Source organism: Lygodium microphyllum, chromosome 15 (genome assembly GCF_053477565.2).
Source record: "Lygodium microphyllum isolate KBCC chromosome 15, Lygodium_microphyllum_v1.1.10, whole genome shotgun sequence".
In the NCBI taxonomy this organism is placed as follows: domain Eukaryota; kingdom Viridiplantae; phylum Streptophyta; class Polypodiopsida; order Schizaeales; family Lygodiaceae; genus Lygodium; species Lygodium microphyllum.
Window position 1 is genome coordinate 129,396,993 of NC_141149.1, and position 132,572 is coordinate 129,529,564.

At 41.4% G+C, this 132,572-nt stretch overlaps 1 protein-coding gene across 6 annotated transcripts; it reads left to right on the top strand.

The window, feature by feature from the left end:
* Nucleotides 1–46,760: 46,760 nt before the first annotated feature.
* LOC148025056 (16S rRNA processing protein RimM family) lies at nucleotides 46,761–120,361 on the top strand. 6 transcript variants are annotated; one of them, XM_087694753.1, is made up of 14 exons: nucleotides 46,761–47,042; nucleotides 47,131–47,167; nucleotides 58,381–58,514; nucleotides 58,658–58,801; nucleotides 60,976–61,086; nucleotides 61,449–61,718; nucleotides 91,226–91,425; nucleotides 91,531–91,825; nucleotides 91,906–92,025; nucleotides 117,800–117,988; nucleotides 118,521–119,030; nucleotides 119,167–119,261; nucleotides 119,344–119,440; nucleotides 119,521–120,361. In XM_087694753.1, exons 1-12 carry the CDS (start codon nucleotides 46,875–46,877, stop codon nucleotides 119,218–119,220), a joined length of 2,232 nt encoding a protein of 743 aa, XP_087550879.1. In that variant the 5' UTR covers nucleotides 46,761–46,874; the 3' UTR covers nucleotides 119,221–119,261; nucleotides 119,344–119,440; nucleotides 119,521–120,361. The 6 variants fall into 6 exon arrangements, with proteins under 6 accessions (XP_087550879.1, XP_087550881.1, XP_087550878.1 ...); XM_087694755.1 differs by having other exon boundaries at nucleotides 119,528–120,361; XM_087694752.1 differs by having other exon boundaries at nucleotides 119,531–120,361.
* Nucleotides 120,362–132,572: the final 12,211 nt, after the last annotated feature.

The following is a 132,572-nucleotide window of genomic DNA, read 5'->3' on the forward strand; positions in this document are numbered from 1 at the left end:
CAAATGCACAAACATGCATTTGACACCAATTTATAGATGCCTTTCAAAATTTTAACATCAAAGGTATCTACTATATCATATATTTGAGCATTGTGAATAGATTAGCAGCCATATGACATCATAATTTGAAAGATTTACAGCTGCTTCAAGATTTCAAGTTGAGATAAATTCTCAACTATTGAGAAAATCAACAAATAGACAAGGTACATATTTTGCCTTGACTTGCGATAAATTTAGATTGAAAATTTCAAGGGCTTTCGATGCTTTGATGATGAATGGATGAGTCGTACCCTTAGAAGTTTGTGAATCACACAAATGGCTTGAGAGTCCTCTCATAGTTTGGACGTCTAGTTGCAAAACCACATTAAGATACAACCCACCATTGGTATCCCTCTTGAAGGATTCCTTGGATATATAAGCAACTACCTAGTCCCTAGCAAAAGCCCCAAGTACTTCAATATATCATCTACACTTATGATCACACCCTTATTAGGAGAATATGTCCAACATAACTAGGAATCCCTTCTAGCCAAAGACAAAGAGAATTTTTTGGATGCTACTCTGGGTACCAAGACAACACTTATTTCTTTTTTAGTCTTCTAAGAAAGAAGGGTTATTCTCTTTTTCACTAGTAGGACTCTATTCCGGTGCTCTCATGGATTCACCAATGGTTAATCTCCATTTTGCAAGGCGGTTGTGTAGAGGAAATCTTTATTGGCCCACGAGGCTCCTATGAGATAATGCTCAAATTGACAAGTGCCCATGATGATCTTCTGGCCAGAGTTCCATTGTTCTTTAACAAACGCCTTGTGCACATAATGGCTTGAAGACTGTTGGTGGACTTGCAACAGTTGCTATAGCAGGAATGTCCAGTGTGGGTTGAATTTGAATATTGATACTAGCATTTGATTAAGGATGCCATGGGAGTGCTTGGCACGGTATTGGTTCACCCTAGCTTGCGGGCTGCCAATTGCAATTGCATGTGCAAGTTGTGGGACACTACATGCAAAAGGTCCAACGGGCTGTGCTTAAATTGCTTTGGAATGCCTTCATAGCATTATCGTTTAAAGTGGGGAACCTTTTGCAAAGCATTGTTTTTCTTGTGGTTAATTTGGTCATTTCATGGTTGAATGTTCGGAAAGGACCACTGTTGTGGATGGGGGTTTGGCTTCACTAGTTCATGGTGCTCCTATGGATGATAGTCCTCGAGCAAACGAGGCCTTGGTGCATCCTTTTTTGGATAAAGGAAAACAACCTATGTAGCCTTTAGATTCCCCCAACTAGGATTGGGTCAATGTCTATGCTAGAAGAGGCAAAAAGTTTGGTTTGTGCTTGGTAGCAACTATGTCTAGCATTTCACATGACCCCTTATGTGCATTGTGATGATAAGGCATCATCTATATCTATAGCTAATGCCATAGTCTTGATGGGCCTTGGCAAATCTTATGTCCTAGAGGCCTTTGCAGCTTGTTCATGGGGCTTTCTTACATGGCTTGCTTTTGATCCCCGTGGTAAAGTGATTACCCCATGGGATTGTTGATATTCAAGGGCCACTCCAAAACAATGAAATGATCCATCCACTTTCCAAGTGGAGTGTAGGGACTTAAACTCATTTGTACTCATTTGTAATGTTGATTGACTTTTTGGACAAGGGCACTCTTGATATTTTGGTTGTGAAAGTGTTGTCGAGGCAAAATCACTCTCTACACTGAAACTTTTCATCATGACATGAGGTTAACCACTTGTAATCTGCATGGTATTTGTTCATGCAGTAAACAACATGATATGTGTCGTGTTTTGCATGATAATGAAGGGGAATCTGTTGAGCATAAAAATCACAATGAAGTCGACAAAATCGTGGAATGTCATGGCTTTCATTTGTTCTATACAAGAGGCTCAACTCGGCACTATTCACGTGTTTCTATGGTTGTGCATGGCAAGTTTTAGCCAATCCTTGGTAAGAATGATGCCCATGGCTATTGTTTTGGAGGTTGAAATTTTATTTGAAGGTGAGATACTATGGTTGGTAGGTCTCTATGCACCAAATGACTCTGAATTGCAAAGCTTGAATAAGAATTTACAAGGTGTCTCATGCCAATTAAATAAATTTTTCCAAGGCTTACATGCCTCTCTTCCTTGAGAGAATATGGTGCATCTTCAGCATGCACATGGTTCGATGGTTATTACTGATCCGTAGCCCATTGTGCATATATGTAGAGAATGGTCACTTAACCTTCTTGATACTTTGTCTCCTACTTAGTAGACCACCTAGGCCTACTCAACTTTCTATGGCGTGTTCAAGGATTAGGTATTGCCAAATATGCATGACAATTTGGATAGAGATATCTTAGAGGGAGAGATCATAGATGTTTTATTGCATCTATCCAAGGAAAAAAGTCTAGGATGCTATGGCTTAACTAATGAGTTTTTTGAAGTCTATGTTGCTAATATCGCTAAATCCTGACAGCCATGTGCCAACAAATTTTGAAGATTGGAATTATGCCTCTCATGGAAGGTGGGAGTCATAAAGCCGATTCTGAAAGTGTCATCACCCTCAATGCTGTAACATTAGCAGCCAATTTCTTTGATGGGGTCTATGTACAAAATTTTCTCTAGAGTCATGGTTAATCATCTCCACAAGCACCTCCCTACCCTTGTGCACACTAATCAGTATGGATTCATGAAGGGCCGAAATATCTTGCACAAGCACCTCCCTACCCTTGTGCACACTAATTAGTATGGATTCATGAAGGGTTGGAATATCTTGCACAATGTATTAAATGTTCAATTGGCCATTCAGTATCTCAAGCTCTTTAAGCAAAAAATTGTGTTAGTTTAATTGGATCTTGAAAGCGTCTTTGATTATTTGGATTGGTATTTTGTGGTTGGGCTCATACATATTATGGGTTTTGATGTATGCATGTCCTTTTTAATACATGGTCAATGTGGATGCCTTCTCTCACGAATCATGCTGAATGGTGGGGTCACCCATCCACTCTCACTTGTGCTCTCCTTGAGATAGGGTTGTCCTTTGAGCTCCTGGTTCTTTGCCTCGGCAACTCATCTGGTCCTTTCCATACTTTCTTCTTTGGTGGCCACATGATAACAGATGGTCTCTCTCTTCCCTTTGGCAAACATTTTGTGGGTGTAGATAACACATTGATGATCCTCAAAGCATAGTGAGAGAACCTCCACAAGGTATTCGATGTATGGAAACTTTTTGGCTAAGGCTCTAATATTTGTATTAATGTAGTAAAATCCTCCCTCATTAGCTATATCGAAGTAGATTTGTAGTCTTTGCAAGGTGAGTTGATGTTTAGCCCAATAAATTGTTGCAATCGATCTCTTTGAAATTGGAGATGAAGTTTATGTACTAGAAATTGCAAGCTTGTGGCCTTTTCATGTTCGCTTTAAAGTGGCATAGTCCATTATGCTCCCTACGCTTACGTCTTTTTTGCTGCCTTTGCCTTGAATTGACTCTATCTTGATGGTTCTTACTAGATATATTTACTTTATGCTATGAAAAAAGAACACTTTGCATGCAAGTGTCTCGTGGATCTCTTGGAGCCATGCTTGCGTAAGTATAGATGGTGGGCATTAGGATCAAAATGTTTCAAAAATGATACATTTGTTAATCTTTGGATTAAGGAAAGGGCCAATGAGAGTTTGTTATGTATACAAGAATATGCTATTCTTGTCTCCTCTGCTTTGGAGATGAGAGTTCATTTTGTGGATTTTTTCTCCTTTTTAGTTGAAATCACTTCAAAGCTTATAAAGCTAATAAAAGATGATAAAATATGTGACAAAAATGAGATGTAGTTAATATTATCGATTTTTGAACTTTCGAGACCCATTTGAATATTCTTTTTGGTCCCCAATATATTTTTATTAGCCTCAACGTCCATTCGTTTTGAGTTCAACATTTTCTCTCTTAGTTTCTTCTTTCTACATTAGCTGCACTCCCTTTTTTATATGGCTTCCATAAGGTGTCATTCTCATTCGATAAACTCTTGCACTGTCTTTGACAAAAGTGTAAATGAAAAGTGGGAGTCTAAATGTTCAGTATTATAAATGATTGGGTTACCATCTTACCATCTTGCCATCTTGCAAGGGCTCTCACAAGGTGAATAAAATAAAATAAGAGGATATCAAATATTACTAGAAGGGACGTATTATTGGTTTCAAAATCATAGCCTAGGGGTGATTTACTCGGGTGAGACATGTTTACATGGTGAAGGAGATGTATTTGTCTCCAAATGAACGTTTTCTCAACAAAGCCAATGTTAGTTTGGTTTTGTGCTAAATATTATATGTGAATATTTTTTTTATTAAAGCATCAAGTAAGTAACGAATTATTGGTGTTAGATATCTTTATATCGACAAGTTCTGAATGGTAGCATGTGGAGAGTCTCAGTGGTACATTCTATACAATTTTTAAAGAATTTGCAAACATTATCTATTCGGATCAAACTGTAGGTTTTTTTTAAAGCAAAGATAGGATTTTTGTATATTATGCACAATATGTGGTTCCGTAAAGAGGTGTACATGGACATATTGAGGATTCACCATTGCCAAGCCTTGTATCCTTGAATTGGGAGACCCCTAATGAAGTAATAATAAATAGCTTCAAACTTAGGATAGCCAAAGACATTCAAAAGGCCATGACTCCTGTAAGGATCTCGAGAAAAATATGCTTTTTGTGATTTGCACCCTTACACATCTTTGTAGCTTGTTTCAAAATAGCAAATTTACAGAGGATGAAGGTCTTATGGCTAAGTAGAAGGTTTTCAGAGAATGATTTGGACAACATTATATGACTATCTTGGAAACTTAGGGGATGTGACCACGAGTGATTTTACATAGTGCAATGCATGTTCTGAGTCTTTGGCTATATTTTATAGTATCTCTTGATAGTCTCTTATTATGGATTTTGATTATAGGAGGTACAAACTTAGATATGGTGCTTGGGTTCCTTTAAATTATGATGTTGATTGTATTCCATTAAAACTGGTTGTGTGAGTAATTGGATTTAAAAAAAAGGAGGTTAATGTAGCTTCTAATTGGAGTCTATTGGATGTAAGAGACACCTTGGAGTTTTTAGAGAATATAACTCTTGGGTATACGTTCAAGATCAATGGCACTACAATTGGAAGAAGAGCTGAATGCTCTTTCTTTTGTATAAGGTGTTTGCCTTCTAGAATTTTGTGTTTTGAACTATGAATATATAAATAAATTTGAATTTGTTATTGTTCACATATATTATTACCAAATGTATTCTTCAGTAGACACTCAGAAGCATTGTAGAGAATTTGTGTGAGTAAGATCCAAGAATTTCATAATATTGAGATTACAAAATTGAAGTACAAATGTACAAATATAATATAATTGTAGTGTAGATATATAGAGGGATAAATACAAGGCTAGATATACAAAGGGATAAATACAAGGCTAGTCCTTGGCTTTCTGACCTTTAATTTTCCATTTCTTTGAACTTTTCTTCTTTGCACATGTTCATCTTCATTGCTTTCATTCATCTCATCACTAGTTTCCTTACTAGAGGATATTTTTTGAAAGGTGAGAAGGATCGAAGCTTGCACGTGAGCTATGGCGGGAGAGCAAGAGCAAGAAAGAGAGAGACAAGAAATGGGAACTCCAACAGTCATAATGTGTGACCGGGCCTTCCTTTATTTACTAGTCACTAAAATGAATGTAAAGAATAAAGTGACGTGACGGGCGCCCGCCACCTGCAGTGTGCAGTGGCGGGTACTGTCAATGTAGTAATACACGGGGCGGCATGGCGGAGGCGCCTTTACCCCAACAACCTCCCACTTAAAGGCGAATCTGCCCCATTGAGAGAGAAAAGAAAAGAAAAAGACAGTACAGCTGTACATAGGTACAAGGGATGAGGAAAGGCAACATCTCATCCAACGCCCATCAATCTCCTGAGGAAGGCAAAGTGCTCAGTAGTGAGGCTTTTCGTGAGCAGATCTACAGGATTCTCGTAAGTGGAGATCTTGACAAAGGTCAACAGACTTGTCCTCCACGACACCACGTATGAAGTGATACCTGATCTCAATGTGTTTCGTCTTCGCATGGAAAACCGGATTCTTAGCCAACTGAATGATACTCATAGAATCCGAATGCACTGTAGGTATAGCATCAATCCCAAGGTCAGCAAACTAGACGGCCTAGCCATATATCCTCCTTGCAAGCCTCAGTGGCTGCAACATACTCAGCCTTAGTGGTGACAAAGCCGTACACTTCTGAAACCTAGACATCCAAGAGACAGCACCTCCAGCATAGGTGAATACATAGCCAGAAGTGGACTTCCTACTATCTGCATGTCCTGCATAATGGGAGTCAGTGTACCCCACGACCCCTGTATCCTGGCTGCCATAGCAAATACACATATCTGTTGTGCCCTTCAGGTACCTCATGATACCCTTCACAGCATCCCAATGTTTCCTGCCAGGTGTAGCCATATAGCGTGCCACAACACCAACTGCAAAGGTAATATCTGGACGAGTGGCTATCATGGCATACATCAAACTGCCCACGGCTGAAGCATAAGGGATCTGGGCCATCTCGCCCCTCTACTCATCTGTCTGCGGACAATCGGCCTGTGATACCTTCACATAAGAAGGCAATGGACAGCCAATAGGCTTTACGTCCTGCATGCAGAAGCGCTCAAGGACTTTATGAATATACTCCCTCTGTGACAAGTAGAGGAGTCCCTGATGCCTGTCGCGTCTAATGCGCATACCAAGTATGTGAGAGGCTTGTCCCAAATCCTTCATCTCAAAGCTCTTCTTCAGCTGAGATTTAAGAGTATCTAGCTCATCATGAGCTTTCCCTACTATCAGCATATCATCCACATAGAGTACCAAAATAAGCAATGAACCATCACGGGCTTTCTTCATGTAAAGACACGGATCCATAGCACTTCTGCTGTAGCCCTGTGACTGCATAAAGGCATCAAACTTATGATACCATTCCCTAGATGCCTGCTTCAAGCCATAAAGACTTTTCTTCAGCTTGCACACTAGGTGCTCCCTGCCACGTTCAGCAAAGCCCTTAGGCTGCTCCATATAGATCTCATCATGCAAGTCCCCATGTAAGAAAGCCATGTTGACATCCATCTAATATAGATCTAAGTCAAGCTGAGCAACCAAAGCCAAGACCAAGCGCAATGTGGTCATCTTACAGGAGAAAAGACCTCATTAAAGTCTACACCATGCTCCTGCTTAAAACCCTTTGCTACCAATCTAGCCTTGTATGCTGGCTTGGGGTGTCCAGGGGTACTTTCAGCTTGTACACCCACTTGCATGGCAAAGCCTTCTTGCCCTTAGGCAAGGCAACCAAATCCCAAGTCTCATTTTTATGCAAGGAGTCAATCTCAGACTGCATAGCCCTCTCGCAGGAGTGACTGTCACCCCTGCGCATAGCCTCATCATAAGTGAAAGGCTCTCTTGCATCTATAACCAAAACATAATGCATAGAGGGCTGAAATCTATCATGTGGACGTCTATCTCTAGCAGACCGTCTCACTGCAGGCTCTGCTGCCTGCCCAGTTGCCTGTCCAACACCCTGACCATGAGCATCTGCTGCAGCTGTAGGCTGTCCAACTGACTGTGCAGGAGCTCTAGGCTCCTCCTGAAAGATCACTCTGCAGATCTCAACCACCTTCTCAGGCTGCCTGTGCATCTTGACTTCATGGAAGACTACATCATGGCTGCATACTATTTTCCGCGCGTGAGGATCCCATAGGCGATAGCCCATCTCTCCTGAATCATGATAACCAAGAAAGATGCATTTAATGCTCTTTGGATCCAACTTACTCCTCTTGTCCTTGGGCACATGGCAAAATGCCTCACATCCAAAGACACGAAGATGCGCATAAGAGGGTGGCTTACCAGCCCAAACTTCCTCTGCAACCTGGAAATTCAATCCACTAGAAGGCGATCGGTTTATGACATGCACTGCCGTACTAACTGCCTCAGCCCAAAACCTCTATGGTAGGCCTGCATGGCTAAACATAGAGGGGACACGCTCCTAAATAGTCCTGTTCATGCGCTCAGTCAAACCATTCTGGGCGGGGGTGTAAGGGGTTGTCAACTGACGCTTAATACCCCTGTCATCACAAAACTGCTCAAAAGCACGTGAGACATATTCTCCCCCATTGTCAGTCCTAAGGCATTTCAACCTATACCCAGTCTGGTTCTCAACAAGAGCAAGCCAACGCTGAAAGACTGCCAAGACATCGAACTTTTGCTTTATGGGATAAGCCCACACTTTCCTAGAAAAATCATCAATGAAGGTAACAAAGTACTTCGCGCCACCTATAGACATACACGGCATGGGCCCACAAACATCTGAATGCACCAAAGCCAAGGGCTCACTCATGCATGGCCTACCCGATTTCTTATGCATAGACCTATTTTGCTTACCATAAAGATAATGATCACACGAGTCAAAACGTGCATAGTCCAAAGGCGGAAGATACTGCAAACCAGATAACATTTTCATTCCCTTCAAAGACATATGCGCCAAACGGGCATGCCAAAGTGATACATGTGGGATAGAGCCCACTGCCAAAACATGGTCTACAGAAGACCCAAATATAACAAGAGGATAGAGGCTGCCAGCCTTGGCGCCTCTAGCAAGCACAAGTCTGCATTTGGTAATCTTCCAGGCAGAATCCCCAAAACAGACATGAAACCCTGCATCATCCAACTATCTTGCAGACATAAGACTGCGCGTAAGCGCAGGTACATGACGTACATCCCTGAGCAAAAAGGAACTGCCAGTGGAAAACTGCAACTAAATATCTACACATCCCACAATATCAAGAGACCTGTCATCTCCAAGTCTGACTGATCCAGATACAGTACGGTAAGAGTGAAACCACTCATGGTAAGGCGTCACATGGAAGTACACACCTGAATCCAATAACCAGCACTGTGCATATATACTAGGTGTCTCAGTCAAGTGTGAGGCATCAGAAGAACTAGCTGCAAGTATGAACTCATCACTACCATCGGAATCCTCGGTCTACGTGACATTAATTTCTTCAATCTTGACGCTGGACTTCGCAGGTACTATGCTACGATCAGAGGACTTCTCCTGCACTTTCTCTTTCCCTTATCCTTGCGCTTCTCATTGTGCAACTCATGACACTATGGTCTGATATGGCCCTTTTTCCCACAATGATGGCAAGTGACATTAGCGTTGCGCCCACGCGACTTACTACGCAACTTTCCACGAGATTTAGACCGACCCTTCTGAGAGTCATGGCCACGGCCATTCCCACGTTCATTCGTGTCATTCCTGCCTCTAACTGTCAAAGCATGTGAAACACGAGAGGCATCCAAGTTTTTGCGATTAACCTCTTCTTGCAGAAGAGCACTCTCAACATCATTCAGTTTCAGAGTTGCACTAGAGGCACATAGGGCAGTGCGGAATACATCCCATGACTCATTCAGAGTCCCAAGCAAGAAAAGAGGAGTTACTTCCTCTCCAAAGGTGATATCCTGCGAAGTCAGGTTCTTCGGTATAGCATGGAACTGGCTCAAGTGAGCAGACATAGTCGCATTATCCTTCATGCGCAGATCCATAAGTTGCTTCAACCAATACATCTGACTCGCCGGACTTTTCTTATCATAAAGATTCTTGATCTTATTCCATAGATCCCATGCACTCTGTGCTTCCTCAAATACATTATAATGTACCTGTTCAGTGAGAGACAATACAATCATGGACTTGCATACCTCATCAAGTTCAAGCCAATCGTCATTGTCCATAGTTTCAGGCTGCTCCCCGCTCAACGAAAGTGGCTTAATCTGAGATTTCTGCACCAAGACTTGCCAAATTTGACTCTTCCAATAAGAGTAGTTGGTACCATCCAACTTTGTGATGTTAAATATGGCATTATCAGTCGAAGAGGATGCCATAATGCAGGCCGAAAATGTACAGACAATGTAAAACTGCTTGATGTTTTACTGCAGAAAATGCCCAAAATCCACTGAAATGAGCTCCAAATGGCAAGAAAAGTGTGTCAAAAGATGCTTCCCACTTAGTACTAGGTGCAGTATACCAAATCAGGATATTTCAGCATAAAAAATACTGCTCAGTCCACCAATAAATGCTTGCTATAATAAATTTCAGAATTGCAATAATGAGAGCAAACTGTCCCAAAAGTGGATCTAATGTCAACTAAACAATGCTAGGTCCAAAGCCGGCATAAAAGGACAAAGCAAAGCCAAATGATAGTGAAAATACATGAGCATAACACCGAGAGATGTCAAATAGCATCTGCTAGTAAGAGGCACACCCCCAGATAATCTAGGCAAAATGTAGAACCAACTGCCAAAACCTGACACAAATAGGTGTCTGTTCAAAAGAATACGGATCCAAAACTGAGACTCAGCTCATAAGCATCATGTGAACCAAGACATATACTCAATGCAACATACAATTGTCGGAGTATAATCCCAAAGTCTCAATACATCTATAACTGCTCAATGACATAGACTGCTCCAATAGCATGTAATCCCTGCTCAAGGTCAAGTAAGCATGCAAGATGCTCCCACTGGCACAAAAGGCGTACAAACGAGCTCAAGGGCTCAAGCAACCCAAGACAAAGTACCAGTGACAAGTGACTAAGTCAATGCATCATACGCATCCCAAGAGCATGACATACATGAAGCAACTGATGGAAGCAACCAACGAGCAATACATAATTCCAAAATAAGATCTCTGTCAACTCAATGACATCTGATAGCAACCAAGTAAATTATCAAATTGAGTCCAAAATGCTCAAATACATCCAAGGCAAAGCTCCCAATGTCGGTAAAGCATAGACGAACCAAGCGGCATATATCACGAACCAAAGCATGTAATGTATGAAGCCTAACTGTCAAGCATAGACATGAGGCATAAGCGGTCCAAGAGCATGCCAAGTTGGTCCAAATGCCAGTGAATACCAACCAAGACGGAGCTTATGTGTAGATCAAATACATTCCATAGATTCAAACATGAGCTCAAAGTCGTCCCCAAATGTCAGATACATGATGGCAAATCCCAAAGCATACATCCGGTACCAATAGGTAAGTGACAAAGCTTCCAAAGTACCTTCAGCCCACTGTTATTATAGCCAAGTTTGACTATCAAAATTGAGAAATTTCAGCCAATATTTCAGGCCAAAATCATGGCATAATCATGTGCATACATTCCCAAGGCACTAGGCATCATGTAGGCCGCACACGGGCATCAAACAAGGTAACCGGGGTAGAGTATAAGCATCAAATGCCAATGCCAAGTGTGGCTACCTTGTTTCTAGCACTGTATAACAGTAAATGGCAGTCCCAAATCAGCCAATATTTCAGGCCAAGATCGTGGCATAATCATGTGCATACATTACCAAGGCATTCGGGCATCAAGTAGACCGCATACGGGCATCAAATAGCACAACTGGAATGGAGTGTAAGCAACAAATGCTAATGCCAATGGTGCTGCCCTATTTTCAACCTGTTATGACAGTTTATGACAGTCCCAAATCTGAAGAAATGAGCCCTGAATGATCAAGACCAATGCCCAAAGCTTGAATGACATCAAACATGAAGTCTAATAGCCCTCTTGATCAAGGTAGAGAGCAAGAAGCAATGGCCAAGTGTGGAGCTGAAGTAGACGAGTATTAACAGCTTGGAAAAAAATGGCGCAATCTGCCCTATTGGTGCTGAACTTGCTACTGCTCCACATGGGCTGAAAGGGGGAAATGGGGGGCTCAAGAAGGGCCTATCAAAGGCCTATGACAAGCCTCTTTGAGCCTTGATAAGTGTAAGGCACAATATGAGGGGAATAAGCTTCAAGGGTTTGAAGCCATGGCTGCCCTTGCTATTTACAACCTATAGACTGAAATAAAACCCTAAAAGAATGATCAAATACCTCAGTACCAATGCCTTGAAGGTGCCTCAATAGGCCGGGAAGGTGCTCGGGAAGCCGGGGAGTGACGGGAGCTCGGGGAGATCAGATATGGCTGCCGGGATGGAGATCCACTGCGTGAAGGGAGTCGATGCGAAGGTAGAGAAGCACCAAGTTGAGCTCGAGTAAGAGGAAGCCAAGCTCTGATACCAGTTGAAAGGTGAGAAGGATCGAAGCTTGCACGCGAGCTATGGCGGGAGAGCAAGAGCAAGAAAGAGAGAGACAAGAAATGGGAACTCCAACAGTCACAATGTGTGACCGGGCCTTCCTTTATTTACTAGTCACTAAAATGAATGTAAAGAATAAAGTGACGTGACGGGCGCCCGCCACCTGCAGTGTGCAGTGGCAGGTACTGTCAGTGTAGTAATACACGGGGCAGCACGGCGGAGGCACCTTTACCCCAACATTTTTTTACTTGTTGTGGAAGAATTTCACTTTCATGGACACTAACTTCTCTCGAGGCTTCAGAGGAGATGGGCCAAACTTCAAAGGAGAAAGCTTCAACATCATACCTTTCTTTATAGAGACAGTTGAAGTCTTTTCAATGGCTGACATCTTATTCATATCTTTCTTTGTAAAGACAATAGAAGTCTTTTTGGTGTGTTTAGTTGACTTGGCAGTGCCCTTATCCTTACTTGTAGCTTTTAACAACCTCTTAGCTTTGCCCTTGGAAGATTTTAGAGGAAGAGGGGAGTTAGTGTCTATTAGTGTTATTGCCATGCCTAAAATTATCTCAATACACCTCACTTTTATCCAATATATATATGACTCATGGTTATATTTGTATTAAAACAAAGCACACAATAAATCGATTGAGAAAACAAGAGAATTTCAACTTAAAAGTGAAAGATAAAAGACTTACATTCACCCCATCCATGTTTAGCAACTTTTAATCTATAGTCCTGCTACAAACATTCGAGATAACTCTCCATTTACAATTGTGTGCATCACTTTGTAGTGGGACCTCTTGAAGGAGAAACTTGAAAGGTCTTTGAGAGTCAGCAATGTTTTCAAATTTTATATCCAAGTGGTTAGTAACAAGTTTAGTAGCACTGCAAGTGAAAACTTGTTAGAAAACAGTAAAGAAAATACTTGAAACAAATCTCAAAAAGTAGAGAAAACCATTGACGATACATTTTTTACATGCCATGAGTTCTTGAAAGGGATTTCATAAGGATAACCTCTCGAGTATGAATATGGAAGTAGATTAGACTCCAATGTCCTTTGTAAAGAAAACGGTACTCAACAACAAATATGAAAATAAATCACTGAAAGTAAATACGTATAATAGATTTTCCTTTCAACGTATGGAGAAAAGATATAAGAGTGTGTGGTACTATTAAAAAATTTTAAAAATCCAATAGTATTTGAATCAAACTTTGAAAAAAGATCCACAGAGAGAAGTGGATCAAATGAAGGCACAAGAAACTTTGAAAAGTTCAATAAAAACAAGAGATTGGCCTCACCTCAAACAGCAATGAATAATAGAACCCGATAGTTGAATATCTTTCTTCTCTAGCATACTCTTGTCTTCTAGAGATGTGTTGAGATAATCCACTTTATTTGGATAATGAGAAACATTGACAACCATTTGGTCAAATACTTTGCCCATCCTCTCATAGTTAACTCGCCTAAGATAATCGATCCTTCTCTTGCAAATCACATCCTTACTTTCAACCTCCTCTTTGCCTTTCTCCTCCATGGGAGTCTCTCTCATAGTTACACTTATAGTAGAATATGAGTAACATCTTCAATGACATGCTCTTTTACTTTTCTCAAATTTTTGGGAACATTAAGGGTCTCAACGAATTTATGGTTAGTAGAAAGTAACGGTTTTGATGCTTTGTCAAACCTATATCTAAGCATGCTCTCCATATTGAAGTTTTTGTTTATCAGTGTGACCCTATATGAATGGAAGATAGCAATATAAGCATCATTCATGAAATCAATTATGAAGTCCTCTATAGCCTCCTATAAACAAAGTATAGCCGAAAGTTGCTACTTCTTATGAAGACCATCAACTGTAGCAATCTTAGATATCTATTTGAGTTTATCCTTGACAACTTTGATGAATGTGGCCTTCAGGATGAGATGGTTGGTTGCCTTCTAGGCTTTCTTGATTTCTCTTAAGCACCTCTACATGTAAAACCACACTAACTTCCTTTTTCTCTTCATTGGGACTACTTTGGAAGCCTCATTAACTAGCACAACTAAAGGTTACTATGCTCGGGATCATTTGGAATAATGCTCCCCTTGCCCAATAATAGTAGGAAGAGTGAGAGGGCTGATGAGGCTCAGGAGAAACTGGAGTTCCATTATGATTTAATGACATGGCCTCAACTGGAGTTTGAATAGGTATCTCTTGAGGCATTAAGGAATTCCCTAGGACAACTGTTCCAACATTTTCCTCTATAGAAACACCAAAAGCTTGTAGTTGTGGTTGTTGGATATAGACTTTTCTTATGGTCTACTTGGCCCTAGCCACATTGGAGACCTATGCTCTAGCAAGTGCTTGACATGAAGTGATTGCATGAGCTTTTGGAGCATCAACAAGAGCCTATTATTCCATCATAGGGGAAATGGACAAACATGCAGCCAATATGGAGTGCTAAGGTGAGTTGGTGGAGAATCAGGAGGGCACTATTATTGTAACGTGCCCGCCTATCGGTTGTCCAAGCACGTTTTTAACGAGTCTAAGCGACGCCGCGTGGCACTCCCATGGAATGTCACGAGGTTTGTCGCCTAGGGTTTCTTGAGTTCACCTCGCAACGCAATGTTTGCGGCTGAACCCACTAGGATCCACCTAAAACTTGAGTCCCTAGTGGTCAAGGTCTCCTGACAGCATTTTAGCATCGGTTCTAGACATTCTAGTTTACGCATAGATAACCAAGATGAAGTAGACCCATGCCGCACTTGGTTCAAAGAGAATGGGAAATGAGAGGGATGCGACGCTCCACCTCTCTGCCCATAGGGCATAGTCCCATTCTGGTCCCCTAAAACAACATGAGTCAGGGTTCTAACCTAATGATTTCTAAGCGTCTGTGTCAGTTAAACCTTGTGAGAAGCCTCCCAGTTCTCTAGGACCACCCTGCTGTAGGACAAACCTGTCGGGGGCTTCGCCCTCCCGCTTTCCTCACTTGGCATACTTTAGTTGTCTAATTAGCCCTATCACTTTTAAGTGTGACATGTAAAAACAGCTTCCTTAATTAGCCTTTTAGAGGATAGGGTTCGTTCACGTAATCTTAGGCATTGACACGAAAACAAATTCAAAGAGGTTCCCTGGAAGTACTTAATATTAGCAATTTATCATAGATAAAATCTTGTTCAAAAGGGACAATATTCGCAATCCATAAGGATGCACTTTATTTCCACCAAGTTTCCACCTTGCACTAGTAACAAGGGCCCCTCGAGAATCTATCCCGAGTCATGGTGATCGTTTAAGTAGAACCGGAAGGCAGAGAATTTATAGCCAGACCCCCCCTGGAATCCAAGCGTCCTCCCATGTTCAAACCAATCCGCGAAGAGACCTCTCGTGGCAAGTTCGGTCCACGTTCCTGTCACGGCTATTTAGAACCCCCCTGGCTAGGGTTGGCGGCTAGCTAGGGGTGGTTTGGCGCACCCTCCAAAATTTCAACTTGATTCACTATTCTCATTTATGAGTTTGGGGTTACACAATCTCCTTTCTTTTTTAATAGAAGCAGTGTTCCTAAATTTACAAGCACAAACAAAGGTGTGGGTGAGTGCTCGAGACATCTGCTAAGGTGGGGGGTCCCTTAACTTGACACTTAGCATTTGACCTTCTTGCCTTGGTGGCAATTTCAATATCCTCTGAGGGTTAGGGAATACTTTCTTCCCAACCCTGCTCCCGTGTGATAGGAGCGAGCAATTATGCAATTTTATCTATACGTGATAGTTCTCGGGATGGAAGTTGTCCTAGCTTGCTAGTCCTTAATCCAAGGTTCTTGTCATTGGGAGAAACAACACTCCAACCTCTTATATTAACGACAGATTGCATCATGGTTGAAGGTGATATCTTCAAGGTTGTTTCAACTTTATCCAGGCCCGATTTGGAATAGAGACCAGTGAGTGTTTTACTTGTCTCATGGTCCACTTATGAAGTAACAATAGATTGGCTCAATTACCTTTGATCCTAAATAATTCCAGTTAAGCCCCATATAGGATTTATTTCGTTGAACTACCTGAGCAATTAAGGTTAATGCTTCATATGTGTGTCTTATAACTATCTTTAAGATGGCTCGCTAGCAATACCAATTGAACCCCTCCGTAATGAAAGGTGAGAAGGATCGAAGCTTGCACGCGAGCTATGGCGGGAGAGCAAGAGCAAGAAAGAGAGAGACAAGAAATGGGAACTCCAACAGTCACAATGTGTGACCGAGCCTTCCTTTATTCAAACTGTCACTAAAAGAATAAAGAATAAAGTGACGTGACGGGCGCCCGCCACCTGCAGTGTGCAGTGGCGGGTACTGTCAGTGTAGTAATACACGGCGGAGGCGCCTTTACCCCCAACAACCTCCCACTTAAAGGCGAATCTGCCCTAGTGAGAGAGAAAAGAAAAAGAAAAGACAGTACAAATGTACATAGGTGAGGAAAGGTGACATCTCATCCAACGCCCATCAACCTCCTAAGGAAGGCAAAGCGCTCAGTAGTGAGGCTCTTCGTGAGCAAATCTGCAGGATTCTCGTCAATGGAGATCTTGACAAGGTCAACAGACCTGTCCTCCACGACACCACGTATGAAGTGATACCTCACCTCAATGTGTTTCGTCTTCGCATGGAAGACCGGATTCTTAGCCAACTGAATGGCACTCATAGAATCCGAATGCAGTGTAGGTGTAGCATCAATCCCAAGGTCAGCAACTAGACGGCCTAACCATATGGCCTCCTTGCAAGCCTCAGTGGCTGCAACATACTCGGCCTCAGTGGTAGACAAAGCCGTACACTTCTGAACCCTGGACATCCAAGAGATAGCCCCTCCAGCATAGGTGAATACATAGCCAGAAGTGGACTTCCTACTATCTGCATGTCCTGCATAATCAGAGTCAGTGTACCCCACGACCCCTGTATCCCGGCTGCCATAGCAAATACACATATCTGCTGTGCTCTTCAGGTACCTCATGATACCCTTCACGGCATCCCAATGTCTGCTGCCAGGTGTAGCCATATAGCGTGCCACAACACCAACTGCATGTGCAATATCTGGACGAGTGGCTATCATGGCATACATCAAACTGCCCATGGCTGATGCATAAGGGATCTTGGCCATCTCGGCCCTCTGCTCATCTGTCTGCGGACAATCGGCCTGTGATACCTTCACATAAGAAGGTAATGGACAGCCAATAGGCTTTACGTCCTGCATGCGGAAGCGCTCAAGGACTTTATGAATGTACTCCCGCTGTGAGAGATACAAAAGTCCCTGATGCCTATCGCGCTTAATGCGCATCCCAAGTATATGTGAGGCCTGTCCCAAATCCTTCATCTCAAAGCTCTTCTTTAGCTGAGATTTAAGAGCATCTAGCTCATCATGAGCTTTCCCTACTATCAGCATATCATCAACATAGAGTACCAAGATAAGCAAACTGCCATCACGGGCTTTCTTCGTGTAAAGACACGGATCCATAGCACTCCTGCTGTAGCCCTGTGACTGCATAAAGGCATCAAACTTATGATACCATTCCCTAAGTGCCTGCTTCAAGCCATACAAGCTCTTCTTCAACTTGCACACTAGGTGCTCCCTGCCAGGTTCTGCAAAGCCCTTAGGCTGATCCATATAGATCTCATCATGCAAGTCCCCATGTAGAAAAACCGTCTTGACATCCATCTGATATAGATCTAAGTCAAGCTGTGCAACCAAAGCCAAGACTAAGCGCAGGGTGGTCATCTTAACCACAGGAGAGAAGACCTCATCAAAGTCCACACCATGTTCCTGCTTAAAACCCTTTGCTACCAATCTAGCCTTGTATGCCGGCTTGGGGTGTCCAGGGGTACTTTTCAGCTTGTACACCCACTTGCATGGCAAAGCCTTCTTGCCCTTAGGCAAGGCAACCAAATCCCAAGTCTCATTCTTATGCAGGGAGTCTATCTCAGACTGCATAGCCCTCTCCCAGGAGTGACTGTCACCCCTGCGCATAGCCTCATCATAAGTGAAAGGCTCTCCTGCATCTGTAACCAAAACATAATGCATAGAGGGCTGAAATCTGTCAGGTGGACGTCTATCTCTAGCAGACCGTCTCACCGCAGGCTCTGCTGCCTGTCTAACTACCTGTCCAACATCCTGGCCCTGTGGAGGAATTGCTGCAGGCTGTACTACTAGCTGTGCTGGAGCTTTAGGCTCCTCCTGAAAGATCACTCTGCGGATCTCAACCACCTTCTCAGGCTGCCTGTGCATCTTGTCTTCATGGAAGACGACATCATGGCTGCGTACTATTTTCCGCGCCTGCGGATCCCATAGGCGATAGCCCATCTCTCCTGACTCACCATAGCCAAGGAATATGCATTTAATGCTCTTTGGATCCAATTTACTCCTCTTGTCCTTGGGCACATGGCAGAATGCCTCACATCCAAAGACACGGAGATGCGCATAAGAGGGTGGCTTACCAGCCCAAACTTCCTCTGCAACCTGGAAATCCAATCCACTGGAAGGAGATCGGTTTATGACATGCACTGATGTACTAACTGCCTCAGCCCAAAAACTCGGGGGTAGGCCTGCATGGCTAAGCATAGAGCGCACACGCTCCTGAATAGTCCTGTTCATGCGCTCAGCCAAACCATTCTGGGGTGGGGTGTAAGGGGCGGTCAACTGACGCTTAATACCCCTGTCATCACAAAACTGCTCAAAAGCATGCGAGACATATTCTCCCCCATTATCTGTCCTAAGGCATTTCAGCCTATACCCAGTCTGGTTCTCAACAAGAGCAAGCCATCTCTGAAAAACTGCCAAGACATCGGACTTCTGCTTTATGGGATAAGCCCACACTTTCCTAGAAAAATCATCAATGAAGGTAACGAAGTACTTCGCGCCACCCATAGACATGCAAGGCATAGGCCCACAAACATCGGAATGCACCAATGCCAAGGGCTCACTCATGCGTGGCCTACCCGATTTCTTATGCGTAGACCTATTCTGCTTACCATAAAGACAATGATCACACGAGTCAAAACATGCATAATCCAAAGGCGGAAGATACTGCAAACCAGATAACATTTTCATTCCTTTCAAAGACATATGCCCCAAACGGGCATGCCAAAGTGATACATGTGGGATAGAGCCCACTGCCAAAACATGCTCAACAGAAGACCCAGATACAACAAGAGGATAGAGGCTGCCAGCCTTGGCGCCTCTAGCAAGCACAAGTCTGCCTTTGGTAATCTTCCAGGTAGAATCCCCAAAACAGACATGAAATCCTGCATCATCCAACTGTCCTGCAGACATAAGACTACGCGTAAGCGCAGGTACATGACGTACATCCCTGAGCAAAAAGGAACTGCCAGTGGAAAACTGCAACTGAATATCTCCACAGCCCACAATATCAAGAGACCTGTCATCTCCAAGTTTGACTGATCCAGATACAGTACGGTAAGAGTGAAACCACTCACGGTAAGGCGTCACATGGAAGGACGCACCCGAATCCAATAACCAGCACTGTGCATACATACTAGGTGTCTCAGTCAAGTGTGAAGCATCAAAAGAACTAGCTGCAAGTATAAACTCATCACCACCATCGGACTCTTCAGTCTGCGTGACATTAATTTCCTCAATCTTGACGTTGGACTTCGCAGGTACTATGCTGCGATCAGAGGACTTCTCCTGCACTTTATCTTTCCCCTTATCCTTGTGCTTCTCATTGCGCAACTCATGACACTGTGGTCTAATATGGCCCTTTTTCCCACAATGATGACAAGTGACATTTGCATTGCGTCCACGCGACTTACTACGCGACTTGCCACCACGAGATTTAGACCGACCCTTCTGCGAGTCACGGCCTCGGCCATTACCACGATCATACCTGTCATTCCTGCCTCTAACTGTCAAAGCATGTGAAACACGAGAGGCATCCAAGTTTTTGCGATTCACCTCTTCCTGAAGAAGAGCACTCTCAACATCTGCCAATTTTAGAGTAGCACTAGAGGCACAAAGAGCAGTGCGGAATACATCCCATGACTCATTCAGAGTTCCAAGCAAGAAAAGAGGAGTTACTTCCTCTCCAAAGGTGATATCCTGCGAAGTCAGGTTCTTCAGTATAGCATGGAACTGGCTCAAGTGAGCAGACATAGTCGCATTATCCTTCATGCGCAGATCCATAAGCTGCTTCAACCAGTACATCTGACTCGCCGGACTTTTCTTATCATAAAGATTCTTGATCTTATTCCATAGATCCCATGCACTCTGTGCTTCCTCAAATACATTATAATGTACCTGTTCAGTGAGAGACAATACAATCGTGGACTTGCATAGCTCATCAAGTTCAAGCCAGTCGTCAATGTCCATAGTTTCAGGCTGCTCCCCACTCAACCGAAGTGGCTTAATCTGAGATTTCTGCACCAAAACCTGTCATATTTGACTCTTCCAGTAAGAGTAGTTGGTACCATCCAACTTTGTAATGTTAAAGATGGCACTATCATGCGAAGATGACGCCATTATGCAGGCTGGAAATGCCCAAACAGTCCAAAACTACTTGATGTTTTACTACAGAAACTGCCCAAAAATGACCAAAACGGGGTCCAAAGGGTGAGCAAAGTGTGCCAAAAGTTGCTGCCCACTTAGTACTAGGTGCGGTACACCAAATCAGGATATTTCAGCATGAAAAGTACACCTCAGTCCACCAATAACTGCTTGCTGTAATAAATTGCAGATATGCAGTCTAGAGAGCAAACTGTCCCAAAATAGGATCCAATGTCAAGCAAACAATGCTAGGTCCAAAGCCGGCATGAAACGGACATAAGCAAGGCCAATGACAGTGAAAAGAACATGAGCTCAACACCAAGCATGTCAGAATAACATCTGCCAGTGAAAGGCACACCCCCAGACACTCTAGGCAAAGTGTTCCTGTAACTGCCAAAACCTGACACAAATAGGTATCTGCTCAAAGAGAAGGATCCAAATATGAGACTCAGCTCATAAGCATCCTGTGAACCAAGAGTACATCAATGCATATCCATAAAGATTGGAGTATGATCCCAAAGTCTCAATGTGTATGTAGCTGCTCAAGACATAAACTGCTTCAAATACATGTAAGTGCTCCAATAGCATGCAACTGTCAAAGGTCAAGAAAGCATGTAAAATGCTCCCACTGGCACAAAAGGCGTACAAAGCGAGCTCAGAAGCTCAAATAACCCAAGAGAAAGCACCAGTGATAAGTGACCCTGTCAATGCATCAAGCGCATCCGAGAGAGCATGACATACATGAAGCACCGGTCGTATTAACCATGAAGCAATACATAAGCCCAAATAAGCTCTCGGTCAACTCAATGACATCCAAATAGCAACCAAGATCAGTGATCAAGTAAGCCGGGAATGCTCAAATACATCCAAATCCAAGCTCCAAATGTCGGTATGGCATACACGAACCAAATAGCATATGTCACGAACCAAAGCATGTAATGCAAAAGCCTAACTGTCAAGCGGAGACATGAGGCATAGGTGGTCCACGAGCATGCCGAGTCGGTCCAAATGCCAGTGAAGACGGAGCTAATGCGAAGCTCAAAAGCATCCCATAATCTCATACATATGCTCCAAGTCGTCCCCAAATGTCAGAGATATCATGCCAAAGCTCAAAGCATACATCCGGTATCGGTAGGTAAGTGCCAAAGCATGTAAAGTACCTTCAGCCCACTGTTATTCCAGCATGTATTTACTGTTCTAAACAGTAGATTTCAGCCCCAAATTCAAGCCAAAATCATGGTCAAACCAAATGCATACATCCCCAATACATCCGGGTAGGAAGTAGACCGCATACGGGCATCAAACAAGGTAACCGGAGTAGAGTATAAGCATTAAATGCCAATGCCAAGTGTGGCTGCCCTGTTTCCAGCACTGTATAACAGTAAATAACAGTCCCAAATCAGCCAATATTTCAAGCCAAAATCATGGCATAATCATGTGCATACATTCCCAAGGCACTAGGCATCATGTAGACCGCATACGGGCATCAAATAGCACAACCGGAATGGAGTATAAGCAACAAATGCTAATGCCAATGGTGCTGCCCTGTTTTCAACCTGTTATGACAGTTTATGACAGTCCCAAATCTGAAGAAATCAGCACCGAAAGATCAAGACCAATACCCAAAGCTTGAATGACATCAAACATGAAGTCTATAGCCCTCTTGATCAAGGTAGAGAGCAAGAAGCAATGGCCAAGTGTGGAGCTGAAGTAGATGAGTGCTCACAGCCTGGAAAAAATGATGCAATCTGCCCTGTTGGTGCTGAACTTTCTGTTGCTCCACATGGGCTGAAAAGGGGGTAATGGGGGGCTCAATGATGGCCCAAGGTAGGCACATACCAAGCCATGAAGGCCCAATGCAAAGGGGAGGGAAGATATGAGCTATGGAGCTCAAGAAGAGTGGCTGCCCTTTGTTCCTGCCCTGTTTCAATCTGAGAATACACTCAAATGCCTGCAAATGCTGAAGCAATACCTCAAGGGCAAGGCCCTGATGAAGCTCAAGAAGGCCAGGATGGAGCTCGGGAAGCCGGGGAGAGTCGGGAGCTCAAGAGGTCGGCTATGGCTGCCGGGATGGAGACCCAATGCGTGAAGCGAGTCGATGCGAAGGTCGGGAAGCACCGAGTCGAGCTCGAGCAAGAGAATGCCAAGCTCTGATGCCAGTTGAAAGGTGAGAAGGATCGAAGCTTGCACGCGAGCTATGGCGGGAGAGCAAGAGCAAGAAAGAGAGAGACAAGAAATGGGAACTCCAACAGTCACAATGTGTGACCGGGCCTTCCTTTATTCAAACTGTCACTAAAAGAATAAAGAATAAAGTGACGTGACGGGCGCCCGCCACCTGCAGTGTGCAGTGGCGGGTACTGTCAGTGTAGTAATACACGGGGCGGCACGGCGGAGGCGCCTTTACCCCCAACACGTAATACCACATAATCTAAATGTGGGTCTTTCCTAGGACGATGATGCAATATGGAGTTCTACTCTTGGGAATTTCCTTTCAATGCACTTATGCAAATTATAAATAGAGGCTTGTGTTTTTCTGTTGTACGAGGAACAGAAAGTCATCGGCCTAATGCATGTGCGAGCTACATCTCTCTAAAGGATTATAAGAGCCCAAAACCCAGCCTATTGTTGCACTGACCTAAACATACTTAACCCAATTATTGTAGCATTCAGGACTCTTATGGACTTGATTCAAACTTTTACCCCTACCTTTTTAGTTTAACCAATTTTGCGATGCAAAAAGTACGATTTTCGCTTAATGACGAATATGCATAAGTGTCCAAACAACCCATGTTTCAGTATCTTCAAGCATGCTAATGTTAGTGCATAATCTAAAGCATTACGAGCCCAATGAATGGAAAATCTTTCGTGCAATTTACTTGTTCAAAACATGCCAAAGTGCAAGTAAACGCAATTTCCAATATGATAAAATGGTGTAAACTAAATGGTGGATACTTTCGCTGAACACCTTTCCCTTCCCAATGAAGTCGACTTATGTCCTTAAGGCCTCCCATCAAGGTAGGATTTATGGGACGCACCTGATTACCAAGTGACATGGTTCCTTGACCCACAGCTCCATCAGTTAAAGCGGGATTCATGTTCGATTGGACCTTACTTCGCTTGGGAGGCATCGTATGATTCGGCTTCTTCTTCGTGGCTATGCACCCAAGTTACAAGAGAGACAACTAACGTCTCTTGTGAGCTATGGAAGAAGCTTGATGGATTTGAGCAACGCTTCTACGTAGATGTGGAAACAGAGAGACTCAGCTAATTCAGCAGAGCTTTGTTGTGTCAATAGAGCAAAGAGACTTCTGCATGGGTTGTTGTTTTGACGTGACACTCTATCCCTGTTTATATAGTAATCGAGGGGGTGGTGGTAAAGAGAGAATGCTTGCTTTTAGCATTTTTTGATGACATCATCGATGATGTCAAAGGGGGGTTCCATTTTTGGAACATAGCTTGGAGATAAAGATAAGAATTTACTAGTATACGACGAGCATTGCGCGTTGCGTCGTCAAGGGTGGATGGCCGACCAAGGCGGGGACCAAGGCATAGACCTTGGCATACTTGGCAACGGCTATGAAGGCTTTGTTGGCACCATTGGCTACATGCGAGAAACTCCCACTAGCTTGTAGGAAAAGCTTCCTGGGAGGTCACCTTTCCTAGCAGTGTCGTCACCCAACTACACTTAACTGCCAAGTGCCTATCCACTAAGCTAGTTCTTTTTGTTGTTCTATATTACAAACATAGTTTTAATAAGCTTGTCTTGAGAGGGTTTCCCAAGCCTTCCTTCCATGACTTGGCATATAATACCTCATCAATTATCTTCATAGTTAGATCTAGTTTTAAAAATGTACAATCTTTACAATTTTGTTTTCAACATAAATCAATTTTTGGAATGTATACACACATTGTTTATTAAAATAAACTAAGTAATGGGGACATTGCAACTTTGTTAGAGCTTCATGTCCTTCTAATCAATATGAGCCCTCTATGGATTATGTCATGGTGATAAGACTCGATTGAGCCATTTACCTATGAGGAGACTATGCACATAGGCGATTCCCATTCTTAGGAGAGGGCTATGCAATATAAGTTTGATTTGTTGTAGAATAATAGTACAGGGACTAGTTTTCTTGCATGATTGAAAGCATGCGTTTCCATGCAAGTAGGTGTACAAGTTGAAGAGTACCCCTGGTTACCCTAAGGCAACATATAAGGCCTTATTGGTTGATAAGGGCTTTAAGTAGGAAAAATGAGTTGATTTTGATGAGATATCTTCCTGTGGTCAAGTGACTACCCTAGAGTTGGTCTTCACCTTGATTGTTCAATTGGATTTAGATCTTTAATAGATGGATATTAAGACAACTTTCTTACATGGAGACATGCATGAGGACATTTATATGCAGCAGCCTAAGGGTTTCATAGAAAGAGACAAGGAACACCTAGTGTGCAAATCAAAGAAGTCTTTATGGGCTTAAGTAGGCACCTAGGGAGTAGTACCATAAGTTTGATGCTTTTATGCATTCATAAAGGTTTTCTCAGAGTGATATGGATCCATGTCTATACACAAAGAAGGCTCATGATAGTAGCCTTATTATCTTGGTGCTTTATATTGATTATATGCTTATATACTAAGAGTGCTCATGCTAACCTGGATGCTTGAAAGATTCGGCTCAAGAAGAGCTTTGAGATGAAAGACATGAGCATGCCTAACACATAGTTGGTATGTGCATTATGCATAATTGCTTCTACGGACTTCTCTACTTGACCTAGAAGGAATATGTACATAGAGTACTTGAGTGATTCCATATGTAGGATAGCAAGCCTATTGATTTTCCTTTACATTCTCATGTGAAGGTTAGTCTAGTTGACTATCCATAGTCAGACGATGAGAGGGTCGAGATGGCTAAGGTTTTGTATAAGCATCTGTAGTGGGTAGCTTGATGTATGCCATGATAGCCACTTGTCGTGATGGCTACACTTGGTAGATGACATTGGGATGCTATGAAGAATATCATGTAATATCTTAAAGGCATTGCAAATATGTGCATTTTCTATGGTAGATAGGATACAAGAGTTCTAGGTTACACTAGCTCAGATTATGTATGACATGCATATAGTAGGAAGTCCACCTCTAGGTATGTCTTTACCTATGTTGGAGGTGCTATCTCTTGGATGTCCAAGGTGCAGAAATTCATGGCCTTATCTACTATGGAGACTAAGAACATTGTAGCCATTGAGGCTTGCAAGGAGGCCTTATGGCTAGGCCATTGTCGGAGGGGTTTTTGTCAAAAGGTCGAATCCACCAGGGATCAGAAGTAGAAGGAAGTAGAGATAGGAGATGGAAGAGAAGATAAAGAATACCCAAGTGGTAAACACGTAAAAAAAAATCACAATGAATTGAATCAATATGTATTGAAAGAACCTGGAATCTTCGCAGTACTCAGAAGCAATCTCCAGGCATTTGATCTCCTGGAGCTTCTTCGTAGAACAAAACGTGCATAAAAATTACAGCTCCTTCTCTGCTACTCGGAACCCAAATCTGATGGCTCCGTTGGCTCTGAAAGGGGGATAAAACTCTAGTACACCTACTAGGACACCTAGTCATGAATCTCCCAGATCACTTCTTCTTCTTCTTCTTTCAGTTCAATTTGCAGTTTTCAGCCTGTTTACAGCGATCGCAACATGTGCAATTTCGTCAATCTATCCTTTTTTTATGAAAAATCTCATAACTGGCTAAAAAAGCCACTTGCTTTTTGCATGCCATCCTAATCTAGAAGCTTTTCTAACTTTTTCGAATTTTTACAATAAATAATATCAAATATATGCTAAAATTATCCAAAAATCTAGTATTTTTGGATAATCCATGTAACTTACACTAATACTAATGACTCAAATCACATTGATTCTCTTGATTAATAAGAAGTCGGATGATGATACATTCCATACTTTTTCGCATTGTGTTCTCATAACATCACGACATCCACCCCCTCTGAACCTGCACATCCTCCGGTATATGCTAAAATCCTAGTTGTCACCAGATTCTGAGTCCTCCTCATCCTCTGCAACCATACCCTTTGATTCTTCATCTTCCATATCTTCTTGGCTAGCCCCTGTATCATGACCACTATTTTCTTCCAATTCTGGCAACTCATAGGTAGTAGATTCCTGCCTTTTGAATAATTTGATTCTTTTCCCTGCTACCGAAAGTTTGATGGTTGTCCCATCCAACTCATTTAATGCATAAGTAGCATTATCAAACACTTGTCTTACCATATAGGGTCCAAACTATCTTTTGGAAACTTTACGCATGGCACTATGCTGGTTATCTAAACTGCTATCATAAACCAATACCCAATCCCTATTTTGTATGGTTCTTGGTCTCAATCTATGTGTTTTGTCAAACAATTTCTTGTTCTGTATCCTTGCTGCCCTTAACTTTGCAGTTGTTGCCTCTATGTCTTCTGACTTTCTTTCCAACTGTCTAATGCATAAGGCCAACAACTCCCCTCGATTCAACTCCTCCTCCCAAGGTAACACACTCCATGTGACTGTCATCTCTTCTATTGGCATGATAATTTTTTGACCATACATCAATTCTACATGCATATATATTGTAACAGCACTATGAGTTGTTCTATCAGCCCACAAAGCATAAGGGAGCAATCGTGGCCACTCTTTTACCTTCTCTCCACATGCTTTTGCCAATGCCTTCACAATAGGTGTTTCACTTTTGCCATTTCCTTCAAGATTATAGGCTGATGTTAAAGCAAGCTTTATCCCCAACCGTGCAAAGAAATCATGAGCCTCATCTGCATCTAGCTCACCCCTATCTGCTGTAATTTTTTTCACACAGCCATATCGACAAAAGATCTCTTCTAAGAGAAAAGTACATACGGCATTTGTTGTCTTAGTACGTAGAGCTCTCCCTTCCACTTGATTAGTCAAGTCTTCACGAGCCAGCACAAGATACCTCATTTGCCAAAGACCTGTAGGCATTGTGACCAAATCCACCACCCACTTAAAATGAAGAGACAATGGATATGTGGATTGCAATCCATCCCGATGTCTCACAGTTGAATACATTTGACATGTCGTACATGTTTCCACAAAGTGAGCAGCATCCTTATACATACCCTACCACCAATATCTTTCTTTGATCTTTGTAAAAGTACCCCAAACACCTCTATAACCAGCCCATAAGCTTTCATGAAATTCTTGCATAACAGTTACTTGTGAAGCTCTATCACCCAAAACTCGCAATGGCATACCCTGTTTCTTTTTAGCATGTTTCCATAAGTATCCATCTTTTAAGAAAAATCCATAGGCTTTCCTCTTGATTTTCTTAAACTCCTCATCTGATCATTCATCTCTCTTTGTTAATGTACTGAGATATTGACCAATTCTTAGCCACTTTCCTGCATATTTGTCTTCCAAAAACACCTCTGCACAAGATGCAAAACATCTAAAGTGTCTTCTCTTTGTTGTCCAAGCTTCTTTTAATGCTGTAGCAACACCTTGCATTGCTAAATTCACTCTTGCAACATCATTTTCAGCCATAATAAAGTCATCTTCTTCCTCCTCATCCATCGTCCCATCTTCATTCTCATAATGTGCTTGAGATAACATGTCTACCATTGGGTTATCTCTTCCTGCAATATGTTGAAACTCGGGGCTCAAAGATTTGATGTATGCAATCTGCCGGAGCATAGCAATGTCCGGGGTAGCACAACTAGTAATCATACCAATACCGGCAAACAATCAGTCTCAATGACTACATGAGCACCCATAAAATACTTCTTATCACATTTAAGGGCTATCACAATTTCCCATAATTCTCTTTTAACCTATGGATACCTTCTCTGTCGTTCAGCCCACATTACAACAGTGCTTAATGAAAATCCAAGTATTTGAATTCCCTTGCATTTGGAACCAAAGGAGACTCTCGAAGCGTATCATGATTTCTAAGATGATTAACACAAATAGTAAGAAATTGGACTGCTTTTCTCCCATCCTTGCTTCTGACTCTTGCATAAGAAGAACCATCATTAAGCACCTTTGTTTCCATACTCACACCTGTAATATAGGGCTGTCCCAAAATCACTGCATATGAGGAATTATCTTGCACAAAGAAGTGTTGCTCTTCTTGTACATCACCGATCGTCACTTTTACATTAGGACATGCGGCATAGAGCTCCCCTGAAGAATTATTTGCAGCCCTCATGCGCCAACCATGATCAATATCCACAGGCCATGCACCATTTTCATACAATCCCCACTCAATGACATTTATCTCAGACCCATGGTCAAGTAAAGCAACACAAGGAGTTTCACATTTCCCTATTTTCACTACTGTTTCGGTGGTAGCTCTAGCCCAATGATTTCTTGTGTAGTGACTTTGAGGAATAAATCCTAGAGTCTCTTCTCCATATTGTTGCATTCGCCTTACTCCACTATGCATATTGCTACAAGACAATGCATTTTCAGCCACTTTCTTCTCTTTTCCACATGATGTCCACTAATTAGTAGCTTCTTGCATAGATAATCCAGTACTTACTTCATGCTCATATTTAGCCCGAATACCCAACAAACCAGTTTCCTCTTCAAATTGCAGCAATGCACTAGTGGTATCACCAAGAAACTGACGCTTCCTTTTAATTATGTCAATGATCTCATCATGAAATTCTCGCTTGGCAATGCCAAGCACCTCTCCCAAGGTAAATTCCACCCGACCGTTCTTCAAGAACCTTCTTCAAATCTATGGCTGTCTCAATGTCAGATTGCAACTTATATCCTGGCTACTTGCCCTTCTTTTTGCCCTCTTGTTTGTTATCCTGTTTTTGCTCCTAACTAACCTCTTCCATGACACGCGCGGGAGGTGGTTGATTTGCAGCTTTAGGCTAATCCACACTTCTTCTTGTCATTCTTTTAGATGTCCCTACAATATCTTCATCTCTTTTTCATTTTTCTTCCACAAGTACATCCGTGTTTTGTACCTTTGCTAAATATGCATACATTGAATATGCATCTACAGATGATTCCCAACCAGTTATGCCATGAATGTCTTGCCCTGCATGAGACATTTCACTATCAGTGACCTTTCTCTTTTCAGCTACATGTAAAGCATGTCCATATTTCAGCCTTTGGAATCACTTGGCCATGCATTCTATCCAACTGTAAACCAAAAGTAGAAGCATGTACCACCGCATAAGCATTTCGGACAACCAAGTCTTCCAACAACTTCTGCATACCTCCCTTTCCAGAATTCAAAGAAAGAGGCAATCCCATTTCTTGTGCATGGATCTTGCCATCTTTCCAAAAGATAAGCTGTCGTGCCAATGCCTCCTGATAGGCAACACAATCCTTTCTCTCATGCTGCAAAGTATCACACCACATACATCTTTTTCCAAGTTTAGGGACTGTTGCCCATCCCCTTTCCTCTTATCCTTTTTCATCCAATTTTGCAACCTTCAATTGAAGATCCCGCATCCCTTTGACCAATTCATCCAATACATCTTCCCTAATAGAGGGAACAATAGCAGGTACAGCCATAGGGTTAGCCACAAAAGCGGGTGGCTTACTGGATACTTCAACTGTTTTGCTCGTAACAGTGGGCAAGCTAGAGACATGCAATCTTTCTCTTCTTCTATGCTTCTTCACAAGTGTAGTAACAACTTCCTTGACATGTCTCCACTCTGTTTTCAAACATGTCTCTGTAGTCTGATCCTCCAGCAAATCATCAAGCTTCTCTTAAAGCTCAGTATCAGCTACCTATAAAAACAATTCAATTTTTTGACTTACAAGAGCTTGCTATTCTGTGAGATCCAACTGCTCAAATCGACGTTCAAATTCTCTTAATAATTCTGTAGCCACAAGACCCTTATTGGGTTGTATAACCCTCTCCTGAAAAGTCTTGCGCGTAATCAAACTGGTATCCTCAATATAAAATTCTTCCCTGAGTGTCTTCTTGAAGGCTACCCAGTCAGCATCCTGCAAGTATAATTCAGTAGTCCGTGCTTTCAATTCATGAACAGTAATACGTACAAAATATCGGCTCCATGCAGATTGAGTCACTCCAAAGAATTCCATCTTCTGAGCATAGGTATGCACATATGCAGATACATTCCTGCCATGGAATAACTTCACCTCACGCTCAACTGCTTACAAAGTATTCATCACAATACTTTCTGTTTGAGCTGAAGTTTGCATCACATGTTGTTGTTGTTGTTGTACCTGCATAAGCATATTCATATTTTGCACCAACTGTTGCAAAACATCACTGTAGAATGTATTCAAAGATTCTTCCATCTTGTCTTTCCTTCTTCTAACGACTTTTCATATCAGGTTCACCAATGTCGGAGGGGTTTTTGTCGAAAGGTCGAATCCACCCGGGATTAGAAGTAGAAGGAAGTAGAGATAGGAGATGGAAGAGAAGATAGAGCATATCCAAGTGGTAAACACAACAAAAACAAATCATAATGAATTGAATCAATATTTATTGAAAGAACCTAGAATCTTTGCACTACTCAGAAGCAATCTCCAGGCATTAGATCTCCTGGAGCTTCTTCGTAGAACAAAACGTGCATAAAAATTACAGCTCCTTCTTTGCTGCTCAGAACCCAAATATGATGGCTCCGTTGGCTTTGAAAGGGGAGTAAAACTCTAGGACACCTGCTCACGAATCTCCCATATCACTCCTTCTTCTTCTTTCAGTTCAATCTGTAGTTTTCAGCCTGTTTACAACAATTGCGACGTGCGCATTTTTGTCAATCGGTCCTTTTTTATGAAAATTCTGCCATCCTAATCTAGAAACTTTTCTAACTTTTTCAGATTTTTACAATAAATAATATCAAATATATGCTAAAATTATCCAAAAATCTAGTATTTTTGGATAATCTATGCAACTCACACTAATACTAATGACTCAGATCACATTGATTCTCTTGATTAATAAGATGTCGGATGATGATGCATTCCATACTTTTTCACACTGTGTCCTCATAACATCACGACACTGTGTGGTTGTAGAACTTGGTATGACTATGACTCCTACAATGCATTTGGATTCAATGATTGCCATTCAATTGGCCTATAATCTAGTCTTTCATGCAAAGACAAAGCACATTAAGGTGCATTATCATCACTTCATCAAGAAGGTGGTAGTTGACAAGTCCGTTGAGCTTGTCAAGATCTCTACAGATACAAATCCTTTAAATTTTTTCACTAAAAGTCTCCTAGTGGAATGATATGCCTTCCTTAGGAGGTTGATAGGTATAGGATGAGATGATGTATTTCCTCAACTTGTTGTACTCTATGTACATGTTATACTTTCCCCTTATTTCTTTTACTTCTCATGGAGTCACATTTGCCATTAAGTGAGAGATTGTTGTGGGTTAAAGGATGCATGTGCCTAACTATCTATACTTACTTGTATATAAACCTGCACAAATGTACATTACACGTGCCGGGTGCCCAAGTGCCCATCACTACCATTGCATTCTTTATTCTTTTAGTGACAAATAGAATACATGAAGGCAAGTCACACGTTGTGACCTTTGGAGCTCCCACACATAGATCTCTATCTTCTTGCTTGAACAAGCATAGCTCTTGCTCTCTTATTGCTTCTACTCGTGCTTCTACCTTCTACTCACCTTTCACTCTAAGGCCCAAAATAGGAAACTCCTTAATTAGCTTGCATATCAAATTCTTAAGTTGCTATTTAAGTCATTGAATCCCATCGTTTGATGATTGAGTACTATGCCAATCTAGTTACTAGCACTAGTTTATGGTGCCTCATACTAGTTTTTCCAGGCCTTGCACTCTTAGGACAGAGATAGTACTATATGAGTTATTCACTAGAAGCTTTCATGTGTAAGCATGGCCTAAGAAGGGTAAAACATTGTTCATCATCCTCACACTATGGCATTGGGTTGTTGCATGCATTATTGGTGGAAGATCCCATGCCTTGTGAATGGCACTAATGAGAATGAAGGCTTCACTTGGCTATTGAAGCTAGCAAGTTATAAAAGTAAGGTATAAAACCCCCTCTTCCCCTTAGCTTTTTGTAAAGCACCTTACCAGTAACAATTTCAACATAAGCTTGTTATTGTTTCTCATTTTTAAATGATAATCATCATCATCATGTGCTTCTCAGCAGACGTGAATGGCACCCACAAACTTGGTAGGCCCAACTTTCCAAAACATTCATTAACATAGTTGCCATTTCCTCCCACATGTTATCTACAACATGGCTTATAATACACCTAAACTTTGTTGTTCTCCATCTATCATCACCCTAGGAGATTACCTATTAACCCTCAAATGAACAAAGGTGGAAAATCCGGAAAAGCTAAAGCAGAAGACAAAGACAAAAGCCAAGGCAAAGAGAAACGGAAGACAAAGACGCACAAGGAGAAGAGTCCTAAATAAGGGAGAAAGGCGCGCACAAGGAAAAGCACAAGTCAAAACTTTTGTAAAAGAGTGCAAGCGCATCATGGTTTAATTCAAGGAGCGCTCACCCGTGCAATTTGTAAATGTAGACGAGCGGTGGAAAGGAAGCCAGGAAGATAGAAGGACAATGGGAAAAAGGGCCTAGGCTACGGCCGGCCATGTAAAAAAGGGGAAAAGGGGATGACCGCCAAAACGGATTTAGGGTTTTGTATATAAAGTTGAAAAGTAAATGAGAAGCTCATTCTTGTGTGTGGCCAAAAGTAGCTCTCTTCTTCTTCTTCTTCTTCTTCTTCTTCTTCTTGCTTGCTTGAGCTTGTGCTTGAGAGAGGGAGTGTGAGAGCGTGAGGGAGTGAGTGTGTGAGGGTGAGGGATCGAGGAGGAGAAGCTCTCCATCTTATCCTCTCTTCTTCTCTTCTCTTCTCTTCTCTTCTCTTGCTCGTGGCAATGGAGCTTGGAGCTTGGAGCTTGGAGCGGGAGGATCGAGCTTGCTTGAAGCTTGCACTTGGATCGTGGAGCTACCGGAGTGTGCGGGAGAGGAGGTAACTCGAATGGCACGGAGGTAAGCTCACTACACCCGTAGATATGGATGGCGCGTCGGTTATGTGAGAGGTAGCCATTAGTTCTCGGCTTGGAACGCTTGAAACAATAAGTGGTCCGTGGGTCTTGGCGGTTGAGTGAAGGCTCCCACATTACCTAATAGCTAACCCTTGTCAATGGAAATACTCTAAGAAAGATCCAATGGTTGATGTCACCTAATATAGCATACATGATACTTTGTATTAGTCATCATTAATCATGTACCTAAACTGTTTTGCAAGTACCTAAGCAACATCTCCATATCTTATCCTATACCTGATTCTTTGAAGTCATAGTTCAACATATACCCTTTGTAATGCTCAAGATTATGTAATTCAATTCATTGATCAACACCTCCATGCTATTGATACTGTTGGGGGTAAAGGTGCCTCCACCTTGTCGCCCGTGTATTACTACACCGATAGTCACTGCCATTGCACATTGCAGGTGGTGAACGCTCGTCACCATCACTTTATTCTTTATTCTTTTAGTGACAGTTTGAATAAAGGAAGGCCCGGTCACACATTGTGACGGTTGGAGTTTCCATTTCTTGTCTCTCTCTCTTTCTTGCTTTTGCTCTCCCACCATAGCTCTCGAGTGCAAGCTTCAAACCTTCTCACCTTTCAACTGGTATCAGAGCACGGCTTTCCGACTCTTGAGCTTGGCTCGTGGCATTCTCAGCTTTCCATCGACTCCCCACTCGCATTGGGTCTCCTTCTCGGCAGCCATAGCTCATTCTCTTGAGCTCCCGTCACTCCCTGGCTTCCAGAGCTGCTTCCCAGCCTATTGAGGCACCATCAGGGCATTGACATTGAGGTATTGCTTCATTATTTCAGAGATTTATCTCAATCCACAGGTCTAGGTAAACAGGGTTTTCACAGGTTGTGGGCAGCCATAGCTCACACCTCTTGGAGCTTCCTTCACCTGGATCTTGCTTCCAGCCTATCAAAGCTTGCCGAGGGTTGGTGTAGGCCTTCTTTGGCCCCCATTTGTGCCCCCTTTGGGCCCCATTGTTGACACATGGGACAGCAGACCCCCCAGCCAGCTCACATTTTTTTTGCACATGTTTTCAAAATCTGGCCCAAAAATCACTCTTTTTGTCATATCTCAAGCATTCAGAACATGATTCAGGCAAGGTAAGAATCTAAGTTGGGATTTTGGCATTCTCGGACGTGATGGTGATGTCGGATTTGCCAAATTCTGATGACAAAATATTCTGCAACAAATTTCAGGTCTAAGACAACATGTATTTGTATGCCTATGGCTTAAGTGATGCTTCTACTGATATCTATTGATATCGGATCACTTGTGGATGTTATGCCTCTTATGTGAGACGCATTTGGAGCTGATTTAGCTCAGCCATTGACTATTTTGAACAATTCGAGATCTCTCCAAAACAAGGCAGCCACCTGCTTGTTACTTCAATTTTATGCTTACAGGTCTTGGCATTTGATGCCCGATTATGCCCGGTTGGTGCCTATACATACGAGAATGTATGCCTATGGATTTGAACTTGGGTTGAGCACTGATTTGCTCAATTTATAGAGGTTATATGCTACTGGAAACTTCAGGGCTGAAGCTATTTATGCTACAATTGGGTTATGCCTATTGGTCATGGGGTGCTCCCGACTACTCAATATGATGTCATGATGTATTTGGACTATGCCACATATCTTGTTTATGCTTCGGAATGCTTTTGAGCTGAGATTAGAGCTCGATTTGGATTTGACTGTCACTTCTTTGCAGCTGGCATTTCCTCTATGACATGGTTTATGCCTAGGCTACCCAGTACGGGTTATGATGTCTTGGTGAATGCTTTATGCTTTGGCTATGGATGGCAGTTGTTTGAGCTTGTCTCGACATTCATTTGAGTATTCCCTTGAGCATTTGGACATTAAATTGAATTTTTCCATTACGACCTTGGATGCTATTAAGGCATTGTCTTGGTTACCTGTCTTTGGTACTTTGACTTGGTTTACTTGAGCTGTTGAGCTCGTTTATCCGCCTTTTTGTGCCAGTGGAAGCATCTTGTATGCATGACCGACAATGAGCAGGAGACTTATGCTATTTTGAGCATTTTGCATATACTTGAGACTTTGGGATCTCTTACACTTAAATGTTGCATGGTTCATGCACTGATATCTTGGAGTTGCTTTTGACCTGAGCTTGGGCTTTGCACTCTTGTGAGCATACACCTACTGGTATTAGGTCTTGCTAGTGTTATGTATACTTTGCCCTATTGTCCAGGGGGTATGTCTACTCATCACTGATGGATGCTTTGGTGACATGTTTGGGTGTTTGCTCAGGGTCTTGATGACTGTTTGGTGCTAATTTATGATTGTTTATGGCTGGTCATGTCTTGGCTATCATTTGTTGACTTGGTGCAGTGATTTGGTCAGCAATTGACTCTCACAGTACCCTATTGTCAATTATTACAGCAAGCATATAACTCTGGACTGACATGGATTTTTCATGCTGAAATATTTTGAAATGATGTACTTTTACTAGTTCTTGGGGGCAACAGCTTTGGTTACACTTTTCTCACCATTTTCTCTCGATTTTGGTGATTTTTTGGTTATTTTCTACATTAAACAATAAGCAATTTTGAACTGTCTACAGTCTTCTAGCCTGTAATATGGCGAGTTCATCCACTGATCATGCTATTTTCAACATCACTAAGCTTGATGGTACGAATTAGTCTGATTGAAATAGCCGGATTTGGCAGGTGTTGGTGCAGAAATCGTAGATCAAACCATTGAGGTCGAGCGGGCATCCGCCTGCAACTATGCCAGATGAGGAATGGCTTGAGCTTGATGAGTTAGGCAAGTCCACTATTGTATTATCTCTCATAGAATAGGTTCATTACAATGTATTTGAGAAAGAACAGAGTGCATGGCAGTTGTGGGATAAAATCAAGAATCTCTATGACAAGAAAAGCCCAGCGAGTCAGATGTATTGGCTGAAGCAGCTTATGGATCTGCGTATGAAGGAGAATGTGACTATGTCTACTCACTTGAGCCAGTTCCATGCTATACTCAAGAACTTGACTTCGGAAGACATCACTTTTGTAGAGGATGTCACTTCTCTTTTCTTGCTTGGTACTCTTAATGAGTCATGGGATGTATTCCGCACTACATTATGTGCCTCTACTGCTACCTTGAAATTATCTGATGTTGAGAGTACTCTTCTGCAGGAAGAGGTTAATCGTAAGAATTTGGATGCCTCTTGTGTGTCACATGTTATGACAGTTAGAGGTAGGAATGATGGGTATGGAAAGCATGGCAGTGGCAGTGGCCATAGAAGGGATTCTCAGAAATCTCGATCCAAGTCTCGTGGGAGTCACGTAGCAAATCTCGTGGCAAGAATGTAGATGTTACTTGTCACCGTTGTGGGAAAAAGGGCCATATTAGGCCACAATGCCATGAATTATGCAATGAAAGGCACAAAGATAAGGGGAAAGACAAAGTGCAGGATAAGTCTTCTGATCGCAGCATAGTGCTTGCAAAGTCCAGTGCTAAAATTGAAGAGATCAATGTTATACAGCCTGAGGATGTTGATGATGATGATTATATCCTTGCAACTTCTTCTAGTGCTTCGCAGATGACAGAGATACATTCTATGTATGCACAGTGTTGGCTCTTGAACTCAGGTGCATCCTTTCATGTGACACCTTGCCGAGAGTGGTTTCATTCACATCGTACTGTTTTGGGTTATGTGCGCTTGGGTGATGACAGCTCTCTTGATATTGTGGGCATTGGTGATGTTAGACTGCAGTTTCCTTCTGGCAGTAGTTTTGTTATGCAAGATGTACATCATGTACCTGCTTTGACACGCAGTCTCCTGTCAGCTGGACAGCTTGATGACGCAGATTATCATGTATCTTTTGGAGACTCTGCATGGAAGATCACTCATGGCAGACTTGTGATTGCGAGAGGTGCCAAGGCTAGCAGCCTCTATTCCTTGATTGTATCCGCTTCTTCCCTTGATCATGTTTTGTCTGTGGGTTTTATCCCACATGTATCTCTTTGGCATGCTCGTTTGGGCCATATGTCTTTGAAGGGAATGAAAATGCTTTCTAGTTTGCAGTACTTACCGCCCCTTGATTATGCATGTTTTGATTCATGTGAGCATTGTCTTTATGGCAGCAGACTAGATCTACACATAAGAAGTCTGGTAGGCCACACATGAGTGAGCCCTTGGCATTGGTACATTCGGATGTCTGTGAACCCATGCCTTGTCAGTCTATGGGTGGTGCAAAGTATTTTGTTACGTTCATAGATGATTTTTCACGAAAAGTTTGGGCTTATCCCATTAAGCTGAAATCCAATGTCTTGGCTGAGTTTCAAATATGGCTTGCATTCGGTTGAGAACCAGTCTAGGTATAGGCTCAAATACCTAAGAACAGATAATGGGGGTGAGTATGCCTCACGTGCTTTTGAGTAGTTATGTGATGAGAGGGGTATTAAGCGTCAGTTGACTGCCCCCTACACCCCCCCCCCCCAAATGGTTTAGCTGAGAAGATGAATAGAACCATCGAGGAGCGTGTACTTAGTATGCTTAGCCATGCAGGCCTACCATAGAGCTTTTGGGCTGAGACAGTTAGTACATCTGTGCATGTCATAAACAGATCACCCTCTAGTGGTTTAGATTTCCAAGTTGCAGAGAAGGTATGGACTGGAAAACCTCCCTCTTATGCGCATCTCCGTGTCTTTGGATGTGAGGCATTTTGCCATGTGCCCAGGGACAAGAGAAGTAAGCTGGATCCTAAGAGTGTCAAATGCATTTTCCTTGGTTATGGGGATGCAAGCGAGATGGGTTATCGTCTCTGGGATCTGTAGGCGCGGAAAGTCATCCATAGTCATGATGTAGTCTTCTATGAAGACAAGATGCATCGGCAGCCTGAGAGAGTTGTTGAGATCCGCATGGTCACATTTCAGGAGGAGTCGAGAGCTCCTGCACAGCCAGTTGGACAACCTATAGCTGGAGCAGATGCTCATGGTCAGGGTGTTGGACAAGCAGCTGGGCAGGCAACAGCTTGCCGTGAGACGGGGTCTACTAGAGACAGACGTCCATCTGATAGATTTCAGCCCTCGATGCATTATATCTTGGTTACAGATGCATAAGAGCCTTTCACTTATGATGAGGCTATGCTCAGGGGTGATAGTCACTCCTGGGAGAGGGCTATGCAGTCTAAGATAGACTCCTTGCATAAGAATGACACTTGGGATTTGGTTTCCTTACCTACGAGCAAGAAGGCTTTGCCATGCAAGTGGGTATACAAGCTGAAAAGTACCCATGGACACCCCAAGTTGGCATACAAGGCTAGATTGGTAGCAAAGGGTTTTAAGCAGGAGCATGGTGTGGACTTTAATGAGGTATTTTCTCCTGTGGTTAAGATGACCACCTTGCGCTTAGTCTTCGCTTTGGTTGCTCAGCTTGACTTGGATTTATACCAAATGGATGTCAAGACGGCTTTCTTACATGGAGACTTGCATGGTGAGATTTATATGGAGCAGCCTAAGGGCTTTGCAGAACCTAGTAGGGAGCACCTAGTGTGCAAATTGAAGAAAAGTCTTTATGTCTTGAAGCAGGCACCTAGGGAGTGGTATCATAAGTTTGATGCCTTTATGCAGTCACAGGGCTACAACAGGAGTGCTATAGATCCGTATCTTTACATGAAGAAAGCCCGTGATGGTTCTTTATTGATTTTGGTACTCTATGTGGATGATATGCTAATAGCAGGGAAAGCTCATGATGAGCTAGATGCTCTTAAGGCTCAGTTCAAGAAAAGAGCTTTGAGATGAAAGATCTGGGACTAGCTGCTCACATACTTGGTATACGCATTAGACGCGACAAGCATCAGGGACTCCTCTACTTGTCACAGAGGCAGTACATTCATAAAGTCCTTGAGCACTTCCGCATGCAGGACGTAAAGCCTATTGGCTATCCATTGCCTTCTTATGTGAAGGTATCACAGGCTGATTGTCCGCAGACAAATGAGCAGAGGGCCAAGATGGCCAAGATTCCCTATGCATCCGTAGTGGGCAGTCTTATGTATGCCATGATCGTCACTTGTCCAGATATTGCCTTTGCAGTTGGTGTTGTGGCACGCTATATGGCTACACCTGGCAAGAAGCATTGGGATGCCGTGAAGGGTATCATGAGATACCTGAAGGGCACTGCAAATATGTGCATATGCTATGGCAGCCATGATACAGGAGTCGTGGGGTACACTGATTGTGATTATGCAGAACATGCAAATAGTAGGAAGTCCACTTCCAGCTACGTATTCACCTATGCTGGAGGTGGTGTTTCTTGGATGTCCAGGGTGCAAAAATGCACAGCCCTTTCTACTATAGAGGCCGACTATGTTGCAGCCATTGAGGCTTGCAAGGAGGCCATTTGGTTGGGTTGTTTAGTTGCTGACCTTAGTATTGATGCTACCCCTACACTGCATTCGGATTCTATGAGTGCTATTCAGTTAGGCAAGAATTCGGTCTTCCATGCGAAGACGAAACACAATGAGGTGAGGTATCACTTCATACGTGGGGTCGTTGAGGACAAGTCTGTTGATCTTGTCAAGATCTCGACTGACCAGAATCCTGCATAGCTACTCAAGAAAAGCCTCTCTACATAGCACTTTGCCTTCCTCAAGAGGTTGATGGGCGTGGGATGAGATGACGTCTTTCCTCATCTTGTTGTACATATGTACATGTTGTACTGTCTTTTTCTTTTTCTTTTCACTCCTCACTAGAGCAAATTTGCCTTTAAGTGGGAGTTTGTTGGGGGTAAAGGCGCCTCCGCCTCGCCGCCCGTGTATTACTACACTGACAGTCATCGCCACTGCACACTGCAGGTGGCGGGCGTCCATCACCGTCACTTTATTATTTATTCTTTTACTGATAGTTTGAATAAAGGAAGGCCCGGCCACACATTGTGATGGTTAGAGTTCCCATTTCTTGTCTCTCTCTTTCTTGCTCTTGCTCTCCCGCCATAGCTCTCGAGTGCAAGCTTCGATTCTTCTCACCTTTCAGATACTGTAAGGCATTTTGTGGTTGCTTTTTGGACTTTGTATATTGCTTTATTGTAACACACTCTATGGTGCATATCTCAAACATGTCCTTTAACTATTATTGAGTATAAGCTTGTACTCTAACTAATCCTCTCTTGTGTAATATGATTGGACCACACAATATCTCCGAGCTCTACCAATCCCACTATCAATATTAAGGACACCCTGAAGAGCATCCATTGAAGAAATATCATATTTTAGTAAAGACCCCATAAATCTTCTACTCTTCATAAGCACATGTTTTAAATCCACAAATATTAAGATCCATGAATTCGATTGATGCATGTAAAGATGTTCCTCCTCTAATAAAATTTTTGTCAAAGTTCAAAACTTTGGATAGACACTGTAATATCCTGCAATAAGATTGTTAGAGTAATAGCAACCAAATTAACCTGCAAGATTCATTTTTCACTTTCTTTGATCCCAAGATTAGTTTTCACTAGATAGTCATGCAAATGATGATGCCAAAGTACTAAAGAGTTATTGTCCTACCTCTCATATGACCTAGGAAAAGCATCAAGTAGTTAAGTTGATGGTATTTACATTCTAGTAGAGATTCCTCTAATTGCATATTCTATCTTTAGGTATTTATTTCTCCTTTCATCATCAGTGCTGCAAAGGATATGGAAATAGTTTTCATGCTAGTTTTGTTGATAGGAAAGGAGAATATGGAAATAGTTCTCATGCTAATTTTGTTGACTATCAGGGACATGGTAATTAGTACTCCCTTGCCAAGTCATCACTCTCAAATTTTAAATATAAAGCTATGCTTCAAAGAACTTTGCACTTTAACTTGCATCTCTACAATGAATGAAATGGACTCCTCATATTCATGGACTGTTTTAGTGGAACCTTATTTAAAAGTTCCTCCATCAAGTGCCCTTAGAAAGTTTTATTGGAACCTAGTTCAAAGATTCCTCCACCAAGGATATAGCATAGCTTGATGGATATTGGACTTCTTCTAACAAATATTCCTCCACCAAGGATATAGTACAACTTGATGGATACTAGCCTTTTTCCAAACCATAATATTTGAAGAATTGATTGATGTAGCCTCATACATCTTCAAGCATTTGTAATGAATATAAATCTCTCATGCAAGGTAGTGACCATATTCTAGAAATCTATCTAGCATCACTACACTGCCTTGATTGATCAACTATAATTGGCTATTATCAAGGCTAAATTCATCATCCAAAGTACTCTAAGTGAAATAACAACCTCTCACAAATAATCTAAACAATGTATTTTAAATCTTTTGGTACATTGGGTACCTTTGGATATGTGCAAGCTAATCATATTCTCCTCAAAAGAGCACATAATCATCAACAGGTGCATATATACTATTGTAATCCATACCTAGCTTTCACAGCACTTGTCACACATCACCATGAGACTTGAGCATTGTGTTTTAGGATGCCAATACGTGACATTTTAGTAATATAAAATATCCAAAAAATATTAAAGAAATCACATAGCTTTTTAATACACTTAAAAGAAGAGTGTACTACATACTTCAACAACTCGGTTGCACTTGCATTGTTCCATCTGTACTTTGCTCATATACCTGGGAGCACAAGAAGCATCTTTAAGTGGGATACCTAGCACCCATCATATAATGGTATGGACATCTCCTCTCTCAATGGATCAAATGACTCATTCATGGATAGTGATGCCTTAATCATCACTTCCATCTCATGCTCTAATATCTATGGAAGGTCCCAAATATATTATTCAATTGAGGGTGCACTAGATGAAGCACCTTCTAGAGGGTTTAGCGGCTTGAGTGCTCCTTCTATTGTATGCCTATGAACTCTTCTTATCAAGCATACAATATCCATTACTTGTTGCTATGTATCAGCATACCCCTATGGAGATTTTTCATAGACAAATAATATTATTGAAATTTATTTCAATTAAAGTTTGATTATGAATCACGATCAGTGCACACCTTGCTCACCGCTAACTCAAAGTTAAAGATCGCTTGATCAATGATTGCTAGCTAAAATTCACCATAGCATCACACATGGTCTATAGAGAAACAATGTTTTTAGCGAATCGTAAGCTTGCACCGAGTGCAAGGACATGGGACATGCTAATTAAGATATGTCTCACGATCTTCAATATCGTGGTCATCATTGCTGGATATTTTTGCTATAGTATGGGAAATACATTATTTAAATAATTAGGTCACCCACCTTAAACAAAGTAGAAACTAGTAAATCCAATAGAGTTTTAGGAAAAACTCTAGAATTTAATGATTAGCAAGTGAATGGTTTTATTCATAGACAAAGAGTGTGTTTCTATTTTTGGTATTTCTGTTTTTTAGATTGTAAGAAACCTAAATCTCTAATCTAAGTCCAAGTTTAGCCTATCAATGATCCTGTTGGTTAACAACTCCCTAGCTCCCACACTCCCCAGCTTAACAGCTCGTGCATAAGTAGTCAGCTCCTCTGCTTGTGTTTTCCAAAGTCAAAAGCAAGCGACTCTCTCTCTATGTTTTCCCTCTTTGTCTCTACTCTCCCTCTCCCTTTTTTCCAATACTTATTAAAAAATTTCCCCTCCCTTTGTCTTTATTCTCTTTCTCTTCGTCTATTAAATAAAATTTAATAAGTTTCTCCAAGACTCTCCCCTTCCATGTCTCTCTTCTCTCCTCTCCCTTCCCCTCTTTCACTACTCTAAAATGCTCTCTCTCTCTCTCTCTCTCTCTCTCTCTCTCTCTCTCTCTCTCTCTCTCTCTCTCTCTCTCTCTCTCTCTCTCTCTCTCTCTCTCTCTCTGTGTGTGTGTGTCCATCTCAATCTCCCTGCCCCCTTTCTTTTCCTTCCTCTCTCTCACAAGCACAATGCACAAAGAAAATAAATTCATATCTCTCTTTCTCTCTCCATCTCCATCTCCTTCCCCTCTCTCCTTGTTCTCCTCTATCTCTTAAGCACAATGTATAAAGAAAAACAAAGAAAGAAGAGAGAAAAAGGATTATCTCAAAGCTCAAAGAAGCACTCATTTGTGGTCTTCTTCTTCTTCTTCTTCTCCATTGTAGCCTTCCTCCTCCTTTTCTTCTTCTTCTTCTTCACGGTCTTCCCTTGCTTTTGTTCATACTCTCTCTTTCTTTCCTTCTTCATCCTCGTTTACAATGATAAAATTGATGTGCTTTGAGTTTGGTGCGTTTTTTTCTCCACAATATGCTGTCACTATTTACATGAATATCCACATCAGAATGCACATCGGTATTGGTGTCGGCAACATACATAGCAATGGTAATAGTGACACTTATATCCACAATCATAGCAATGGAAATAATGACATTTAAAAAAAGTGTTGTTATTGTTTGTCACTATGACTCCATTCCCTTGGAAAAATGAATACAAAAGGCCAAAATGACCTATGAGATCATGAGTTACAATAATGTGTATGATGATGATGGTACAATAGTCTAGGCAAAATATGTAGCACAAACCAAAATAAGAAAGGAAACTAACTATGGCTATGTGTAAAACATAGAGCTCTATTTAGTAATAATGAGAGAGAGAGAGAGAGAGAGAGAGAGAGAGAGAGAGAGAGAGAGAGAGAGAGAGAGAGAGAGAGAGAGAGAGAGAGAGAGAGAGAGAGAGAGAGATGTTTTGTGGTGGATTGTAGGATGGGGGTAGACTATAGGTCAACTTGTTTGGTGGCTAACAAAACCTGTGAAGTTAAACCATACTAAACAAACTAAAAAAATCGAACTAGCAAATAAACTAATGAACTTAACCAACATACACTAATATGCTAACTAATAACAAATAAACTAACAAACAACAAATTAACTAATAACCAATAAACTAAACTAACATAAACAACTAACCCAAACTAACCAAACCAAATCAAGCTACAAACCTAAGAAAAATCTAAAGTAAACTAACTAACTTAATTAGATTAAATCATCTAACATAAAATAATTTGCATCAGAACATCAAATAAGGCTTTAGCACTTTGCCATTATGTGTTTGTGCAATGGCAACACCCAAACAAATTTTTGATGCATGTGCCTTTGTATTTGTTACAGTAAAAGTGAAACACCATAGACAAATAAGAAAATATAGTCGCATATCTAAAAATTTTAGTGAAGAGGCTAGTAGAGTGTCGGAGTTGAGAACCTTCACTGGTAGGTTGTATAGAAGACACATTAGCATAACCACTCCGCCAATGCACCTTTACTGTAACATTGTTCTAGCCCTCCACTCTTTTCATTTCAAGGTTGTCACTCTATTGGCCCATGTATCCTAAAATTATGTATTGGGGCTTGAACATCTTTTACTACTATTATGGAGAGGTGGGGGGTGGGTGCCATGTGGCATGCTTTTGCCCCCTCCCATGCTTGCCACATATCGATGTCTTGCACCCCTCGCATGATGGAGATTGCTCGATCAAGAAAGGTCGAGATCCATTGACACCGACCTTGATTGTGTCCATGACTACACCCACATGAGGACGCCATCTACATTTGTCTCGTGCTATGCTTGCCCTCCATTTATCTTGTAGGCATAGACAATTTTGAGAGTATGTAGGGACGATATAAAAGGAAGGTTCGGGGGTGAGCTATGATCCATCTTTGTTGTGTAATCGCACATCTTCTCCCACCACGAGTGGTGGGGGATAATGTCAGATAATGCTAAATAAATATTTGGATAATGATCAATGGCCTTGCCCATCGACCCCATCATCCCATCACCTCCAGGCTGTGCTTCAACATGGCGGAGCTCCCCTTTGCTTGCCATTGCTATCTTGTCCACCAAGTCACCCTCGCTGGTGCCCTAAAGCTCCTTGTGAAGTCCTATTGGCAACCTAAAGCACACTGAGTTTGTGGCTTGGTTGTGGGAGACATTGTTGCAGATGCATTTGGGAGCATCCCCTTTGTGCCTTCAGATGACATACAATGCGTTCTGCATAAGGACACTACCATAGCTTTGATAATATACCACGTTTATTCTTAATATATGTATATAACAAAATAAACATAAATACGTTTGTTTAACATAATATTTATACATGTAATAAACATATTACTATGTAACATTTATATAAATTATCACATATAAATTAATCTTTATATAAATGAACATAAATGTAACATTTATATATCTTGATATATGTTTACAATGGAATAAACACAAATACATTTATATAATGTAATGTTTATATACATAATAAATATATTACTTTATGCAATGATAAATTAACTTATATATGAATTTTGATATATATTTAATGATTGTAAGTAATGTATATAGGTTGATATCACATATTAATTGTATTATATTCAATTTATAAAATTAATATTGATATATTAAATAAGAGATATTAACATATACATAATATTTATACATTAATATTATATGTTAATTATAGTATATTACATTCATTTTATAAGTCAAATGTTGATATGTGTGTGTGTATAAAACCTTCCCATTAATCTACAATACTCTCATTTAATCATTACATGCTTTGCATCTAGGTTTCCATTCAACATAGATGTTTCCATTCTACAATATTACTAATAGATGTTCTCACTAATATTCAATGTATTGCATATTACATATACACGTATATGCAATACATGTATATTCAATGTTGCCATTCTACAACTCTTGTTCATTCATCTTCCCTTAGTCATTAATAGATGTTCTCACTAATATTCAATGTATTGCATATTACATGTACACGTATATACAATATGTGTATATTCAATGTTGCCATTCTACAACTCTCGTTCATTCATCTTCCCTTAGTCATTAATGCACATAGGTGAGTTGTTCCTTTCTACAGATCCACATACAGTGCAAGTCTTTAACACGTAGGGAAATAACTATGTTGTCACCATACACAATGTTATGAGGTATTGATTGTGCCACTAGGTCAAATTTGTTTATGGATGGTATCAACTATTGCATAAGTTGATTGCAAGGATATTCTTTATATGTATATGGGACGGTAGTGGAATAGGGCAAAGTAGAACATAATGTTTTGTATGTTTTGTATGCGCTTAAGCCTTCGCACTAGGCTTAGAAATTAAACACGATTTGTTCCAATCTCCTCGGCAATAACCAATATCCTCGTTCTTGCAGCAGAAACCTTCAGGGCGCCATGAATCCTGCTCATTGCCCTACACTTCCACCGCAGTCCCACACTTCCATCTCTCCCTTATGGACCTTCTTCCGCCCATGGTCCCTCACAACTCAAGTTCCTCCTCGTCCTCTACGACCCCTGTCGGCACGGCACACCATTTGCGCTGCCACAACAATTCCCGCCAAGGTAACTCCCTCTGATCCTACCCCTCTTCTCCTCTTGGCTTTCTCCATTTAGTCTTTTGGCCTCTAATTCGACCCCGATTGTCTAACAGATGGAGATGGATGCTGATTCAGGAATGGCGCTTCCTGGTGTGTTTCTCTTCCTTAGTTGTGGCACATCATTTGAACTTAGTTGTAGCACACCATTCGAACTAAACTTCATTCTGCTGAATTTTGGTGCCTTTGAGTATGAGTATTCTTGCTTGCAACAGGGTAGAGTAGAGGGAGCATTCATTTATCGGTGCCGAAAGAAAAAATGGTTTGGTTTTTTGCCAGTATTGCTCGCCATGATAGGAGACGTTGCATTTGTCCAGTCGTCTGCTATCCAATAGCAAGCGTTGTCAACAATGGCCTATGGCTAGGTTGGGGTTGTGTCCGGGAAAAATATTATTCAGAAACGTACACAAGTCCCATTGGGCTCTTCTTTAACTGTCAAATCAAGCAAATTGGACTGCGTCTTTTGAAATCTTTACTATTCCAGAACTTTTCACAATCTAAGATCCTTTTAGGTGTAAGTCTAGTAGGAAATTCTCAAAGCTAACCGCCTCTACGATAAGTTGAGACACCCCTTTTCAAAATGATGGATTGGCGGAAAAGTTCATGCTCCTCCATTTTCATAAGCCATTCGCAGATTTCCTAGAAACAAGCTACAAACTCCAGCACCAAGAGAGTAAGCAAGGGTTCAAGCATCATCATTTGTTATAAGCTCTATAGGATAGTGCAGTTCATCTTCTGCTTTGACGGTGTTCCCAGTTTTGCGGATTCCTTCCGCATCTTTGATATTCTTTGAGTCCTGTTCAGAGGATGGTGGTTTCTGGCATGCTTCATCTAGTTCTCTGAATGCGATCCAGATGCAATGATGTCATGCTTCATTAATGGTGATCATGTTGACAAATCAACAATGGTGGTTGATCCAAAGAGGGTCGCTGTGTTCTTTGGTGCCTTGGCTGGTTCTGTTCAGCCACTTAACAAATGGCTGCTTCTTCAACTCTTGACTCCTTGGACTTGACTTGGATGGCAGTTCTGTGTTAGGGAGGGAAGCCAACTACTCCTATGGCATAGCTGGCTTGGAGTAGTGCCTTGCAGGTTTGCCTATGCAGATATGGCATTCCTTGATCTCTTCTACGGTGATATCTATTCTTCTCTAGTGCATGACATAACCTAGAGCTGGGATCTCCTTGTCCCAAGCAATGGAGTGATGCTTGTCACGTATCCCCAAGCTAGAGAGGAATGATTGTGGGAGGGCAGCAGTTGGGCACATTGATGCTTGCGATACATTCATATGTTGCAGTGGATCATGATGGAGGCTTTCTACATGCATCAACAAAGTTTGGTGGATTCAAATCTTGGAGCTAGGATTGGCTTCCAGATCTATGATGGGCTGTTTGACAGAGAGCAGTCTTTGTTCCTAGTCTAAGCTCACATGTGTTGGAATGCATGGATCTAGAGCATGACTATGGCGGATGGAACACAAAGACCATGTTCATGATGACATAGATTAGATAGACCAACTGTTACTCAAGTAAATTAGGTTCCAAGATGGAAGCTTGAACTCATAAACACAATCTTGAGTATGACACTGACTATGACTGAAAGGACAAAGTATAGTTATATTCCATCTTGAATGATAAGAAGGTACATCACTTTATAGGCTCACGATGGTTTCCTTTTTTTCCACTGTGTATATGGGATTCAAGACATCTCTCGTGAGATGTACTATACAAACCACACAAGTGGATGCCCATGTGGTGACCAATAATGCCTCCAGACTCCCTTTCCAAATGGAGGTGATTCAATACAACAAGAATGGAGGAGTAGACTATAAATAGACACTAGGGAGAGACCCAAGCAAATGAGCTAGCCCCAGAAATGGATTGCCTGACTGCTCATAAGACGCCCAATACAAAGCCTAATAAATGGCCTAATACCCATAAAATGCACATTGGTAGCACCCTCTCTCAAATCACGGGTATTTAGTACAATGAAATATACAATGATACGAAGCAACAAGCCACTAGGAACCATCAATATGTCTTGCAGCAATGATCTACTAGAGATCTATACCATCATAGTACATACAACAATGACAAAGCATGCTCAAAGAAGTTGCTCGCAGTACTTAACCACTAGAAATACTCCAAGTCTCCAACTTTGGGTCATGACTTCTAGTCCAAAAGACACTTAAGAAGAAGCACCAAGTCAATGTCAATCATACTTAAACCTCAATCACAAAAAGTGGAAATAGCCAAATCTTTGTATATTAGTAGTGCCTTGCAAAAGCACACCGTGACCATGATTCCCCGCAAACAACTAAAAGTGGCCCCTCATGTTGTTGAGAAATGACAAATGATGTATGCTCCAGGAAGAGATGTCTTGAATCCCATATGCACAGTGGAGAAAAGGGGGACCATCGTGAGCCTATAAAGTGATGTACCTTCTTATCATTCAATATGGAATATAATTGTACTTTGTCCTTTCAGTCATAGTCACTGCCATACTCAAGATTGTGTGTATGAGTCCAAGCTTCCATCTTGGAACCTAATTCACTTGAATAATAGTTGGTCTATCTAATCTGTTTCATCATGAACATTGTCTTTGTGTTCCATCCGCCATAGTCATGCTCTAGACCCATACATTTCAACATGGTATCAGAGCTCAGTTGAGTATGACACAGCTCCATACATTGCTTCTCTAGTCTCTCTTCACCTCTGGTCATCTTTGTCTAGCTCACATTCAGCTCGTGACTCTATTTTCAACTTCATCTTCATCTTGACCTTGTGTCTGCCATAACCAGAACATTACCTACCCTACTTTGAGCAGCTAGATCTTTCTCTACCATTATTTGTGTTCTGGTAGTCTATTACAACAATGTCTCTTGTTCCGTTGTTGCTCGCCACTAATCTAACACCGAACAGTCCACTTATTCAGCATTCGTGTTTTTCCATTGAGCACTCTCACGTCATATTGTTGCCAAAAGAGAGGACATGGAGGTTTTATAGAAAAAAGACCACACTTTACTTGCTGTTTGTGCAGATTTGTTGCACAGATCAGCCACCACTTCAAATGCAGATTTTCTTGCACTATTTGGGTTTTCTTCAACATATTCAGAGCATTTAGTTAGAATGTCGTGAAGGCCATTGTGATTGTCTAGACTATGAGGATCGATGCAAAGAAGATTGCTGAAGGCCTTTATTGTCTGTTTATGGTTTGACACAGCTAGCGATCCATGTGGTGTTCACTCTGTTTATGGTTTGACACAGCTAGCGATCCATGTGGTGTTCACTGAAGGTGCTGTTACTATTGAAGACTCATTCATAAAGGTTGTGCTTTGGATAGGCATATAGGAGGGTGGGCTCTACAAGCTCATGCCCTTGCCGCGTAGTCTTCCTTAGCTCTTGGGACTACTTTACATGCTCATTATGGGCATGTGAATTTTGATTCTATTGGATAGGCATCAGAGAAGAAGATGATGAAGGGACTTTCAATTCCCCCTTGACCCACCACCCAAAAAAAAATAAAAAATAAAAAATAAAAAATTACTACCTTATGCCCTAGTTGGGGAACAAAACTATTGCAAAATTATGCATGCATTCCAATAAATAATCTTTGGTTCATCACATAAAAATCTATTAAATGGTACAAGGCTACAACAATCAGCCCCAACATAGCTCTAAGCATTAGTGTGGTCTCCAGATGGAGGCAAGAGGATAAGATAGAAAGACACGAACGACTGGCTGAATGATGTGATCAATACGGTGGAGTGAGGGAGGAGGTATCTAAAGCCAATCGTTGCCAAAACTAGCCAATTGGTTGACAAACTTGCATTAATGCAGCTTGGATCAATAAAAAATGATGTTGGGGCCAAAATGTGGCCACCCAAGTTAGCTTGCCCATCCCTCGGTGTGTCCACTTTGCCACAATGCAAATGTGCCTATCAAGAACATTGGGAATAGTTGCTAGAGATGAGATGTAGGAGTGGAATCTCCACTTGCAATGTCTAGGACAAAAAAAACAAAGGATATGCAAATACACTATCAGAGCTTCAAATGTTCTTGCTTGGCTCAAATTGAGGTTCTTAGGTAGGAGATGACCATACATAACACATGACTATTGACATCCCCCATGGTTGTTAGGTACAAAAAGTATGACACGGTATGGTATGATAAAATATGGTACTAAATGGTATCTTAAGACTTTTGAAGATATGGTATGATAAAAATTCATTACTCTCTCCTAAGAGCCACTTAAAACCTAAATTATTTTGACAAACAAACAAGGTAAAGTTGTTTGAATCTCAAACAGTATAAGAAGCATTTAACTCATCCAAAGTGTGGATTGGACCACAAAAGAAGTATCCATTAAGTTGATACCTTATCATACTAATACATATGGTATGATGCTTATAGCATGGTATAGTGTGAACCCTTTTGTATTGTTAGGTATGGAGCTCGTGTGTGGCTAGTAGACTATGTAGGGTGAAGCTCCATGATTGAGAGAGAGAGAGAGAGAGAGAGAGAGAGAGAGAGAGAGAGCAAGTGCTCTTGTACAACAAGTTGAATAGATTGATGTTATTGATCTTGGTGAAAGTACAATGGTTAGGGCCTCATTATATAGGTTTTGGGGTTTCCCCCAAACCATTGACCCTTATTAAATGTTGGGAGGTGTAAAAGATGTTCACACTTTTGACACCCACATTTACACACTTAAGGTGTGTTCATACACGGGAACGTGTATAAACTAACATGTACATGGTGCTGGTCTGACTATAACAGTCGTGCTCAATTTTTGGATATGGTAGAATTTCAAAGAAGATGGAATAAATCCAAGGGTGGCAAGAGGAGTACGACTATTGTTGAAATCCATCAAGGACGAATGCTAGCCAATGAGTAAGTGCCCCTCTTGAGATTAAAGCCTGGTCCTGTTCTCTTTAGATGAAAGAGTGGTCCAAAGGGAGGTCACAATAGGCCAATGAGAGTGGAGGTTTAAGAGGCCTTGGATGGATCACTCCAAAGATAGCCAGTTGGGAATGTGTCAGCTGAGCCTTAGACCCATCTGAGAGATGATAGTGAGGGGCTATCAATGACGAAGAAAAGAGGATAGTGCATGAAGGAGAGACCTATAGAAAATCGCAATCCTTGAAGAATCTTATCACAATCCTAGGTATTCTCTTTTGAGACACAAAGGGTTAGGATTTGATATCCACAAATCACCTGACCCTCAAGTTGAAGCTTTGATATCTATCTATCACAAATTCCCCTATAATGAAGGACCACATCAACAAGATGCAGGAGATTCAGATGAGCTTGCATCCCTTGGTAAGATCGTGGCTTTAGAAGACCTTGCTATGATGCATCTTTCACCTCTCCCATCCTTGAAGTATGATATATTCCACACCGGTTTTCTCATCTCTTGTACAAGGGAAAATATCACTTGGAGGAAGCTAGTCCTAATCATGCTAGAGCAAGATGCACATCACAAGGGAGAGATTCTCACAGAACCAATGCACGGAACCATGGTTTTGCAACCTCGTCTTCAAGTAAGGACAACCCAAGCGCAAGAAAGGGAATAAGAATTTGAAGAAATCAAAGCCATATTCCATTCCTGATACAAATTTAGAGGGGAAACACAAAGGATATCTCAAGTGTCCATACTGTGGGGAAAACCTCACACCTTGAGGAGAAGAGTAAATACCCTCACTTTCATTTAAAAGCAAAGGAAGGAGCTACGTCGGAGCCTTTCCTCTACCGCTATCTCTATATCCGTTATTACTACAAAGTCAATATTCTTGAACATCCATCAGTTGGAGGAGCCTTCTTTGGTTCTCACATATTTTGAGAGGCCTTGGGTCATTGAAAGTGGTGCATCAAGTCATATGACTTGCCTAGGAGATTGGCTCTAGAACCTTCATTCATAGGAGGATATAGTCACTATTGATGACTTTACATTGGTGTTTGTGGTGTTGGTACCTTGCCTTTATTGCCTCATCATCCATATTGAGCTTTGTATCAAAAGTCTACATATTCAAAACTTGGGCTTCCATCTCCTCTGCATTAATGGCCTTACAAGACTCAATTCTCAAGTTGTTTTCATCGAGTATGTCGTATTTTTTTAGGACTCTTTGTTAGGAGCTTGTTGCAACAATTTGACAAGATAGGGGGCTATACAAGATCCATCACTTTCCACAATGAAGGGCCCTCCATCCCATCCTCCACCATATCCTCTAGTGGTTCCCTTGTACCCCAATCCCTTTCAAAGAGCCAAATGTCGAAACTTGGGAAAGAGATGTCAATTTGGTCTAGACCTCTGTTGTTGTAGTGTGGATATGCTAATCTTGCATGAATATAGGATCTATAGAACTCAAAGGATCCATGTTAGCTTGGTGATGAGGGACAATAACAAAATCCTAGAGGTCAAAGCTATCGAGGATGCACTTGACTTTACACGGCAATAGAGAATTGTTCATCAAAGCTTTTTCGTAAGTGGGAATAGAGGGTAGGATTGACACCTAGATTGGTGGTGCCATAATGGTCACTCGTGGATTGGTGTATTAGTAGAGTATGTCAGCTCATGTGTGAGTATGAGCATGTATTATGGCTGGGCACATTAGATAGTTATTTTAGGCATTTTTATCGTGTAGCATTTTATGCTATTGTGGCATTTATTGCTGCCATTCGGCCAGTATTAAATGCTCACCGACGTGATATATTTCATGGTATTATTTATGCGTATGTATATTTTGGGTTCCTTGTCATGAAGACATGTATTTTTGAAACCTCACTTAACATGTGGATTAATTTTTAATCACATGATTAAGCAAATGTTGCACATGTGAGGTGCTATTGGGATTAGAGTAAATTTACGAGTCCGAGACTCGAGAAAATCATGGGATGTCAAAGGCAAAAGTTGCTATAAGTTATGCTGCATAGGTACTTGGTGGTATCTGGTGTCAATTGTTCGCCTAGGTCATTCATTTGGCCATAAGTGTCAGTTGGTGACACTAGAGAAGTGGCATTTAATGGTACCTAACGCTAATCTGATGGTCAAGGATAGTGCAAAGACACTCGGGAATGGAAGTTGCCTAGCCAATTTAATTATTGGCGAGTTAGATTATTTTTCAAGGCACCGAAATAATTATTAGATTAATTTTCAGTATTTAAAGATTGAAAATTAATATTTAATTATGGATAATGTTGGGAAAACCATTTGGGAAAGCTATCACTTGTCAAAAATGCCTATGTAAGACTGAAAAACGTCTTTAGAGACTGGACAGAGGCATTTTTAGTGTATTCAGCTTGCAAGAGAGAGGGAGAAGATGTTGTTGGTCTGATTTGCAGCCATTGGAGAACCTTCTAAGGCAGCTAGGGGCAGGAGAAGACCAATCAATAGCAGGTGACAGCATCTACAGGCTGTTGAGACAGGGCAACATCAGTAAATGACTGATTTTTTTCAGTTCTTTGCATCTACAAGCTGTTGAGATAGGGCAGTAGCAGTAAATGATAGATTTTCTTCAGTTCTTTGTGAAGAAAATCTGAATTTTCTCTCTCCTTAGCATTTCCTATCTTCTCCCAGCCATTTCATAGCCTTGCTTTGAAGATCTTAGCATTTGGACCCTTGGAGGCTGAGAAATTGCAAATTTCTCTGTTGTAAACTTGAATTTACAATAGAAATTAGGGTTTAACAGCAGCCTCGGGAAGCATGCAAGAAATTGGAAGCTCTAAGACTTGGATTTTTTAGGGTTGAAGGTGAATTTCAACTAAATTCAGTGGAGGACTAGCAAGCCATTGAATTTGGGGCATTTCCATTGTCTATGAAGTGGGTGAAGGCCAATTAAGTGCATGAATCAAGGGGCAAATTAGATTGAAGACCTGTTGGTCACTTTGGATAGCAAGGGGAGTTTGGATTGCGAAGGGGATTGGGAGAATCCCATTGTAAATCAACTTTTTCTTCAATAAAGCTAAAGAAATACTGAAAGGGGTGTCAATTTTGGGGCCAATCGGGTGTGCATTGTCCAAGATTAGTAAGTAAATTTGTATTTTCAGATTTGCATTTATTGTTTGTTGCTGTAATTAAGTTGTAATCAGGGATTTACCACCCATCCACAGAAGGAAGGCTTGTTTTACTCCTCAGTTAGTTCAGTTCACCACCTGGAGGTCCCGTGGAGATAGGAGCCGGTGCTCACGCAACTAATGGCTCATTGTTGTATGCGACAGTCTCGTGTGTGATATATGGATTCCATTTCCCGAGCATACATCTGAGTTCTCATCTGTATTATGTTCTTTCTTTCCCTTTCTCTTTTGTCTTGTGTTTCAACAGTTTATTACAGCTTATGCTTACGCTTCCATTGCTGCATCACTTCTGACATGGTATTAGATTTCAGGATTTGTGCTCCTGGTGTGTTTTCTTGCTGATTTCAAGACAGTTTTCACCCTTGTTGATTCGGTGATTGCTATTCCATCCATGCGTCCTGTTTTATCTGTGTTTTCTGTAGATTTGCCATCACCTGCTGTCTATAGCCCCTCTGCTGCGTGCGTTTTCAGTTTTCAGGCTATTGTGACAGTTTTTTAGTCTATTTGTGGCAGTACGCAGCCTATGTTTTGGTGTTCTTGACTCCTTTTCTGGCTAGGCGACTGTATCTTTAGTCCGTTTTTATTGTTTTTGGCAGTTTTTGACTGATTTGTTGATTTTTTGCAGCAGCTTTTGTCTTGTTTTGGTCAGATTTTGGGTTATACTATATGTGAACTCTTGTTTTTTGTAGTCTGTACTCGTGTTTTGGTTGTGTTTCCTCTCTAAATACCTTCTCTTCTCTACTTCTCTTTTAAATCCTCTACAGATGGCTCCTCCATGCACATCCATTGATGACAAACTGCATGGACCTGATTATTACATGTGGAGTGTGGTGATGAAGGTCTGGTTTATCCAGAAGCGGTTATGGTACGTGGTTGGCGGAGTTATTGCACGTCCTCAATAGCTTTCTTCTATTCGAACAGATTTTGATGAAGAAGTCGAAGGCCCAGTGTTACCACTGTGGCAAGAAGAGCCATTTATGGAAGGACTGCAAAGAGTTAGCGGCCTCTAGAAAGAAAATGGAGTAGAAGATGAAGCGGGATGCGGACTCCTCTGACGAGTCATCATTTGGCTCAAATTTCGACTCAGATACTTTGGCCAAGGCGAAGTCCTAAGCGCAGACGGGATCCTCTTCTTTGGATCGTGGGAAGGGCTTGGTGGCCCCTTCCTCAATTGCTTTCTAGTGGTGGTGATGAGGTTATTCCTCGTGACTCTCCAGTGCCAAGTGTGAGAGGGTGTTGAGATGGGGCAGTTGCACCTCATCTATATTTCTATATAGATGCACAGGATCTAGAGAGGGACGTTCCTGTCGCATTGATGAAGTCTGGCAGGTTCAAGTCCTGGAGCTAGGATTGACATCCAGGTTCATGATGGGTTGGTTACTTGACAGAGAGTGGGTGGCTTTTGTCTGGAGCTCACACGAGGGGACACTTTGGCAGTATGGCCAAAGGAGGGGAATCCATGATCACTTATGTTCCAGAGGTATTTTTGACAGGATGGTCATGTATGATACTGAGAGACATTGGGATAGACACATAGATATGCTATGATCTTTTCTATTTTCAGGAGTTGGTACGATTGATATCGACATCAAGTTCTCTTCGAGGCACCTTGGTTGTGACTTGATTACCCACTACTTGGGTATCCGCGGTTCTACTTGGTGGTTCTATGTTGTATGGTTTTTGGTTCATTCTCATTGTACCATTGTATTGTATCAGATTACCTATGATCTGAGAGAGGGTGTAAGCAGAGTATGTCAGCTCATGTGTGAGTCTGAGCATGTATTATGGTTGGGCACATTAGATAGTTATTTTAGGCATTTTTATTGTGTAGCATTTTTATGCTATTGTGGCATTTATTGTTGCTAGTCAGCCAGCATTAAATGCTGGCCGACCTGATATATTTCATGTCATTATTTATGCCTATATATATTTTGGGCTCCTCCTCCTCAGTTAGTTCAGTTCACCACTTTGGAGGTCCCGTGGAGAGAGGAGCCGGTGCCAGTGCCCACGCAGCCAGTGACTCATTGTTGTATGTGACAATCTCGTGTCTGATATATGGATTCTATTTCCCGAGCATACATCTGAGTTCTTATCTATATTGTGTTCTTTCTTTCCCTTTCTCTTTTGTCTTGTGTTTCAGCAGTTTATTACAGCTTATGTTTACGCTTCCATTGCTGCACCACTTCTCACATGATGGCCATGGAAGATGGTGCAAGGATAGAATGATATGAAGGTGGTCACGATCTCTATCTCGATCTTGGTGGTCTTCATATTCATGGCGATCAGAATGCCTATCTTTGTGATCTGAGTCATCACTTTGATGATCCTTGTGGTCTCAATCCACATGATCCTACCAGTTGTAGTGGTCTTCCATCTGATTCTTTTGGAGCCGTCATCAGTGTCTCTGACTCCTCTTCCCACCTCATCTATGGTCCCTCCAGACATAGAGGTTCGAGGCTTATTTTATCACACCCAATATACTGTTTGACTCATACATTCGTTGATTCATCACACTTGAGTTATCTTCATCTTGAGAGTTCTCATGATAGATGGACATCAACTTTTCACATTGATTGACATGCACTATAAGTTAACTTGTGAATCTCATTTCACAAGGTATGTGTGGATTCAAGCAAGGTAACCATGGAACAATCTTACTAGGCCTGAAACATGAATGTTGCTGAATGTTTCAGTTTGCAGCTGAAATGTTTGGTTGTTTCATCCCAAAAATATGTGTAACTTAATGATGAATGTACATATTTGAATTAATTACTTAGCTTTTTCATTAGTGTTTGTCTTAGGATGTATTCAGGACTGAAAGATTTCAGGGCTGAAATGTTTCAGGGTTATGTTGGTTCATACAATAAGATATAATACAAGAGGAGCAACTTTGAGGGATTGGATGTAATGTTTATGTCGTCTAGAGGCAGAGACAAAAGAGCATTGCATGTTTGGCCACAACCACACCACTATTAGAGGTTCTAAGCCTCCATTGCACGTGAACATAGTCTTACTTGGATTTAGACTTCAGAACTTGACATGCATATTATAGCTTCTTGTGAGATATTTTGGGATTACGATGTGGAATTATTTTTTATTGATTTGTCCCAAAAGCTAAGTTAGTTAGTCAGTCAGTTGGCCTTCTGTACATGTTACCTTAGATTTTTTGTTTTGCACTTCCACTCTTTATTTCTGAGAGAGGGAGGGAGGGTTTGTTTCTTAAAAAATTTGTTGCAGCCCATAATGGTGTTTTGGAGGTCATCAATGGTGATGATCTTATTGAGGTTGGACTGATTAGTAGCACACATGGTGTGAATGGGGAAGTTAAAGTCCTCTCCCGCACTGATTTTCCAGAGCAACGATTTGAGCAGGTTTGCTACCATCTCTCTCTTTTTTGGCTGTTGCAGGAACTTAATCATTAATACCTGTTCCAAATGTCTTTGATGTGCATCGAAGCTCCATCTTTGGTGGTTCTGGGTTGTTTTCACTTATTGCTTGCAAAATTTTGTTTCAGCCAGGGATTAGATGGATAGGTTACTATCGAATGGGCAAGTTGGTTGATATCTGCCAAGTTAAACTTCTGAGTGGGAGAAAAATTATTGTTGGGAAAGGACCGTCTTGGCTCCTCACTTTTCAAGGTTTCAAGACGAAAGAGAAGGTACTGAAGGCCATGGTACTGTCTGGAAAGTTTACACATGTATAGCATGGATTACTTTTGTTGTGCTCTAACTTTCAAGTGACATGTCAGAGGCAAGAAGAGACTTGACTTATATTTGGCTTAGCTGTCACCACCTTCTCTTGCATTCACGTGAAAAATTCTCTGGAAGTTGGTGATGAATTTGCCCCTCCCACATGCATATATTTTCCACAAATGGCTTTTAAAATTTCAGTCATTGTATGGGAAGTGGAGATCTCCATCAATTCCCCTCAATGTTTTTAGGATGGAAGGAGTATAGGGGGTGTTCTCCCCCTGGAAGTTCTTTGTAAGGGCCTCTTGTGTCAAAAAGCAAGAGCAGATACATTTTTCCCTTTGAGCAATAACTTTTTCAATTAACTGCTGTCTCATCCTCCTTGAAGTCCTTCAATAAGGGCCTTTTTATGTCAAAAAGCAACATTAGACAAACAAGAAGTCATGCTTTGATCACCAACTTTTTCAATTCAGGTGCTGCTGCCTTAATTGAAATATTGGATAAAGCAGAAAGCAGGATGAAGCCTTAATTGATAAGGTTAATTATAGGTAGGGAAAGGTCATCTTTGATGCTGACATAGGCAGTGACCATATAATTGTGTATTGATTCCAAATTCTAAAATAGGCTACATAGAGAACAACCTTCAGGTTTTAAGAGCATATGTTGCAAATTACAAGATTGAAACGTTCAATTTTTTAAATGGGGGTTGCATTGTCTCCCCTTCACTGAATCAAGCAGCAGGATGCTATAGTTTCTGGATCTTTTAGTCTTTCTGATTTGTGCTTCCAACTAGAATATCCAATTTTGCTTTTGATGCTTTGTCTTTTTGATGTCTGTAATAGCTTCTCTGATGCTGTGATTCTTAAATAATGGAGCACACAGTGCCACAATCAAAGATATTCATGTTCTAACATATTAGCAATCAAAATTATGCATTGTTTGTTTTCAGATTCCCTCTAGTATTTTTGGTTAGTGCCAAGGATTGAATATCCATTTTGTTCTTGGTGCTTTTTCTTTTCATGTCTCTGAAGGCTTCTCAAAGCCCATGACTTTAAATAGATTTGATTCGGCATAGTTTTGGATGCCGTCATTTACATGCTGCCTTTAATTAGAATTCCTGTGCTATACTCATTGGAGGACCTGATTTCAGTTGATCATGTGGGATATGGTGCTGTCCCCAATAGTTGTAAAACTGCCAAGGGTGACAACTTGATAAAGTAATCTTAGCTGGTTCAAAAGAAGACACTGCAATAATGTATTATTGTCATAGGAAGGTTTGCCTGTAGTATTTACTGGTATGCTTGTGAGCTTCATTTGAATTTCTGGTAGTATGTTTACATCTCATAATTCTTTCAGAATCTGAGTAGGTAGATAGTGAGGAGTCAGAGACCTTGGAGGACAAGTGTAATCTCTTCTTTGTATGTCTGGCCTAGGTCCAACATCATTCTGAACAGTGAATGGTGTCTCTCAGTGGTTAGGAGCACATGTTCTTTGTATTTGGATCCTGAATCATTGATTTCTTTAACTTATGAAATGTAATGCTAGAACCTTCACTGACAAGTTTTTTTTGTGAAGAGATCTCCTGGTTAAGCTCAAGTTCTATTTCGCTTTCTGCATTTTTGACTTTCTGGAGGAATTAAGGCTAAGTGATTCAGTGATGTAGTAAAGTATGCCATATGGCAGTTTGTTTTGAGCTTTTGTGACCATGAAAAGGTGAAGCAGATAGAGCATATTACAATAGCAGTTCACTTAGTTGATACCCATGTTTTCTAGATTTGCATATGACAATGAGGTGCTTTTAATATCTATATGCTACATGTGTGCACGAGTATTAGAGGTGATCTGTTGTTGTGAACATAGTGAAGCCAAGTCATGTGCAAGTGCTATGCACTTTTTGGATGCAAAACAGTACCTGCTTTGAAGTAGATGTGTAATTATGCATGAGCAAGTGAGTGATGGGAAATCTTGCAACAACAAGGATGAGGTGCAAGTAAACTTGGTTAGGACACGCCCATATTTCCCCCCATTTTGTCTCAGGCAGATCACCTATGTGTTGAGTAGTATTTATTGAGTTTTATGCAAGCAGGTTTCTTATTTGTAAGATCTTTTCCGTTACTTTTGATGTTTGTGTTTTGATGTACAGGCCAATGAGCTTGTTGGAGGCACTGTCTTTGTTAGAACTGAAGATAGACCAGCCTTGGAACAAGATCAAATTTATCTTCCAGATTTAGTGGGCATGTCTGTTTCTTTAAAGGTATTATCATTCAACTGTCTCTAATGTAGTAGTGCATATAATTTGTTTTCTGCATTTCTATTTCATTTCTTATAAACTTTTCTTTAGTTGGCAAATTCTCTCTCTCTCTCTAAACTGATAATGTATGTCAGTGAAGTTTTGTGTAAGTTGCACAAGTGTTTGATTAGATTATGTTATTGCGTTAAAGTCTGAAGTTGTATATTATCCTGATAGGGGATTTCGTTATACTCACAAATAAAGCTCATCATATGATTCAGCAAAACATTCTTTATACTTGTTGTGCGAACTATATTTTTGTTGTGCCAATGTGTGCCCTTGTCGTCTGATATATATTTTTTGTTTTCCTGTATCTACTTGGTCAGAGCTCAGGAGAAGTGATTGGAAGCATAGTGGATATATTCAACAGTGGTGCCAGTGATCTTCTGCGTGTTAAATTATTCTCAACTGATAATAATTATGCTCTTGAGAAGAAGGAAGCTCAAAATGAGCGTCTTGTGTGGATACCTTTTGTGGAGGAAATTGTCCCAGTTATTGACAATACCAAAAGAGTAGTTGAGATTGTTCCTCCACAAGGCCTGTTGGAGTTGAATATTCCATCAGAAGGTTCTTCAAAGAGAGAGTTGCGGAAGCAGGTGAGTCAGCAGATTGAGTGTCCTTTTTGCCCCTTTTTTGGTAGTGATTATCTTGCAGGATTATGTTCATCAGGAGCATCTTAGAATAGTAAGATCTGAATGCTTGCTTTTCTAACAAAAGTGCTTTTTGAAGACTAGTTAGGGACGTTTGAGAAACAAAAGAGCTAGGGTGTGATGCTGTTGCTGTGCCCCCCTGCAGAAGGGGCCACACTGTTCATCTTTGCCTCGTCTTACCTCGTCTTCCCCTCCTTTCCTCCTGGATGTTTACAGTTTTGTGAATGCCTATATTGGTGCTATCAATCCATGACCACTTTTCACCTTGCCGATTTTCACCCTCCCTCCACCTCCACCCTCAATGGCTACACACCTGTCACTCCTCCGACTCTATCATCACCTCTAGATGCCCTATTGTCCTATTACTTTTACTCTCATTGCCATCATTTTCCCATTACTTCGCTATCATAGCTGCATCTTGTGCTTCATCTCTTTGCAGATGTATTACCAAAAACAATTCTAAGGTGTGTGGAAGGTGGTTTTTCTATGATCCTCTGAACTCAATGCACAATTAAAAGCATCCTGAATAGCCATTGCAAATATTATGCCTCTGATAACGGGCCACCAACTTCCAAGTCCAGAATCTCTTTAATGAAAGGCAAGGAATTGTGATCATGTTTGGTTGCTGCATTTGAAAGTTTATAGTTCACACAAATTCTGCACAGTGTTGTCTTCTTGGAAGTCAGCACTACTAGAGTAACACACATTGCGTGCTCCACATGATAGATAAACTCAGCCTTTAGTTAATGACTTTTCAACCTTTTCCCTAAGAACAACTTACAAGTAATGGCTCTGGAGTCCAAGGCTTCAACCCCTCGGCAAAGCTGTGACAACTCTAGCCTTGGGCCTACTCCTTTGAATTCTCATGTTTTTTTGTAAGTGACAAAATGTCAGTTATATTTTTTAATTTTGCACACACTATTCCTTCTTGTATAGAGTCAAATCATTATTTGAGAGCTTTTGAATTGATGTGTTCCTTTGCTAGCAAGGGCTGACCCCTAACTCATTCAACTCATCTAGTCTCCTCTATTTTCATTTGTAAGTCCCTCTATTGTCTCCTTTTTTTCCAAGGTAGCGCACTTGTCTCTTCCATGACCTCACACGCTTTCACATGTGTAGATCGCTTTTGTAGGCTCTCTTCCTTTTTTCCTCCTTGAGAATGTATCTTTAGCATCATTAGATGTAAAATACTCATCCCCATCCTTATCCTCTTAGGTCTCCTTTTTCTTGTTCACTCTCTTCATTCTTATCTTGAAACACCAAGAGCTTTCTATTAGGTGTATAAAACTTTTGTTTTTCCCCTTTCCTATCATACATGGTTGGTGTCCTCAACCATGTTCTATGTAGGATAGGAGGAAACCCCATGCACACCAACACACACCCCCCACACAAAAATGCATGTTGTGTGATACGAGAATTGATCTTCATTGAAACTCCATGCACCCGAAATTCACTTGAAATCTCCATCGCCATAATGATCTTTAGCAATTGATACAGACACGATTAGCCAATCTCATTGTGAACCTTGAAAGCTGCACTATATTCAATCCTAGTCTTTTGCATAGGCTTTTGTGACCACACTTACTTAAGCTTCTCCATCCACAAGCAATCATTGATATTTTGACTCGTGTGCCTATGTACATTGGACAGATTTTTTGCAGTTGCTCTACTCTCAAAACCTTGTTAGTCACCCTACTTGGTTCATTTATAATTAGGTCGACCAACATTTTCCATTGTCACCTAATTCTTGGTAAGGTCTCATGATCAGTAAAAGGTTGGTGTTGGAACTCTTGCCACAACACTGCAAAGATATACACAATAACTTTAAACTTAAAGCTCAAACTTACCATTCAAGGTGTTTATTACTTATTCAAAATACAATGGTAGTACAAATGTGAAAGATCTATGTCTTCCATATTATGGCTTTCTCATGCTTGGAAGAAGAAATAGATTGCACATTTCAATGTGTCAGAAGTGGAGCAGCGGTGGAAGCATAGACATGTACTGAAATAAACTGCTGAAACACAAGACAAAAAGAGAAAAGAAAGAACACGATACAGATGAGAACTCAGATGTATGCACGGGAAATGGAATCCATATATCTGAACACGAGACAGTCGCATACAACAGTGAGTCACTGGCTGCGTGGGCACTGGCACTGGCTCTGGCTCCTCTCTCCACAGAGTCTGCAGATGGTGAAGTGAAGTGACTGACTGAGGAGGAACCACTGAGTATAAATAGGTTGAAAAAGTGGGGAGCAATAATGCTGGTTGGACAGCATTAATGCTGGCCGATTGGTGCATAAAAATTCCCCAATGGCATAAAATGCCACACCAGAAAAAACCTAAAATACCTAATAAAAATGCCCAGCCCAGATCAAGCTCAGACTCACACATGAGCTGACAAATACTCTGCTAACACCCTCTCTCAGATCATGGGTGATCTGATACAATACAATAGTACAAGGAAAAGGGATCAGAAACTATAGAACCACCAAGTAGAACCATGGATACTCAAGCAGTGGGTGATCAAGCCACCACCAAGGTGCCTCGGAGAGAACCTGATGTCGATGTCGATCGTACCAAACACCTGAAAATAGAGAAGATCATAGCATGTCTCTGTGTCCATCATCAATGTCTCGCAGGAACATACAAGACTATCTTGTCAAAAATGCCCCTGAACATAGGTGACCATGGATTCCCCGCCTTTGGCCAGACCGCCAAAGTGTCTCCTCATGTGAGCTCCAGACGAAAGCCTCCCGCTCTCTGTCAAATAACTAGCTCATCATGAACCTGGATGTCAATCCCAACTCCAGGATTTGATTTCGCCAGATTGAAGTCGATGCGTCAGGGATGTCCCTCTCTGGAACCTGTGCACCTGTATAAAAGTATAGATGAGGCGCGACTGCCCCATCTGAACGCCCGCTCACACTCCCTCTCTGGCACAAGAGAGTCGTGAGGGATGACCTCATCACCACCACTAGAAAGCAGCCGAGGAAGGGGCCACCAAGTCCTTTCCGCGATCCGAAGAAGAGGATCCCTTCCGCGCCTGGGACTTCACCTTGGTCGGAGGATCGGAGTCGGAGTCTGATGAAGGAGAGGACTCATCGGTAGAGTCAACATCTCGCTTCGTCTTCTGCTGCTCCTTCCTGGAAGCCGCTAACTTCTTGCAGTCCTTCCGCAAATGTCCCTTCTTGCCATAGTGGTAACACTGGGCCTTCGACTTCTTCTTCTCGTCACCCCTCTCTAAAGCTACGTAAGCCTCGCCTTCATAATGTGCCGGAAGCCGCCCCTGTAATCTCAAGGATGTCTCATGCTCAAGAAGCATCGAGGTCATATGTGTAAAACTGACAGAAGTCGATGATGTCTGCGCCCGCAAAGCATTGGCCACTCCATCAAACTCCGGGGGGAGCTTGTAGAGGACTGTCCCGACGAGATGCGCCTCGGGAAGAGCAGATTGCATGTGCTGAAGCTGGTCCTGTATCTGCGTAACACGAAGAAGAAAAGACTGAATAGTATCTTTCGGGGCAAACTTCATCTGCTGGAGCTGGCCATAACGTGTGACTGCCCGCATGGTGGAAGGTGCCTCGTACATCTGCTGCAACTTCTGCCATACGTCAGGAGATGTCCTACACGAGGTAACGGCCGGTAAGACCGCTTTAGAAATACACCGAAGCAACGCCGAGTAAGCACGGGCATCGTCCGAGTCCCATGTGAGCACTGCTTTCTCATGGTTGTCCTCATCAAAGTCTTCAGGAAGAGGAAAAGGACGGAGAGGGCGAGGAAGAGCTCCACAGACGATGTACCATAACCGCTTCTGCACAAACCAAGCTTTCATGACAACACTCCATGTGAGATAATTAGGTCCATGTAACTTATCATCAGTGGAAGTGCACGGAGGAGCCATATGGAGAGGATAAGAAGAGAAGTAGAGAAGAGATGGAATTTAGAGAGGAAACACAGCCAAAACACAAGCACAGAGTGCAGAAAATGAGAGTTCACATGCAATAGAACCCAAAATCTGATCAATAGAAGACAAAATTTGCTGCAGAAAGTCAAAAAATCAGTCAAAAACTGCCAAAAATAGCAAAAACGGCCTGAAGTAACAGTCACCCAGCCACGAGAGACGCTGAATCAGCAAAACGCAAGCTGTAAACTGCAGGAAAACAGGTAGAAAACTGTCGCCAGCAGCGGCTGATGGAAAACACAGGCAGCAGAGGGTGCATAGGCAGCAGGCGATGGTAAAACTGCAAAAAACGCAGGCTGAAAACAGCCCCAAAACAGGTCGCCTGGCTGCTACAGCAGTCACCTGATCAGCAGGGGTACAAAACAGTCCTGAAATCAGCAATAAAACACAGCAGAAACACAAATCCTGAAAACTGATACCATGTCAGAAGTGGAGCAGCGGTGGAAGCATAAACATGTGCTGAAATAAACTGCTGAAACACAAGACAAAAAGAGAAAAGAAAGAACACGATACAGATGAGAACTCAGATGTATGCGCGGGAAATGGAATCCATATATCTGAACACGAGATAGTCGCATACAACAGTGAGTCACTGGCTGCGTGGGCACTGGCATTGGCTCTGACTCCTCTCTCCACAGAGTCTGCAGATGGTGAAGTGAAGTGACTTACTGAGGAGGAACCACTGAGTATAAATAGGCTGAAAAAGTGGGGAGCAATAATGCTGGTTGGACAGCATTAATGCTGGCCGATTGGTGCATAAAAATGCCCCAATGGCATAAAATGCCACACCAGAAAAAACCTAAAATACCTAATAAAAATGCCCAGCCCAGATCAAGCTCAGACTCACACATGAGCTGACAAATACTCTGCTAACACAATGATGACATTTAAAAATGGGAATAGACCATTAGGCCCAGTTGACAAAACATTACTATTTTTGGCAAGTCATACATGGTAACAAATGACACTTGGCATGTTACATGGATGCACACATGGAACCATCTAAAGAAGCCTTGCCAATTTAGTAAGTATTAATTGATGGAATTTTGTTGTGGTACCATGTATGAAATTCTAATTCTATCTCTAGTTGAAGGAGAAAGAGACATGTGTCTCAATGCAAGATAGCACTTAAGCCACATATCCCAAAATTAAGCACATGGCTATATTGAACCAACCTTGTACAAGCTTTTTATCTTAAAGGAATCATGACCCAACATATTGAGCTTGAATTGGTTCACTAAAAACACTTCAGCCGTGAGAAGTAAGTCATACTTGAGAAATAACTCAAGTTAAATGTGACATTTTAAATAATTTGTTATTTCAGGGAAGACTTGACAGCTATAATATTATGAAAAAAGCAAATTCATTATTAGCACCACACAAAGAGCCCTTGTTGAGCCACTAAAATTAAAGGCTTTCATTATACAAATTATCATGCATTGTGGCTTAATTTTATTCCACAAGAACAACCCCAAAAATATTTATTTATGAATAAATGCATTTGTTTGTGATAGTAGGACAAATGCCCAAAAACTCTAGAGAACTTGCTATACACCTGTGTTGCTCAAAAGCAATTGGACTAGGAAAATTACCTTCCAATCATAAATTTACTTAGAATACTCCTAAGTATGCATCAACAAGTTATAGTCCATTTATGTTTATGTATAGCTATCAACTTAGAGATTTTTTTGCTGTTGGTTTATAAAATGAGCAATTCACAACGTAAAGGAATCTTGGAGAAAATGAATCAAAAGTTGGCTGTTGTGAGAGAAAATAATATGAGATCGTAAGATCAATATAAGAGTGACTCTAAAAAAGAACTTGAGTTTCAAGACGGTCAAAAAGTCTACTTGAAAGTTCTAGAACTTTTTGAGTCTTTAAAGATTGAAAGAGCTTGAAATTGATTGAAACATTTTGAAACTTAAAAGGTTTGATTAGTCGCTTATAAATGAATGCTTCTAAATGGGAGCGATGTTTACCTAGTTGCTCATGTAAGCACCAGTTTGGTGGTCATGAAAACTTTGATGAACTATTTTAAATATTCACTATGGTATGAACTAGAACGCATCATGACTCATAGAGAGAGGACTAGGCATTCTTTTTGTATGAAGAGTATTTAGTTAAGTGAAAATGTGTGGTCAAACATAGTTTTACTTGGAGCACCTAGTGTGATTTATCAAAGGTAATGCCATTGTGTTCAAGGTCAAAGCACTTGTTAAGGGGAACAAGCAATGATATTGTGAGAGTGTGCAATGGAAGACGGAACACGGACACGAACACGAACATGAACACGGAGAGAGAGAGAGAGAGAGAGAGAGAGAGAGAGAGAGAGAGAGAGAGAGAGAAGAATCTGCCTAACTAAATAATGAATGCTGAACACAAAAAGAAGACTGATCAGTCCTTGCATGCACTAGATGTGCTCAGAAAAATCTTGACAAAAGTGGACAATGTCCAGCAGGTGGTGATAGACTAGAAACTGTAGAAACTGACCTAGGAATGCGCACAGAAGCCCAAGCACAATAATGCATGCTCAAATAAAGTTGCCTCCTCTGTCAAATCAAGTGATAGACTTGTTAGAGCTTCTAAAGTCCTCGTGTGACTCAGTCTCAGATTGAGGCTCATAGGTAGGAGATGACAAGGCATAACAATCATGACTGCTAACACTTCCTCTCAGATCTTGGATGTGGCAGAGGGCCAAAGAAGAAATAGATCCTAGGTGGCAAGAGGAATGGAAATGTTGATGAAGTGCGTCGATGTAGACTGTTGACGAAGAAGCTCCTCACGATCCTAGGAGGCCTCTCCTTGAAAACACTAGGGGCTAGGAAATCCATAGCCATGTCATTGAGGTCATCCCCTTTTGGAAGGGATGGGGGGTACAAGGGAACCATGGGAGGAGAGGGTGGGGATGGGAAGGAATGTGGAATAGATGGTGCACAAGCGGGAGCAGTTGCAACAATAGACTATTGCCGTGGAGGACCTTGTATAAGAGAAGGGGAATGGAGGCTATAAAATTCACTCTCTTGCCAACTTGTCACTAAAATAGCTCCTCTGGAAGAAGCCTCAATAGACATTGTTTGCACGGTGAAGACAACTTGGGTACCAGGTCTAGTTAGGCCATACACTAAGAGGAGTGGAAAGCCCAAGTCTAGAACATGTAGGACTTTTGAAAGGGAGCTTGAAGTACATTCTAGCAATACTGGAAAATTGCCAACACTATGAATAGGCATTGAACAAATGTCACCAATAGTGACTAAACCCTTAGATGGACGGTGGATAACAATAGGTGTAGAGGTAGACGAAGGCTTCAATGTAGATCCACCCGTTGCTCCTAGACAAATGTGAGGGTACTTCTTCCAACATTTCTACTTTGGATGTGTCCCGTTCCCACAATATGGGCATTTAGGCTTCTTTGAGTTGGAGTCAGAGCTTGAAGAACTCTCTTATTGTTTAGCCTTTGAGTTCCCTTTTTTCTTCTTTTCCCCTTTCGAACTTGCAACAAAAGCTTTGGTGGAGGTGGATAAATTGCCAACCTCTTTGGTGCACTCGTCATACTTTAAAACAAGTGGGGCAAGCTCCTCCCATAGAAGCTTTTCACAGGGCCTCGATGTAAGGATGCTAGTGTAGAAGAAATCAAACTGGGGACTCAGGGGATGGCAGCTGAGTCAAAAGAATCATGGCCATATCCTCTGAAGAGATCATCTTGTCTTTAACCTGGAAGAGTCATCAACAACGAGCATCTGTAATTTCTTCTTAAGAGTAATTTGGTGGACAAATGTTTTCTAATGGTACAAAGAAGCAAGCTTTGTCCACACCTCCACTGCTTTTGGCAATCTGTGCATATGTACTAGAAGAGAATCTTGTAAGCTCATAAAGAGGAAAGATTGAGCTCCAAAGTTGAGCTGATCCCATAGGGCTGCATAATCCATCGATGATTCCATTGCGGGATCCTCCACGGGATGGGGAATAGGATGGGTAACAAACTCCCAAAGATGGAAGGTATCAAGGATATACTCCACCTTACATGACCAAAGCGAATAGTTTAAACCATCAAGCCGGTCTTCTTTGGGCAAAGAAGGGAGTATGGGTGTAACTAGCCCTCCTCCTCAGATAGGGTGGTAAATAACCTAATTAAGCACTATGTATAGCAATTAACAAATTCACAAAACTGAAATGCACACTTTACCATATAATCTTGGACACTGTGTTGGTCCCAAAATTGGCACCCCTTTCGGTATTTATTTAACTTAATTGAAGAAGAAATTGATGTACAATGGGATTCTCCCAATCCCTTTTTGGTTTTTCAACTCTCCTTGCTGTCCAAAATGACCAACAAGTCTACACAACAAGTTTTCAATCTGATTTGCCCCTTGATTCGGGCAATGAATTGACCTTCATCTGCTTTGATGGAGATGGAAAATGCCCCAAATTCAATGATTTGCTGGTCCCTCCACTTGAATAGCCTAAAAATAGCTTCAGCTCTGTTGAATCCAAGTCTTGGAGCTTCCAATTTTTGGCATGCTTTTCAAGGCTGCTGCTAAACCCTAATTTCTGCTCTGCAGATTAGGATTTACAACAGAGAAATCTAAAATTTCTCAGTGTCTGGTGATCTCAGTGTTCTAATCTTCAAAGCAAGGTTGGGAGATAAGAGGGAATGCTAAGGAGAGAGAAAATTCAGACTTTCTTCATGAAGAACCAAAGAAAATCTGTCATTTACTATTGTTGCCCTGTCTCAACAGCTTGTAGATGCAAGGAATTGAAGAAAATCAATCATTCACTGCTGTTGCCTTGTCTCCATAGCGTGTAGATGCTGTCACTTGCTGTTGATTGGTCTTCTCTTGCCCCTGGCTGCCTCAGAAGGTCTTCCAATGGCTGCAAATGAGACCAATAACGTCTCCTCCCTCTCTCTTGCAAGCTGAATAAATTAAAAATGCCTCTCTCCAATCTCTAAAGACGTTTTTCAGTCTTGCATGAGCATTTTTGATAAGTGGCAGCCTTTTCAAATGGTTTTTCCAGCATTATCCATAATTAAATATTAATTTTCAATCTTTAAATACTGAAAATTAATTTAATAAATATTTTGGTGCCTTGAAAAATAGTGTGACTAGCCAATAATTAAATTGCCTAGGCAACTTTCATTCTTGAGTGTCTTTGCGCCATCTTTGATAATCACATTGGTGTTAGGTACCATTAAACAACACTTTTCTAGTGTCACTAATTGACACTTATGGCCAAATGAATGACCTAGGCGAACAATTGATACCAGATACTACCAAGTACATGTGCGGCATAACTTATAGCAACTTTTGCCTTTCACATCTTGTGATTTCCTCGGGTTCGGGGCTCATAAATTTACTCTAACCCTAGATACACGTGACATTTGCAACATTTACTTAACCATGTGATTAAAAATTAATCCACATTTTAAGTAAGGTTTCAAAAATACATGTCTCATGACAACGAGCACTTGTATAGAGGTGCTATAGATGGCAGATTGAGGCCAGTAGAACGGGCCTTCTATGAAACACTTGGAAGTAGGCTTCACCTTTTTGTTCTGGGGACACTCTTGATCATTGTGAAAATGACATGTTTGTAGATGAAATAATGGCCCTTCGAGCGATTCTCGTTGCTAATGACCTTATGCTTGCCGTCCTTATATATATATGCAACTTTGAAGTCGGTAGATGAGTTGCTGCTAGGGTAGATGACTTCTTCGACTTAAAGATGAGGCAGCTTGATGGGAAGCCCTAGTTGACTGGTTGCCCCTATTGCAACTAAAGTATTATTAAAATTCTTGAGAGTATGCATTGAAGCTTTTCTTTCCCGTATCAAGCTCAAATACTTTTCGGAAAGTTTCAATCCGATCATTAGTCACGAAACGTTTTTGAAAAATGGATTGAAAATCAGCCAAATTGCTAGCTTAGGTTGTAAGCCCGGCCACAAAGTGTACACCTTTCCTTGTAATATGATTTGTATTTGCTCGATGCATTGAGCGTCATCAAACTCATACATATCAAAATATGGCGTCCATTTGGCCAGCCATGAGTCAATGTCCGTCTTATTGCAATCCTTCTTCTCTCCTTTAAAGGGATCTTGTTGGAAATGAAGAGGCACCATCCTTGGTTGCGGGCACAAATGGAAAATGGGAAGAGTGCAATTTAGCTAATTTCCGTTGCATCTCCTTCACTTGAGCTTGGAGAATTGCCACAATGGATGAATCTCCTTGGGAGTTGAAATAAGAAGCAGCCTCGGGATACTGTCATGCATGTGTTTGGGTTTGGGACATGCATCCACTCGATGTTTAGATTCAATGGGAATGGGCACATTAAAGGGAGAAACACCGTGAGAAGACATGGTATAAATAAGTAGAGAGGTTTTGAAAGAGATTGAGAGAAGAGTTGATTTAGAGTTCAAGGAGTGCAAGTTTCTTTTTTTGGATGGAGGTAGGACGGATAGGTATAGGTGGGGTGGACAGGCAAAGGGGATAGAGGGGTGCCCTTAGAGAATAAGTTTGAAAGAGGACTTAACTCTTCACGATGGAGCCTTTATTAAAAAAGGAATTTAGTAAGTGGCCAAATTTCCTATGACCATGTTGACCACCTAAGTGGCTTGCCTAACATGTAACTCCACCAAGAGGAAAATCGATCCCCCCAAACCATGTGTCAAAAGTTAACGCCTCCCCTCTGTTGATTGCCTCAATAGGACAATGTCCCTTAGGCTTGCCATGTCACTTCACACTTAAGTCAATGCCTTTACTTCCGTTTTAGGGCTACTGGCGGTGTCGTAGTCGGTGTGTGCTAGTAGACTTTGTGACCAGTCAATCTGTCCTTGCATGTTGTCCACCTCACTCTTTCTCACTCCAATAGTCAATCTATTCAGGACAATTGCTATTTTTCTCTTCATGACTATCTGCAACAGTCAACCTCGCTCTTTCTCATTCCGACGGTCCTTGTTTCTCTCCAAAAAAACTTCTTTGTTGAATCACAATGTTTCTCTCTTCATGATTGTCCATATTGACTACAATATCAACAGATCATTTAATGTTTGTTAAAATTAAAAGCAATGCTAACATTAAATGTTGAATCAACACTAACATGTAATGCTAGGTCAACATTAGACATAATAATAACAATAATATTAAATGTTAAGTCGATAGAAATTACTGTTGGTGGGAAGTCTAATGTTTATTAGGGCTACAAAATTTTAGCCTCTTTAACTCAACACAAAACTTGAGCATAGGTACAAAACAAAAAAATACATTGCTCTTGTACTACCCACCACTTGCAACATGTGCCCCGCGTGCACGTCTCTCCTACCAGTAGTGTCCCATACCACCCTTAAAGAGACAAAGGTGTATTTGTCAAGAGTGAATCATCATGGTTCTGTGAGCAAAAGTGGTTTTGTGCATTTGATCGAATCTCACACCCAATTGCAAGTTGATGGACTTATACCAATGAAATGTCCCCCTAGGATCCTACTTGCACATGAGATATGACCCAAGCAAAACTCAACATAAAAGGGATTGGACATTAGACTCACTTCCTAGCCATAGAGCCAAATGGGTGTTACAATTATCGTGTTCCTCGTAAGTTTTGGTGTGAACGCTCCCTTATCTCATGGGCACTTTTTACCTTCTAGTTGGAGAAGGGTTTCTTCCTTGTGTGAACACTCGTGAGTGGGTGAGATTGTACTTATATTCATTCCCACATAGTGGATGTGACTTTCTAGTACTCTTTTCTCTCTTGTTCACTTGTTCATTGTGAGTGTGCGTGTGCTGCTGAACCCTAACCTAATAGTGGTATTAGAGCTTACCTTGCAGCCGTTGCCAATACAGCCTTAGCTGCCGATGAGAGCCTTGAGCTCGGCCGCTGTTCTCCTCACTAGCTGTCCATGAGTTGGTTGCTGCCTGCACTTGCTACATGTGCATCCTGTTGCATGTCAACCATAGTTTGTGAAATGTGCTACGTCTCCAGTGTGACATGTAGTGCACGACATGTTGCTGCTCACAATTGCAGCAGCGAGCATTGCTGTCCGTTTGCCGAGGTGACCATAGGCTGGTGTGCAGCAATTGGGGCAGGTTTGGTTTGCAACATTTTGAGCAGGTGCAACAGTCTAAAACACGTACAGAATAGGCGAAACAAGCAAGCAACAAAAAATGCAGCCAAAAAGGGGGTTTTACCCTACCTATCACTAGACTTGCCCAAAATGGAATTTCAAAGAATTAAGAACAGCCAAAAAGAAACGGGAACCGCTAGAAACAACCGTCCTGTTTCAATAGGTTCAAATGCCGTTCTGAAAACTATACTTCCTTGTACTTCATCACATTGGCACTGCAAGGGGTGTCAAAATTTGCCAATTCTTAGCAGTGCCCAATGTAATTTGTGTCTTGTGGACACTTCTTAAAGTATCAATGTATGGTGTGTATACCTAGTGGCTTAGGATATTAAAGTAGTGACACTAGGCTCTAGAGTAAATAAACATAACTTAGTTGGTGGAAGTGTGGTTAGGTCAACCTTATGCCTGAACCTTAGTTGTACTTTTCATCCATCTTTTCAATTCAGCAAGCAAGTACACTCTCATTCAGCTCACACAGTCTTGTTCATTGTCTACTCTCTTGTTTCTCTCTCCTCCTTTCAACCAATCACCTACATGTTTTTCATGGGCTAATCTCAAATCTCAACAAAATTTTGGGGGTTTTACATTCTGTGTACAGAAATTGCTCGATTTTGTGACAAAATTTGGGGCTTTTCACAATCTAGCTTGAATTTCACCAAATTTCACCGATTAAATTTAGGGCTTTTGTGAAATTTTCCCAAATTGACGTTGAGGCGAATTATACCTTCTACATCGACATTTGTGCACATTGGAGCCCTTTTAGCTGAAATTTCTTCATCCATGCCATAAATTTTTTGAAAAATTGTGAGTTTTTGGTCTTTTCTTGGCTTTATTTTTGTGTTGCAACTGCATTTGTACTTTGTACACCAATTGGTTACAGAAAAAGCAGAAATGTCAGCAAGCAATGGCCGGGAAAAATGATTTGCTCAACATGGTTGGGGACTTTGACAATTAGATGGCACTAATTTTACCATGTGGGCATACATGATGAAGCATATACTTGTTGCCAAATAGCTTTGGGGTTATGTATGTGGTTTAGAAGTTAGGCTTATAGGCCTTGCTACACAGAATGCCACAGGTTCTTCCAGCTCATCCACAATCACTGATGGATCTTCAGCTCTAGTTCCTCGTGCATCTTCCACAGTAGATCTATTGAAATGGGATGGGCGTGATGCCCAAGCTCATGCTTTGATTGCACTCTCATGTAAAAGGCAGGTTATCTTGCATATTTGGTCGTCCACAACGGCCAAGGATGCTTGGGATAAGCTTACTTTGTTGTATCATATGCGCAATGAGGCTCGTGTAGCCTATTTCATAAGTAGCTTGAGATGGAGCACATGACAAAGAGTGATTCTTTGGATGTTTACATTACACGTGTCAAGGACGTTACTGAGCAACTTGCTAACATTGATGAAATCATTCTCGAGGCATCTCTTGTATCTATGGTCTTGGTTGGTCTACTTGATACTTACTAGAGTTTTGCCACTACACTCCGTTTACTTGCAAAGGAAGATGTGAATGCTTACACATTTGATGTGTTGGTATTACTTTGTTGCAAGAAGAGCGATCAAGATTGAATTGCTTTAATATAAGTATGGATAATCAAGCATTGCTGTCAGCCATTGTAACAAAGGGAAGTCATGGCAGCCCTCAAACTTTAAAGAGAAAGGCAAAACAACTTCTTCTATGGACTCTTCAAACACCAAGATGATGGTGCTAAGAAAAAAAGATGCAATTATTGCAGAAAGAAGGGATATGTGATTGAAGAATGTAGAAAGAGAATGGCAAGTGAAAAGAAGAAATAATCAGGCATGAGTGTTGCTGAAAATTCAGCAAATGCAAAGGATGTAGCCGCACATTTGGCAAGCTTGTGACATTGGTCAGTCTTATGCGGCATGCCTTTGTTGTGCGTTGTTTGTATGATTCTTCTTCACATGAACATGGTCTTTCAGTTGTTGAAAATTGCAGCACTTGGTATTTTGAGAGTGGCACTTCTAAGCACATAACATCCTTTCGTGACTTGTTTGTATACAATGCTTCGTATGCCATTCAAGGTGTTGGTTTGATTCTCATTCTCGCAGTGGATGGAAAAACTATCATGCTTGAAAAGATTTTCTGTGCGCTAGCATAAAGAAAAACTTGCTTTTAGTTTCAGCCATTGCATGTGCTGGTTTTGGGGTCAAATTCCTCATGGATCGATGCAATGTCTACCATTGTAGTGATGCGTATGTCCTCATTGTCATAGATACTTTATACAATGGACTTTATCAGCTTGTTTTATATGAGAGGAGAGCATTAGAGGATACATTACATGTTGATGTTGTTAGCAGTCATGTTTGTCATGCCTTGTCATCTCTTGCTCGTGAGCCTCAATCTGAGTCTGAGTCAAACGAAGACTTTAGGAGCTTTGACATGTCTGTCACTTGTTTTGACGAAGTAGATAACTCATTCTAGAGCACTTAATTTATTGCCTTTCAGTGCATTTTCTCCTCCAATCGGGATTTTGTGTGCATTTCTCAAGTAATTTTTGTATACATCAATTTGCCTCACCTGTTGGACATTGTCCACCCATTCCAGGATATTTTTGAGCATTTTTTGGCATTTTTACCAGTGTTAAATGCTGGTCAGCCATATTTTTGGCCCCAAATTGCAGTCGGCCAAATTTGGGATTAGTTGGCTATATATAGCCTGTCCCCCCCACACTTGATCATTCATTTTCCTCCTTCCCTGGTAGGTGTACACTCTGGCTCTGTCATCTTCCTTCGTCTCTAGTGTTGCTGTCATCATCAGCCTGATGTGGTGCCCTCACTAACGTTGTGGGCTGCGTTCAGGGATTGATCAATCCTCCTTCTGTATTCTATATTCTTCCCTTGTTCAGTGCAGATTTCTTTCTTTTTTTCTTGCAGTCTCTCTTTGTTCCTTTGTCTCTATGTTTGTGTTCCTTCTTCCATTGTGCACTCTCACATGGTATTATGGCCTAAGAGAGACAGAGCTGACCATCCTTTGCTAGGTGGCCTTTTCACATTAGCATTTTGCTGAAAATGCAGCTCTCTTCTTGAAGGGGACATCTTCTTTGTGTAGGCGATAGTATTTCTCCCCCGGGCGAACCCTCTACATTGACTTGTGATCCTGTAGTCGTTTTCTCCTGTTTCGGGGCTATCTACCACCAAAATGCAAATTTCTTGTGGGCGTCTTGTAGGATTTTGAAGATGTCTTACGACCATTTTTGTGGCTTTGATGATACAGATGAGGAGCCTTCTCTGCACTTCTCCAAACGACGGTGAGATTATTGTGTGGATCGTGAAGCAGGAAGGACATCTATCTTGTTTCTTCGGGAACCCTCTCTGTCATGTTCTCTACATGTCTCACACAAGGCTTGTGTTGCTGGCCTCCATTTGCCATCAATGGCACCCTCTACACAGGTGCTCGTACTCCCTTCATTACCCAAAGAGGAATGGCTTGATGGTTCAAACTACTCGCTTTGGTCATGTAAGGTGGAGTGTATCCTTGATACTTTCGATTTTTTGGAGCTTATTATCCACCCTATTCCCCTTCTAGTGGAGGATCTCACTGTTGGATCATCGATGGATCGTGTGGCCTTATGAGATCTACTCAACTCGAGCTCGATCTTTCCTCTTTATGAGCTTATAGGATTCTTTCCTAGTGCATGTGTGTAGGTTGCGGAAAGTGGACAAAGCTTGCTTCTTTGTACCATTAGAAGACTTTTATCCACTGGATCACTCGAGAGAAGAAATTACAGATGCTTGTTGTTGATGATTCTCCTTGCATGAAGGATCATATTAGCAGGTTGAAGGATACGAGGAATAAGCTTGCATCCCTTGACAAGATGATCTCTTTAGAGGATATGGCTTTGATTCTTTTGACTCAACTGCCATCTCCCCTGTTTGATGCCTTCTACACTGGCCTTTTTACATCAAGGACATGTGAGAAGTTTCTATGCAAGGAGCTTGCTCCGCTTGTTTTGGAGCATAACGAGTGCGCCAAAGAGATTGCCAGTGGATCCACCTCCACCAAAGCTTTTGTTGTAGGTTCAAGAGGGGGAAGATGAAGAAAGGGAAGTCAAAGGCTAAACGATAGGAGAGTTCTTTAGGCTTTAACTCCGATTTGGAGAAGTCTAAATGCTCATACTGTGGGAAGGGGACACACACATTTGGAGGAGAAATGTTAGAAGAAGTACCCTCGCCTTTGTCCGGGAGCGAAGGATGGAGCTAAAACATTCAAGCCTTCTATCTCTACTCTAGCGGTTACCCATGAGTCAATGTTCCTTAATCTTGTTGACTTGGAGGGGTCTTCTTCAATGGTTGCCTCGTCTTTTGAGAGGCCTTGACTGGTTGATAATGAAGCTTCTAGTTACATGACTCCATGAGGTGATATGTTGTAGGATTTACGCCCTTTTGAGGGTTTTGTCAGTGTTGGTTACATTGTTCGAGTGCCTATTAGTGGCGTTGGTACTTTGCCTTTGTTTCACGATTGCACTTCAAGCTTCCTTTCATAGGCTCTTTATGCTCCAGACTTCCGTCACATTCAAGATCTGAGAGGGGGTGTTGGCAGCTTGTTTCTTCATTGGCCTTTTGCCACATTTAGGATCTGAGATGGGATGTTAGCGGTTGTGTTTGTCATGCCTTGTCATCTCTTGCCTATGAGCCTTGGTTTGAGTGAGATGGGATTTTAGGAGCTTTGACCCGTTTGTCACATGCTTTGAGGAAGGAGGTAGCTCATTCTAGAGCACTCAGTTTATTGCCTTTTAGTGCATTTTCTCCTCTAGTTGGGATTTTGTGTGCATTTCCTAGGCAGTTTCTGCATACATCAGCTTGCCTCACTTGCCGGACATTATCCACCCTTCTTAGGATTTTTTTGAGCATTTCTGGCATTTTAGAAGCATTAAATGCCGGTCGGCCATATTTTTGGCCCCAGATTGCATACGGCCAGATTTGGGGTTAGTTGGCTATAGATAGCTTCCTCCTCCCAAGCTTGATCATTCATCTTCCTCCGTCCTACCATCATCATCAGCCCAATTTGGTGCCCTAACTAACGTTGTGGGCTACATGTAGGGACTGATCAGTCCTCCTTTTGTATTTAGCATTCTTTCCTTGTTTAGTGCAGATTTATTTTTGCTTTCCTTGTAGTCTCTGTGCTTTCCTTTGTCTCAGTGTTCGTGTTCCTTCTTCCATTGCACACTCTCAAAGATGCCACCCTTGTGGATGACTTTGAGTTATGGCATGCTTGGATTAGTCATCTTAATTATGGCAGTTTGCTATGCCTAAGAAGCAAAAATATGGTGCTTGATCTCCCTTTGTTGAAAGCACCTACTCACGATGTGTGTGAAAGTTGTGTACTTGGCAAAATGCATTGTGCTTCATTTCCCAAGGTTAGTACTATGTGTGCTGATAAGAAATCATAGCTTGTGCATAGTGATGTTTGTGGGCCCATGTGTGTCATATCCAGTGAAAGATACTTGTACTTAGTTACCTTTATTGATGACATGACTCGTCATTGTTGGGAATATGCTTTGAAGCACAAATTTGAAGTGTTTGCATGCTTTAAAACTTTCTTGGCCTTGGCTGAAAATGGCAGTGGATGCAAGATGATGGGGACTATGTATGTCATGGGAGTTCACAACTCCTTGAGTGAAAGGGGCATTGTACTATGCCTTACACACCTCAATAAAACAGTGTGGTTGAACGAAAAAATTGCACTTTGATGGAAATGGCACGTTGTATGCTGTCTCACAATAAGCTGCCCCCAAAGTTTTGGCTTGATGCTAGCATGTTTGTAGTGTATGTGCTGAATTGCAGTCTAAAGTATTGGCTGATTGTACGCCTTATGAGGCTTGGAATGGCCGGAAACCATTGGTGTCACATATATTTTTGTCTTCGGTTTTTTGGCATATGTTTTAGTGCCACAACCAGATGTTTGGCAACTTTTGATGATGCCAAGATATGATTTCACTCACAATTTTAGCTAGACCAAATTGATGTCGAGAAGTTGGAAAGATTCTACAATCTCAAGCAAGGAGATGCCAAAGTCTGGAGCCATACATCTCAATTTAAGGTCCTAAAAGAAATAATGTCTCCAAACTTACAACGTCCTATTGGCGAATTTTTGCACTCACTTTTATAGAATCCAAAGTTATTGAAATAATGAAATTCTAGTTTTCATTCATCTTGTTAGCTTAGTCATTTAGTTTGGTATAGAATACTGGATTTAGATTCATTTTTATTGTTTTTCAAAAATCAAAATTAGGGCAATGTATAATTCTGTCCTAGTTTTTGAATCATACTTCAATCACACTTTCATACATGTTTCCATATGGCATTGATTATTGTATGAAAAACTATAACCGTCAAGCTCAAGGGGCTAAAAAAGTAATCCATGGTCGACTTTCTACACGATATGTAGAAAAGGGGAGAAATGTTACATCCTTGGACATTTGGATGGATGCTAGTAGCATTCATCACAATGGTCGTGAAGTGACTTAGTGCGAATGCACTAAGGGCACTTCAGGGTCAGGGCAACCGAGTCCTATTTATTAGTCTCAAGGCCCTATTGTGCATATTCATTGTGTGATCGCCACTCTTGGACTCTTGGCCCATTGGTTGATGTATCCATATACTGGGAGTGTGTGGATTGGTGGAATGGAATGCCAGTTCTTGGGATGTGGTCATGACCCAATATGTTGCTAGTTCCGAAGCTTGGGGGTGAGGCGGCGAGGGTGAGCCGGTTTGGCTCTATGGCTATCCCTATATGTTCATGGATACGGCTTGCATTGAGTGTGCTATGCAAATTGGATCCTAGGTGGACGTTTCAAGGTGGGTCACTTGGGGTTCTTTTTGTCAGTAGCCAATTAGTGAAAGATGTCATGTACTATATGAGGCAAGGATGCACAAGACGATTGACATCATTGAGATTGCCTTCTTATGTGTAGTTGAGGCTTGGAGGCTTTGCCCTAACTATCCTGTTGCCAGTTGGTATTCAATGGTGGGGAGCTTTTTGATGGATGCCACTTTGGTGGAGCTCTTGTCTCCATCACTTGCCCCCTTAGAGGTTGCTAGGAGCAGGTTGCAACTTCAAGGCGACTCTTGGCATCGATAGGAGCTTTGGTTGTGGTTCCTTCATATTCGAGGTTTCCATAACTTGTTTTTCATTGTATAGGATGATAAATTGTGGTAGTGTTATACTTCTTCGTGGCTTCTTTTCCCCATCTCCCCAAGACTGTGAAGAAATATCCTGACACAGAAACACGAATAACACCGTACGACAAAGCACAGATTGATAGAAGAACACAATTAGGATTTAGGGTAACTCAGAGACAATGAACACAAAGAATGAATGAAATGATATGACTATTGAATATACAATGCTTATGCAAACTCACTATGTAGTGAATGAATACTATACCTCAAACTCTTGTATCTCAATGATCAAGGGAGGGGTAATGAGCTAGAGAGTGTGTCGTACTCCGAACGGATTCCGAATTGCAGCAAGGGAGCCTTCAGATGTCAAACGCTAGCAAACACTGCTACGAAAGGCTGAATCTGATGCAAACGGCAGTGCAAGAGAGAGAAAGACTAAAAATGCAGTGCAGGAGAGAGAAAATAGCAAACGTAGGGTGTAGGGGGGAGAGAGAGAGAGAGAGAGAATAAAAACGCAGGAAAAAACAGTAGTAGTAAGCAGCACGCTAAAATCAGCTCCAAACAATGTGTGATAGGTTGGAAATAGGCGCAAGATTGCCGTAGACAGCAATGGCCGGCTTGGATCGTGATGTCCTTCATGTTCGGGGTGTGGACAGCAAGCTGAAATACCGGAAATTTGCTAAAACGAGATTAAGGCTGAATGGAGGGCAGATATCTATTTATAGAAATTTTGGGCCCTCCCAAGTGGGTTTGTGCTTATGGGATACATACACTCTCTAGGAATACATTTCTTTTTAAATAAACAAGGTTTCTTCCTTAATTAAGCATGTTTTGGGGCTATTTAAGTGAAGCTAATGTATTTTTAGCTCAACGCTTCCTCTGAGGTCTAACAATGGTGCCACGAGAAGTAAGCCAACCAAGCCCTTTTCTTTTTTCTTTATCTTTTTTTTAAACCCCAAGACGTCCCATCCCAAAGTAGTTAGAGCATCGGACAAAGGATGTGTGTTGGTTGCCCAGTGGGCCACTAAGACTACAAAGGCTATGGTTATCTTACCAAGAGAGTCCAAGTGATCACCCTAGAGAGGCTAGGGCATCGGACAAAGGGTATACGTTGATTGCCTAGTGGCTTACCAAGTGTTAAGGTGGATGCAATCAGGTATGGACTTTTTTTTTTCTTTTTGGATGGCTTTGTAGTTTTTTTCAAATGAGTTTTCGGTCTATTGAGTAGCTATGTCCCAAACGGGAGAGTGATAAGGTATGGTCGACCCAAGACCTTCACAAAACAAGCATACTATACCTACCATTACTGGGTGTGGGTGAAAAAGAAAAATGACTAAGGTGTGGGTGACACAAATATAGCAAAGATGATGCAAGTAAGACAAGCAAAGCACGTAATCAAGCTAGGAAGAACTACCTTGGAGATTGCTATGTGCAATGCCACGAATATGGTGGATCCAGAGTCGACGACTCCAAAAGATTGCTAAGGGATAAATGCACACATATGCATGCTTACATAAACAGAATGCCAATGCATGGAGTAATGCAAGATCTCATGTCACACAAAATGCAATGCTATGGTTCTACTTGGAGAGTGCCCTCGTAGGAAAATTGTTCGCTTGTCCAAGTGCCCTTTTACAATCATGTCATTGTGACAATGTGGATGAAGTTATAAATGTCCATAAGTACACTATAAAAGAATAAATGAATGAATGAATATTTAAAAAGTGTTAAGCATAATCATTGTCACTATGAAGAGAAGTAGCCGTCCGCTCTCAAACTGGAAGGGAAAGCAAGAGGGAAGCACCCTCTTCTTGTCAATTTGAAGAAGTAGGGGAGGGTGTACCCAAGCTAATCCTGGGCAAAGGGTACTGAAGAACCGGCCTGTTGACTGCTTTGGTCAAAATGTTTGCAAAATTGTTTGATGAAGGCACAAACTCTAGGCGGATAGTGTCTAGCTCAACTTGCTCTCTGGAAAAGTGGAAGTGGACCTTCACATGCTGCGTCCATGGTGTGATGATCGGATTGCCCACAAGGGCAATGATACTTTGCTTGTTGCAGTAGACAACAATGGGAGAGTCACAAGGAAAGTGAAGTGTTGCCAGTAAGCTCCTCAGGTAGATAGCCTCTGTGGTGTCATCGAAGAGAGCCCTATATTCAGGCTTGGCAATGGAAGTCGCCATCGTTTCTTGCTTATGGCTGGACCAAGAAATGAGAGCTTTGCCCAAGGTGAAGAGGTAGCTGCCATGGGAATGCCAAGTGTCAGGATTTCTTACCCAATTAGAATTAATGTACCCCTATAAAGATAAATCAGAACCATAAGTGAGGCGATAAGAATAAGTACACCGTAAATAACGCAACACACGAAGACATGTAATCCAATGTGACATCCTAGGTGTTGTGAAATACTGATTGAGTAAGCTAAGTTTGGTCTAGTATGAATTAAACAAACAAGTTTTCCTATTTTATCATCAAGCGTATGTGTATATGCACGACACGCGAAGACTTTGAAGTAGGATATGACAGGCCGAGAGCTAAAGAATGCCTCGTACAGGGTCTTCTGAGGAAGAGCCGTAGTCGAGCATGGGTTGAGGATGTACACCGTAGTGTCAACAACCTCAATCCAAAGGCGCTCAGGGAACTCTGTTGCAAACAACATAGAGTGTGCCATTTCCATGATTGTCCAGTTGTGACGCTCTACAACTCCATTATGAGAGGGGGGGAGTTGGTAGATATGAGCTTGTGAGAGATGCCATGCTATTGTAGAAACTCAGAAAACTCGTGGAATATGAACTCACCATTGCTATCACTCCTGATGCAACCAATAGGACGACCCGTTTGGTTATGAACTAGCAGCACCCAAGCAGAGAAATATGTGAAAGCATTGGACTTATGCTTGAGGAAGTACACCCACATGTATCTCGAATGATAATTCACTATAAAAAAGAAGCACAACGCGTCTTTCAAGGCAGTAGTGGATGTGGGCTCACAAAGATCAACATGAATTAATCTAAGAGACACCTCGGCTCTTTGTGGAGACAGCTGAGGGAATGGGTTATGGTGCTGCTTCCCGAGTTGACATGCTTTACAAACATCTCGAGCTAGCTTTAGGCGAGGAAGGCCCTCAACCATCTCATGGCAAGACAACTCATAAGGAGAGTCATAGCCAAGATGCCCTAGGCGGAAATGCCAAATGCAAAGAAATACTTTGACATAGAAACACAAATAACAATCATATGACAAAGCACAGACTGATAAAAGAACTCAGTTAGGGTTAGGGTAACTCAGAGACAATGAACACAGAAAATAACTGAAGTAATATAACTGTTGAATATACAATGCTCATGCAATAAATACACTATGTAGTGAATGAATACTGAATCTCAAACTCCTGTTTCTCAAGGATTAGGGTAGGGATAATGAGCTGGAGAGTGTGTCGTACTCTGAACGGATCCCGAATCGCAGCAAGGCAGCCTCTAGATGTTGAACACCGGCAAACATAGCAGTGAGAAGCTAGATTTGATGCAGATGGCAGTGAGGAGAGAGAAATACTAAAAACGCAGGCAGGACAGCTTGCAAGAGAGAGAAAACTGCGAAGTGCAGGTTGGTGGATAGCTTGGCGATAGCTTGCAAAAGCTGTGAGCGACAACTGGAGGAGAGAGAAAACTGCCAAACGACAGCTGCAACAGCTGGGTGATAGCTTGCAGGAAGTAAACGTAGGGTTGTGATGATGTGGCAGGCTATACGGTAGTAGATCTGCACAGGAACAATAGTCGCTTGGTTGGAATTAGCTCCAAACTGTATAAAGAGGGTTGGAAATCAGGTGCCAAGTGATGGAGATAGGAATGGACAGCTTCGCGGCTAAGATATCCTCCGTGAACGGGGCGTGGGCAGCAAGCCGAAACACTTGAAATCTGCAAAAACGAGATTGTTATGAATGGAGGGCAATATACGTATTTATAGAAAGTTTAGACCCTTCCAAGTGGGTTTTTGCTTATGGGACATAGAAACTCTCTAGGATCGCGTTTTTTCTAAATAAACTAGGTTTCTTCATTAATTAAGCAAGTTTTGGGGCTGTTTAAGTAAAGGTAATGCATTTTTAGCTCAACACCAAAGACGCTCATTGTTCGTAGACTCCAAAGATGTGGCTAATGTCGAGAAGCTATGTAACATGGAGTCCTCAGTTGTTAGCCTAGTAAGAAAATGGGTAATGTGGTATAGGCCATTAGGCTGTGCCTTATCGTGAGCAATCACTAAACGAGTCTGAGAGTCAAGGACCTCGATTGTGGTCGTTGTAAAGAAATTTGCTCGCCCCAATTGTCAAAGCTGCTAAATAGATAACAATTTCACCCCAAGCTGAGGGACATGGTATACATTGTCCAGCGAAGCCAGATCCGGACCCTTGTCAATGGCAAAACTGATGCAACCTTGACGTGGATCTTGATCGAGGAGTTGTTTTCTACGCGGACTCGTCCAGCTGCAGGAGCTCGGGTACAAAAGATGTACTCTATAGGAGTCATGTGATGTGTAGCTTTATTGTCCACAAGCCAAACATGTGTTGATGTGCTCGATTGTGATGATTGGGCCTCCGCGGTAACCTCTTCGGGAGGCAACTCACAGATGTGGACGAGACTTGCATCGGATGTCTCTACGGAGATGATGTGGGTTCTTGCAGACTAGTCAGATAAGCCCTTTGGAGTTGAGAACGTTGTCAATTGAGATGGTTGACCGATGGCAGTGTGAGTTTGACCTTACCACTGCCCCTTGCCATCATCCTGCCTCCCCTGATGGGGGTTGCATGACTAAGGGGTGGGAGTTTGTGACTTGAGTTTTGGTGCTGTGCCTTTTGCCTTTGATCGACACTCATTGTCAAAATGGCCAGCCTTTTGACAATGTTGGTAATATCTATTTTTCTTAGATACGTTCTGCCACTTGGGTATGAGTTGAGATTGGGAGTTTCCTTGTGATTTCCTTGCTTGATTTTGATTTGAAGTTTGATTTTGTTTACCCGTTCCTTGTTACCCCTTCTGAGAATCAGCAACAAGAGTCCCCTCCGAGGGATTGTTTTATATGAAACTAATTGAACAACCATGCATAACACAATCATTGACATTCAAATTCATAGAATGTGGAAAAATTGGATAGAGAAACCACTTTTTGCACAAAATTGAAGTATTTACGCGGTAGCTTGTTAAGAAACGGTATGACGTGATCGTTGGAGGACTTAGGAGTTCCTACAGTGGAGAATTCGGCAAGGAGATGTCGATACTCAGCCAACTTGACTTTCAAGTTATCTTGGTTAGACATTTTGTAAGTTTTGAAGCTCATGGTCAAGATTTATTTGACGGGCCCTATCCCAAGTTGCATAGGGGTTAGCAAGTGTGTCCATCGCTTTGATGCTAAGTCAAAATGCTGAAGTTGAGAATGAAACTCAAGCAATAAGCCATGCATCAGCTCGACAATAGCGAAGGCATTACTAGCCTTCCATGAGGACAACCTCTTATGGAACAAGTGCGGGATCGGATTGGGGTTCCAACCTCTGCACAAGATCCCATTGGTTTGACGAAGCTGTAAAAAAGTTTGACCCGTTAAAATGAGTCTTGTCATTGAATGCATGCTTGGTGGAAGATGAGGTAGAACTACGAGATATCGGGAATGTAGGGTAAGATGGATGTGGAAGATAAGATGGTGGTGGTGGTGGAGGTGTCTGATAAGGAGGCAGAGAGGGAAGAGGTGGGTAGGCAGAAATAGGTTGTGAGTGTCCAATGAGTGCCAATTGATGCAGAGACATTGGAACATGAATGTTTTTACAAGGTGCCGGTGGAGATGGAGGCACTAGGACACCTAAGCCCTGTCCAAATATCGGCTGGGACACAACATAATGACCAGAGGGTCCACTAGGTAATGCCATGGAGGCAAGCTGTAGCACCGATTGATCCACACTCCAGAGAGACTGGGGAGAAGACCCAAGCTGCAATGATGTGAATGTGTTTGAGGAAAAGGTGGAACACTATCCCGCGGAGAAAGAGATGAGGTCCTAACGGCTGTGTTTAAGTTTGAAGAACCCCTCGGTGTGGTGAATGAAAACACACGTGATCCTACATGAGATGCAACATGCGGTGCACTTAATGGAGGTTGAAAGGATGTGGTAGCGGAATAAGAGGGTGGGACGGGAGGGAGATTAAATGGATTTGTGATAGATGTAAATGTGGGTTCCTTTTGTCCATTAAATGCATTAAATTGAAATAATGATGATGAAGATGCATCTACTTCATTTTGACCTTTGAAAACAAAATTGTATGAAGGAAAAGAAAAGGAAGGAGTACTCACAGATTCTTGTTTTAATTGCTTACCTAATCTTGAGTTCATAAAGAAATATCTGTCTTCCTCATTACTGATAAATCAGAAATTGTTTTGCATACGTTCTTCATTATGAAAATCATCCATATCAATAGGAGAAGGAGAATCATCATTAGCAGAATTTGAAATGGTAGATATACTTGGCATCGGAGAGAATAAATATGAAGGCAATGAAGTGTACTCTTATGTCAGTTTTCACTTGCAGATGGCCAGTCCTATGTGGAGATTTTGGCCTTCCTGCATGGTCAGTAGATTGGTGCACCGAATCTAAAGGTTGAAATTCAGGCTTACATTCTATTTGCTGCTAGGCTCTATGCATCAAAATGAGATCGTACTCAGTTGCAGTGATCTCGTAAGGTCGTGGAACTCCAGGGTAGTCTAACGTCTGTTCAGCCATGTCGGGAGCTTGTGAAGCAAGCTGTGAGGCCCACTCCGACTCGTTTCTCGATAGATTTAGCTCGAATGTGAGAAGTTTTGTGAAAGTAATGTTTGAAGTCATTTGCCCTTCTGTTGTTCATGCTTCTTGTGTAGAGCTTTCATATCAAGGCCTAGGTTTCTCTCAGAGAACTCGGCTTTGATACCATGTGAAGAAATTCCCTAACACAAAAACACAAATAACACTGTACGACAAAGCAAAGATTGGTAGAAGAACACAATTAGGGTTAGGGTAACTTAGAGACAATGAACACAAAGAATGAATGAAATGATATGACTATTGAATGAATAAAATGATATGACTATTGAATATACAATGCTCATACAGCAAACACACTATGTAGTGAATGAATACTGTACCTTGAACTCTTGTATCTCAAGGATCAGGGCAAGGGTAATGGGCTAGAGAGAGTGTTGTACTCCGAACGGATCTCGAGTTGTAGCAAGGCAGTCTCCAGATGTCGAACACTAGCAAATGTAGTCAGGGAAGGCTGAATCTGATGGAAACGGTAGTATAGGAGAGAGAAAGACTAAAAAGCGCATGTGAGGAGAGGGACTAAAAACGTTGGTTGCAGGAGAGAGAAAGACAAAATGTAGGAAAAAGTAGCAGCAGTCAGCATGCTGAAATCAGCTCTGAATAGTTTCAGCATAAACTATGACTAAAACTGTTAATGGCATTTACTAACATGCTGCTGTTCATGGAACCAACTGTAAACCATTGAAAACTAAGCATAAACAAATCATAAACCGATCATTTACTGATCTGAGAATTGATCACAAACAGTTGCAAATGTGACCCCAAATTGATCACAAACTCATTGCAAAAACTAATCAGTAATTAATGCAAAATTGATCCCAAAAGTGACCATAAACGATTCTCAAACTGAAAAAAAACTGAGCTGAAATTGATCAAAGTCTCTCACAGTGACTAGTACATTGAGTAGTGACCTCGTGGCAAACATACTGTTAACACAGTATCTTGGATGTATGCTAGATATATCCAAGATCCACTATACATGAGAGATGTCCACAACTAGCAAAGTCGAAGTGCTACCTCCCCCTTGAGCATCAGGCAATACTCCAAACCTTGGCTCTGCTGAACAAGGGCCGGAAATAGGCGCCAAACTGTTGTAGACAGCAATGGCCAGTTTGGACCGCAATGTCCTCCACGTCCGGGGTGTGCACAGCAAGCTGAATACCTAAAATCTGCAACAACGAGATTAAGGCTGAATGGAGGGTAGTATACCTATTTTAAGAAAGTTGGGCCCTCCCAAATGGGTTTATGCTTATGGGATATAGACACTCTCTAGGAACACATTTCTTTTTAAATAAACAAGGTTTCTTCCTTAATTAAGCATGTTTTGGGGCTGTTTAAGTGAAGCTAATGTATTTCTAGCTCAACAAAGTTTGCCATGAGAGGCCTTCTATAGAAGTAACATGATTTGATTTGCACCCAGCTCCAACTAGACTGTTGAGCTTTTGCACTTTATTACATCTTCCAAGTAATAATTAGCCACAATTTTATTCGTGCAAAAAAATAAATAATGAGTTAACTTGAGCATATACATGTTTCTATTCTTGGTGATAGGGCTTTAGCAATACTTTAGCATGAGAGTTGAAGTATGGTAAATTGTTGATTATCATAGTACTAGGGGGTCTAGCAAATGGGAGTTGAGCCTCAAGCATGATAAGTTTGTTGATTGTTATTTGAATAGGGGGTCTAGCAGATGGAGTTTAGCCCACAAGCATGGTGGAGTCAGATTGACATAATAAGCAAGCATTTGCAGCTGGAATCTAGACTTGATTGGACCTTCGTAGGTTAAATTCTCTGCAGTAATTTGCAGTGTGACATTTGCTGAAATTCAAGCTCGTCAAAACACACTTGATAATGGCAGCTTGGACACATGCTTGCTGGTCAGAGCTGAGAGAAGGTTTGCTTTCCAGGCTGGAGGTCACAGTCAGCCCCTCTTGAGATAAGTTTGTGGTGAGCTACTAGAGCAGTCATTTTGCTTGTTGGTGTGCCTCACATAAGTGCCTCTGTCAAAAATGGAGATTGGACCGTCATGGACGGTGGAAGTGATTCTTGATCACCCATGTTTCTTTAGTTGTGTTGGAGTGTGTTCCAGCAGCTATCAAGTCGACAAGTCATAATTCTTGAGCAGCCACTTTGTTCAGTAGTCTTGAATTTTGATCCAGCAGCAATATGTTGAATAAAGCTTTCAATATTCTTTACGATGAGGAATTCATCCTATTCATGCTTGTCTCTTAATCTGTCATAATCAGTTAGTCTCTTACATGCATGCATGCATGGTTGCTTGCAACTCTGTATATTGGTGTGCATATATTTGTAAGCTTGCATAGTGCTATGTAAGCATGCCATCTGGAAAAGTAAGTTACCTTCTAATCAATTATGCTTTTATGGATGCTTGGTTGGTGTGCTCCTAGTGGTAGCCTTGCTTATATTCATGAGAAATCTACTCAACACATCACCAAAGATGCTCATACAAGAGAGAGACTAAACCTCAGTGATCAGAATTTTCCCACATGCTTTTCATGATAGAATCTTTGGGCTTTTGAGAGCATGATCTGCTTCCGATAACTTATAAGGTCTCCAAGAATTTCTGCCTTTTTGGTTTACCTGGCAGATCGTTTCCCATTCCTGATTCCCACATGAGATCCTTTGGACAATATGCCAGGGTAGGAATCACGGCAGCTCATTAAACGATCAGTGATAGAAAAGTGAGTGTGTGCTTGCATTTGCTATGCATTGGTATGAGGATGCACATGTCACAATAATTGTTTTTCTAATTTTCTAATTTTAGTGATTTAACAATAGATAGTAGAGAGCTAACCAGCTGTATAGTCCTTACAATCGATTGTGTTTATAGGATGCCAACCCATCATGGCGCCAAGTGTCCACTTTATCTTTTAAACAATTCTTAGGGACTTAGCATATGTGTAAGTCATGTTCAATCTCGTGGATTAAGATGGTCTCATCTTTTACATATACTCCCCCAGCTGTTAACAACACAATTAACAAATTGAAGCATTCAATGTACGCTGAGCCTTTGCTCTAATGCTTTGGGCTTGCTATTTAGACACCATGCTTTATGCATATATTTCCTAAGTCATTTCTTTTCTGGGTCTAGGAGATTAATTGAAATTTGAAGGGCACTCTGGCTACCTTCTTCCACTTTGTGTTGCATTTGCTCTGGCATTACAGCCCGCCTACCAGACTGGCTGTTTACTCAGTTCTTGTATTTCTGATTTGCTTCTGGTCCGTTTCAGGGCTTATTTTTGTACTTCTATTTTAGCTCCAGGAACATTTTTCCTGAGGTGTTATTAATAAAAGTTTATTTTCTTTGGGAAAAAACTATATTGGCAATTTGTGCAGTTCACAAGTTTACTTTCCATAAAATGTATATGCAGGCCTTGAAAACCAGGCGCAAAATGCAAGAGAAAACTGTTGGAATCAAAAAACGTGTTCTGGCACTGAAGCAAGACCATATCCTCTCAGGATTAGTTTCTGGAGACGAGGTGCAGAGGGAGGCTTTGAGAGCCCAACTGATGGGCATTGATTTTAAGCTTTTCGAGCATGCAGTTCAGAGTTGTTTTAAAAATCTGCAAGTGTATGAATCTTGATGGACCGGCCTTAACTCAAAATTCTCTTTTAGTTACAAGATTATTTGTGATTTTATTCTGTCAATAAAGAGGCTGCTTTGTAATGTGTGCAGGACTTCAAATGATGAAAGGCAGTTGTCACCTGCTGTAAGGGTTTCTTCTTTTGATTGGAGCGGTCTGAAAGAATGGGTTACAACTGCTTCACAACCTTTGAGCTGGAATAAGGGAGTCGAAAAAGAAACATGGAATTGGTGGCGAGAAGGGTTGGAATTAGTTGCAGAAGGTAGAGTAGCAGTAGTTTCGCTGCCTACAGGTGGTGATCAAAGCAGTAACATGACACCCCCATATTTAAAGCCAAAGCTTCAGTATCAAGCAGAAAAATTGCAGGCTTTACAAGAGCTCGCTGGGGTAAGATTTTTTGACTTTCTTGTGTCTTCTTCCAAAGGTTTTACAGAGAGCACACATGTTTACTTCTTGTTGAATCACAGCAGTTGCTTCATGGAGAAAAGCTGCAAATCCCATGGGTTGTGGTCACTTTTGAGGCATCACAAGAGATCACCAAGAATGTGCTTAGGGAAGGGGAGTATTTTGGGCTTAGTGAAGAACAGGTAAAATTCTTGGATAGAAATTATGCTGACTCATTCCTGGGGGGTTTACATTTATGCTTGTCAATTATCCTACTTGCTTGGTTCATGTACTTCAAAATGAAATGAAATTGTTTGCCCTCTAGGCAAAGATACTACGTGTAGTGATTAGCAACCTTTTTGCTTCTCTTAACTGATTAATTTGATGATTTCTTGAACTAGCGAGTTTTCTCTTATGCTACATCATGCATAACAGAACTCTTTCCTTAACAGCGAGTTGTGTTTACATGACTGTTACAAGGGCACACCCAAGCATTAGTGTTGCGTATGATGGAATCTGGATGGCTTGCATGCGGCTCTTTAAAGAGCCAGGTGCCCAAATTTCTGTAGGATTTTACTTGAATGTGGACTTCATGCCCATTGACTAAATTGATCGATTGCCTGTTGACTTCAGCATGGATCAACATTTCTCCCAAGTTACAAGGCACTGTTTGCTGTTGACTGCAGTATCAAACAGACATTGAGCACATTATTTGGAACAAGAACCCAACAAATTTGTGAATGATCAGATTGAGCTGTTTATTGACATCATGTTCTTGGATGTCCTAAAAGGCCGGACAAGGTCATGTGCATCCATGAATTTCCCAGGGCCTAGGAGCTCATGCACTGTTCCTTTTGCAGTGGTGGTTATTTCTATTTGCAAAGTATAATCAGAGCCTGCCCAAAATGTCCGAGCTTCCAGGAACTGTCTTACACCAGCGTCAGCTTTACATGGGGAGAAAAGTACATGTGCTCAACAGTCTAGCTGGAGCCGTCTGTAAATCAGAAATCACTCATATACAAGCCTGTCAAGGTGGTTGGGGGGAATGGGGAATAGGAGCCATGGAGGGGGGATTTAATGCCACCTAGGGCAGCCAGCATGCAATATGAAAAACATGCCATGGCCACCCCAAGTGTGAATGAACTGCTACCGAAGCTCTTGTCAGTGATGAGTCATCCTGTATCCGATTCCAGCAGCTACAGAGTGAGTGGATGATGGACAGCCAAAGCTCTGGTAGAGTAGTGTACACTAAGAGTCTCTCACCACTGAAAATCATTTGGCAGCATGCCTTCCAGATGTGCCATCCACCTCCGAGGCTCCCAATGATCTCCCAAACCTCTTTAACTGTGATGCCATGGGCTCGAGTACTTGGCAGCTGGGCAAGGCTTCAGGACCTATCACAATAAGAGTTGCATTTATGCATTACAATGATTGGAAACACAGACCACAGCTACATCCTTCTGCAGGAATCCATTATCCGCCCCGATCTATTTTTTTTCAAGGGGTTTGTAGAAGTTTGAAGGGGCAAGACGATGAACTAAGGACCTTTGTCTTGTTAGTTTGTATCTACTTCTCTCGTTTGTGTATGGCTATTTGTTTGGAAGCCAATGGATAATGCCTTGCAAAATGGCTCTTAACTGTTTGCACTTATTAGAGGCCTAACTGTTTGGCCATGCCCCATAGTACATCAACTTTGATATCCCTCAAGAAGCAAGGAATTCTTGTGTTGGTACATTGTGTAATTCACCAAAAAAAACATGTGTCAAAATGTGCATCTTAGTGACTTGGGAGTGATTGGGCATGGGCATTGTAGCCACGAGTAGCCCAAGGAGGGATAGGGACTCTATAGATAGAGGATGGAAATCCCTATATAGCAATGACCTATGGAGTGTGATGGCATGCCATCATCAAAGGATGGATATCCTTAGGTTTGAGAGGACGGAAAAGGTGGTAAATGTATAAGGGGAGTGAGAGGGATACCCATCACAAATGTCCCAACATAAGGAGATGCGCTCACTTGCGGTTGTGTGTAAGGCACAATGGTAATGGGTGGCATTCTCGCTAATGATGTACCAAGGTGTAGAGTGGCATTCGCCTATCAATAGCTTATATGAGGTACTGAAAAAGGAAAAGTGCTAGGAATGGAAATAGATGATCCTAATCCAATGATGCCCGATGTAGTGGTGGAATTTAATCCTAAGCTATTGAATGCAAATGAAAGAGAATGGGTTGAAGAGGGCGGGATGGGAGGGAATAGTGAACTAGAAATGCCAACTCAATGCTCAAAAGAATAGAGGGTACATTGCTAGATATACTTGTAGATATATGTTTGTGTTTGTAGCCTCCTCTATTGAAGTTAACATAATCAAACCTTTTATGATTTGGATCTTGTACACTAGAAGAAAAAATAAGGAAGGGCTTTGATTTTTACAACGTAAAAGGGTTTTATGAACATGACATTGAGCCTAGTTGTGATGAGGAAGATGGGTCACAAGTTGTCCCAAATGTGGCATGTGTCACGGACATGCCATGATAAATGTACGGATTAATTCTTGCTCATGCCATATGAATCCACACCCCATTTGAACGTAGCCTTAACAAGACATCCTCGGGCCAATCATGTGAATCCATTGCCATGTCATCATAGCATCTTCTAGAAGATATACCATGTTATCGCCTGGATCATTAATGATGTCATCATGGAACATACTAGCAGATCTTTAGCCGCCCTTCAACACCTATAAAAGGAGAGACTCGCTATAGAGCTCCTTAATCTTGCCAATGCCAGTCTTGGGAGCTCAAGGAGTCAAGACCTCCAAGTAAGTAACTTCAAGTTTCAGTTCTAGTTCTTGTCTAGTTATAGTATCTAGTCTTGTCTCATCTTCCATTATACTATTGCTATCTTGTGTCATGAGGACATGTATTTTTGAAACCTCACTTAACGTGTAGATTAATTTTTAATTTCATGGTTAAGTAAATGTTGCACATATGAAGTGTAACTAGGGTTAGAGTAAATTTACGAGCGCAGGACTTAAGGAAATCACGGGATGTTAAAGGCAAAGGTTGTTATAAGTTATGCCGCACAAGTACTTGGCAATATCTGGTGCTGGTTATTGGCCTAGGTCATTCATTTGGCCCCATAAGTGTCAGTTGGTGACATTAAAGAAGGGGCGTTTAATGGTACCTAACGTCAATTTGATGGTCAAAGATGGTGCAAAGGCACTCGCGAATGGAAGTTGCCTAGCCAATTTAATTATCGGCCAATTAGATTGTTTTTTCGAGCACCGAAATAATTATTAGATTAATTTTCGGTATTTAAAGATTGAAATTAATATTTAATTATGGATAATGTTGAAAAAACCATTTAGGAAGGCTACCACTTGTCAAAAATGCCCATGCAAGATTGAAAAACGTCTTTAAAGGCTGGAGAGAGGCATTTTTAGTGGATTCAGCCTGCAAGAGAGAGGGAGGAGATGTTACTAATCTGATTTGCAGCCATTGGAGGGCCTTTTGAGGCAGCCAGGGGTAGGAGAAGACCAATAAATAACAGGTGACAGGATCTACAAGCTGTTGAGACAAGAAAGCAGTAGTAAATGATAGTTTTTCTTCAGTTCTTCGTGAAGAAACTCTCTCTTGTCTCCCAATCTTTCTACTTCCTTGCTTTGAAGATTACAGCATTGAGATCACTAGAGGCTGAGAAATTTCAGATTTCTCTGTTGTAAAACCTAATATACAACAAAAATCAGGATTTAGCAGCAGCCTCGGGAAGCGTGTCAGAAATTGGAAGCTCCAAGACTTGGATTCAATAGGGCTGAAGCTATTTTGAATCAAATTCAAGTGGAGGGACCGGCAAATCAATGAATTTGGATATTTTCCATCTCCATCAAAACGGGTGAAGGTCGATTGACTATCCGAATCAAGGGACAAATCAGATTGAAGACTTGTTGGTCATGGAGTTGGAATACCGAAAGGGACTAGGGTAATCCCATTGTACATCAACTTATTTTTCAATTAAGTTAAATAAATATCGAAAGGGGCGCTAGTTTTGGGGCCAACAAGGTGTTTATTGTCCAAGATTGTAAGTTAATTTACATTTCTCAGTTTTGTAATCAATGTTACTGCCCTAATTGAGTTGTAATTAGGGAATTAGATGACCACTCAATCTCTTGATTTCGTGGGCTTCAGGCATTTGATTGTAAGCAAAAGCTTTGTGCTAGTGTTGATTTTTTCTCTCAACTGAGAAATTACAGCAATATGTCTTTATACAGTGAGATAGACTCAAGCAGTGATGATACCTCTCAGTATGAACATTCACATGGGAATGAAGGAAATGCAATGTCTAACCTTGGACAAGGCTTAGACCATGGACAACAAGCTGAAAATGTTGTTGTTAGGCAAGATGCATAGCCTTAGGACATAAAAAGATTGATGACAAGTAAAGTGAAGAGGAATTTGATGACCAGTTCAGGAATTGGTTGAGGACAATAGCAAATCTCTTTGCTGAATTGGCAAAGGATCCTCAATTTACTCGATTTTTGAATACTCCAAAGAAGGACTACAAAGGCAAGAAGAAAGACGTCTTTTACATCTTCGGAAGAAGAAGATGCATGAAAGATAATGCCAAACCGCTCATTTGAAGCTCCCAAAGATGCCAATCCAAATGCAAATGCAAGGCCATCATAGAAGTGCCAATCCCATGGATTTTGGACAGCTGAGCATGCATGCTATGATGGAATAGCTAGGATATTTTGGTGGAAGTACCATTTTTCATACTATGGTTGGACAAGGATTACATATGGAATGTATGGCACAAATCCCTATACTATGCAGCAACTAATGCATGGTGTGCAAGGCCCAATGTATTCGAGTATGGTTGGAAATATGTAAAAGCCTTGGGTATGGCAGCATTCGCTTGATGCGTGGGGCACAAAGTAGCATGTTTGATATTGCATCTGCACCCGTGAATGCTTATGGGGCTTAAAGAATGAATGCTGGGCATGCAAATGCTCTGATTGGTGTTGGTTTTGATGTAAATTCAGCAAATGCACCCTTTTTGTAGCAGTCGGTATATGACAACTTGACACCCAGAGGGGCAGTAAAAGACTGATGAGGGTGGAAAAGCAGCGAAGTCTGAGTCCTTCAATGGTATACAAGATAGGCTGAAAGCTTTGACTTTCATTCAATAGTTTGATGCAACCTATTTAGGGAGGAACTTCAAGGAGTCCTCAAAGATTCGAAAGGCAACCACTTTCTTGAAAGGGAATACATTAGAGTGGTGGTCTACTCTTTTGATGTAAGGTAGAGCATCGCCAACGTGGATACAATTCAAGCAAATGTTTGCATTGAATTGGTTGATAAGTACCTTTGAGGTGGATATCATGACAGCTTGGGATTTACAAGGATATGTGGACAACGAAAAGTTCTTCATTGCTCCACTCGAGGGTTGCGATGTATTGCTTGGCATGGCATGGTGTCACCGTATGTATGCAGTGATTGATTCTCGTGGATTAAGGATCACCATTCAACATAAGGAAAAGGTACTCATACTTGATGTAAAGTTGAAAGGTGAATTTGTTTTTGTTGTATCTACAGTTGCCATTTCTAAAGTAATTAAAAATCATCTTTCAGCGTATGTGGTTTTTACTAAGGATAAAGATGACAGTGAGAATGGTGGGAATATGTCTAAGTTAGAGAAGGATCGCATGTCATTTGTGAAAATGTATGCTGATTGCTTCTCTCAGTGACTTTCAAGGTAACTACTGTCTGAAAGGCAAGAAGATCATGGCATAGATCTTATCCCTGGAAGTAGCGCACCTAATAAGCCACCCTACGGAGTCAATGTAGCCCAATAGGAGGAGATTATGAGTTAGGTAAATGAGCTTTTGGAAACTCCGAAGCACTGCCTTTGGTTGTGCAAGGCAGCACAGCTTGTGTGGAGAGGAGCATGCCACATTTTCCATCGTCTGGCACCAAGCCTTGGATGTATCTCGTGGGGAGCTTTATGTTGGCAAGCAGTCATCTAGGGCCTTACCTTTTGTATGAGGTCGGGATGCAGGACGCGATCTTCATCATTGAGGCTAGGTCTTACGCAATGGTTGGGTTGGAAGCTTTACCCAGCCGCTAGGTATTGGAGCCCATAGCAGATTGCTCTGAGGTATAGGAGATCGTAGGGAGTCTTACTGGATGGCATATCTGTAAGACATGCTGTCATGAGGTTTTTGGCGGGGAGAGCCTTTCAGTACAGGCGACTTTGGCTAAGTTGTGGACTTCCATAATCCACTCTCTACGCGGCCGGTGGAACCAGGTGCAGGGCGAGTCTCGCTTCTTGTGCACGTGGAACAGCCAGGACCTGTTCTTCATGATGTAGATAGGCAGCCCCAGATGGCGATACACCCCCTCTCCATGGCTTCTTATCTCTATCTCCCCAAACCGCCTTGAGAGGCTTATATACTCGATGTATTTGTGACTCTGCATCAGCTCTAGCTAGTCTGTTGAGCATGAGCACTTTGTTGTATTCAGTTTTTTCTGAAGTAATATAATTAGCCACACTTTATTTGCAAAAAAAAAAAGAGAGTTTCTTGTTATGTCTTTTAGACTTACGAATGCTCTTACTACTTTTAATTGGATGATGGATCGTATCTTTAGGTCACATAGAGGATTTGTGGACACTTTCTTTGATGATATGAATTTCTATTTAAAGAGTGAGACAAAGCATAGAAAACACTTGGACATTGTGTTTAATGAACCACCTGAGCATAGGCTAGTTATCAATGATAAGAAAAGTGAATTCTTCTTGCATGAAATCCACTATTTGGGGCATACTGTATCGGCTGATGGTATTTGCATGGACCCTGCAAAGGTTGAGGCAATAGGATTATGGCCACCTTTGAGGAATGTGTTTGAGATCCACAGCTTCTTGGATTTATGTTCTTACTACAAGAAGTATGTACGTGGGTTTGCTAAAATTGCTTCTTTGTTGCATGCCTTGCAAAAGATGGATGTGCCATTTAGATGGACAATAGTGGAAATTTTGACATTTGAAAAGTTGAAGGAAAAGACGACTTCAGATCCTGTGCTTGTATTGCCCGATCTAAGGAAGTCATTCATAGTTCAATGTGATGCATGTGGTAACATCATTGGGGTTGTTCTTATGCAGGATGACCGAGTTGTGGCATATGAGAGCCAAATTCTCCATGGTGCAAAAAAGAATTTGCAGGTCTATGAGAAAGAGCTCTAGGTTGTAATTTATACAGCGTCTATGTGAAAACATCATTTGTTAGGGGTTGCTTTTATAGAGCAGACAGACGATGAAACTTTCAGGTACTTTCTGACGCAGACAAAGTTGTTAGAGAAGCATATGATATGGACAAATTTTCTCTCTATGTTTCATTTTTAGATTGTACATATTGATGGTAAAAAGAATGTTGTGGCTGATTCATTGTCACGTAAGCCAAAAATTTCAGCTGTCAGCATGGTTTATTACACTAAGTTGGATACTATGAAATAGCAATATATTGTTGATTCAGACTTTGCTAATGTTTATGACCAGCTTTGCAATGGCCAAATGCATCAACACTTTGTGCTAAGAGATGGATTTTTTATGATGCATGGAAAACTGTGTGTCACAAAGTAGTTAAGACCTAGAGTTATCGCTGAAAGTCATGCTCCTCTGTATACATGACACAAAGGTATTGATGTCACGATCAAGGCAATGGAGCATTTCTTTTATCAACCAGCTTTGAGACATGATGTAGAACAGTTTGTTAAGACATGCATTGTATGCTAGAAAGTAAAGCATTATAGACAAAAGATGCTGGGTTTGTTGTAGCCCTTGCCTATTCCAGATAGGCCTTGACAGAGCATTGCAATGGACTTTATTTTTTTGCTTTCTGAGACATCTATAGGGAATTATGGGATATGAACTAGCATTTGCAGGTTTAGCAAACAAGTCCATTTCATTCTGATGAGGAAGAAAATAAAGGTTGATCATATGGCACGATTGCTTTTGCAGCACATCTTTAAGTTTCATGGTATACCAAAGTCAATCATTAGTGATCGAGACCCTTGGATGACCAGCTTATTTTGGAAGGGGTTATTTGAGAATATGGATACTATGCTGAAATTCTCATCATCCTTCCATCAGCAGATAGATGGCAATCTAAGGAAGCAAATTTCATAATGTTAGTTCTTTTGAGGTGCTATGTTTCAAACCACAAGACACAATGAGAGCAATATTTACCCTTGGTTGAGTTTGCTTACAATAACAATGTGCATAGTTCTACGAGCAAAAGCTTCATTTGAGGTGGTTGAGGATGGCAAGAAGATACGACCTATTCAGCAAACTAAGGGTAAGATCTTTGAGGCTAATCGTTATGTGAAAAACTTGAATGTAGTGTATACAAAGATAAAATATGTACTTTAGAGATCACAAGAAAAGCAAAAAAGTGCAGCTGATCGCCACGGATGTGCTTTGCAATTTGTAGAGAGTGATTATGTATTGTTGTGTTTTAAAAAGGCAAGGCTGAAAAAAATGAAAGGAAAAGAAAGATTGTATCCGAAGTTGAGTATGAGATACTATGGGCCCTTCCAAGTGTTGGAGAAGATTAGCATGTGGCATATCGGCTAAAATTACCTCCAGATTTTTTGATACACAAATTGTTTCATGTCAGTTTGTTGAGGCCTTTTCATTTTGATGTACTAGAGGATATGTCTGTTGAAATTCAGTCTGAGATTGAGGAATTGGATGAGATTTTAGTACTCAAGCAAATTTTGGTACATAAGGAAAGAAAGGTCAAAGATAAAGTTTCCAAGAGATACTTGGAGAAATTTTCAGAATTATTTACCATTGGACCCCAAATGGATAGAAGAGGATGACTTGGCAGACCATCCTAAGTTGTTGCAGCTTTAGGTAGATGCATTTTAGTAAGAACCGACTTTAGTTCGGACTCCGTCAGGTTCAGTAGAGTAAGGGCCCGAAGTATTGCCTAATGCTCAAGGGGAAGAAAACACTTCCACTCCTCCAGTTATGGATTGCTCTCATATGTAGTGGATCTCAGATGTATTCAATATGTATCCAAGATACTACGCTGACAATATGTTTGCCATGAGGTCACTACTTAGTGTTCTAGTCACTATGAGATGTATGCAAATGAATATGAGTTTCACCCGGACACTAAAACTATACTTTTGCATTAGCTTATGATCAATTTGGTATGAATTTTGCCTCAATTTTGAGACAAAAATTTTGATCAATTTCAACTCAATTTTTGATCAGCTTAAGAACCTTTTATGGTCACTTTTGGGATCAATTTTGCATCATTTTTTGCATTGATCGCTGGTTAATTTTTGCAATGAGTTTGTGATCAATTTGGGGTCACATTTACAGCAATTGGTGATCAGTTCTCAGATCAGCAAATAATCAATTTATGATTAGATTATGTTAAGTTTTCAATGGTTTATATCTAGTTCCATGGACAACAACATATGTTATGATGCCATTGATGTTTTAGCCATGATTTATGCTTGGTTATGCTATGCTATGGTTGGTTTTGCCAGATGAGTTGAGCTCATGAGAAATAGACATATCACATAATAATATAGCAATGTTTTCTAGATTCTTTGTGAGTCTTATATTATGTTATGATTGGCTGGTAATTTTCAAGATATATTGGGCCTATGAAATGGTTGAGTAACAGTGTACAATGTTGTGTTAACTATGATGCCTTGTGAAAATTCAAATCCACTATTTTGCTTTTGATGCATCTAGCAATGCAATTAAGGACAATTGCAAGGATTTTAAGGGGGAGCATTGTCATGAGGATATGTATTTTTTAAACCTCACTTAACGTATGGATTAATTTTTAATCACATGGTTAAGTAAATGTTGCACCTGTGAGGTGTAAGTGGGATTAAGAGTAAATTTAGGACCGTGGGACCCAAGGAAATCACGCAAAGTCAAAGGCAAAAATTGTTGTAAGTTATGCTGTGCAAATACTTGGTCGTATCGAGTGTCAATTGGTAGCCTAGGTCATTCATTTGGTCATAAGTGTCAGTTGGTGACACTAAAGAAGTGGAATTTAATGGTACTTGATGCTAATCTAATGGTCAAAGATGACGCAAAGACACTTGAGAGTGAAAGTTGCTTATTTAAATTTAATTATTGGCCAGTCAAATTATTTTTCAAGGCAACGAAATAAATATCAGATAAATTTAATTACAGCATTGAGATCATCAAAGTCAAGAAATTTCAGATTTCTCTACTGTAAACCCTAATCAGCAGCATAGAAATCAAGGTTTACAAACAACCTCAGGAGACGTACTAGAAATTGAAAGCTGCAAGACCTAGATTCAACAAGGCTGAAGCTGTTTTTAGTCAAATTGAAGTGAAGAGACCAGCAAATTAATGAATTTGGGACATTTTCTATCTCCATCAAAGCGGGTGAATGCCAATTGAGTGCCCGAATCAAGAGGCAAATCAAATTGAAGACTTGTTGGTCATTTTGGACATCAAGGGGAATTGGAATATCGAAAAGGATTGGGAGAATCCCATTGTACATCAACTTTTTCTTCAATTAAGTTAAATAAATACCAAAAGGGGCACTAGTATCGGAGCCAATAGGGTTTCCATTGTCCAAGATTGCAAGTTAATTTGCATTTCTCAGTTTTGTAGTAAAGGTTAATGTTGTAACTAAGTTATAATTGGAAAATTATCACCCATCCACGAAAGAAAGGTTTCATACCTTGTCACAAATCACATTGCCTTTTGCAACCTTCGTCCATTTCAGTGTGACCCTCGTCTTCTCTGTCTATGGATTTCATAACAGATCTTTCCAAATGAGATGAATATGACTCTATTCTTGTTGTTGTAGATAGACTTACAAAAATGACGCATTTCTTCCCTACCACCAAGCCCATCATAGGCGCAACTATTGCTAGACTCTTTCTCATACATATTCAAATTACATGGACTCCCAGATGACATTATTAGCGATCAGGGCTTCCAATTCATATCTAGTTTTTGAAAGAGCCTTTGCAACCTCCTTCCAAGTTAAGTTATCCACAATCAATCATTTATAGATTGATGGTTAAACAAAATAGGTAAATCAAGTCTTGAAACAATATCTCTGCTGCACCATCAACTACTATTAGAATGATTGGTTTGAGCTCTTGCCCTTTGTAGACTTTGCTTATACTAATAGTATCCATGCATCTACCAAGCAAACTCCTTTCTTTGCAAACTATGGCTAGTATCCAAGGATGGATGTATATCTCTGCAATCATGTATAGAACATCCAACATACAAAGCCGGTAATAAAGTATGGTTACTCAGGCGTAACCTCGAGACAACAAGGCTCTCCACGAAGCTAGACCACCAGAGATTTGGATCCTTTACTATTGTAGCCAAGATCAATCCAATTGCTTACCAACTCCAACTTCCTAGCACCATGAAGATCCACCTAGTCTTCCATGTTTCCTTGCTCAAGCCATACCATAGCTCATCACTGAGGGGGGAGAGATCTAATCCCCCACCACGTGTTCAGATTGAAGATCATGAAGAATTTGAGATTGAGTGTGTCTTAGACTTGAGGATCTTCTAAGTTCGATTCGAATATCTTGTTTATTTGAAAGTATATGATATCAATGATTGTACTTGGGAAACTGCATAATATCTCCAAAGAGCACCTCTCAAAGTTAAAGAATTTCAGTAGCGGAATCCAATGAAACTTGGACCACACCACCAAGCTGCTCCTCGTGGAACTCGTTGCTAGAGGAGGGGGTGATGTCACAAACATGCCATGATTAAGTGTATGGATTAATTCTTGTTGATGCCATATGAATCCACACCCCATGCAAACATATTCTTAACAAGACATCCTTGAGTCAACTATGCAAACCCATCATTGCCATATCATCATAGAACCTTCTAGAAGATATGCCATGTCATCTCTTGTATCATCGATTATGTCATTATGGAACATTCTAGAAGATTTTTAGTTGCCCTTCAACACCTATTAAAGAAGGGCTCGCTATAGAGCTCCTTAGTCTTGCCAATGCAAGTCTTGGGAGCTTAAGGAGTTGAGACCTTCAAGTAAGTAACTTCGAGTTTCAGTTTTAGTTATTGTCTAGTCATGATATCTAGTCTTATCTTATCTTCCATTATAGTCCTGTTGTCTTGTCACCTTTTAATCTCGTAGTACAAGATCTTATCTAGTACTATCTTGTATCTTGTCCATCCCCGTTGAGGGAGACTATGTAATTTTGATATCTAGTATCCATACCTACAGTCCCGGGTTGTGGGATCCTTCGTATCATATCAAGTCCTATTGTCTATACCTATGGTCTCCTTAGTCTTGCCAATGCAAGTCTTGGGAGCTTAAGAAGTTGAGACCTTCAAGTAAGTAACTTCGAGTTTCAGTTTTAGTTATTGTCTAGTCATGATATCTAGTCTTATCTTATCTTCCATTATAGTCCTGTTGTCTTGTCACCTTTTAATCTCGTAGTACAAGATCTTATCTAGTACTATCTTGTATCTTGTCCATCCCCGTTGAGGGAGACTATGTAATTTTGATATCTAGTATCCATACCTACAGTCCCGGGTTGTGGGATCCTTCATATCATATCAAGTCCTATTGTCTATACCTATGGTCCCAGGTTGTGGGATTTTCCGTATCTTGTTAAGTTACCATTGTACTATGTGCCTCTACGTAGAATTATCTTGTAATCAGAATTCTTGTAACAAATCTCGCATCTAGTCTAGTCTCTCGAGCACAATCTAGTGCTTCTATAACATGTCCTGCATAAGTGGAGAGGTGGCCAACCTCACCAACTAATGCTGACTGATGCATAATGCTCCCAGGAGTGTGGTGAGAATATTTGATACACAAGAATGCGAATTCCATCATGAGCCTACATCTAGCCAAGAAGAAGAAAGTGATGTTGCATCATCCTCCTCCTTGAGTCCGTAATGTCTCCTCAAAGGCCTTGAGTAATGGACAAGCCCAAAAAGACACTGTGGGATCTCAAGAGGAGGGAGTTTGAGACATTGTGAATTGGTTATGTGTCTCACCCATTTATCTTCCACAAAACAAGCCCTCCATGGTAATTGCAAGATACTCTTTAGAAGAGCAGTGGCCTTTGATACTGTGTGAAGTGATGCTGGGGTTTGTACTAAGAAAACATAGAAAGTATGAACACGACTAAAACACACGAACTCAAAGAATAATACAATAAACACAAACAAAGAAGAAAGAGAACTCTAAAGTAAATGAATGAATGCTGTAAATGAATGATAGAATTAATAGATGCTCAAAGGTAGAGCAATGGGAGTAGTTGGAGAGTGATTTCCATTGGAGACAGATCTGGAGGTTTGTAACTACTTGTGTGAGCTGAGATGATGCTGAAAGCGGAAGGGCAGCAAGCTAGAAATCAAAACGTAGCAATTTAGAGGATGAATTTGGTAAAGGAAGTAGTGTAACCACTCAAAGATGGAGGTAGCTAATCATTGGCAGCAGTTGGAAGCTTGGCGATAGCACCAAAGGGTGAGGACGATGCTGATGTGGGCTGGATTGCAGAAAATGCAAGCTGCAGCAACCTTTGGAAGTGGCTGGACAGCAGGGCGACCTGCTCTAAATGAAAAGGAAGCTGTTAGGAGTGGTCAAGCAGTTGGAGTAGTAGGCGACAGCAGTAGACAGGGCGCTAGGGGTTGGTAATGATGTGGCAGCAGTTGCTAGGATTGGACAGAAACTGAATGGGGAGCCCACGACTGAAAACTGCAAGAAGAGTGATGACCTGCAAGATAAGGGGCGAACTGAGTGGTTGGGCAGCCTCCTATTTATAGATGGGGATCCTCCCAAAATTAAGGTTTTGGCCTATGGGACACATAAACTTCAGCAATCTTTGAGTTCTAGGGTCATTTTAATGAGCAAATGAAGATGTAATGTGTAATGCATCTTGTTTTAAGCTTAACACCCTTTGCTCTTCTATGGGTGCTCGGAGTGTGAGTGCATGGTCTAAAGTAGTAAAGCCTCGCCTAAACTCAACTTACTGTGGAGCTCTTTGATTATGTTTCATTACCCAATCATAATTGTCTGGTAATTTCTATGAGACATGGATCCTCTGCTTTCAAAGGGAGGCACATGGTATAGTGCCCAAATAGCTGGGAACCCCTCACGTGGGGCTTTGTTGAACATGTACATCAATGCTGGGACCAATGCATCTTGGGCATGTGAGAATTTTTGGCCACTAGACCATCACGGACTTGTGCCCTTTTGAGAGAGAGACAAGACGTGTATGTGTATCTATATGGGCAAGAGAGATATTTGAATGATATATGTAACTGCAACAACATTCGACAAAACTTATATGAGTGTGTGAAAGGGAGACCTATGTTTCCTAAACATAAAAAAGTGAGATGATGTGGAAGGGGAAAGGAAGTGGAGGTATAAAAGTGGAAACAAAAGTGTGACCTGAAATTTTTTTCTTCAGGAGAAATTCTGAAAATCTTTATCCAATAGACTTGTGACACAGGCTAGGCCAAGGGCTCTAGAAATGCCTAGCCATTATGGTATTTAATAATGATAATTCAAGAAAGGTGAAAATGGACAAAGAAGAACAAACTGAGCATAATGTTGAGGTGTATCAGCTTATGGATGATTGAGAGATGGAAATAGAAGCTCAGTATGATTGGAAGGATGAGGTAGCTACTTGCGAGAGCAACATCAATTGTCGATGGCTTGTGTGGATATACTGGAAATCCAAATGTGTTGGGGTAAAGGCGCCTCCGCCGTGCCGCCCCGTGTATTACTACACTACCAGTACCCGCCACTGCACACTGCAGGTGGCGGGCGCCCGTCACGTCACTTTATTCTTTACATTCATTTTTTAGTGACTAGTAAATAAAGGAAGGCCCGGTCACACATTGTGACTGTTGGAGTTCCCATTTCTTGTCTCTCTCTTTCTTGCTCTTGCTCTCCCGCCATAGCTCGTGTGCAAGCTTCGATCCTTCTCACCTTTCAACTGGTATTAGAGCTTGGCTTCCTCTTGCTTGAGCTCGACTCGGTGCTTCTCTACCTTCGCATCGACTCCCTTCACGCATTGGATCTCCATCCCGGCAGCCATATCCAATCTCCCCGAGCTCCCGTCACTCCCCGGCTTTCCGAGCACCTTCCCGGCCTATTGAGGCACCTTCAAGGCATTGATACTAAGGTATTTGATCATTCTTTCAGGGTTTTATTTCAGTCTACAGGTTGCAAACAGCAAGGGCAGCCATGGCTTCAAACCCTTGAAGCTTATTCTCCTCATATTGTGCCTTACACCTATCAAGGCTCAAAGAGGCTTGTCATAGGCCTTTGATAGGCCCTTCTTGAGCCCCCCATTACCCCCTTTTCAGCCCATGTGGAGCAGCAGCAAGTTCAGCACCAACAGGGCAGATTGCATCATTTTTTTCCAGGCTGTTAGCATTCGTCTACTTCAGCTCCACACTTGGCCATTGCTTCTTGCTCTCTACCTTGATCAAGAGGGCTATAGACTTCATGTTTGATGTCATTCAAGCTTTGGGCATTGGTCTTGATCATTCGGGGCTGATTTCTTCAGATTTGGGACTGTCATAACAGGCTGAAAACAGGGCAGCACCATTGGCATTAGCATTTGTTGCTTATACTCCATTCCGGTTGTGCTATTTGATGCCCGTATGCGGTCTACATGATGCCTAGTGCCTTGGGAATGTATGCACATGAGCCTGAAATATTGGCTGATTTGGGACTGTTATTTACTGTTATACAGTGCTGGAAACAGGGCAGCCACACTTCGCATTGGCATTTGATGCTTATACTCTACTCCGGTTACCTTGTTTGATGCCCGTATGCGGTCTACATGATGCCTAATGTCTTGGGAATGTATGCACAATGAGAAGCGCAAGGATAATGAGAAGCGCAAGGATAAGGGCAAAGAGAAAGTGCAGGATAAGTCCTCTGATCGCAGCATAGTACCTGCGAAGTCCAGCGTCAAGATTGAAGAAATTAATGTCACGCAGACCGAGGATTCCGATGGTAGTGATGAGTTCATACTTGCAGCTAGTTCTTCTGATGCCTCACACTTGACTGAGACACCTAGTATGTATGCACAGTGCTGGTTATTGGATTCAGGTGCATACTTCCATGTGACGCCTTACCGTGAGTGGTTTCACTCTTACCGTACTGTATCTGGATCAGTCAGACTTGGAGATGACAGGTCTCTTTATATTGTGGGATGTGTAGATATTCAGTTGCAGTTTTCCACTGGCAGTTCCTTTTTGCTCAGGGATGTACGTCATGTACCTGCGCTTACGCGCAGTCTTATGTCTGTAGGACAGTTGGATGATGCAGGGTTTCATGTCTGTTTTGGGGATTCTGCCTGGAAGATTATCAGAGGCAGACTTGTGCTTGCTAGAGGCGCCAAGGCTGGCAGCCTCTATCCTCTTGTTATATCTGGGTCTTCTGTAGACCATGTTTTGGCAGTGGGCTCTATCCCACATGTATCACTTTGGCATGCCCGTTTGGCGCATATGTCTTTGGAGGGAATGAAAATGTTATCTGGTTTGCAGTATCTTCCGCCTTTGGACTATGCACGTTTTGACTCGTGTGATCATTGTCTTTATGGTAAGCAAAATAGGTCTACGCATAAGAAATCGGGTAGGCCATGCATGAGTGAGCCCTTGGCTTTGGTGCATTCAGATGTTTGTGGGTCCATGCCATGTATGTCTATGGGTGGCGCGAAGTACTTTGTTACCTTCATTGATGATTTTTCTAGGAAAGTGTGGGCTTATCCCATAAAGCAAAAGTTCGATGTCTTGGCAGTCTTTCAGCGTTGGCTTGCTCTTGTTGAGAACCAGACTGGATATAGGTTGAAATGCCTTAGGACTGACAATGGGGGAGAATATGTCTCACGTGCTTTTGAGCAGTTTTGTGATGACAGGGGTATTAAGCGTCAGTTGACCGCCCTTTACACCCCCGCCCAGAATGGTTTGGTTGAGCGCATGAACATGACTATTCAGGAGCGTGTCCGCTCTATGCTTAGTCATGCAGGCCTACCACAGAGCTTTTGGGCTGAGGCAGTTAGTACGGCAGTGCATGTCATAAACCGATCGCCTTCTAGTGGATTGGATTTCCAGGTTGCAGAGGAAGTTTGGGCTGGTAAGCTACCCTCTTATGCGCATCTCCGTGTCTTTGGATTTGAGGCATTCTGCCATGTGCCCAAGGACAAGAGGAGTAAGTTGGATCCAAAGAGCATTAAATGCATCTTTCTTGGTTATGGTGATTCAGGAGAGATGGGCTATCGCCTATGGGATCCGCAAGCACGGAAAATAGTACGCAGCCATGATGTAGTCTTCCATGAAGGCAAGATGCAGAGGCAGCCTGAGAAAGTGGTTGAGATCCGCAGAGTGATCTTTCAGGAGGAGCCTAGAGCTCCTGCACAGCCAGTTAGACAGCCTACAGCTGCAGCAAATGCTCATGGTCAGGGTGTTGGACAGGCAGCTGGGCAGGCAGCAGAGCCTACAGAGAAACGGTCTGCTAGAGACAGACGTCCACCTAATAGATTTCAGCCCTCTATGCATTATATTTTGGTTACAGATGCAGGAGAGCCTTTCACTTATGATGAGGCTATGCGCAGGGGTGACAGTCACTCCTGGGAGAGGGCTATGCAGTCTGAGATCGACTCCTTGCATAAGAATGAGACTTGGGATTTGGTTGCCTTGCCTAAGGGCAAGAAGGCTTTGCCATGCAAGTGGGTGTACAAGCTGAAAAGTACCCCTGGACACCCCAAGCCGGCATACAAGGCTAGATTGGTAGCAAAGGGTTTTAAGCAGGAGCATGGTGTAGACTTTGATGAGGTCTTTTCTCCTGTGGTTAAGATAACCACCTTGCGGTTGGTCTTGGCTTTGGTTGCTCAGCTTGACTTAGATCTATATCAGATGGATGTCAAGACGGCTTTCTTACATGGAGACTTGCATGATGAGATCTATATGGAGCAGCCTAAGGGCTTTGCAGAACCTAGCAGGGAGGACCTAGTGTGCAAGTTGAAGAAAAGTCTTTATGGCTTGAAGCAGGCACCTAGGAAATGGTATCATAAGTTTGATGCCTTTATGCAATCACAGGGCTACAGCAAGAGTGCTATGGATCCGTGTCTTTACATGAAGAAAGCCTGTGATGGTTCATTGCTTATTTTGGTACTCTATGTGGATGATATGCTGATAGCAGTGAAAGCTCATGATGAGCTAGATGCTCTTAAATCTCAGCTGAAGAAGAGCTTTGAGATGAAGGATTTGGGATAGGCCTCTCACATACTTGATATGCGCATTAGACGCAACAGGCATCAGGGACTCCTCTACTTGTCACAGAGGGAGTATATTCATAAAGTCCTTGAGCGCTTCCGCATGCAGGATGTAAAGCCTATTGGCTGTCCATTGCCTTCTTATATGAAGGTATCACAGGCCGATTGTCCGTAGACAGATGAGCAGAGGGCCGAGATGGCCCAGATCCCTTATGCTTCAGCCGTGGGCAGTTTGATGTATGCCATGATAGCCACTTGTCCAGATATTGCCTTTGCAGTTGGTGTTGTGGCACGCTATATGGCTACACCTGGTAGGAAACATTGGGATGCCGTGAAGGGTATCATGAGGTACCTGAAGGGCACAACAGATATGTATATTTGCTATGGCAGCCAGGATAGAGGGGTCATGGGGTACACTGACTCCGATTATGCAAGACATGCAGATAGTAGGAAGTCCACTTCTGGCTATGTATTTACCTATGCTGGAGGTGCTGTCTCTTGGATGTCCAGGGTTCAGAAGTGTACGGCTTTGTCTACCACTGAGGCCGAGTATGTTGCAGCCACTGAGGCTTGCAAGGAGGCTATATGGCTAGGCTGTCTAGTTGCTGACCTTGGGATTGATGCTATACCTACACTGCATTCGGATTCTATGAGTGCCATTTAGTTGGCTAAGAATTCGGTCTTCCATGCGAAGACAAAACACATTGAGGTGATGTATCACTTCATACGTGGTGTCGTGGAGGACAAGTCTGTTGACCTTGTCAAGATCTCCACTGACGAGAATCCTGCAGATCTGCTTACGAAAAGCCTCACTACTGAGCGCTTTGCCTTCCTCAGGAGATTGATGGGCGTTGGATGAGATGTTGCCTTTCCTCATCCCTTGTACCTATGTACAGTTGTACTGTCTTTTTCTTTTCTTTCTCTCTCACTAGGGCAGATTCGCCTTTAAGTGGGAGGTTGTTGGAGTAAAGGCGCCTTCGTTGTGTCGCCCCGTGTATTACTACACTGACAGTACCCGCCACTGCACACTGCAGGTGGCGGGCGCCCGTCACGTCACTTTATTCTTTACATTCATTTTTTAGTGACTAATAAATAAAGGAAGGCCCAGTCACACATTGTGACTGTTGGAGTTCTCATTTCTTGTCTCTCTCTTTCTTGCTCTTGCTCTCCCGCCATAGCTCGTGTGCAAGCTTCGATCCTTCTCACCTTTCAAAATGTGTGTTTTCATGGGCACACAAAATACCAGGGAAACACTACTAACTAGGGTTCTACAAGCCCATGGATGATTTTTCGGAAGCAATTCAACACTCGATTTGGGCAAATTCGGTCGAATATCTTAACAAGAAAACAGCAGAAACTCAATTTAGCAACAAATAATTTAATATGTGGTTCGTATTTGCATTTTTCGAGTGCATGAAATACCCAAAAACATGTTGATTTTAAATTACAGCAGCAAAACAAATCTGGTAAGTGGGGATTTATATCATATATCTTCCTTTTTTATTATGCCAATGAGTAATAAGTTTGAAAAAGTAAAAAAGGAATAAAAAGAACAAATTGAGTGTAATGTTGAGGGGTATATGCATACGGCTTATCAAGAAATGGAGTCATAAGAAGCTAAGCATAATTTGGATGGTGAAAAAAAACAAGTCCATAGGTGCAAACCTTAGTTGTAGTAGGGGATAAAAAGATAAATCTTTGGAGGTTTTGCTCACAGATAGTACACATCAATGTTTCTTGTCAACATCCATGTTGCAACCTACATTTCGATCATGTGATTTGATTAGAATGCGTGGGCTTGTTGCAAAGTATCACGTTAAGTCACAATTTTGTGAATCATACTCTTGTTAGAAAGTGTAAGCTTTCCCAATAAGCAAGTGAACATCAATATGTACTATGGGATGATAGCGGTATCCAATTTGAGAATTGAGATCCAAGGATATAGAGATAAGCATGATTCTGAATCATGAATATGCATAGGGGTGATGTTGTGCTAGGCGAAGAATAGTAAGGTAGTCTAGAGTTGCCTTAAAAAAGGAGATTGAAAAACTATTGTAATTTAAGGTGAACATAATGTACGTAAATTTTCCTCTAACTGGTTCACTTAAATTACAAAAGCTTATGGATGAATATGCTTGAGGTAGATATGATTTGGCATTCGCTTGAGTATGCAACATTTTTTTCCTTCAGAAATAGAAAAGAATTGAGTTATCTAAATTGTTAGAAGAATTTAGAGAAATATTTCCTGTGATTTGCCTAATGTGTTGCCTCTTGATAGAGGAGAGATTGACCATTCAATAGATTTAATCAGACATGTCAATCCAATGGTTTTTCTTGGTATGATGGATACTAGATAGTGACATGGGGATGTGTGTTGCTTGGATGATGGACACAGGCCTAGCTTGTGGTTATAAGGAATTAGGATGTTTAGGGGAATCACGTCTATCTCATATCTGGTAAGCTCTTGATTAGATGGCAGCTAATAGCAAATAACATCGCTAGGTTTATTTGAACGAAATGTTAGACTTGTGAAACTTGGCTGGCCATGTGTGTCAGAGTGCAGCGGTGCGGAAGCGTAGGACTGAGAGAGAGAGAACGCAAAGAGAGACGAGAGAGAAAGAGACAGTGGAAGATGAAGATCTGCTGTATAAAGTGTGCTGAATACAAAGATATATAGATATATACATGGACGCAGTGCGCTGGACTGCGTGTCTCCACCTCGACGATGCAACCTGCTGTTCACCTCGAAGTCCGCTGCAGTCTGCACTGTCTCCTGTCTGAAATCTGCGAACAGAGACGGAATTTGCGCGTGTCACCGGTCTGTAAACTGCTAGCAGAGAAGTGTGGGAGACGGTTGGGGATGTCGGCTATTTATAGCCAGAATCTAGACAAAATAGGGCGCAGAAAAATATCCTGTCGGCTGCATTAAATGCAGCCGACTGACTGCACTGGTCGGATTGCCACATGGCAGTCCGATTGCCTGTCCGATTGCACACCTGCCACTGTACTGGCTGTACCTGCCCTGCTGCCCCTGATCAGGCTGTGATCTCAATGAGAATCTGCCCACGCGAGGGTCGCAACTGGGCAACACCATCTGAGGAAGGAGTCACGTGCCGGGAGGCACCACTATCAACGATCCACTCTCGAGCCTGGGGAGCCGTCATCGCAGCATCAGAAGCATTCGGTGAAGCGTCCTCAATGACAGCTAGATGAAGAAATGCAGCTGATGAGGGTGCAGCCACCGCTCCAAAATCCTTAGTGTCCTTCTTGTTGGTGTCCTTCTTGTCTTTGTCAGGGCAATCCTTCTTTCAATGGCCAGTCTTTCCACAAATATGGCATGTGGAGTCTTTCTCCTTGTCCTTCTTGGACTTGTTATCCCCCTTCTTCTTCTTTTGGTCCTTCCCCTTCTTCTGAGAGGCTTGACCTGTCAGCGCCTCCATCTTGGAAGCATTCTGTCCCTTTAGCTGTTCCTCTTGGTCCAAGACCATAGGAACCAACTCTTCCCACCGAAGAGTAGACTCTCGCCCCAAAGCAATAAGGGCAGAGTAGAATGTACCGAATCATGGCGGCAATTGGGACAATAGTGTGATCGCCATGTCTTTGGAGGAAATCGGCTTCCCCACATTCTGAACCTGCATCTGAAGCTGCCTTAGCTTGTTAATGTGCTCCCACAACGAAGAAGACTTGTTTACGGACAAGGTCCGCATCTGTACCTCCAAAGAAACCCGCTTCATAAGGGTCATCCGATTGTACATCTGATCAAGCTCCAGCCAGATCTCTCGAGCCACCATCAAGTGCTCGATGTGAGCGATCACGGCTATAGTACATGATAGAAAAAGAAAGGAATGAATCCTGGCATTCAGTTTGTCCCAATGAGATTGAGCCTTGGCCAACTCCGCACGAGCATCGGAAGAGAGTTTGGACTCATCTCTTACCGAAGGCCGATCGATCTCCTCCTGTACCAGCTCCGCCAAATCATAGGACTCAAGGATGGCCAATATCATGACGCGCCAAATGCGGTAGTTGTCACCGTCGAGCTTTTGATCTGCAGGAAGAGCCAGTAAGACATCTTCACTTGTAATGCCTTCACAAACGCAAAAGCAGCCCCCTCTGATTGTGAAAACTCAGCTTGCTAAGGCTCTTCCGTGTCCTGAAACTCTTCACCCGCCGGAGGTGATGAAAAAGCAAAACCTGCACTTGTAGGCTGAAAACTCAAACTTCCTCTGGATCAAACAGCAGTAAACAGCAGCAAATCCACCACCTGGACTCCTTTCCTGTGCGCCCACACTCGCTTCAGCCTTGTTCCAAGGCGCAACCCTCCTGTCTGCCCTTAAACGCAAAAAATGCAAATTTGTGTCGCGATGGAAACTCCTCTTCAGGTTGATTCTGCGCTCAGTTAGCCCTCTAACACTGCTCTAATACCATGTCAGAGTGCAGCGGTGCGGAAGTGTAGGACTGAGAGAGAGAGAACGCAGAGAGAGAAGAGAGAGAAAGAGACAGTGGAAGATGAAGATCTGCTGTATAAAGTGTGCTGAATACAAAGATATGCAGATATATACACGGGCGCAGTGCGCTGGACTGCGTGTCTCCACCTCGACGATGCAACCTGCTGTTCACCTCGAAGTCCGCTGCAGTCTGCATTGTCTCCTGTCTGAAATCTGCGAATAGAGACGGAATCTGCACGTGTCACTGGTCTGTAAACTGCGAGCAGAGAAGTGTGGGAGACTGCTGGGGATGTCGGCTATTTATAGCCAGAATCTGGACAAAATAGGGCGCAGAAAAATATCCTGTCGGCTGCATTAAATGCAGCCGACTGACTGCACTGGTCGGACTGCCACATGGCAGTCCGACTGTGCAGTCCGACTGCCTGTCCGACTGCACACCTGCCACTGTACTGGCTGTACCTGCCCTGCTGCCCCTGATCAGGCTGTGATCTCTAACAATGTGGTCTATATCAATCCAAAGTGGGTCCTTGTTCATTGGTGTTGCATGATACCATGGGCTATGTCTATGCACCCCCCTTGTGCCGTAGGGCAGATTGGACTTGGCAAAGTTCTAGCTACTAGGATTTTCCTTTTGCCTAGGTTAATGTGCCAAGTTTTTTTCATATTGACTAACATGGTTTTACTTAGCATGACGATAGAGTAGAAAGGATCTTATTCTTGATGCAAAGGACAGGTTTGAGGCTTGATATCTTGACTTTAGGACAGGTATATCATCACAAATTTGGCTTTGACAGCATGAAGGTTCAATGAGTTAGCATGTGAAGTCTTATGGTCATTCAAGTCCCATGTCAAGGATATTTTGTGTTGATGCATCATCAGGGCAACATGAGCCAGTCATATTTGCAAAGGAGGGCCTTGCTTTTCACACATAAACTGAGGTGTCCATGCGAATAAAAGGGTAATGCCCTGGGATTGTTTAAGCATAGGAAAAGGGGGCTAAGCCTTTTTCAATATTCAAGAGCTTAAAAGCTTAAGCTTTGAAAGCTTTGTGTGTGTTAAGTTTTTGCTATTTGGGGTTGGTGGAATCAAATCATTCATAATTGGCTGTAATGAACAGGTGCAAACCAACTTGAGAGGCTGTTTTCAGTGCCACAAGGCTTTTTGAAAAGCTTCTATGCTTCTTATCCTATAAGAAGGTGGCAGATCATGTTGAGTGAGCAAAAGATGGTAGTTAGGATACTTGGGCGAGGAGGAAAGGTTTATTTGTGTTTCTTTGTTGTTTGGGGTTGGTGGAATCAGAGTGAAGCCATAATTGGCTGAAATGAAGAAGGACAAACGAACTTGAGAGGCTGTTTTGGGTGCCACAAGGCTTTTTGAAAAGCTTCTATGCTTCGTATTATGCTATGAGCTGCCTATAAGAAGGTGGCAGGTCATGAGTGAGTGAGAGATGGTGGTTAGGATATTTGAGAGAGGAAAGCTTGTTGCGATGGTGGACAAAAGAGATATGTGCAGGCCTAGGCATTGGATGAAGGATGGATGGTGTAGGTGGAGACCAAAGAAGAGAAAAAGGTGCTTTCAAGGTGTTGAAGGTGGAGATAGGAGGCATCAGCTGCTGAAGTCCTGCAACAATGTGGCGGATTTGTGAAAGCTGCTCAAGAGTCGGCTTGTTGAAGAAGACAAAGGTGTATACATGGATCGGGAAGGCTCTGGAGTTGAAGCTTCACCAATAGGGTAGTTAGGCACGATTCATACTGTGTGTCCAATATGCGGATTTAGTACAATATTGAATGTGCACAAAAATTTTATCTACTAAAATACAATGTTTCGTATGGTCATTTGAAAATACATAAGAAATAAACAGTATATAAACATTAATTTAGTGTTTGCAACTCGATGATTCAAGATACAAAACTAAATAGTGTCACAAGGCAAGTAATGATAGATGCAAGTTCCAAATAGAGGAGGTAAAGGAAGAGAGCTAGAGGTAGGGGTCAAAAAAGAGAGGAGGTAGAAAGAATAGGTGGTAAATTTAGAGAGTGAGGTAGATGAAGGGAAGAGAGTAAAGAGGGAGAGAGAGAGGAGGTGGTAAGAGAGGTACATGTACAGGTAGTCGAAGAGGAAGAGGAAGAGGAAGAGTAAGAGCTTGAAGCTTGCCATGATGGGTAGAGGTTAGAGCTTGATGAGGAACAAATAGGCAGAAAATGATCACAAAATGGCCAAAAATGGGCTAGAAGACACTTTTTTGAAGTTCCGATGGTCAAAAAGGGACAACTTTTTGAATCAGTCTGGACTGTATGGATCCATCCCTGGGCAGATTGTACTATATGGATCCATCCATGGGGAGAATGCAACTATGTTCGCCAGCTGATGCTAGGATAAATAGTATGTATATGATGATGCTATTATTTCCAAAGGATGAGTGATTGTTTTATCGTCATAGTACCCAGTGTAATGCCTCTTCCTAAGAGTTTCCCTCTCCATGTCAAAGATGTCTAATTCATCTGTGTAGAAGCTGCAAGTGAGCATGCCCTTATATACCGTGCATCACAGTCTCTTGCGGCTGAAGATGGTGAATTCTTATAGTATCTCGGGCTATGTTGGCTTGCACGTTTTCTGATTGAATAAGAAGGAACCTTTTGAATTATTAGCAGGAACTATTGTGTGGTGTCTCTTGGTTTGAGTTTGAGTGATTGTCTGCTGGGAGTGCTGTTGGGTTTCATTCTAGGTGCTATTCCTTTTGGTTCTTCCGATGGCTTTGAAAATCATTATCATTGCAATTATCATAAAAATCTAGTAGGTTTTGGTAACTTATGCAGGGCTTGCACAAGTATTCTTTTAACTGTTGCATGTCAAGACATTAGTGTGCGTGAGAATGTAGATGTGTATTGGGCCAGGGATTATGCTCAGGAACTGGAACATTCGCATCTCAAGACATTAATGTGTGTGAGAATGTAGATGTGTATTGGGCCAGGGATTATGCTTAGGAAGTGGAACCTTCACAAAAGGTTAATGTGCAAAACCACATTGTGGGAAATGGCAGTGTTTCATTACAAATTGATGAAGAGTGCTGAATAGTCAGACACCTGTAGATTTAGTGAGCAGAAGTGCTGAATAGCCAGACACCTGTAGATTTAGTGAGCAGTCTGAATGACCTTGTAAAAGTTTCTGGAATTTCTTTAAGAAAACTACCATCCTGATGGCATCTTATTATTCATTTTTAATGCAGGTCTTCATATTGAAGCTGAGCTGCCTACCTTGCATTAGTTGTGAAGTAAAAGAAGGCCGTCACAGGATTCTAATGGAGTCCGACTGGAAGATTATCACCAGTCCAGGCGGTGAAGGCCAGCTACTAGTGGATCTGAAGGACTCAGGTATCCTGAGTGAATTGAGTCAGATCGGTGTTGACTATATTCATGTAAGTGATTCAATCACCGTTTTGCTCTTCTGAGATACTACTGAACACAATTGGAAGTATCTGTGAGTTAGAAGGATGTGCCATAGCCTAAATTAAACATTTTAATCATAAATCACACACTTTTGTTCTGTTAAGCATGCTTTCTCAAACATTTTATGATTTATGATTCATTATGAACATTTCTTGAGCACATGTGCTAGTCTTTACAATATAAGCTGAAGACTTGCACAAAAAACTGTTCAAATCCCTTTAGATCTGCTTTTCTGCAATTGCTGTTAGTTGTCCACTGTAGCTCCTGCCTTGAAACTGAACCTGTGGGCAGGCCAAGGGGTGAAGATTACCAGAGCAGCAAGAAATCCACTATCAGTTCATTTGGTTCAGTTTAAGCTGATACACTTCTTTCTCATAGATAGTAGAGATATGCAGCTTTTGGATGACCTTGGTTGCAGCACGTGTTTGCACCAGTAAAGTGCACATAAAGAGTGAGCAAGAAAATAGTTCACATTTCTCATCTTTGTTTTCTGCTGTTCAGGTTTGTGCTACACAAACTTCTGCTGTTGACAATACGGACCCTGTGCTATTTGGATACCTGGAAAAACTAGAAGCTAGCATCAGTACCATGGTTACCACTGACCCTTTGGAGGGTGAGCATGGAATTCTGTTCCTGCAGGAAAGCTCATCCACAAATGGCAGACTGGCGAAGGACAAGAAAACTATTTTCCTGTCTGAAGTCCAAGAAGATGGTGAACGTTCTGAAAACACTGCTAAAAGATACTTTGTCATGAAACCCACAGATCTGGGAAATGTGTCGATGCAAAGTGGCCAAAAAGTTTACAGGGTTCCTCCGTCTAATAAATATACATTCTCAGTAGAATACCTGAGGCACCTGTCAGAGCAAAGATATGCATTTAGCTATGAAAGTGTCTTGAAGAAAGTTCCTCAGAAACAGGAAAAGGAGAAGAATCAGATGGAGTCTCCTTTGGATGCATTGCAGCTGAAATGCTCAATGTATAATGCATTGATGTTCTGCACACCATCCAAGGTAACTTTTCTCTGGAGCTGTTAGCTGATTGCATTTGGGATACCTTTTATATCAAGTTGTATTTGTGTATCTTGTACATTCTGTTAGAATGCTTGTTGCTGGACACCTTAATTTGGAGTTGGCGTTGTGGACACAGGTTGCACTCCTTGATTCTGGTGCTGAAGGTTTGGTGAAAGAAAAGCAGAGCTGAAAAGATCCCCCTTATCCGATCAAGTGTCGACTGAATCCACGGTAAATTTATTACCATAATTATTCTGCAAAACAAGAAGCGTTTGTATTCCGAGAGCAAGATCTGATTTTCGCCATTGATCAGGTGAGCTCATGAATGAGGTGGAGGAATATAAGTAAATTATGTAAAAGCATAATGCGGCTTGGTTGTTGCCGACAAGTAGAAAATCATGAAGAACTTGGTGAGTTACGATATTTTGGTTATGGCTCTGCGGGATGCTATCTATCCACATTTCTCTAACCCTTATTTCTATTTTTGGAGGTTCAAGCAGTCTGCCTGTGGTTTATATCTGCTCTCGACCGTGCAAGGTGTTGGAAGTCTTTCGTACAGTGCCCAATTGGTTGGAAGTATGCGTGAGTTGTGGGTGGTGAAAGGCTCAAAACCCACAATTGGGTTGCTCCGAGGTGCCTCACCTTTGGGTGAAAGATGGGTGTTATTCCCTTCAATAAAGATTCCCAAGAGGCACCATAAACGCAGTACTAAAAAAGAATTTGTGATGGAGACAGGCACCATCAGTAGATGAAGTATCTTTATGGATAGCTATGGACACCATCATTGGTCACACCTGGGTTCTGAGCGATATCAATGTCTCCATTCCCAATCCCAATTCTTGGACTCTTAGCTCTTTCATGAAGTGGCAGGTGAAGTTACTAGTGATGGATAGCTATAGGCGCCACCAGTAGATGAAGTATTTCTATGGATAGCTATTGGTCACACCTGGACTCCCCACCTATATTAATGCCTCCATCGTCAATCCCAATCCCAACTTTTGGACTGGAAAACAGATATTACTCATCAAAATTGGATGACACGAAATCTTGTAAAATATTCTTAAATGAGAGAGAGAGAGAGAGAGAGAGAGCACTGACTTAAGACACTCCACTCCTTCATTTTGTAATAGCTGTATTAGTATTGAGCTCTTTTCAGCTCCATTTCACCCTTATTCGTGAATCCTAGGATAACCTGCTTGTAATTCATATGCTTCTGGATGATCAAAGGTTAGAAAATATGAAGAAAAACAAGGTCAAGATGAACTATTACTATGTCCTCCTTTTTGGAAGAAGGGAACGTGCTAAGAATTTTGCTTGGATGTCAATCAGTGATTTGTTAAAAAGTGTCACAAAATTGGGTAAGTGTACTAGTTCATGGAGGTTTTCCCTTTCATTGTAAGATTCCAAAAATAGAGGTTTAAATAATGCATATATTTAGTTCCTCTTGATTTCACTGGTATTCTCATTCAAATCCTTTTCCAAAATTGAAAAAGTGCAAAATACCTCAAAAAAGTACACCATTAGGTGTGCAATCATTGGCCCTTGCACCTTAGTCTAAACACCTCTCTTTTTTTGTTTTGTTGAGTGATTATATTAATCACTATAGAAGTACAAGAGTATAAGAGTCAAAGAGCTAAAGAGATAGAATAACTACGGAAATTTTGATTTGCTAGGGGGCTAAGTCCTCCAAAGGGAGAAAGGCATACATGTTGAAAAAGCTTCGGTTGCTAGTGGAGAAGACTTTTCAATTTGGTGACATGACTTTGAACACTAGAATTGGAATAGAAAAATATTTTGTTGCTAGTGGAGAAGACCTTTCAATTTGGTGACACGACTTGGAACACTAGAATTGGAATAGAAAATAAAGGTACTTCAAGTGACCTAGTTATGTCAACCATCTTCAAATTTGAGGAAATGAAACATTATCTTCATATGTAGCTATGCAAAAGTAGGAAATTTTGCATTGTCAAATACCGAATGAGAGGGACATGGGATTTGTGAGAGACTTGAAAAACCGGTCTCTGTCTATTGCAAGAGCAAACTTAAGACTTGAGGTTGATCCTACCTCTTTCTAATGTTCGATACCAATGCTATGGGTGTCCCATCATTTGAAAAAATCTATTGGCACTACAATGGCATTTTTCCAATGAAGCTTAGACTTGGAGGTGGAGGGCTTATTGTCATTCTTAGAAGCTAAGTGTGGATAATAATAGTCCCTTAGGGAAATCAACTTGTCCTTCTTACCAAAGGTAGGATGGGTTGGTGGATCTCAAGGGCAATCAACATGTAATTTGGAGTTATTTAGTAACTTAGGACCATAGAGAGCCAAATCAATTGCATTAGCTCATGAGAAGACTTACCCTTTCTTTGTATGTATGTATGAAAGGAGTCTTAAGATTTTGTTGATGTGTTAATTGGTAGCTCAATATCAAGCTTTTTTTTCGTTTTTGGAATGAACAAGGATTCAAGTAGACTTGGGATAAGCTAAAGAGGAGGGGGGGTTTGCCTTTAGCCATATCTCTTTATATAGGGCATTTATCAATGCCATGAATCCATCAACCATTATACTTACATTAGCATCGAGATCAACCTTGGCATCCATTTTTTGTGGGCATTTAGTCATGAAACATCCCAAATTCCCATAGGAGAAACGATCATCTATGAAGTGCCACATTTGAGTCTAAACCTCAAGGGATGCATATAAGAATGATTCAAAGCCAACCAATTAGGTTTTTGCGTGTACATGCACATGATGCACATGCGATTTTAATATGTTGCCTACATGTTCAAAGGCACCAAAATAGTGGAAATTTCAAGAAAGGACAGAAAACCACTAGACATCTTTTAAGCTCAACCAAGACTAGGCATTCTTGTTGAAGCAAATGTTGAAAATCATAGGCTACCATGACACAATATGAACTAGCTATCAATTAAAAACTAGAGGTAGCTTTCCCAAGAAATCATCATGATTCTTAGCAATTTTGAGTGTGATCCAAATAAGCCTCTTGGACCCACAAAATCCTCTTCCGCACAATCCCCTTGTAAAACAAATTGTAGCCATTGGTGGATCTAGGAGAGCACAAGAATCTTAGATGTGAAAAAGACTACAACACCTCTTTAATATAATGCCAAAAAAGAATGCATCCTACTCATCATAGTGTGTGAAAGGTTATTGCAATTATGCTACATATACTCACTCGACAAGGCATTGGCAAATTTCAACGAGTGCTTCCAATCCAAATCTTAAGAACCATCCGATTGGGTGGTTTTTACCTAGGACTGAGTGCCTGTTTACGTGGATGTCTGCGTTCATACTTGAAGCTTGCTTTTGTCTGTGGAAGTTTGGAAAGTGTGTGCCTAATTGAGGACAGCTTTCTTGAGGGACTCGCTAGCCGTGTGAATTTGTGTTTACCTCACTATTGCCTTGTCAATCATAGTAAGCATGTCGTGACACTTTGAAATCAAGAAGGATTGGCAAGCCAACACACACACACACACACACTCTCTCTCTCTCTCTCTCTCTCATGAAGGTTGGGTCACTAACATGAACATAGGAGAAACCTCCCCCGCCCCCCCCCCCCCCCCCCCCCCCCCTTATCTCTATCTCTCTCTCTCTAAGCATGCAGAGCTTCACAACTAACCTTTATAGAGTTGAATACAAGTGGTTTGAATATAGGTAGGACATTCATAGAGAAAAAGCAACAAAATCAAAAATGAATACTCAAAACTTTACTCTAAAATTGAATAAAAGAATTGATTAGTAGCTTTGCATGCCACCCTAGCTTTATAAAAGAACCTTCTTAATGAGCCAAAGGCGAGATCACATTCCAAATCACATTCTTGATGACAAATTTTGAAGTTTGGTTGATATGTTTCATTAAGAATGTGAAGTTTTGTTCATATGTTGCAACCTTAAAGTTAGAATCCTAACAATGAAAATTGGAGTATTATATCGGATGGCATCTTGATTACCCCCAAACAATGATCTTTATTGCTCACTCAAAGAGCATCCAAGGAACCTAGAAAAGAATATTGATGTAATAGGGTGATTGAGGGTTGCCACAGCAATGAAGCTAGTATATCAAGCATAAACTATTGAGGCAAGGAGAACCAACTATTCATGTTTGAGGAGCTAACAATGCTTGGAATGTCTTTTACAGGAATGGTCATGTTTAGTCAAATGTCCTCTTCATGTTGCACATAAAGAGTAGCTATAACTACCATTTGTGTTTTTAAAATGTCAAGATGTTACACACACACACACTCTCTCTCTCTCTCTCTCTCTCTCTCTCTCTCTCTCTCTCTCTCTCTCTCTCTCTCTCTCTCTCTCTCTCTCTCCACATCCCCCTTTCCCAAAGAGTAGAGACACACTTGGGATAACTAGTAGGGCTATACAACCCAACCCCATCTTGTTTGTAATGGCTCTCTACATTCCTATGAATTTATGAAAAACACACCCTTTCTCCCAAGTTGTAGTTCTCACTCTAATTTACTAGAGCTTTGGCAAGGAGAGATCCTTGAGAAATTTGTTCCACACTCAAATCTTGCTCCATTTCATCACTTGCTCTAATCAATTCTTTATTAATATTGTCAAACCAAGCAAAGCTTGACCACTGGGCCAATGGACCACTTATCGTTTCAAGTGTTTCAAGTAATGTGGCTATAGCTATCTCTCACATAGCCATTGCATGCTCTTCAATAATTGTAGCAAACTCATTGATTTACCTTCTCATTATAGTTTATTTGTGAAAGACTTATGAATCACTCCATGATCCTTACAATGTGTCATAAACAAGCACCACCTCCTTTGCCTTGATCACCATGCAAGCTTCGCAAAGAAGAAGAAAGAGAAGAAGAAGAAGGCGAAGCAAGAGCTTTTCCAATTGGTCCCTCACTCTAGCTCACACACAAACACACACACACACACACACACACTCTCTCTCTCTCTCTCTCTCTCACTCATGCAAGAAGAGAGCTCTTGAGATTGCACACCACAAGAGTGAGCTTATTCATTCATTTTTCTATTTTTATACATGGTCTCAATTTTTGGGCACCCTCCTTTTACATTTGCCTAGACCGGCCTTTTGGCTAGCTTGCTAGTTGTTACAATTTACACAGGAGCAAGCTTGCTGCTCTTATACAAAAATAATTCCAAGTAATTTTCTAATTTCAAAAATTATAGACACTAAGTTATTTTTTTGATTTCGCTTTTCTTGTATCTATGTAATTTTTCAATTTTTCTTTTGTATTCTTTTGCATGCTTCTTGGTTGCACCTTTGTAGAAGGGATTAACATTACCCCCCTTCTTGAGTTTTGCTTGTCCCATGGCACTTTATGGTTTGATGGGATCTATATGTATCCGATGTTGGTTGGAGGTGTAGAGGGTAACCATTAGTCTCCTTGTGCTTGGGGCTAGTGTTGGTGAGAGTCGGATTAGCTTCAGGTTAGTCTTTGAGAGTAGGCTTGCTATTGTTGAGGTAAAAGAGAGAAGGGTCAAGATGATGTGGGTCACCGATATCGTTGGTTTTGTCGAGCAACTCTTTAAACTAGGTTTTTACCCTGGAAGAATGTGTGCACTTCCTAAGGGGGTGTCTATCTCACCATACCACTTTTGTACATGTGCCAATGCAACTAGGAGATGAGTCAAATCCCAAGGGAACTTGGATTGTTGTCCCACCATACTTGAGGACCTAGTTGGTGCTAGGGGAGGTGTACTGCAAGGCTCGGGGTGATAGATCTATTGATACTCTCAAGATATCCTACCCTTGAGGTGTCTTGAGTTTGTGAAGTGGGGAAAGAGCTAGAGTGGTTAAGGCCCCCTAGGTGCTATGATTGTGTATTTGCTCTTAGTCTTTATCCTTTTTTTTCTCTTTCTTTTTTGTGAAGCAAAATAACATACAGGTAAATGATCTTGACTTCATTAGGGCTCTCTCTGATTCCTCGATAGTGGTCAAGGTATATCTGCAATGATGTTTCTAAGCATGCTCTTCTCATCCTATAGGTTTTCAATTCGAACCTTGTTGTTGGGATGCTGATGGAAGGAAACTGGTAAACTAGGTGATATTCATGTCTTCTAGTAATTCAAAGCAATATGTCGATATAACAATGTAACATAAATTAGCAATCTAACCATGGCATACCTATCTATTCTTGCATTCACAAACAGAAAAAAACAACTCAAAAATATTGGCCGGTGAATCCTCACTTCATACTTTCGAAACAAAAAAGGTTATTTTCCACATTTCTTAATGAGTTTCAAAAAACTTGGTTGGAGACCCTCCTCTTCTACTACCTTGTTTTGCTTGATCAATTGGATAAGAAATCTTAAATAATTACACATTGTAATGAAAGCAGAATTCAGCTAGAAAGAGAAATCCTCCACAAATTGTTTGAAAGAAGGAATCGATTCTTTCTCTCGAAACTTGAGGCAATCTTCTAACCTTTTTGCATTAACATTGAATATTAAAGGAAAATCGTGCTTGCCATACCTTGCAGAACTATAGTCAACTTTGTGCCTCCTGTAAGTGGGATTCCCTTGTTCAAAAGGTAGGGAGCTATAGAAAGCCACCTATGCTTCCATATTGTCATCCAAGATATTCCGTCTTAAGGAAAATTGAGATTTGTAACCCTTCACATTCCTTGGCACCTCAAACACCTTGTCATGCAAATAATCTTCTAATTCTCACTGCCCAACAAGGTCTTGATTTTTTTGCTCCAACGACTTTTTTCCTAACATTAACAACATCTAAATTACCTTTTGCACAACTATAAAAGGTAACAACTTTTTTAGCGCACAAGGGAAGTTAAATGAAAATTGCATAGGTGATTCTTGAGCCTCCCATTGCTCCCAAGTGGTGAGTTTCCTATTCCAACTGATTGATAAGTACTCCTACCTCTGCGAGAAGGGTACATTGGGCACTGGTTGGAGGTGGCAGTGAGCTTTTTTCTACTTTTTTCTACATGTCCTCTTCTTCTTGGCATAGTGGGTGGCCTTTCCACCTCAATGGTGGTTTCTGATAGTGGCGATAGTGGCTACTTACATTCTTCTTGTTTGCAATCTATTTCAACAACAAGGGGTGAGGATGGTGGTGCTTCCATGATTTGGGCAGGTTTTTTAGTTATGACTATCCCAAGCATTCTCAATTATTTTGTGGAGAGCCCCATTTTCCTAAGCCTTTGCACATGTTCTTCCTTTGTCGTGTTGTGCTTCCATTAGGGAATTTTCACCTCTAGACTATGCTTGAGTGCTTGCTTGGTGAGTTTCAGCTTCGTCTTGAGATTATCCATTGTATTGTCCTCACTTGGCTTCCACAACTCAAGCAATGTGTTAATGAAGCTTTGCTTGCATCACATCCTCTATTGCTTTAGCTTTTTCCACTACCAAGTTTTTTTCACCCTCTACTTGTGATAAGTGGGTGGCCATGTTTTGCAATGCATCCACATTCTTTTATTTCCACTAAATCACCTTCTCCTTTGCTATCTCTAGTCCATAGTTTTGCCATTTAGTAAGGATTTATGGCGTGGCTATTCGTTGGGCCTCCTCTTTGGCTCATTTTGCTTTTTCCATCTCTTTTACTCATTGCCCTTGGAGTTGATTTATCTCCTCCATTTCTCCTTCTAACTTGGATTTTTCGTTCATGGCTATCGCATATTGGCCTTTGAGTTGCACATGATTTTTTCTTTCCACTTCACACTACTTTTACAACTCTTCATATCCTTTTTTCTTGTCATTACTTTCTCTTAATATAGCCGGTTCTCTCTTTATGCTCAAAAGCTATCTCCTTTTTTGTTATCGGTGTGCTACATGGGTCTATTTTTCCTCTAAGGTTGTTAAGGCTAACTTGCTCTCCTCATTTAACTTGTCCCTTTGCTTCTCTAGTTGTTTTAATAGCTCTTCAAAGCCTTGTATTGGGCTTAGGCAGCTCTTCTATTCTTGAGGGTTGCTCTACTAATCTTCTAATTGTTAGGGCCATGTCTTCCGGCTATTGTTTTTTAAGCCGCTCCTCCTCTTATTGTTTTTGCCTTCGTTTCTCTTCTTCATTCTTCAATGCTTCTTTCACATTTTCAGCTTCTTTCTCCTCTTTAACCATGCCTTTCTCTTGTTCAGTTGCCTTGATGATATTTTTTCCTCCTTTCCTTTTGATTGATACCAATTGTGGATTCACTTGTTGTTGATGTTGGGTTTCTAACCTCTGGTATTATGGATCTTGGAATCTCTTGCTCCTCAACTTGAGCGATTGCTCTAGCACCATGGCTTGAGCCTGAATATTAGCTCTGATCCACCAATTGGGCTTGTCACGCTGACTTCAATTGGAGTTGTCCTACTAGATGCTTACTTGGTTTGGAGTTTTTGTCATGTAGTTGCAAGTCTTCTAGCAATCTGCTCCACCTCCAACTACAATTTCCTAATTTCTTGCTCCCTTGAGAGTTCATGCTTCAGCATTTTAGTATGTGTGGATGACACCTCTTGCATTGCTATGCTCTGAGGTTCTCGTGCCTTTTTTTTTTTTGCTCTTAAATGAGATTCTTTGGTGACTTCCTGTGTAATGGCTAGCACACACCCAAACCCTACTAAAGTGGCTTTGTGTTGCCTTTCTCCTTTCTGCCTCTCTACTTATTGTTGTCGTGGACCTTGATTTCTCAGACTCTTATGCTCTAGAGCCAAGTGCCTTTGCTACATGATGGATGATTTTTATGACAAATGCATTGAGACTTTAATTGTCTATTGCCCAAGAAACCACACTTTCTAGCATTGCCACTTAAATCTTACTCGTCAAGAAGTTGTACCTATTTCTAGAGAACAAAGCATGTATCGATTTAGCTTGAGTTTTAATCGAAGGATCTAGGATGTCTTCCACGCTGATGCCATCATTAGTAAAATCCTTTTGCTTATCCATCTCTAGCATTGCATAGATATCTCTCTTTGGTCGTTCTTCTTCTTATCTGGTAGCCCAAGGGCTTTGTGCACAACTTCTAGATTAAGAGAGACTTCCATTTGTTTGGTTAATTGTTGTTGCCTATTGTGACTAACCCACTATGTCTATTGGGATCGTAGGTCATGAGAATTCCTGTGCAAAGCTCGTAATTTATTTCCTTGATTTTTTTTATGTACTCATTCAACCCACATTGGTCTACTAATTCCCTAGCATCTGAATTTTTGACTGCCACCTCTTTTAGGTTATGGATTTGTTTCTATTGTAAAGTGGCAATATCCCTTAACTTTCATGCTCATCTTTTAGTCCACTTGCTCTTTTTCAAAAAAGGGTGTCTGAGGCTTGGCCATCTTTTCTTGTAAGAATTTTTGTTTTCCTTGTGTTGCCCTTTTCAAAGTCTAACAACATATTGTGGTGAGATTTTGAGAGTATTGACTTTGTTAAGGACAAAAAAACATATGTACATCTTGCCAAGAAAACTAAAATTTCACAAAAGAAAGAGAAAATTTTACATGTCAAGAAAATAATCGATTTGCAAAGTTTATTCAAGCTGCAAGCCCCTCCTTCTCCCAATGGATTGCGATACTTCCAAGATTGCACAAGGGGATCTAGGTGAGGATTTGATTTTGAGTTGCTAGCCCACTAGCTTATATATAAGGAGAGCCTTATTTAGGTTTCCAGCCACCATTCATAGAAGTGCAGATTATATGCCATGGTGGCATAATAGTCCATATCCTATGGTTGAATGCAGACTTGAGTAATATAGGTTAGAACATTAGTGAAGGTCCTCTAAACCTATTTGACTAGCAATACGAAGCTCTTCCTTGCTAAGGACTCAATCCATGTATGGATGCAACATCACATTACCTTCTAATGGACATTTAGGATTGAAGCAAGTACCTAAAATGAAGTGGGGCAATGTAACTAAGATCATACTCCAACATCTTAAAGGCATATCATTACTCTACATTGATCATGATCTGATATCCCACTCTTTTTCATTGTGCTTGTGACGTAAGCCAATGGTGCAAGAATGAGGAATTAGTTTGTGTAAGATGATTGAGGTTGGCAAGTTCATCGGAGGTGGTCTCAACACAGCTATGTTTGAAGGAGGTGCTTAATTGTCCCTTCAAGGCCTACTCTCACAAAACCTGAGTTGCAATGAACTCTTTCGCGATTGAGGCACTCTTAGTGAAGATGAATTCATATTCCTCCCATGAACATGGTAGAGACGTCACATCATTTGCAATATTTTCAAGACCTAGGTTAAGCCATTCGTAGCTACATGTGAAAAGAGTGAAGGTGTTATCGAGCCATTAAATACATGTGAATAGGTCATCATTAGTATCCATAGCCATGTTGGGTAGCTAGTTCTTAGAGAGACTGCCTCTCGTATAAGAAGGTTGGAAGCCTAGGGAAAAGCTTGGCTTTTGGTGGCCGCTTTGATCAAGAGATATGATTCCTTGATTTTGGCTTGGAGGCATTAAGTTGAGGGTGTTCTGAAGTTTAGATAGGGGTCTTGTGACTACTAGTTGGAATTGGGTTTGAGGATGATAATGAGGCACAATTCTGGTGGTCCTTGGCCTCTCCTCATAGTTAGGGTCTACTTGCCTATGTGGGTTTGTCAATTCAGTGGACTACGATTCCTTGCAGGTTGTTTGACAATGTTTAGGGCCTGGGGTTTTGTAGGATTCCCTAATGGTGCATGTGGTTCTTTCATTTTTTAGGCTTATTGAGGTACAACATTGGGTGTTGGTGGTCATGGTGTCTGTCTCTCTAGTTGTGGAGGCTTAGAATTCTAGTATTTCGACTGTGGGGATATTAGGGTAGCCTGGCATGCAAGTTTCAATAACCAAATTTGCTTGTTGCCAACATAGTAGGCTTGTGCTCTGAGGTGTAATGTTTGAGTCACCCTAGTACTTGGTTAGGGGTCGGTTTTTGTTGATGACAAGCATGTGAGTAAACATGGTTGCTTTTTCTATTCAATATCGGCACGCACTCTTGATTGTTTGTATTGGACCTTACATGATTGAATGGTTTACTATGGTCTCTCTTAGCCTTGAGCATAGTGGCTTTACCAGGTTTCCTTACAATCAGTGTGATACTCAAGTAAGTTGTGGGTATGGAGCTTTCATATTTAGGGTCGAGCTTAGTTATTCTAGCCACCCATGAGACTCTCTTTCAGAAGATCAACATGTGAAATTGTTGTCTCTTGTGTATCCAAAAATCCAAAAACAAAAAAATAGGAAAGACTATCCCTATATACATCTTGGTTACATTGCTATAGGCATTATACCCCTATTTCATAGAGGTTTGAATGCATCTTGTATGGCAACAGTACTAGATACACGCCATCTCAATCTTCATGACATGATTATAGGAGGAGCAGTGTCCCCATTGTCTAATGGTCCTATCTTTTTCGAACTTAGACCAAACTATGTAATTGCCGTAGATGATCCCTATTTACCTAAACTACTCATGTTACACATCAGAACAATGGGACTGCAGATGAAGGCGTCATCTGCCCATCTAGCAATACAATATAGAATGGTCTTTAGATGTATGTCCTTAGTCAATCCCTAGAGTTGTAGAAGGAGTGAATTAATCCCATGATTAAGGTCAAACCATTATCATGAAGTCGGATGAGATTACACAAAGGTTCTTACCTGATTGTGTAAACTGGTCCGAAATCAAATTACCTAATGAGTGGCAATTAGATATCACTTCCGTTAGAAAAAAGGAATTACTCTCTCCAAAAAACATAAAAGTACAAAATATAAAAGGAAAAACATTATTGCTTCCACAAAAACATATGATTGAAAATCCTCCTCCAGAACAGTCATCTTCATCATCTTCAAAGGCTATGGTGCAGCCATAGTTGAGAATTTTACCCTCATATAGAGCTAACACATTGAAGTTCCATACCCAACCATGCTCTCATGATCAAATCATCCATGGTGTTTGCCAACACTGTAAGAAGCTAATTGAAAGAGCAGCATCTTCTGTGCTTAATGTTATTCAAGAATTTGAATATGAAGCCCCTTATCTGCGTCCTCAAGATAGCAATTCCTGGACAACATAAATCCAGGCTATGAATTGGACACACCTTGCATTAACAGGTCTTATAGAAAAGATGGAGTATTTGCAGCAGATTTCAAATCAGCTACTTACTCTATGCCAACAAATGCAAAAAAATATGATTACAAAATCGGCCACAATAGTATCAACCCATATTTCTTCATCATTGGTGCCCACATCAAGTAATGTGACAAATTGGTCCAATTTCTCTAACAAAAGATTGCAAAAAGGATGGACATCACACTTCTCTTCTCCTTCGATTGGAACACTGAACATGCATATTTCTACAAAAGGCAAGGAAAAAGAAATCATACCCACTGGAGAAGGAACCTCCAAGTCTACAAATGATCTTACTACACCCCCTCTTCCTGATAAAGATTTATATTTCTATGAAGATTTAGAAGGATTAGATTGCCTAGAAGATTTACTTCAAGAGATCCAGAATACCTACTACCCTGTACTAGTAGAAGATATATATCACAAAGCCACTAGTTCCTGGCTACATCAATCTACTCCTCCAGGATTCTTCCAAAAGTCCATTCAACTAGGTCACATAACAACTGACTTAGTAGAGTATTTAGAATTCATGTTTCTTGATTGGTCAAAAACAGACTATAGGATTTCTTTTGATGAGATAGACACTTTTGATTTTGAAAAGATTCAAGAGCAGTGGGAAGAAAATCAAGTGCTAGATCAGATGCCCTTATGCATCAACCTAGAAGAAAAAGACAATGATGACCTTACCCATCATGTTCACAAAAGGTTGGATTCTAGAATTATGGGTGAGAGTATAGAACATAACCCACCTTATCATCCTCCCATGGAATTACTTGCATGGTATTACCATGACCAAGCCTACTTTGAGCAAAATTGAGCATATGCCATAACTTCATCATATGAGGATGGAGAAAGTGAATTGAAGAAGAATTTACCCCCATCAATCCTCACATGAAAAAAAACATCCCCCACCTCAATACTTAGAGTTCATACGAATGCCCATCATCATCATCATCATTCTCATGAACCCATTTTGTCTACTGCAACTGTACCACTTAATGCTACAAGCACATCTTCCACATCCAAGACTTCTTATAATAGTTTCTATAAGAAAATAGGAGTGCCAGAGAAGATCGCGGATCTTTCTCTATTTGGTCTATTGATGGAAAGACATCAAAAGAAATCAAATTATTGATCTTCATGATGTATGCATACGTTGGCAAAAAGATGGTTCAAAAACCAAAGACAAACACGATTGACATCCTCAATGCCATGGCCCATGGTTTTGTGGGAGGTCTCAAGCACTAGTGGACATCAATTCATCCACAGGTAAAATTGGCCATAGTACAAAATCCTGACCCTATACAAATTTTCTTTGAATTGCTACTAGGAGAATTAGTGGGAAATAAGCTAGACGATGTACTGGAAGCTAGAGAAGCCTTCTTTAAATTAAAACTCTGTGACCCCAGAATGTACAAAGAATACTTAATATGTATGAGAGATCTTGTGTATGAAGGATTAGGTGCCCATGATA

Coding starts and splice junctions, on each gene's coding strand:
- LOC148025056 (XM_087694753.1), top strand. CDS start 46,875: ATGAATCCTGCTCATTGCCCTACACTTCCACCGCAGTCCCACACTTCC. Junction 47,168..58,380: donor TTCAGGAATGGCGCTTCCTG/GTGTGTTTCTCT, acceptor AATTTGTTGCAG/CCCATAATGGTGTTTTGGAG. Junction 91,426..91,530: donor TGTTTTAAAAATCTGCAAGT/GTATGAATCTTG, acceptor TAATGTGTGCAG/GACTTCAAATGATGAAAGGC.